General features: G+C 36.7%; 6 protein-coding genes across 10 annotated transcripts in view; 2 read left to right on the top strand and 4 right to left on the bottom strand.

The window, feature by feature from the left end:
- The window catches only part of kcnn1b (potassium intermediate/small conductance calcium-activated channel, subfamily N, member 1b), a 45202-nt gene extending 41874 nt beyond the window's left edge, over nt 1-3328 (bottom strand). Inside the window, exon 1 of the mRNA XM_067395613.1 lies at nt 2582-3328. Within this exon, the coding sequence (XP_067251714.1) occupies nt 2582-3328 (747 nt within the window). The remainder of the gene's footprint in view (nt 1-2581) is intronic.
- Nucleotides 3329-13838: 10510 nt separating this feature from the next.
- On the bottom strand, nt 13839-27403 carry ccdc124 (coiled-coil domain containing 124). Its single transcript, XM_067393548.1, has 5 exons — nt 27338-27403; nt 26225-26396; nt 18851-19034; nt 17950-18055; nt 13839-14823 (listed from the first exon to the last, which is right to left on the bottom strand). The coding sequence occupies exons 2-5, from the start codon at nt 26381-26383 to the stop codon at nt 14622-14624; spliced, it is 651 nt and encodes a 216-aa protein (XP_067249649.1). The 5' UTR covers nt 26384-26396; nt 27338-27403; the 3' UTR covers nt 13839-14621.
- Nucleotides 27404-36080: 8677 nt separating this feature from the next.
- slc5a5 (solute carrier family 5 member 5) lies at nt 36081-46512 on the top strand. The gene is made up of 15 exons (XM_067393549.1): nt 36081-36434; nt 36784-36849; nt 37077-37128; nt 37303-37370; nt 39935-40089; nt 40185-40325; nt 40490-40619; nt 40725-40813; nt 40886-40998; nt 42954-43024; nt 43113-43199; nt 43284-43486; nt 43610-43704; nt 43809-43894; nt 46289-46512. The coding sequence occupies exons 1-15, from the start codon at nt 36081-36083 to the stop codon at nt 46391-46393; spliced, it is 1815 nt and encodes a 604-aa protein (XP_067249650.1). The 3' UTR covers nt 46394-46512.
- Nucleotides 46513-47648: 1136 nt separating this feature from the next.
- jak3 (Janus kinase 3 (a protein tyrosine kinase, leukocyte)) lies at nt 47649-74800 on the top strand. 3 transcript variants are annotated; one of them, XM_067394538.1, is made up of 24 exons: nt 47651-47865; nt 49912-50121; nt 50455-50572; nt 52897-53014; nt 53190-53335; nt 53461-53761; nt 55331-55453; nt 55712-55869; nt 55964-56138; nt 57235-57415; nt 57705-57829; nt 59984-60115; nt 61709-61796; nt 62028-62152; nt 63623-63761; nt 64341-64489; nt 64678-64828; nt 66569-66702; nt 68533-68722; nt 68811-68935; nt 69058-69230; nt 72393-72510; nt 72745-72858; nt 73224-74800. In XM_067394538.1, the coding sequence occupies exons 2-24, from the start codon at nt 49935-49937 to the stop codon at nt 73341-73343; spliced, it is 3390 nt and encodes a 1129-aa protein (XP_067250639.1). In that variant the 5' UTR covers nt 47651-47865; nt 49912-49934; the 3' UTR covers nt 73344-74800. The 3 variants fall into 3 exon arrangements, 2 of the variants coding, with proteins under 2 accessions (XP_067250639.1, XP_067250640.1); XM_067394539.1 differs by having other exon boundaries at nt 55964-56075; XR_010895951.1 differs by lacking the exons at nt 72745-72858; nt 73224-74800 and having other exon boundaries at nt 47649-47865; nt 69058-69287; nt 72393-72507.
- A 5064-nt stretch (nt 74801-79864) lies between these two features.
- Nucleotides 79865-101164, bottom strand: LOC137026271 (N-acetyllactosaminide beta-1,3-N-acetylglucosaminyltransferase 3-like). Of its 3 annotated transcripts, none has more exons than XM_067393551.1 (2): nt 101091-101164; nt 79865-82433 (listed from the first exon to the last, which is right to left on the bottom strand). In XM_067393551.1, exon 2 carries the CDS (start codon nt 82429-82431, stop codon nt 81286-81288), a length of 1146 nt encoding a protein of 381 aa, XP_067249652.1. In that variant the 5' UTR covers nt 82432-82433; nt 101091-101164; the 3' UTR covers nt 79865-81285. The 3 variants fall into 3 exon arrangements, with proteins under 3 accessions (XP_067249652.1, XP_067249654.1, XP_067249651.1); XM_067393553.1 differs by having other exon boundaries at nt 101086-101101; XM_067393550.1 differs by lacking the exon at nt 101091-101164 and adding an exon at nt 83799-85988.
- Nucleotides 101165-124275: 23111 nt separating this feature from the next.
- LOC137026272 (N-acetyllactosaminide beta-1,3-N-acetylglucosaminyltransferase 3-like) lies at nt 124276-136508 on the bottom strand. Its single transcript, XM_067393554.1, has 2 exons — nt 136471-136508; nt 124276-125462 (listed from the first exon to the last, which is right to left on the bottom strand). The coding sequence occupies exon 2, from the start codon at nt 125458-125460 to the stop codon at nt 124315-124317; it is 1146 nt and encodes a 381-aa protein (XP_067249655.1). The 5' UTR covers nt 125461-125462; nt 136471-136508; the 3' UTR covers nt 124276-124314.
- Between the last annotated feature and the right edge of the window lie 7671 nt (nt 136509-144179).

Below are 144179 nucleotides of genomic sequence, written 5' to 3' on the forward strand. Positions count from 1 at the left end.
ATATGAGTATAAAAAAAATTGGATTTGGACCACATTTACCTGCAGTCTGAACATAGCCTCTGTCAGATCAGTGTGTTAACCATCGGCATCTGTCTGACCTTTTTTTTTACCAATTGAACATGTCGAATCTGTGCTTGTCTGGTTGTGAAATGTCTGAGAAGTGACATACTGTAATCTGGTGATTGTCCCTGTTGGTCACCGTCTGTTTTAAAAATAAAAACTTTGTTTTTCAAAGTGTTGCCATAGAAGAACCATTTTTTGTTCCCCAAAGAACCTTTCAGTGAACATTTTTTTTTTCCTTTAGGCCAATTCACTCTGCACCAACAAATGGGACCAGGTTTTGTTAGATCAGTGTGTTCACCCTGTCAGCGTCTGTTGCCGTTGATCTTATTTCTTGTTTTAGCTTGTTTGTTGGGTTGCGGAATGTCTAAGAAGCGACGTACTGTAAACTGGTGATTGTCCGCATTGGTCAGCATCTGTCAGTGTAGTGTGAACTGGCCTTTAATGTGAGGTTCCATGGATGTTACAGGTTTTTCATGGAACCATAGAATGCCAGTAACGAACCTTTATTTTTAAGAGTGCGTGCAACTCATCCTGCTACAGTGATAAATATATGAATATGAATGACACCTCAAATCATGTCTAATTGTCTAATTACATTTCTAAGTGAATGGACATGTATTTTGCACAGCGGGTGATAAAATCTGTGAAAAAAAAATAAAAAATCTCTTAGATTTATATTTAAATAGTACTTGGCAACAACTTAGTGACCACATGGCAATGCCACTGAAACTAGCAATACTGGGAAAGCTTTCCAGCAGCATCAAGAAAAGTAGTAAAAAAAAAATCAATGTTATAATGTTTCACTTGCAAAACGGTTTTCCACATAATAGGTTAAAAAGACCGCATTTATATCTTGAAGAAAGTGACTTCATAACATAATTTTCATCCTTTTCCCAAGTGAAATTTACTGCACGATCACACAAATAACTGCAGAGACTCTCATGGGCTAGAAGACAGCAAGAACAAAAACAGCAGAATCAAGAACATTGTTTTCAAATCAAAGGCTTTTTGGCTGTTGCTGTCATCGGAAAACAGGAAAATGATCAGGTATTTAAAAATGCATGGATGAATTATTCCAAAATAGCAAGGTGTTTTAACTGTATGCATCAATAATTCAAACCGATGCCCAAGTATGCTATTAGAACATATTCTTTTATAAATAATCCATACTATCCCAGCAATAGCACTTGACATAGTTTGACATAGTAGACACACTCACACTGCAGGTATTGCAGAGAGAGCCTTTGGCTAGTTTCAGTTTGAATACACACAGAGACAAGAGAGCTCAGACAATTATACTCTCCACAAATTACCCTTGATTAAGCAGCAGAACACCAGCTGCAGAGCAACAACACCCAGAGATTCTCCCCTCTGCCTGCTCGCACATACCCAACCAGTCATTCCCTCAACATCCACAGCACATCCCAGTGCTTCCACTCCCTCTCATGCACAATCAAGAAGAAGCCTAACTGTAAACTCTGCGTAAATATTTACATAATTACAACCCGAGAGAATTCAGCATAAATGTGTGTTTCCCAGCTCCCAGGGTTATTTTACTTCCTACCAATGCTGTTTCTGAATCGTGCATTAAAACAATTAATTAAATTACAAATTAATCAAATGGCACAGGTTGAACAATCACTTTTTTTAGAACAAACACAATGCAGTCAAACACAAGAACCAGTCAAGCGGAGAAAGAAACAGATTGACGCAAAAAACAGGAAAGACTTATGAGAGATTTCATGGGAAGGGATCGGTGATGGCTTTTACCTCCATCTGCTGTGCATTGTGAACTAAACTGATACTAATGTCTCTTCGCTCTGGCAGTGATGTCTAACCCGTCATGAATAATACAGGCCTGAAGTACATGTTAGTGCCACTCAGGGGGGTTTTCCCTTGGCTTGCACAGGCAGAAAATGGAACAGCGAGGCAGAAACAGGGTCGGCTCTCCCACAAGGAATGAATGACACTGATTTGCCTTTCTGCCTTGCTTTTCTGTCCCTGGTCCTTTCAGGCGACGGATGCACTGATATACAGATAGATATACAGATAGATAGATAGATAATTATAAGCTGTGACTCACATAATGAGGGAGGCTAGAACATTCAGGGCTAGACTAAATATAAATGATGCTGGTGTAGGAATGAATGAATGAATGCTTCATAATGTTTACTTACTATTAAACGCCATCATGGGAATCATGGACAGCCTGTTGCAAGCACCCCCCGCCTTTTCTTTCTTTTCCTTCCATGCTTTCGAGGTTAACACGAATACCAACACCTAGCAACTACAAACTGCAACTGCCTTCTGCATCTACACGGCCAAAATGTGGTGTTAAAAATGGCAAGCGATATCAAGCATGACCTCCCAGAGTCAAGCCGAAGCCTGCGTAATCGGGTGCATTGATAAAACTGGCCACCTGTTAAGCATAAACTTCACAGAGCGCATGTATAAACGATGCGTATTTCATGCGGTTTGTGCGCAACAACAAAAAACGAATTGGTATATGCAGGTTTACCTTATAGCCTTCGTGTCTGTGTTTATTCTCCTCGAGCCACACGCGACTGTCAGAAGACAGCGGGCTGCTTTTACTCCGCGGCGAAACGGAGTTCCTGGCTCCCTGGCATCTATCAGGCGTGCATGCACGGGCGTGATGAGCTGGATTCCGCTGCTCGTCAGATCTCAGGCTGTCGTTTTCACGGTGCTGCAGCAGAGACGGCTGCTGGCTTCTCAGCTCCCCGGATCCTCTCACGCAGCAGTTGGGCAGGCTGCTCCTCAGCAGCCGCTGCTGCTGAACCTGTAGCTGGAGGGAAGGTGGAGGGTTGTGACGCTGGCTTGGATGCTGCTGTTGCTGCAACAGCTGTTGATGCTCTTGCAATCCGCAGCTGCACGAACAATGATCTTGTTGGCAATTCGCAGTTTTGGCAACACTCTGCTGCCGACTTAGGGAGGGTTTGGAACAGTCTGTGAGACTTGGGTTGCTCCCTTGGCTTTTGACTGGTGCTTCCTGACTGAAAGGGCTGGGCAGGTTCTCTTGGCTCTGTTTTGGCAAGGGGTGTGCGGTCTGTCTAAGGCCACCCCTGTGCTCCGCGTGTTGGTGGTGGTGCTGATGGACGGCTCCCGAGTAGCGATGCTGCATCCCCGCCTCACCTGCGGCGGAGTGCCGCTTTGCGTTGCAATGATCCGGCACCCTTTCGCTGCGCGCAGCCCCGGTGGAGTCAAGAAGGCCCGTTTCATTGGTAGGTTTGACCAAGACCAGCCTCATCACGTCACTATGGAGTTACAGGGAGCCCCGCCTACATGTGACAGTCGAAGTGTTTATATGAATGAGTATACTAAGGGAGGTGCGAATTATGGGGGGGGGGGGTGTTCAAACCGGACTCCCCGAATTGATATTCGAACCCCCTAAAGGAAAGCAAAACAAAATGATGGGGGGGCTTAGTTTAAATACATTTTTATACAAGTTTAGGTTCAGCGAAAAAACGCTAACGAATAAAAGTTGTGTTGGCTTAATAGTGTAACCATAGCAACAGGAAGCGCTCGAGCGATTCCATGCGACTGTGATGAGGCTTTTTAACGGTCATCAATATCGTAAATCCTGCGAAGTTTTTTATATTTTATTTTTTTTTTTAAATGTATGTACATTTATAACACTATATTTAGTAGTATATTACATTTGCATCAAATTACAAAAAAAAAAAAAAACGCTGCTGTGAGGGTGTTTCTAATACAGCGGCTACGGGAGTGACGGTAAAAATGACATCTTTCTCTCTTCTGACTGCTGTTGTCAATCGCTCTTTATTTTTATCCTCTTTTTGAAAGTTTTGAAAACACTATTGTGGAGTTTTTCTTTAGCTATGTGCGCAAATGGAAACTCAAAAAATATAGTCTAATTCACCGCTATAAAAGTTTACCCAACTATGATGACTTCCCCTTCTGAGAAAAACGGAAATGTGAAAAGGGTCTATTGCGGATTGTCAGATTCTGGCGATATGTCCGTAAAGCGTGAGAAGTAGTGTCATTCCTGTCATTTCTGATTTATATATCAGAAAAACCACTGGTGTTTGAAAATAAATTAAGAACGTCAATTACGTTCGCGAGACGAACCTCGACGCGCCAAAATTGAAAAATGTAGCTGACTAAAATTCATTTAAAATCGTCGTCCATGGTGCTTATCTAAAATAATAATAATTATACTTAGTAAGTGGTAATGGTTTAGTGTTGAAGGGTCTAGGTTGCTAACACAAATCCTGCTGGTTTGTTCCCCAGTAGAGGTGACTCAGAAACTGGTCTGAAATCACAGTCCTGATCTGGCACCATCGTATTCATGATGTTATGAAGTTGGCCAAGGGCAATTGTCCGTGTAATAAGTGTCCTTTGTGTGAGATTTATGAGCTTAATGGCAACTTAAACTTGGCCATTTTAATAACACAAAAATTAAAACTCAAAATAATTGTGTAAAAATGGCAAATTATTGTGATCAGTTAAAAATATTGTATGACATAACTAAAAAAGAAAGGCCTTATAATTCTATAAGTGTTAAAAAACTAATTTGTTCCAACTTTTTGTGAGGGGATCATATCTAATCTTAATGCGATGCAATGCTGGGTCAATCTGATGGTCAGTCTGTCATGAATCTCCTAGTAACCTGCAAAAAGACCAGAGAATAAATGCACATCAGTTCCAGTGAAATCTGTCTTCGTGTTCTCAAACAATAAGATATACTATTTTATTCAGCTGGTTAGCGCACGCACCTAAAGTAGCATCAAAAAAGCATTGAATTTCAAGAGTAAAGTTGTTTAGATTTCAGGATAGTAGTGTCGGTTTTCACAGCACTGAGTGCTGATGTCAATGAAGGTGATGCCAAATTTTGGAGTTGAACTTCGGAGTGGATCTGGGGCGCAGATGAAGGAAGCTGGTAATTTGATCTTTTTCATTAAGTAATTAGTCCTGGAGACCTGTATGGGTTCCTGGGCAGAATGAAGTATCATTTGCTTGCTGGTTTTGGAGGCAATGTTGCTTACAACCACATGAATTATTAATTTCCCTTTTCCCACTACATGTTCAGTGACATATGTGTATGGGATTGCCTGTTGAAATGACCCCGGTGTGGCATGTGCACACAGCATTTAAATTAGGCTAAACAAAATCCTCTCAGTTGTCCATGCTATTTAGATTAGATAGGTTACAGGCTGAACATTGAAACCAGAGGGGTGTTAGTTAAAGTGAATATAGGGAAATGTTGACCATTAAACAAATACATTCTATGGCTACTCATATTCAATAATAAATAAATAGCCTAATAATGACACTTAATGTTTAATTCGTTTACCTACTTAATAGGCATAACGAACTGACAATGACAAATACTGGTAACACTTTACAATAAGGGTCTCATTCATTAACCTCAGTTAATGCATTAGTTAACATTAACGATGAGCAATATTATTTAATCTTTGTTATTAAACCCTAATGCTCAAAATAATAAATTGGTTTGAGTATAGGACAAACTTAAATTAGTTCAGTCAAATTAACTTTTACGAGTATTTTAGCACTTTCTTTTTCTTTCAAGTTCACAGAACTGATATATTTTAAGTAAACTGAACCGTTTCATTGTTTTGAGTTTTATGAACTAATTTCTTTTAATTTAGAAGAACTTAAGTTGAACTGAAACTGGGCTGGGATTTCTATTTCCCGGCATGCTTTGTTCATGACACTGGAAAGGGAGAGCAAAAACTGATTGCCTCAATTTTTTTTTAGTTTTGCCAACTTATTCAGGCTTACAGTGTAGTTAATAAAAATGCAATTCATCATTGTCCATGTTAGTTCACAGTGCATTAACTAATGTTAACAGATACAACTTAAATGTATTAGTAAATGTTGAATAAGACTAACAAATGCTGTGGATTATTAATTGATTTTGGTTAATGTTAATTTCTGCACATACTAATACATTTGTAACACTTCAAGTTATTCGAGCTAGCATTAGTTAATGCATTACAAATTAACAGTAAATCACAATGAACTATAGTATATTAATCAATCAACATTCATTAGATTAATAACTGCTGTTAAAAAATCTTGTTGATGGTTAGTTCATGATGCTTAATGCATGTAAACAAACTGAACCTGTATGTAAAGTGTTAACCAAATAGTATGTCATTTTTAGCAGACAGAAGCTGTAGAACCATTTACAGTATTTCTTTGTTTTTGTTTGTTTGTTAAATTACGTAAATTAAATCTCAACACATTTCTGTAGTCTGACATTGGAATCAAACCTCCCCACAGGGACCAGATTGTAATTTGTAAAACCACTCAGGGCCTGGAAACAGCACACCATACAAACAGAGCAATTTTATGGGCTATCAGGTATTTAATATCCAGGTATCATTTTTACAACAGAAGGGCCATCTGTTTTCTATTTTAACCTGTACAAGAGAGTGAACATAAGTAATTCTTTTAGCAATCAAGCTGACAGCTCTTATATAAAGGCCTCTCAGCGTGCATTATTTATATATCTCCTCCTGCCTTTCCACCTGTTCATTAAACTGCATTCGAACTTCTCGCCCACAGCTACGAGGAGGTTACACGCACTCTAAATATAGATTTTTTTTTTTTTTTACTTTAATTGCCTTTCTGCTGATCTTGGATCATTTTCTGTGGAAAAATCCAGGTCTGAAGAAAAGCAACACTGCCTCCAGATCAGCACCAATCAATAGCCGTAAATGCACTAGAGCGGTTTGTATTAATGCAGATTCATTTGCATAAAGCATAAATGAGTGTAGACTGAAATGAACTGTTATATTCAGTATCAGGGATGGCAGAATAAGAGTTTACAGTTAAATTAAACTGATATAGAGTCAATTTGAACACTTGAAATATGTTAATTTCAAGTCAGCCTATAAAACCGATTAGCAATGCCATGAGATCGGCTCAGGAAAAACATTGCAAAATGGTTGCTCCTGTGTTTATTTTCTGTTTGTGCTAAGCTAACTGTTGCTATTACAGATGCTCTTTTGTATGAAGAAACGCATGTTCCTGTCTAACAGCGAGAGGGAAAGATGGAGAGGCCCTGTCACAAGCAGATGAGTGTTCATTACTTTACCCTTGACGGGGGGGTTTGGGCAGCAGGAAAGAGATTTCACGCTAATTTTTGGGATGACACCTTAGCCATTACAATATATATATATATATATATATATATATATATATATATATATATATATATATATATATATAAAACAAACAGACTATAAAACTCTTGATAACACTTTGGCCTTTTTTAATCACACCTACAAACACAATTTTTAGCATAACCGTTAACATGTGATTTAATATCTCCCATTCATATACCATGAAAGAGTTCAAAATTGGTGGATGTTAAAACAAAGTAAAAGGATGAATAGCATGTCGGTCATTAATATAAAGGATATTTCAATCATGCGTCATGTACAATAGAGTACAGCTGTCGGAAAAAAGATTATGATGATCTGATTTGAGCAAACAGTTTGTTTAAACGGTATCACTTTACAATAAGGTTTTACTTGTTAACATTAGTTAACCACATTAATTAACATGATAAACAATACTTCTACAGCATTTATTAGTTAATGTAAACTAACATGAACAATGAACAACTGTATTTTTAGCAACTAACATTTTAAAAAGGTTAATAAATGCTCTAAAATATATTGCTCATCATAGTTAATGTTAACTAATGTTAACAAAGGAGGCCTTATTGTAAAAATAAGAGTAAAATCTACCAAAATGGCTAAAATATATGTAAACATATTGTACAGTAACTACTCAAAATAAAGTCATTTTATTAAAAAAAAAAAAAAAACATTCTAGCATTTGCTCAAGAATGACAGCTGTTTATTAGAACTGTAATTATTGAATTAAGTTTCCAAAAAGCCCAATCTCTGCATATAAGATGGGGTCTGACATGTAGGTTAAAAAAAACTTTCAAAAAGCCTTAATAATTGTAAACTGAGACATCCTTACCTTAAAGCAGCGTCCTTCTTTCCTTCGGCAAGTACTCTAGACGCGGGTCCCCTAACATACATGAGGTGTGAGTGATGGCCGCTTTTTCGAGAAAACAGGATTTAGTCATCAGACATGCAGCTTTTTCCTCAGACGCTTGTCAGATGTAGGGGGCCGGCCGGTCTCTCTTTGAGACGCATAATTAGGATGCAGGCTGAAGAAAGGACAGCCCAGCTTGATAAGGGTTGGCATGCAAATGGATAAGGAGACAAAGAAGCACACAGAGAAAGAGAGAGAGGGAGAGCAAAACACTATATGTTGCACACACCACAACACTTTCTGCTTTAAGTGTTGGGTATCATTATTGCGTCCACTGCTCAGGTTGGCTGAGGTAGTCGAATACATTGAGGTCCGCAGATGAGGAAATCGAGGAGAGAGAAATCTGCGATTGATGCTCAGTAGTTCAAAGGCCTTCCCAAACCCTCTTATCTTTCCCGCCACAGAGGCAGCTCAGATAAAAGAGGAACACACATCACACCAAGCGTTGGACGGAAACATGGATGTTGGAGATGTACATGTACACATCTAGCAGTGTTCAGTGCATTAAAGAGTGTGTACGGTCCTCTATTCATGCTTACATTTAATGTCACCATGAAATCAAAATTGACCTTTTTTTAATGGAATATTGCAGTATTTATTATCCATGAACATCAATATATATTTTTTTTAATTCATGTGCACTTAATCTTTAATTAATCAAAGTAACTTCCTCTCCCGTTTGCAGTGACATCTCTTCTCTGTTGACATGTTTACTGGATTGAGGGCAGGACAACCTGTCGCTCACATGACATCACAGCAACAGCAAACCACAACCATCCAATCAATTCCTGATGGCCAAAATTAAGTCCCGCCCTACATTTTATCTTGTTTGACAAGCCGTTTCACTCAGATATAAGTCGGTATAGGTAAGAAAAGGCAAATTCCGTTTCATGCTGACTTTAAGATTGCAGTGAAGAGGGTTTTTGGATTGAAATATGGTTCATGCTTGTCATTAAATAATTTAGCAACGCTAGAGGGGCATGGTATAAAATGTGGTAAAATACAGTGGGGCCTAAAAGTCTACTAAAAAAAAGGCAACAATTGAAAATTCTTCTGTTTTGCATTTATCTTTTTTTTATTATTATTAAAAAAATAATAATTACAAAATATATTTAGTATTTTTTTAATAAAATATATTTGTATAAGTGTTAAAAAATGTATTGTTATTTTTGGTTAATGTTTGTCACTAAATAATTTAGCAATGCTAGAAGGACACCATATAACATGTGGAAAAATACCATGGGGCCACTGATCTATAGCGGGGCCCAAAAGTTTACTACAAAAGACCACCAATGATAATGCTTGTTTTGCTTTATTTTCATTACTTTTTTAATTAAATGCTGTTTAGCATTTTTCTAAACCAAGCATTTTTAATATATATACACACACACACACAGTACTGTGCAAAAGTCTTAAGCACATGGCAGTATTTTCACCCCCCCATAAAGGGTTTTAAGCCAGTTATTTATCTCTTTTGCTGTAGTGTGTCAGTAGGAAATATCAGTTCACATTTCTAAACATTCATTTTGCCATTAATTGTAATCCAGTGAGATTTTTGACAGCAAGTCTGACAAAAGCCAGTGCTCCACACTGAGATCTGATCTCACCATCATCGAATCCGTCTGTGATTACAGAAGAAACTGAGACAAACTAAATCCAGAAGAACTTTGGCCGTGTCGCCAAGACGCTTGAAGAAACCGACCTGCAAAACTACCTGAAAAACGATGCGCAAGTGTACCTGGACAAAAGCTGTTTTAAACGCAAAGGGTGGTCACACCAAATATTGATTTGATTTGGTTAATAGAAGTTAATTGATAAATAAAATCTGTTTATGACAGTATTTTTGAAAGCATCCTGACTTTACAGCATTTTACACAAGTGCCTAAAACTTCTCACAGTACTGTATCTTTGCAGGTCAGTTTCTTCAAGCATCTCAAAGAAGAAACTCTGAGAAACTTCTCATAATATTTTGAAAGTTTTCTTGGCTTTTCTGTCATTTTCCATTCTATTTAGGTTTAAGAGAGCCAGGTTCCTGCTATTGCTTAAGTGTAAGGGGAGGTCACTATAGAAGTCCCTTTTTTCCCTGTTTTTTAATACTACATACAAATTTCCTGTATTTTTTAGTTATATTCTAATAAAGAGACTGAGAAATAATTAAAAATGGTCATTATACCATTGCTAACCTAAGAAAAATTTCTATCATTGGTGATAGACCAGAGTTCTCTGAACTCTGAACTAAACAACATCTAATGATGGCCTAAGACTTTTAGACAGTACTGTGTATAGATAGATCTGTCACTAAATAATTTAGAAATGCAACAAGATCATGGTACAAAATGCCTAAAAATACAGTGGGCCCCAAATGTCTACTGAAAACCAATTAATGAAAATATTTGCTTTTTCTATATATTTTTTTTTTTCCAAATTAAGAATATAATAATTACAAATAATATCTGCTTATAGCATTTTGAAAAATGTATACAAGTTTCCTAGTGTTTGTACAGTCCCCTTTAGTGTTAATGACAGCAGCATTCAAGCTGACTTACAAAACTGACTGCTGACTGAACAAAACCTGATAATGTTCTCCAGCATGATTTGACATGTTCATTACACAGAGCATCTTGTGCTGTAATGGAAGCAAAAAACATCTGAGGTAACATTTTCAGTGTCACAACAGTTTCAGTGTGTGACTTGATCATTGACATAAAAACTGTGCAAAATTAATTACAATTAAAGTTCTTCAAAGGCCTCCATCTAGAAAGAATAATGACTTTGCATTTTGCCGTAGACAGATGTGGACCGTCATCAATCAGTGATGCTCCAAGACTCTGTAGATAAGGGAACTCCATGCTATTTTAGGCATGATGCTCTCTAAGACAGCAGGGCCTCTCCATCTAAAGGCTGGCCCACCCCACACTTATCAGGGAGACCACAAACATGACAATAAAATTTAACAGTTTTGTTCCTATAGTGTGTGGAGTACCATAATATGACCAACACAGCACACCACACACTAACAGATTCCATTCACAAACAACTAGAGTCCCGACTGGACACTGAACACAGGAAATCTAGCAAAATTTCTCACTGTCAAACGTAACTTAAGAGTTAATGAACATGGCAAACGGTGAGCAAGAAGAAATGGTGATTATATTGTTTGGGCTGTTTTTTTCCTGAAATTTTCTGTAAAAAAAAAAATAAAATAAAAAAAGGCTTGGATTAACGATTTCTGACTGTAAATATTCAACATGTTTGATATTTATGATTTGAGATTGGTGTGGCCACGTACGGTGTACATTTTAGGACATCATCAGACCTGTCATATGACAAAAAGGCATCGCGCCTCAGACCTGTGTTGCCAAGTCTGGGGTTTTCCTGTGGAATTGGGCTACTTTTACACTGTTGTTTTTTTTAGTCCGTGGGTTGAAGCGGTTGAATAAAAATGCAAATCCACTCTCTGACAGTTGGTGGCACTTAATGCATTTCATCTGATGCCTTAATGTCTGATGTCTTTTAGGGTGCGTTCACACTTGTAGTTCGGTTCGTTTGGTTCGGACCAAAAAAGAAAAATCAAAACATTTAGTCCTGGTCCGATTAGCGTTCATATTAGCAATTTTATGGGGCATAGGGATATGTTCACAACATGATTGGTTGGATTTTTGGATGTATTGCCTATTTTGAGACGGAACTTACCGAACATCCAAAACAATGCTGTGTGCTGAGATAAATGCACTCGTTGTGTGTGCGTAGCCTGCATGTGATGGTATTTTGGCCAGCTGGGAACTCGTGAAGAGCTTATAAAATGTGTAAAGGAGTCAAACAGTGGCGGGAATCCCTCAATCACACACACAAATGATCTGCTGCGTGGAGACGTCTGATGTCTGTGATGGGCAAACTCGCAACTATGATGAGAAAAAACGATATGCCTGAGGATTCTGTCCGTTTTAGCATCTCATGTTCCTGTTTTTGGTTCGTTTACATTTCTTTGGTCCGTGTTGAGTTCATATATCATTCGAACCTCACCAGAGTTCGCTTGGAAGCGGACCAAGATCCATCTTTTCAGCGGTCTCGGTCCGCTTGTTTGGTGCGCACCAGTTCGGATGGCAGCGTTCACACGTTCAAATGAACTGCACTAACAGAGCAATTGCACCAGGGTTTATTTAAGTCAAAACAAACATGACAAGTGTGAACACACCTTTAATCTGAGGCCATGTCGCCCGATGTCCAATTGTAGAAGACCTGACACCTGACATTTTTTCTGAGACCCGAAGTCTTTCAGTCTGAGGTGCAATGCTGTTTCGTCCAATGGCTGAAGCCTTTTAGTCTGAGGCATGATGCCTTTTGGTCATACGACTGATGTCTGGGGATGTCCTAAAATGTACACCGTAATCCCAATGTTCTTCTGAGCAGATTCAATCACTCTTAACACACCTCACACCACAGGAATATCTGATAATCTTTAGAACCATCAAGATAATCGGGACTTTACCCAAGATTGTCAGAAGGCGAGAAACGGGCCCAAAAGATTCATCATGCTGCGCAAAGTATCAGCTTTATTATTGAGTTTGATCCTGTGACAAAACCACTCATTCAGCAAAGAATTTTGCATTTAAGAAGCCTGGTCTCTAAAACGATCTTGATAAAATGATCACGACGAACCAGTGCTGCTAATAAAGATTAGCCAAATTTAGTCACTGCCCTTGAGTGCAGGAAGGGGATGTTTTTTAATTAACACTCTCAGTGGGTCACAACTAATAATGTGCAAATAGGTTTAAAAATAAAACGACATTCTTAAGTGGGTAATATCTTCGCTTTGAAACACCCTTGTTCAGAGATTTTTAGGTTGATTAAACAGCTATTGTTTCACAATTGTATTTGAGGTCTTCATATGTTGTCATTATGATTGTTTTACAGGCAGTTATGTCGAAGTCATGAAAAGGACGCATTCATTAAAACACTGTGTGGGAGAGATGTTTAATGGAAGGTGAATAAACGGGAGAGGTTATCGCATGGCATAATCTGTAGATGACCTGCAGTTCTTTCACTCTGACGCTGCTTGATGACACATTATGGCCATAAATTACCTTAAGTGCTAAAGAGTGTTCATGCCGAGGATAAAGGTGGCCACTGGGAATTATCCAGCCTGCAGGCTAATTTCCTTTCCTTCCGGAACGTCCCATAGGGGTCAGTGACCGTTTATGTCCGTCGACTGTGTACCTGCAGAGACGTTATTAAAAGCAAATCTACCTTCAGTGTGTCTGAAGTATCACATAAGCTGCAAACGTGGTTGAACAAGGGAAAATATTATCATAGGAAGGCACTTTCTTTAAAAAACTCTTTAAAAAAATTTTTTTAACAAATGGTCAGTCAATCCTAGCGGTTTTACTAAATATTCCATGTTCTGTTCAATTTTAGTTTAGGACCAAAGTTGGTTTGTGGTTCCCTTCAGGAAAAGTATTCGTTTGATCAATTTTTCTTACCATAACTTAGGTATCAGGATTGAATGATTCAGCTTGATAAATGCAGCCAATATTAGTAAAAGAGGAATGAACTAGGATTAGTTAAATCAGATGCCAACATCTTCCTGAAAAATAAATGAAATGAGAGACCAAAAAAGAAAGCAAACTAGAGGTAAACAGGTTTCCGTTGTATAAGGCCATTTTGTTCAAAGAAAATTAGAAAAAAAAAAAAAGAAAAAAAAATCAGCAAATGTAATGATATCTCTTTCTTTTTTCTTTTCTTTTTTTATTTTTTTTTCCAAGAGCCACAGAGAGTGTTTGTCCTCCTCCACAGATGCAACACTAGGGGTGTTAACACTACTTGACACGTGTGTATGGGAATCCAACGGCTATTAGTCCATTCTCCTTTGGAATGTGGAGACACTGTTCCAAGGTCCAAAGTGCAGTTTCAAAACAAAGAGCCATTGATGTAAGATCAATCAACAAAAAGAAATCCCTAACATCATCATCATTTTAATTTAGGGCAATTATCGGATCACCATTCTTCATAAATATCATACCAGAAGCTGAACCCTAAAGATCTTTGCACAGACACTAAATTAAAAAATAAAAACTTGCTTCAGGTTAACCACACTCCAGCTCATGTGCTGCATATTAGATGGATACATTAATAAATGAGCTTGACACTGCTGCAGTAAAACATCTTGTGTGGAAGAAATGTGCTAGCTGAGAAAAATCCACTTTGCGTTCACTCCAAAACCAAAACTAAAAACTTCCCAGCAGCTCTTGATAGGCCGTGGTTTAGCGATTAAGCAAATTAGGTTGTATGCTGTTCATACGTCATGAGATATTTATTGAAGAATTAGTTAAATAATCCAAGTTCATGTAAGAGGTGAGGGGTGTGAATAGATCAGCAGTTCATGTGCTAATTTTGTGTGTCCAAATTAATCATGGTGCCTTTTTTGTATTCATTAGGATCTGCGTCGAGGGTCAGTCTTTAAGTGCCATTGTGTCGGTTTACTTGGAGTTGTAGGAGGCCACGCGTTGGTTGAGGGGGTTTTCCGGAGACTTCGTCCACTCCTTCTTGAGCTGCTGTTTTAGCTGGGAAAGTCGCATATTGGGGTTCTCCATTTTAAGGCGCGCCATATTTGCTTCTTCAAATGCGGCGAAGGCGGCTTTCATACGACGCTCAGGGTGTCGATCGAGGTCTTCCTTAGTGCTGAAGAACAGAGAAAGGCAATAAACAGGTTATTATGTTGATACTAGTAAAATCTATATATTGAACGTGTTAAATTATGTTCAAAGTCCTCCTTCCTGTGGGAGGGCAGCCCAGAGAGAAGCCACAAGAGTTTTATGTTAAAGTAAATGCCAGATACTGTTTATTGTGCAACCAAAATCAGAAAAATGTATAATGTGGGACTTTTAATTATTAACAAGCCTGAAATACTCTAGGACTCTTATTTTGAAATGTATATGCTTTATTACTTCCAACTGCTTATTCAAAAAGTTAAAGGCATAATATGTATTTTTTTTTTTTTTTTGCTGCAAGGGGTCGCTAAACTCTTCAAAACAATAACAAAGGCGTAGAATGATGATGCAGTGAATGAGCGTGGAATGATGGAATAATGGAACAATCTAATAATGTTTATCGGGAAATGATGTTTATGGATGAGTGAATGCATGTTTTTTAACATGACTGCTGTATAAAGCCAGTAGTAAACAGTAACAAAATATTTTTACTTCGTTACTGTACTTAAGTACATTTTTCAAGTATCTGTACTTTACTCAAGTATTTTTATTTAGAGCAACTTTTACTTTACTACTTTCCAAACCATAAAATCGTACTTTTTACTCCACTACATTTCATAAAACATATCGTTACTCATTATTAAAAAAAAATGAAGAAATCGTCACATGCTAAGAGACGCAAAAGCGGTGTCCGATTCGTGCACGAACTGATTCATTTCAATCATCCTGTTAAATTGGTTCACAAATCACATTAACAATTCATTGCGAATTGGACTGATCGTATTGCACTGATGGACTGATCCGTTCAGAGCGACTCTCCAGTAAATGAATTTCACTGTCTGACTGAAAATTAGCCAAGAACTGGAGGATCCTCTGAGTGCGTGCATGACTGATGGCGAAAAATAAGTCAGCCTACTAATGTTGAATTTTAGGATTAATTATTGTTATATTTTAGGTCAGAACTGTCAGTTGTTTTTGAACTAAATCTGTTGTATAGGGCGATCTGTTTAAGCCCACTGACACGTCCACATCAATGTGTCTACAGATCTCGATCTCGGTTCAAACAAATCAAATCACATTTTAAATCTAACTTGCCGCTTCAAATAACGGTTGTATCAATTACATCGTTGTGGCACTAGGAGGCGCCTAGTGACTGTTAAAATGTATTTGCCATTACATCATTCATTCAAAAGATTTGTTCAAAAACATTAATTCATCCATTAATGAAACAAGTCAAGTAGTTATGAATGAGTCATTAAATCATTCATTCTAACTCATATTAAATTAATTAATTAAATATTTTGAAATAGACTGCAGCAATTAATATTTTGTCCACTAGTAAATAATTATATACAGTTTTGTTTAGTTGTCTATTCAGAATCATGGGAGAATTTGATTTCTGTTTGAAACAAAAACAAAAATCTTGATTCTCATTTTATCCAGAATTGTGCAACTCCAACACAAATAAAAATAACACATGCATGTTCATCTTACCTACTGCAGCAGCAATTTTTTAAAAAAAAGTTATGTATTTAGCCATATGTTTCATGTTTTTATATTGTTTGTCAACACACATTACATTTTATGTATCTGCATCCACTAATCTTCCATCCATACTGACTAGTGCTGGCTATTTGACAATTCATAATCATTCATAATTATTTTGAGCAATAAGATAAAATAAATAAAATAATATTATATAAGTGGCCTAATATATATATATAATATATATATATAAAATTACAAAATAAACATTCATCAATTAGTACTTTTTCACTTAAGTACATTAAAAATCAAGTACTTTTGTACTTTCACTCGAGTAAAATTGAAAAGGAGCACTAAATACTTTCACTTGAGTAATATTTTATGATACGCATCTGTACTTTTACTCAAGTACTTGATTTGTGTACTTCGTCCACCACTGTATAAAGCAGGGCGTGGCTGAGAATCACGGCACGATTGCTAATGAGAGACTTCAGTACCACACGCCACTCCAAGGGGATATAAAGGAATGAGAACATTTCATTCTACCAAACTACCTTCATAGTACCTTTGTAGCCTTCATTTGTATACCTTGTCTAATAACATGCAAGAGCGGGGTCTTTGTCAAGTTGAAGTTTGTCACAAGGCTCTTGCCATCTTGGAAACGCCACGCCGATATTGAACCTTGTTTTATTTCTCCTTTTGTCCTAAAGTTTGCTTGCCATGGTCCATAATGTTTGAATGAAACAACAACAGTGTGCTGCTAGATGTTACGCAGCTGTCTGCATCTGTTGCCATGGTTACTTTGCCGTACAAGCAGAAACCAGGGATAACGCAGATATTACGTCATTGACAGGCGACAAGTGACAAGGGAGGGATGGGCACTATTTAAAATTGTTATTTCTATGAATTGACAAATTCTTGGAAACATTTAGGATAATGTAAGTACACAATTGAACAAAATATGTAACATTGTGCAAGTGGTTTTTGAATATTTTAATATAAAAATCGTACATATTGTGCCTTTAATAGGGCCCTATAAAAACCGTTTTACTTTTTCCCAAGTTCCGTTTTTTCCGTTTAAATTTTTTTGGATTCCGTTTTTTCTGTTTTATTTATTTTTTGACTCCATTTTAATGGTTAAATTAAATTTGAGTAATCAAAAAGCATGTCTAATTTATTGAAATAATGAATCTTGTCCAATTTACCAACAATTTAATATAGTAATAATAATATATTTAATTTATGGTATAAATGCGCATTGAGAACTGCTCTGAAACCGCGAGCCTGTAAAACGCCTAACAGCACCGCATTTTGGATTTGAGCGTGCCCTCAAATTCAAGAGCTCTTAAAATGGTAATTAAGCCTTTTGTTGTACATTTAAGATATTTAAAACTTTTTATCACCATAAATTTGATAAAAGTGAATTTAAGACTTTTTAAGAACCCACAGAGTCCCTGACAGCAGCACTCTAAAGCACAACAAACTGCAAAATATGGGTACTGTGACTCTTACAAATGTAGACTTGTTTTAATATTTGTATAATGTTTGTAAAACAACAGAGTCTCCCAATTAGTCATTTAAAAAAAATGTATTTCTCCAGAGAGCAGGATACCTGAGAACTGCAATGGCATCCTCTATGGTTCGGGCCTCCACCGTGCCTTCTTCTGGAACTATCCGATTGACGTTCTCCTCAAGCGGCATATCCAAGTGGGTTTTCTCTGTAGATTTGTAAGGACACATTAGACTAAATGAGGAAATCGAAAAAGTCCATTCAAAACAATGAAACAATATAGACACACAAAAATAAGTGCAACATGTGGCTGTCATTCAGGTATGCACACCTTGCTCAGAGGTCTGCAAAACATTTACAATGCACTCAGTGTGAACAGTCTGGGTAAGAATTTTGACAAGCAATCCAATTTATTTTTGTTGTGTGACTGTGAATAGGGCTGAATATCAGTATGAAATAAAAATTCACCCTAAATATTGTTTTATTGATCTCACTGTGAACAATTCACCCATGCAAATGTTTACTCTTTTTGACCTTGATCTTCTGGTAAAAGCAAAAGACTTGTGACAATGTCGGATTTCTCCAATCATTTTGTCCATTTCACTAACAATAAACCACGATATCAAATAAATAAATACATATATATATATATATATATATATATATATATATATATATATATATAAGGGATGTTCAATGATAATCATTATAATCGTGTCCAAAATAAGAGTGGGTTTACGTAATATATGTGCTTGTGTTCTGTGTATAATTATATAATTATATACAATTTGTGTGTTTTTATGCTTATTAGAATGTCATGGCTTTGGAATTGTAAAACTCAATGCGAGTCAAATCTCCCATACAGTATTGAGGGCTTTTTGTGTGACACACACTATGTAAAGCACTGGAAATCAGTCACTTATGAGGTTTTGTGATGTTTACGATGTTCCCTACGTTGGAAGCCCTGCAGATTTTGGAGTTATTGGATTGGATCTGGACTTACCTTTTTCCTTGGTTTCCTTAACAATTTGCCCTTTTTGTAGGTTCTCCTCAATCTGGGCTCGAGTCACTTTACTGGGGGCTTCTTTTGTCTGTTTACCCTTTATCATGGCATCTTCTTCCTCAAGGAGCCTTTGCTTTTCTTTCTTCCTCTCAAGAGCCTCCAAACGCTTCTTCTCCTTATCATCCTGTACACACACACGCATACACACTCTTTTAAATTACAACTGGACTGATGTTATCGAGGCAGCCTGATGGTCATTAAGCAAATGTAAGTGTAAACTGCAGAGCAGAGTAAAGAAATTAGAGATGCCTCCTGCCTGCTCAGAGTCACTCTGTGTCAGCGCGGCCGGTAAGTAATGGTTACTAGGATCAGACATGGTCTTAACTGTCCACATCCTAACCACCCAGCCACCATCCTGTTGATAACATCCCCAGAAATGGTGACACAACAGTAAGGAGATACGCATAATGAGATGACACCTTCAGATGTCGAGCAGAGGCTGAAATGTCATTCGCGTGACACAGATAAGACGCACGGCAGGCCACGCTTAAGAGCAAACCAAGATACCCTCCTCTCTCTTGACATTCTCACATATCTACTGGTGATAAATTATATTCGCCGAGCCCGATCTAACCAAATCCGAGACAGTGGCTGATCTTTAGAAGATGTAAGAGGATAAATCAGTGTGTTTCCAGTGCAGGTGAGTTTGCGCAAACACACAAAGCAGCCCCAGTGACATAGGGTATAATTAGCAGAATGGCTGCAGTAGGATAACAGCGGCGTGGGTCTGATAGGCCACCGGGGATCAGATGGCAGCGATGGGAGGAAACAGGAGGAAAGGAACAGGGTGTGAGGAGCTCCTAAACAGAGTGTCTTACCAAGTAGGCTGGCACATCATGCCAGTATTGCTGACGCACACTACATATGCCAACACCGGCTAAATAATATATGAAACAGAGGCAGGAGAGAGCCGGGGAGGGTGAAAAGGCACCAATGGCCTGCAAAGACTGCTTTTCAAATATTTAGACGACCAAAATATCTTCTAATAATAATTAATATCTATAATCTTGAAATAATCTATATCAGCCCAAAAAAACATATAAAAATAGGTAAACAGGATTTAAATTTATGTGGCACTTTGTTATAAGCTTGTTTAAAAAAATATTTAACAAAAATTTTATTTGAAAAATGGGTCAATATGATGCAATGCAGCTTGCAAATGTGTTAAAGGGATAGTTCACCCAAAAATTAACTATTCTGCCATCATTTACTCAATTTCATGTCGTTCCAATCCTGTATGACTTTCTTTCTTTCTGTGAACAGATATTCTTGAAGATTTATTGAAAAATGTTAAACTGTTTTTTTCCATACAATGAAAATCAATTGGGTCCAAAGCAATACTGTACAAAAAAAAATTAAGACATTTTTCAAAATATCTTGTATTCCACAGAAAAAAGAAAAACATACAGGTTTGGAATGACATGATGTTGAGTAAATGATGACTGAATATTTTCTTTTTTGGGTGAACACTGATAAAAATGATTCTGTGGTGAAGTAAATACTACAGAAAAAAAAAAGTAGTTTCTACATGAAAAAGTTAGTTCAGACAAGAATCGAAAAAATAAAGTAAATTCTAATTAGTACTAAATTCAAGCTTGTAGAAATTACAGCTTAAATATCAACGATATTTAAATTAAGTAATACCTACTCAACTTTTCTGATACTGGTGTTCCCATCATGCACTGCAGCATGAATAATTAATAAGGTTGATTTTTTTTTTTTTTTTTTTTCAGCTGTATTTAGACTGTTTTATCATTGCTTATGTTGTTAGGTTTAGTAACATGCGATTTTGTGTCATCTGGAGTTCATTTTCTACTCAAAATGGCACATTTACACTCTAAAATGATCTATGGAATGTTACGTCATTGTGTATTCTGTACCAAGTATTGAAGTCTCTGTGTTTGGGTGAGTGCCGCATTCTTCTATTATGTAGATATAGTGTCTACATGATATTTACTGAATTAACTATTTAGATGTTTCAGTAAAGCATACACTTTAAAAGCATGGTTTAATTCAAAGTTATATTATTTGAGTAAAACGTTATTTTGTGAAATTTACTTAACCAGGTTAAGTACATTTTACTAAATTCTATATGTAAAATTAAAGAGGACCTATAATGCCCCTTTTACAAGATGTAATGTAAGTCTCTGGTGTCTCCAGAATGTGTCTGTGAAGTTTCAGCTCAAAATACCCCACAGATCATTTATTATAGCTTGTCAAATTTGCCCCTATTTGGGTGTGAGCAAAAACACGCCGTTTTTATGAGTCCCTTTAAATGCAAATGAGCTGCTGCTCCTGGCCCCCTTTCCAGAAGAGGGCGGAGCTTTAACAGCTCACGCTTCGGTTGCTCAACAACAACAAAGCTGGAGAATCTCATGCAGCCAAAATGAGGATTGTCAGTAACGGTGTTCAGCCTTACATTGTTCAAACCGGAGTCGGACACTGATGGAGAGACTCAGGAAGAAGTTACAACTTTTAGAATGAAACTGGATGTTTCTGAATGCTTAGTGGATAATTTTATGTAGTTGCTGTGGAGTTGATCATCGCCTAGCATGTGCCGTTAAACAGAGAATTCTTTAAAAGAAAATACCTCATTTTGGATTGAACTTTGAGTGTTGAAACTTTGCAGATGTTGTTTATGCTCAAACAGCAACATTACACACTAACTAAAGTTAAAAAAGTAAAATAATCAACCACCCCTTTCAGGCATGAAAACGGGTCAGGAGTGAAAAAGGTGAGAAGGATATTACCCCTCTGAGGGTAAGAACAATTTAAATATTCCATATTTTAAAGCATCAATCTGATACATTTTGAGATGCCTTTTTTTGCCAACCTGGGGAGAGCTGGAGAAACTTAACTTCAGCCATGAGTCAAAAATTATTATGGTCTCCTTACTAAGTATTATGAAGGGGGATCGAGTGGGAATCTTTATTGGTGTCGATTTTCAGTCTCTTTTTAAAGATAGGCTTTACGCATCTGTCAATCATCCCTACTTGCTATTTGGGGGAAGAACCTAGTGCTATGATTGGTCGAACTCTTCTTCTTTTGCTGTTGCTTGATTTGAGGACTGTGTGTGCACAGAGGCGTCAACAGATTTTTGCGTAGTTTAGAGTGACAAATCGTACCAGCGTACTTTGAAGTCAAAATGCGTATCCGCTACGCAAATTGCGTACAGGTTGGCAGGTCTGCTTATTGATAGAACAGTGGACCACTTTACCTTCTGCCTTGTCAGTCCCCTCACCTCAAAATCTACCTCCTCAAAAACGGTAGCGTTAGCTATTGAAACCATCACTAACCAAATTCAGTCAGGTAAATCGCCGAGGCCAGACGTGCTTTCAGCTTCTGATGGTGGTCTGCACTGGTGATGCAAGGCCCTTCGCGTTAATAACACGATTCACGTAGGTCACCTATTTTGGTTTCAAAACGGTGAATTTCGCCGAAAGGTGAGGGATTTTCATGTATGCCTTTAATTAAATTAAATATAAGTAGGTATTACTTGATAACAGGCAAGTTGTACAAAGCAGTAGCGGTTAAATTTACTTAAAATGTGTTAGTGCAAATTGTTACAAGGATTTTATCAAGTAAATCTTACAAGTTATCCCTTTGACACATTTGCAAACTGCATTGCAACGTACTGGCCCAGTTCTTGAATTAGTTTTTGCTAAATATTATTTGTTTTCATTTTTGGGTGTGTGACGAGCAGGGCGGGTGAGAGCTGTGAGGGAACGGCGAGTGATAATGAGCATCACCTGCAAGGCACGCCGGCCTCGAGTCTCTCACGGAGGAGCTCCAGAGGCATAAAAGGAGGAGCGACATCAGTGAAGGACGAGAGAGGACCAGGCCTGGACTTTATTTTATGTTTTATTATGTTTGTGTTTTAGTATGTTTGTTATTATGTTTAATTTCAAAATAAACAAAGAACAAAACGAAAGTAATGCCGGCAGACCCTCGCGGACGTCTGCCGGCATTACTTTCGTTTTGTTCTTTGTTTATTTTGAAATTAAAACTTTGTTTGAGCGTTCGCCGGTTCCCGCCTCCTCCTTCCCGTATATACGAACTGCGTTACAGGGTGAAATACTGATTTAAAGATTATATACGCGTTACAACAGCCTTTATCTTTAAACCCAATTAAATGCACCTGATCCAGCTAATCAAGTCCTTCAGGCTCATTTGAAAACTACAGGTATGTGTGTTGGAACGTGTGCTGCATTCACACCCTGTCGTCATTACCGTAATTTGGTGATGACAACATGTGACGTACTCGAAGCTGTTCATGTCCACGGACTGAAAATTATGTGCTTCTATGGCAAAACTATCAATGCCTAAATGAATCTGCAGCGGTCAGGTGGTACAGTGTTCACGTGGCACAAGTAGGAGTTGCACCCCGGCTCTAAACATTTATTACATGTGTTAACATGTGGATCATTTGCAATCTGGTCTGCTGACACTTAACACGGCATAAACAATAGCTCTGGAGACATAATAACCAACCAAATCACTCCATATCAGTCACAACATTCGCCAATGGACCTCATCCAGGCCTCAAAATCAAGCTCCATTACTGACAACGAACACTCATCAATATGCGGCATAACTGATAGAGGATATCAGAACTTCCGTAACGGTGTTACTTTAACCCAGTCGGCTTCGGCTTTCATTTTATTCGTGGGGAACTCATTTCCTGAGCAACCCTAAACCTGGCTTGCAATGTATTAATCTATTGTGTGCTACTCAGACTCACATGTCTGCAGCTTTAGCGAGGAAGACAGCTGTGTCATTTAGATACAAGATTAGCAGCCAACGACGAGAATATTAGACAACATAACATGGAAAACATGGGTGCGGCTGGAATCAATTTTCTGCATTCAGTACAGAACTCAAAAACATTTCTATCAATGTCAATTAGGAAATGGGCCAAAGTTTGTGTGGTTAGCATGGGTAGTTAGCTCCTAATGGTAGATGTAAAAATGTGAGAGCAAAAAGCATCATAATGGATGTTGATGTTTGGTCTTGGCGGAATAGATCTGCTACTCTGCTGCTGCTGCAGAGCAAGCACGGGACTTGCTACTGCCAATATATACATGACACGCTGCTGTGAGCAAGTAAGACATGCTGCTGCTGTACATTATTGCATACATGAATAACCTGTAGCAGATCTATACAGGTGGTGTTGGGGAAGGCGAAGGGTTTCTAAAAGCTGCTATAGCAAATGCTAACCAAGGCTGTGTCCGAAATCGGCCACTATACCTTTAAATAGGGCAGTATTTGAGGGGACAGCCATTTGTAGTGGTGCCCGAAACCATAGTGGACATTACCAAGTGCACTCATTCAATCCCACAATGCACCGCAATAACTAGTGTACAACTAATGTACCCTCAGTAGCTAGAGAATACCCATAATGTAGTGTGAGAGTCGCGCTGCGCACCGAATAAATTCCCGCGTCTGACCTGAAGATGGCGCCTGCAGTTGAATCTTCTATCCATCCAATGAACAACTTGCTCAACTACTTCCGCGTTGTACTTATTACGGCACGAGCGTTTCCGGTCAGCGTTCAGCGCCCTTATCTCGTGAAAACGCAGATTATTATTACATTTTTTAAACAATTAATCATATTCTCTACATTAATTATCGTCAACCTGCTGAAATGTTTATTAATATATTTTGCTTTTAAATGCATATTCTGAATAATAAATATATTTCCCCACTAACCTGCCGCCGTCAAGTGCTCGTCTTCTCATTAGCAGTGATTTTCTCTTAGTTATATTTCATACCAGTTAAATTTACATTTAAATTAATTTAACCAAGCAGAAAAGCATACAAGACATGTACAAACAAACCAAGCAGACAGTTGAACAGCAGTATAACCTTTCATATAATAGTTATAATTAATCAAATACTTATGAAGGCGAACCATGGTTTTACTATAGTAAGAGTGTACATGTGTTCCAGTCCCAATATGGCTACAGTGTAATATCATACAGGTATAAATTCATTTTTACTTGATTAAGGTTTATACACAGTTTTCATGACAGAGCTCAAGATATACTTTTTCATTACTACTGGAGCTGCTAAGTTTCAAATGATTATTAAACAGCAAGCACAAACTATGCAAAAGCGACAGCCCTTCCGGTGCACTCAGTGATACAGCAGGAACCAATCAGCTGTGCTCTATAGAGAATGATGTGATTACAAGCAGATTGAGTTTAGGGCTGTCAAATGTTTAATTGCGATTAATCGCATACAAAATAAAAGTTTGAGTTTGCCTAATGTATGTGGGTGTGTGTAGTTATTATGTATATATAAATACAAACACATTCATGTATATATTTGAGAAATACTTTACAAGTATATGAATTTATTTATCTTTTTATATAATTTTTATTATATATAAATAAAAATATTTTGTACATAAATAACAAATTTCTCTTAAATATATAAATAAATTTGTGTGTATTTATATATACATTATAATTATACACAGTACTCACACATATATTAGGCAAACTCAAACTTTTATTTTGTATGCGATTAATCGCGATTAATCATTTGACAGCCCTAATTGAGTTTAGGACCTATCATCAGCCTCTGTCATCTAGAGTTTCATGACAGAACTTTGTATTGATAATGTTACAAAATATCTTTTGAACTTTCTATTCACCAAAGAATCTTGAAAAAACAAATTGTAATAATAATAATTGTAATAATATTTCACATTACTGTTTTCACTGTATTTTTATCAAATAAATGGAGCCTGAGCATAAGAGCCTTTTTTGAAAACATCTTACTGACCTCAAACAGTAGTGTATAAATGCCAAATAAATCAAAATAGATATTTTTACAGTGACCATTTTCATTCTGAAGAACTCAAAAGTGTGAAATGGACTTGAAATGGAAATGGAAACTGTATCTTCTGCCTTTCACAGTTTAAGATGTCCATATTCATACGGTGTCCTCAGCCAACTATCATTGTCATGATGTCATTTTCCTGTGGCTTCTAATGGATAGCGATCTCTCTCCAGGTACCACTGACTACTTTGATTAGGACAAACTATTTCACTGTCAAACAATTTAAAATGAATTGGCGGAACAGTCTGTAGAAAGGAAGATCTTTACTGCCACCTTGTGTTTATTCTATACTCTGTCTGTATGCAAGGCACTGTTGTACAGTATATGTATTGCCAACTCGGTGTGGATGTTGTAACAAAAAACTAATCACAGTAATGATACATTTAAAAAAAAAAAAAAAATCCCAAAAGCAGATCACTTTCCCTGCTCTGAAGTAAATATGTAGTGAAACCAAGAAATCAGTCCTACCCTCCTCTGCTCTTTCTTCATTACATGTTTGTCATTATCTTGCCAGAGCGCGTCCTCCAGCTCCTTCTGTTTGCGTGCATCCTCAACTGCTTTGGCCTCAGCCTTCCGGGCCCTCGCTGTGGCCGATTTGGAATTCTCGCCCTGGAATTTCTTCGGCATTCCTGGGACTTCCCTGTGGAGATAACGTAGAGATGAGACGATGACCAATTGAATATGTGCTGAGATCACAAATGTGAAGTGTATAAACACATACCAATGAGAGAAAGACAAAAACTAAACACATGGAAAACATGACCTGATTGAGGCTGAATCACAGTATTTATTTAGGACTAGATGTTATTGGGCTCTCTATTGGGCCCTTGTTCTCTCAGTATTAACATAATCTGGTATTACTGGAGTTACTAGAGCATTAAACTCTAAATATTTTTACAGCACTTCCAAAAGAGACTGCGAATACAAGGTAGACGTTAAAATGTGTGTCCACTTTTGCTTAATCACCTTATATTCTTTATTCTAATGTTATTTACAAGGTATTTTCGACATGTTTCCTCACGCAGCGGCAATGGCAAGCAGAGATACGTGAGGAAGCCAATAGGAGTATGTTAAATCGTAAATATATGCCATATATATATTTAATAGTTTGTTTTTTCAACCATTATAATGCTATAAAGCATATATGATGTATATAGCATAATTATAATATAAATACATATTTATATTTTATATTAATTTAATATTTTAATTAAAGTTATCATAAATCATACACCTGCTCCTGATTTTTTGATGTTCTGACAGCACACGTATCATCTGACATGTCTCGTGGCTAGAAGATTTAATTCTATTAAATTTCCTAAAATAAAGTGTCGTAAAGGGAACATTTTGGAACTTTAGTCACATTTTAATTGTACTTTTTCTTTTCAGAATCCTTCTCGTTAGCATCTTTGCTAATCACTCTTGTTTCAGAGACTGACAGTATTCATGTTTAAGCCTGTATCCGATCATATCATCTGAACAATGAAAGCAGATCTAGACGGGTGCGTCTTAAACATCTAATTTTATTAGTCGAAGTCATTTTCAGGCACCGAATCTAATATATAATGTAATAGCACTAACCTTTTCCTGCGCCGGGATGTTATTCACCCTTCTTCTCAAGCCGCTGCGCCACAGTCGAAGCTGTTCATTTAGCGCCCTCTGGAGGTTCGACGGTCAGTCAACTACACGCAATACGGTAAACAGCGAACGCCATGCTTACATGTGGCCCGTTTTTCAATACTCAACAGGTACAGAAAAATCGATATACATGTGATACTACAGGACCCGATACCATCTAGAGTCACTCTGTTAGCAGTCTATTTGCTCCTTAACCAGTTAACAGTGGGGTCCAAATAAGGCAAGGCAAGGCAAGGCAATTTTATTTGTATAGCACATTTCATACACAATGGTAATTCAAAGTGCTTTACATAAAAAAAAAAGAATAATAAAAATAGAACATAAGGAATAGAAATAACAGTAAAAACAGAGAATTTTGCTATCTGGATGGAAGAGCTAGGAAGTCTCAGGGACACTTGTTGTTGTTGATCCGGAGTGGATCTAAACGGATCTGTCCATCAGAGTGGATCTATCCATCAGAGCGGATCAGAATGGATCTTCCTCACACGACAGGACTGCTACCTGTTAAGGCACTTCAAACTGATAAACACAGATTCAATCTCCCCTTTTTCCAAGACACCTCAAACTGCACCACACAGCCCTAACCCCCCTTCCGGAGATATCTTATCTATGCAACTCAGTTCAAATTTCCCCTTTGGAAAGTGTCCTGACTGTAATCCAGAGATATCTTAACCATGCACTACAGCTTAAATTTCCCCATGGTTTGTCCCCTTATCCAAATTTACCAAATTTGAACCTAATCACTTTCTTCCTAATTCTCCCAGTTCTTTCAACCAGACAGCAATATTTAAAATGCATTAAAAGTCATAATAACAAGATGATACATAAAATATATAAAATACATTAAAAATGAAATAAAAACAGGAAAAGGAATTAACACTAGAAGTCCCAGAGATTTGTAACCCTCCTTTAGCCAAGTGGATGCTAACTGGCTAGTCTTTTGGCTATCATTAGCATCAATTCATGTGTAAATATGGTCATTACCTGAGCAATCTGCAGGGGGGTTGGGGGTGTGTGTGTGTGTGAATGGTTGCTGGTGGCTTGTTTGTATGTGTGGGGGAGGGAGGGCTGCTAAAAGCGGAGAACTTGATTGACCATGGGCCGGTTTCAGAAAGGAGGTTAATTGAAAACTCTGAGTATGTTAACCCTGAAATGAGGGAGTGCAAGTGATGTTTAAAAAGTTAACTCACTCATTCACACTGCAAAAATGCTTTTCATACTAAGTATTTTTTTATCCTATTTCAAGTAAATAAAAAAAAAAAAATCTTAAATCAAGATGGATTTTCTATATGAGAAAATTAGATATGATATTTAGTCTTGTCTCCTGGGGGGATCTAAATTAAGTGCATTTTACTTAAGTAAAATGATCAATATCTGCCAGCGTGGTAATAGAAATAATCTTAATGCAAACGGAAAGTGTTGGAGTGTCTACCCAGGTGAAAAAAGTGCAGTAAAATACACTTTATTTTAGTACACTTTTACACTAATGTACAGTGCTCTATTTCCATGCACTTATTTTGTACTTAATATACTAAAAGCTCTTCTTTAGTACTTCTTAAGATAATCTTAAGAACATCTAAGTGTACTCAACTGTGCTATTTTGAGACACCATGAATTTGAACTAAAATGTGCTTTTAACATACTATCTCTGTATAGAAAAATGTATTTAGTTACCACTTGTAGTACACTTGAACCCATCTTTCAAACACTTTTAAAAATGGACTTATGATGTATTTCAAATATAAGATTAATATATAATGAATATATACAAAATGTATTTATAATATATTGCCAGGCAGTGCCAGGATTGTGAGTGATTGCTGGAATGTACTCACTCACTTTTTAATATTATTTGTAAATATGTGTATAAATGGTTGGTTTCTTTATTTTATTTTGTACTATTTTTATCAATAGATCTCAGCAACAAAGGAAAACATGTGTGTTGATTTCTCCCTAAGATGGCAAAGTGAAACACAAGTTTCCTTGAAGTGGCTCAGCATGGCCCCACATTGTTTACATAACAAAAGCAACTGTTCACAGCTGATTAAGGATATTAGCCTAAAGCCTTCCAGCCCATCGGCTGTCCTGCGGGTTTTATAGGTAGAAAAGCCAAATGGCTGCTCTCTGGGACTTCTAGTGTTAAAAGAATAAAAAGATAATACGTATAAAATAAAGTGCAAACAGTTCGGACATAGCACAGTGCTCAATCAGCAAATGCATAGATAAAAAGATGTGTTTTGAGTCTGGATTTGAATGTGGCTACTGTTGGAGCACACCTAATCTCTTCTGGAAGCTGGTTCCAGCTGCGGCTGGCGTAACAGCTAAAAGCAGACTCTCCTTGCTTTGAGTGAACCCTTGGTATTTCTAAATGACTTGATCCTGATGATCTGAGTGATCTGTTAGGTTTATATTCTATGAGCATATCTGCAATGTATTGAGGTCCTAGACCATTGAGTGATTTATAAACAAGTAACAGTACTTTAAAATCAATTCTAAATGCAACTGGAAGCCAGTGCAAGGACTTGAGGACTGGTGTGATGTGTTCATGTTTTCGGGTTCTGCTCAGAATCCTGGCAGCAGCGTTCTGTACGAGCTGCAGCTGTCTTATGGTCTTTTTGGGAAGACCAGTGAGGAGCCCATTACAATAATCCACCCGGCTGGTGATGAAAGCATGAACAAGTTTCTCTAAGTCTTGACTGGAGACAAAGCATCTAATTCTTGCAATATTTTTGAGATGATAATATGCTGATTTAGTTATTGTCTTTACATGGCTATACTGAAACTCAGGTCTGACTCCAAAATCACACCAAGATTCCTGACTTGATTTTTAGTTGTTTGACCCCTAGAGTGAAGGTACATGTTCACTTTGAGAACTTCATCTTTGTTTCCAAATGCAATGATTTCAGTTTTGTCTTTGTTTAACTGAAGGAAGTTTAGACACATCCAATTTTTAATTTCATCAATGCATTGGCACAGGGAGTCAATGGGGCTGTAGTCGTTAGGTGATAGGGCTAGGTAAATCTGGGTGTCATCTGCATAGCTGTGATATGCAGTTTGGTTTTTTCTCATTATTTGGCTCAGTGGCAGCATATATAGGTTGAACAGGAGGGGTGCAAGAATTGAACCTTGAGGGACTCCGCATGTCATGGATGTCCACTCAGACTTATGGATGTCCACTCAGACTTATGGTCACCGATACTCACATAATAACCTCTCCCTTCTAAGTATGACCTGAACCATTTAAGGACCATCCCAGAAAGCCCAACCCAGTTTTCCAGCCTGTCAAGAAGAATGTTGTGATCGACAGTGTCAAACGCAGCACTGAGGTCGAGTAGAACCAGCACTGATAATTTACCTGAATCTGTGTTAAGGTGAATATCATTTATTATCTTTATGAGTGCTGTCTCTGTGCTGTGATGCGGTTGGAAACCAGATTGAAAGTTGTCAAAGTATCCATTCAAGCTTAAGAACTTGTTCAGCTGATTGAAAACAACTTTTTCAATGATCTTGCCTATGAAAGGAAGATTTGAGATTGGCCTGTAGTTGCTCAATATGGTGTTATCCAGATTGCTCTTTTTCAGGAGGGGCTTAACAACTGCAGTTTTCAGGGATTTTGGAAAAGTCCCAGAGAGAAGTGAGGCATTTACCACTTCTAGGAGATCTGCTTCTAAACAGTTAAAAACACTTTTGAAAAAGGTGTGGGAAGTGTGTCAAGGGCGCAGGTTGATGTTTTAAGGTGCTGTACTGTTTCTTCCAAAATTTTACCATCAATTGCTTCGAAAACAGACATAATAGCTGCTTTATGGTGTTGTAATCTGATCTGTTTTAACCCAGTGCAGCTCAAGGATGTGCTGATTGCCTTTCTGATATTATTAATTTTCTCAGAGAAGAAGGAAGCAAACTCACAGCATTTGCTGTCTGAGAGCATTTCACTGGGAATCTGACTTGGGGGGTTTGTTAGTCTCTCTACAGTAGCAAAAAGAGTGCGGGTGTTGTTTAAGTTTCTGTTTATAATATTTGAGAAGAAGGTCTGTCTAGCTTTGCCTAGTTCCACATTGAAAGCATGAAGAATATCTTTATAGATGTTATAATGGATTTCAAGTTTTGTCTTTCACCACATGCGCTCAGCTTTTCTGCATTGTCTTTTCATATTTTGCACTGCTGTTGAGTTTCTCCATGGTGCTTTTTGTCTGCCACTTTTCTTCCTGACTTTCACAGGAGCAATGTTATCAATAACGTTCTGTGCTTTTGAGTTAAAAGAATCAAGGAGAAAATCAACAGAGTCTGCAGATATGCTTGGTGTTAAAGATATAGCCTTCATAAACAGTGCACTAGTGTTCTCATTTAAGCATAATTTTTTGACCGAGATAGATCTAGCTTCAACAGTCAGAGAGATCAATAAATCAAAGAAAATACAGAAATGATCAGATAGCGCTACATCCTTAATGACAGTGGATGAAAGGTTTAGACCCTTACTAATAATTAAATCTAGAGTGTGTCCACGATTGTGTGTAGGTCCATGTACATGTTGAGTCAGATCAAAAGTATTCAAAACAGTTATAATTTCTTTTGCCATATTGGATTCTGCATTTTCTATGTGGATGTTAAAGTCCCCAGTAATAGCAAAACATTCAAACTCAGAGGAAATTGCTGATAACAGTTCTGTAAAGTCCTCCACAAAGGCTGGAGACTATTTTGGAGGCCTGTAGATAACTATAAGTAGAATGCGAGGAGTACCTTTTAACACAATACCCAAGTATTCGAAAGACAAGTAATCACCAAATGACACTTGCTTGCATTGATGGACATCTTTAAATAGAGCAGCTCTGCAGACACTCATAAAAGTAAAGTTAGGAGGGGCTGTTTCATTCAGGATTGTTGCACTGCAGCTGTCTTCAAGCCATGCTTCATTTAGAAGAATAAATTCTAGGTTGTTTGTGGTTATTAAGTCATTGACTAGAAGTGATTTATTTTTAAGTGAGCGGATGTTTAAAAGTGCTAACTTAACAGTCTTACTTTCTGTCTCTACAGTAATCTTAGTTTGACGTGTAATAGGTAGCAGATTAAATGGGTTTTCCAAACGGTTTGAGAAGGCCTTAGGGCTTTCTATAATGTAATAAAACAGAAAAAGCTACAGGCACACTGGATTCCCACTTGCTCTGTAAACATTTAATAAAGTCACTGTTATCATAGCGGGGACCCGACCCACATCACTGAGAGCTGTTATCGGTTGTTTTTGGTTCACCTAGAACAGACGGAGGAGGTTGAGGGCCCTGGCATTGTGGCAAAAGAGTGGGAGAGTTTGGTTCCAGCATACACCAGTTCCTCCATTTTCTCTGAGAAGCACAGAAGAGGGGATGCTGGAGAAAGGGATAATGTGTCCGGTGAGAGGGGCTGTTGCTCTGGTGTTACCGGAGCTTCCCTGGCTGTTTTCCCGAAAGTCGTCCTTGGGTGCTGAATCTTGGAGCAGTTCTAACACGTCACTGTCTCTCGGTGAGCTCTGTGGGCAGGGCTCAGTCAGGATTGTGTGCGTGAGCAGTGGTTGTTGTGGCTGCGTGGTGTTATCATTGACCTTGTGGGATGTGTCAACCGCATGTCCATTCAGGTGCTGAAATGAAGTCCTGTGGTCAGTTGTACTCTGTACTCCTCTGTCCAGGTGTGTTTGTGCCATTCAGGTTGAGTGGATTTGCACACACTGCTAAAGGAGGATGGAGGCAGAAGTAGATATTGTCCTTTAGCATATATATTGTTTGGGTGCAGGCCATCATGTGTGAACAGTTGTCTCTGACTCCAGAACAGATTGAAGTTGTCGATGAAATTCAGTCCTTTTAAGTTGCAGGTTTTTTGCAGCCATGTGTTAAGACCAAGCAACCGTGTAAATCTATTTGTTCCTCTTGCTGGGAGTGGTCCACTGATGAACGACTGAACTTTTAGTCTTTTAAGCATTTCAAAAAGTTCATTGAAATCCCTCTTAAGGAGTTCTGACTGCTCCATCCGAATATCATTCTTCCCCACATGAATGATTAGTCGATTTGCAGTCTTATATTTCATCAGAATGCTCTTAAGTTCCCTGTTTACATCAGAAACTGTTGCTTGTGGAAGGCAGCATGTAGTTGTATCCCTGCTGCTAATGTTTCTGATAATAGAGTCACCCACTATCAGAGTCCTGGGCTCGGCTGTTCTCTGAGCTGAGTGCCGCTGACTGTTCAACCTTGAGCGGCAGTTAGCATCGGTGTTAGCTGCTGGCTGATTTGATCTGTGTCCGATCATGTTTGGGGATTCCTCACCCACATTAGATTACTCACCCACATTCATTAACACTTCAAATCTGTTCTCCAGATGTATTGGCGGTGGTAGGGAGCTAGTGTTTGGGGTAGAGGATGCTACTGCATTAATATGTGATACTCGTGACAATCTGATGTCTCGAGTGCCTTTGGGTCTCGCTCCCTGTGTGTGCCATCGATTAATATATGTTGATCAATTTCGGCACTCAGTACGGTCTGTTTAGGGGCATTAGATTCATGGGACTCACCGACTATGTGCTGAGGACGTCCATGATGAAGCTCTGTTGTGTGTTCCTTCTGGTTTGGTAGTCCCGCAAGTAACTTTGTTTCAAGAACTGCAATCCTTTGTAGTCTGTGGCAGTTTGTGCAGCAGGTAGATTCTTCAACCAGAGGAGGCATATTATTTCTAATCCTTTTGGATGTAGGCAGCTATATTTTCCCTTCTCCGGAATGTAAGCTGATGGCTGCCGTCAGTGGGAGGCTGGTTGGATAAAAATTCCCCTTTTTTTTGTAGCAATTCTTCCAGTTAAAAAGATTGTTGGTGCCAAGATTTGTCGTTTGAGCGCTGTGCCTATTTGCTGTAGTTAAAATTAGGAGATAAAATATAAAAGCAATAGAGCAAAGCGTGGGGCTGTAAGCAAGAGCGTCCGAACAGTAGCGAAGCAGGAAGTAGAAGTTGTTTTTATTATTATTTTGGACAAAAAAAAATGACCCGTCACATCACATGAGAATATGGTTATAATCAAATATATTAAACATAACAAGTACCATACCATACAATGAGTTCATTATAAGTCATGAGAAAGTCTTCGATGTTATGGAAATCAAATTATTGTTGTGTGCTGGCTAGCTGTTGTTCTCATTTGATATTTATTTGATTAGTGGCCTATAGATCAAAATCTGAAATATATCTTTATTATACACATTTCTGTTTATTTTGTATGGTATGGTACTTGTTATGGTACTTGTTATGTTTAATATATTTGATTATAACCATATTCTCATATATCATTGTATTTTGGTCAATGATGCTACGGGTCATTTTTTTGATATAGTGCAAAATGGTATTAAATTTATGTATAGAAGTCATTGATTTGTTATGAGAAAGAATGTCCAGAAAAATTAATTTCATTGATGTCATTCGGAGTAACCAATATAAAGGGACCATTTTGGATCAAGTCATGTGGTGTGACAGGATGTGACATCATTCAGACACCTGCAATGGACCACATGGTCATGAAGCAAAGTTACTAACTCTCTCTTAACTATTTAAAAATTAATGTTTACACTTGCTCATACGCAACATACTCATACCCGAAACATCAGGTCATTTGGTATAACCACTATAAAACATGGAAAATGTTGTAATATTTTAAAAACTTGTACTAAATATAAAATGTTTGATTGTCATTTTGCCAACTAGCTAGATATCAGCCTGTCAGCATTGTTTGAAAATATCGTCATTCGGTATAATCAAAAGTGTCATTTGGTAAAACTGAAATTTTGGTTAAATTTAAAACAAAAAAAATTTGGTGACACATTTTTTCCATAGTCTCATTGTTAAAACTTAATAAAACTTATTAATTATAGCTCCATTATGTTTTTTTACACTTTTAAAAACCTTATTCGTCAATGACCCATTTATATGATACTCAAAGGTACAAGAAAGAATATGATGGAATCACATGTCTGTGTCCAAAAAAGCAATACTAAGTTACGTTTTGTTACTTTTTGTTCAGTCCCTATTAAATCTGTCAGAGTAATGAAAATATTAAATGATGACTGTCATAGCAAAGGAAATGTTTTAAGATTTAAACAAAAAGGAAAGAATCTGTGGTGTCAATGACTCCGCCTCTGCTATGTCAATCACAACATACTCCTCCCTCCACACATTACATTAATTCCGAAATCCCCTCCCATCAGACTGCCTTCGATTATCCAAATTATCATCCCAGAAAAATAAATCCACCTCTACTTGAAAAAATGCTCATTCACTTTCCACACTGGTCAGTGATAGTGACCATATCTTGAAACCAGTACTGTTTTCTATCCTGTATGAGTTGATTACGTGTTGGCCTGTGGAATGTGATCTTTTTCATACACTCAGAAACTCAGTTTGCATTGTTTTGGTCAAAGGTAAGTTGTTTTTTAAATATTGTGTAAAAGATAAAAAACAAAACAATTTTTCCCTATTTTATTTTGTACTCAATCAGTTCATCTGCTCTTACCTTAAATGACACTACGCACTGCATGAGCCCTAATCTTTTGAAAGTCAAGAGAACATAACAGCGGGTGGATTGAGAATGCATTGTGATTTCTGAGTTTGTTGTTACAGCTGACAGTCTCTTGAAGAGAAGGACTCTACTCATTTAGGCTCTGGCAGAGTCTAAACAGAGGGCACTATGGCTTCGGACTCAGACAACTTGGGCTTCTGTTTGGTGGACTATGCAGTATTTGCTGCTATGCTGGGGGTATCGGTGGCCATCGGGCTATTCCAGTCTCTGAGAAAGACCCAGGGTCGCTCGAACGTGGACAACTTCTTCACAGGGGGCAGGGGTTTCTCTGCTGTGCCGGTTGGACTGTCGCTCTGTGCCAGCTTTATGTCAGCTGTCCAAGTGCTCGGTGTGCCATCAGAGGCATATTTATATGGCTTTAAGTTCCTCTATATGTGCTTGGGACAAGCTCTCAACTCCCTCATTACTGCAGTTGTGTTTGTTCCTGTGTTTTATCGCCTCAAAATCACCAGCGCACATCAGGTTTGGATTTTCTCTCTTTAGTAGTTTTGCAATATAATTATATATATATATGCACACTCTAAAGTCACAATATATATATATATGAATTGCATACCATGAGTTAGATTGAATTTCACCTCAGTAATGTGAGGATGAGTAATTTCTCTGTAGTATGTGATAAAAAGACACGTACTATACAGAGTCCAAAACATTTTAATTTCCTTGTATTTTTTTCTAATGTAATATGCATTTTCCAAATAATAATTTTAATGCATTTCATTTTCTTAGTATGTTCCCCTAATAAGCTTTCATATACTTTTGGACCCCACAGTTTTTTCATTTGTGTGTGTGAAATGTACTTGTGTGTCAGTATTTAGGAATGAGGTTTGGCAGAGGGATGCAGCTCTTAGGAAGTTTGCAGTTCATTGTAGCCACAGTAAGATATATTAATATAATCATAAATATATATATATATATATATATATATTTTTTTTTTTTTTTTATATACTATTAAAGCAGTACCATGAAATTAAAATGTGGAATGCTAATCAATAAAGCCTTGAATCTTATCTGTATACTTTTAATTCCAATATTTAGTTAAATATTGTTAATACATAAAATATGTACTTCAATACTGCTGATATTGTTTTGTTCTTCCTGTAGCTTCTCTACACTGGAATAGTGATCTTTGCTCCTGCAGTCATCTTGAATCAGGGTAAGAGAAATAAGATTTCCTCTTTTTAAAACTGTTTTAGTCTCATTTTCTTGGCTTCATGCATCTATTGTATGTCAGTCATTACAAATCCATCAGTGGATCCCTTATGACTGGTTGAAAGTTATGCTTGGTTTTGCCCTTTCTTATCAAACTTTTCTTCTTTTCTGAATCAAGCCACAGGCCTAAATATGTGGGCGTCTCTTTTCTCAACTGGACTCATCTGCACATTTTACACAACAGTGGTAGGCAGTGTTGTGAAATCTTGCCTGATCTGAATGGTACAAATACTATTTTGACCCTTTTAAAGGGTTAGTTTACCTAAAAATGAAACTTCGTCATTAATTACTCACCCTCAAGTCGTTCCAAACCTATAAGATTTTCGTTAATCTTTAAAAAAAAACAAAAAAAAATTCTTTAAAAAATTGCACTTGCGTCACTTCATAAAATTGAAGTTAAACCCGTCACATGAACTACTTTATTGATGTCTTTACTGGCTGTCAATGGAGGGACAGAACGCTCTCAGATTTCATTAAAAAGATCTTCATTTGTGTTCAGAAAAAGAAAGAAAGTCTTACAGGTTCAGAATGACATGAGTAATTAAAGGATTAGTTCAGTTTCAAATTTCCTGATAATTTACTCACCCCCCATGTCATGTCTTCAGTCGAAAAGAGATTAAGGTTTTTGATGAAAACATTCCAGGATTTTTCTCCTTATAGTGGACTTCAATGGCCTCCAAACGGTTGAAGGTCAAAATTACAGTTTCATTGCAGCTTCAAAGCATTCTACGCGATCCCAGACGAGAAATAAGGGTCTTATCTAGAGAAACCATTGCTCATTTTCTAAAAAAAAATAAAAAATTATATATGTTTTAACCATAAATGCTCATCTTGAACAAGCTATCTTCTTCTTCTTCTTCTCTATTTGAATTCCGGCAGTGTAGACACTGCTAAGTGTATTACTGCCCTCCTCAGGTCAAAGTTTGAACTAAATTGTCATATACAATATGCTAGTGCAAGTATATAACAATTAGTTCAAACTTTGACCTGTGGAGGGTAGGGATGCTCACATTGACCGTTTAACCGTTAACCGAAAGTAATAATTTTAACCGATTAATACTATCAGTTAAACGTTTTTTTTTTGTTTTGTTTGTTTGTTTGTTTGTTTGTTTTTTTTTTGCTGCATGGTTAAAGAAAAATATGCTATATATAGTTACATATATGCTTATTTGTTAACTCGCGGGGCGTTTCACACGTGCCAGACATATTTCGCTAAGCAACAAGCAAAATGAAGCGAGCGAAAAGAAGTACTGACCATTTCGATAGGCACGGGGGACAGGGGGGTCAAGACGACCCCGCACTTTTGAAAAGACAGAAATCGACCCCCCCGCACTTTTGATAAGGGCTGCTTCAATCAGTCACAATATATCATCTTTTAGCTTAGGACATTTTCTTTCAAATGAGACCATTTTCACGTTTCTGTGAGCTTTCCTTCATAAATAATCAACTGTTTTGTCGCAGATGTGAAGAAGAGGAAATACGCTCTCGAACAGAGAAACACGCGATCTCCAAGCAATCGATCACAGCGTGCTAACGTTTTAGGACAGGTCGATGGTATATAAATCGTGGCCGAACGTTAGCGCTTGTCAATCAAGCAAAACCGTCCATTCAGAAACCAAGAAATTTGACACTTTAAGGTAAGAGGCTGATCTCTCAGATTGACGCGCGAGCTGGCTTGACTGAAGTTTTCGTGAGGATTTGTAGTTAATGGACACCGTACACCGTCCGTGGTCATAACAAATAACAATCCTTGAGGTAGGCCTGCTATTTTTATTTGACGGAAAAAATGTCTAAAATACCGGTTGTTCAAAGCTTCAATCGATTCACCGTGTTTTTTTTTGTCATCTTAATTTGTTAAACATTTAAGTGAAAAATATTTAGTGTAGGCCTATTTATTTTATGCCTTTTTATTTAAATTATGCAGGTGCGAATTTGATAATGTGAATCCAGGTTCTGTTGTTTATCTGTTCTATGCTGCTGTTTGCATGTTAAAATAAACCCGTGGAAGACACAGACACTCGTCAATTGTATTTTTTTATTTAATGTCATATATATGTCATATTATCATCATATACGCTATACAACATTTTAATCTTATCAGTTAACGGTTAATAATCGGATAACGAGCGTCGGTTGTCGGTCGAGAAAGTTAACCGAAATGAGCATCCCTAGTGGAGGGCAGTAATACACTTAACAGTGTCTACACTGCCCGGAATTCTAATAGAGAAGAAGAAGAGAGCTAGTTCAAGATGAGCATTTATGGTTAAAACATATATATTTTTTAGAAAATGAGCAATGATTTGAAGCTGCAATGAAACTGTAACCATTTGGAGGCCATTAAAGTCCACTATATGGAGAAAAATCCTGGAATGTTTTCATCAAAAACCTTAATTTCTTTCCGACTGAAGAGAGAAGGACATGAACATCTTGGATGACATGGTGGAGAGTAAATTATCAGGAAGTTTTAATTTGAAAGTGAACAAATACTTTAATGACAGAATTTTCATTTTTGGGTGAAGTAACCCTTTAATGTGATCAAATATTTCTCATAAATTGTGTGTATAGTCGCCAAAAGTGATGTCCGAAGGGAATATTTGTTTTAAAGAGGTGAAGATGTCAATGTTCCTAGGCTGGACATCACTTTTGGCCTGTATATGATTTGTGTGTATGCATTTGAATGATTAATTAGTAAAAGTTGCATGACTGCAAATGTTTGTTTGTGAACGTAAAGCGTTTCTGTTTTCCTGCAGGGTGGTATAAAGGCTGTAATCTGGACAGATGTTTTTCAGATTGTAGTCATGCTCTCTGGGTTCATTGCGGTCTTCATTCAGGGCACCATATTGGCAGGAGGGCCTGCCAGAGTTTTGGAGATCGCCAACAATGGATCCCGCATCAATTTTAATGAGTATGAACAATAAATGTGTTTGAAATGTGTTAAATTCTCAAATTAATTAAATGTTTTAGTGTTCTTCTATTGCTGATTCTCTCTTTGTATTACAGTTTTGCCTTAGACCCTCAGAGGCGGTACTCATTCTGGAGTTTCACAGTGGGTGGCACAATGGTCTGGTTATCCATGTATGGAGCCAATCAGGCCCAAGTGCAGCGTTACATATCATGCAGGACTGAGAAACAAGCCCAACTGTAAGAGAATAAATAAGTAAAATCGGTCTAAAATAACCTCTTCAGTGTACTAAATTTAGTTTTGTTTGGCAATTTCTCCTAATAATGATTGTTGAGTGACTCACATATTTTCTGCTACTGCTCACTGAGATACAGATCCACTGAGTGTCACTCTTGTGCTGCAGGGCGCTGCTGGTTAATCAGGTTGGTCTGTGTCTGATTGTGAGCAGTGCAGCCACCTGTGGCATTGTGATGTTTGCTTTATACTCCAACTGTGACCCACTGAAGACTGGCAGAATATCTGCACCTGACCAAGTAAAGTAATACGTGCATGAACAGAATTAACTGTACCTAATATATACTACTAATCACTATTAAATTTTAAACAAAACAATTGTTTTTTTCTCTTTATTTTCACAGTACATGCCATACTTGGTTTTGGACATTTTCCGGAATCATCCAGGCTTCCCGGGTCTTTTTCTAGCCTGTGCCTACAGTGGAACTTTAAGGTGCTTGAAATCTTCAGTGAGGTGTTGTTTACTGATACAAATATAATAAACCACCTGCTTCTTTTTCCACAGTACTGTCTCCACCAGCATTAATGCCATGGCAGCTGTTACTATGGAGGATGTAATGAAGCCGTGGCTAATCACTGTTTCGCAGAGAAAACAGCTCTTGCTCTCCAAGTCATTATGTAGGGTCAAAAGCCTCTTCTTATTCTTTCCTGTTGTGCAAGTAAACATTGTCTTCTTAAATAGATGAAACTTCCTCAAAAGTGCATGCAAATGTTTATTGACCATCAACCAAATCTTGCTTTTCATTTAATTACATTTAATTATACATATATATATATATATATATATATATATATATATATATATATATATATATATATATATATATATATATATATATATATATATATATATATACACAGTACAGACCAAAAGTTTGGAACCACTAAGACTTTTAATGTTTTTAAAAGAAGTTTCGTCTGCTCACCAAGGCTACATTTATTTAATTAAAAATACAGTAAAAAACAGCAATATTGTGAAATATTATTACAATTTAAAATAACTTTTTTCTATTTGAATATATTTGACAAAGTAATTTATTCCTGTGATGCAAAGCTGAATTTTCAGCATCATTACTCCAGTCTTCAGTGTCACATGATCCTTCAGAAATCATTCTAATATGATGATCTGCTGCTCAAGAAACATTTAATGTGTACAATTGTACAAAATATTTGTGTACAATATTTTTTTTCAGGATTATTTGATGAATAGAAAATTCAAAAGAACAGTGTTTATCTGAAATCTAATCTTTTGTGACATTATAAATGTCTTTACTGCCACTTTTGATTGATTTAATGCATCCTTGCTGAATAAAAGTATTAATTTCTTTAATTTCTTTTCAAAAAAATTAAAATTAAAATTCTTACTGACCCCAATCTTTTGAACGGTAGTGTATAATGCTACAGAATCTTTGTATTTCAGATAAATGCTGTTCTTTTGAACTTTCTATTCATCAAGGAATCCTGAAAAAAAAGTACACAACTGTTTTCAACATTGAAAATAATCATAAATGTTTATTGAGCAGCAGATCATCATATCAGAATGATTTCTGAAGGATCATGTGACACTGAAGACTGGAGTAACGATGCTGAAAATTCAGCTTTGCATCACAGGAATAAATTACTTTGTCAAATATATTTAAATAGTACACAGTTATTTTAGATTGTAATAATATTTCACAATATTATGTTTTTTTACTGTATTTTTAATTAAATAAATGTAGCCTTGGTGAGCAGACGAAACTTCTTTTAAAAACATTAAAAATCTTAGTGGTTCCAAACTTTTGGACTGTACTGTATATATATGTTATGCATTATATTTATATAATGATATATTATTGATATTTGTTTTAAGCGTTTAATATACTTATATGATGCAATATAATATATTTATATTATAATGTTATTGTATTATAATGATATATTTATATAAATGTAATATATATATATATATATATACATACATACATATATATTAAAATATATTTAATATTATATATTATAATATTAATACATAATATCACTTATATATATATATATATATATATATATATATATATATATATATATATATATATATGTTATGCATTATATTTATTTAATGATATATTATTGATATTTGTTTGCAGCCTTTAATATACTTATATAATGCAATATAATATATTTATATTATAATGTTATTGTATTATAATGTTATGTTATATTTATATAAACATAATATTTATATTTTTGTTGTTATATTTTATAAAGTATATTATTATATTTTATTTTGAATTAATCTATAAAAATATAACATTTTAGTATTTGTTTGCTGCTTTTAATAGATGCTGATTTTAATAAAAAATATACTTGTCATAAAAATAATGTCACAATCAACAAGTATAAAAATGTCTAATTTCCTAATGATATATTTTCATTTAATTCTATCTTAATTTAAGTGAATGTTAGATTTGTAATGCATTAAAATGACACCATTGGTGAGATGAAATATCTAATGATATCAACCTGATAATGTTAATAAATCTAACTACAGTGTCAACTAATGTCATTATTGTTTGTTTGAATATGTAAAACAGCTCTGTTGTACGGGCTTGGCTGCATTACAATGGCTGCGCTCTCCTCTCTGCTGGACTGGGGAGTCCTTCAGGTGTGAACTACTGTGATTTCAAGCAGGCTATATTTCAGTCTATGTGTCTGTGCTCTAACCAGCTTTCTTTTAACTCCAATAACCTCAGGGTTCGTTCACAGTCATGGGTGTAGTGAACGGTCCACTGCTGGGAGCCTTTGTGCTGGGCATGTTTGTTCCAGCCACAAATAAACCGGTAAGACTCCATAAAAATCACTGTCATGTCCACCATATATTCTATCCCTCATTTAATAGCCATGTAATATTTCTCACACTATAGGGGGTGTTCTCAGGTGTGGCTGTGGGTTTCTGTCTGTCTCTATGGCTTGCTGTTGGAAGCACAATCTATCCTCCTACACCACAAATTATGGGTGTTTTACCCACTAGTGCTGATCGCTGTCTAGCAACTAACGCAACACTCAACAGCACCACGGCAGTCACTAAATCATCTATCGTGGCATCATCAGTCCCCCAGGATTATGGGTAAGATTGTAGAAGTTGTTTCACATTCTATACTGACCAAAATTGCATAGCACTGCGACTTTAATTACTGGTGGAAATACAGCACAAGAGTTAAGTTTTCTTTTTCCAACTAAATTCATGCAGCTTTCAAAATATCTATTCAATATCCTACCTGTACTTCGGAGCCCTGTCAACTAGTGCAGTCATACTAGTAGGTGTGGTGGTTAGCTACATTACAGGTGAGAGAAACTCGCTTACAGTATTGTTAACAGTAATTAAAACCAATTAAAATGTCTATAGATGTTACTTTATCTTCAAATGAATACGTGCTGAATTTCTGCAGGACCCACCAAGAAGGATTCTATCGGCCCTGGTTTATTACGGTGGAACTTGGAACAAAAGACCTGCCATGTGTCCTGTCATAACTTGGTAAGTTACATGGTAGTAGCAGTTCATTTACTTTCACTTACAGCTCAGTTCTTACCGCATGAAATCCAGTGGTATTTTATTATCATTTAAATAAAATTATAATATTTATTAGGGCTGGGTAAAAATATAGATTTCTCCATTTTTTACAAACCGATATCGATTCTTAAATCCCAAGAATCGATTAGTCTATCCTGTTTTCAGTTGATGAATGAACAGAACATTGTAGCGTGCCTCCCATACAATGAATCGCAACAATCTTTGTGCTTTGTTCCTTTTGATATGAAACGAAAGCTGTGTCCAAAATCAAATACTTCTCTACTATATAGTATGTGAAAAACCGTACTCCAACAGAGAAGTATGTCCGAATTCATAGTATTCGAAAAACAGTACGAAAAGTCCCCGAAACTCTTTGCTATCCCATGAGGCCACAGGAGAGGATTTATGAATGGAGGTGAAACGACGTAAAATGGTGGATGTAATATGTTCAGATTACATTCATACTACCCCTATTCATACTGTATAGAACATACTTTTTTTAGCGGTTGTGAAGTAAGTTCAAATTCAAATGTAGTATCTTCTCGGACAGTATGCGATTTCGGAGTCAGATTTCAAATGATGTCCGTTTTATTATCAAATTCAAAAAATAAATACCTGTTTAATATGGTGTGACAGATCACTGTTGCACAGCTCAGTTTTAAGAGAAGTGGCAGAACGACACACACGTGAACCGATCATCTCCTCCGCTTTAATACCGGTTACAGCGTGAAATAAGCATGAATGAACATAAAGGTATGTTAAAAGATACAGTACAACTTACCGAAATCCATATCATGTCACGTGTAGTCTCTCAACCCGACTTCAATAAAACAGCTTGTAAACAGGGTTGCCAGGTTTTCACAGGAAAACCTGTTCAATTGCTACTAAAAACTAGCCCAATTACGCTTCTGGAAAACCACAGACTTGGCAACACTGCTTGTAAACAATGTCACATAACGTCACATTTACTTCAGGAAAACCATATTCAGTGACCATAAAGTCGGTTAGAAAAATTCACTCTAGAGAGTAGCATTCTGATAAATATATGCACCATATTACATATTCATTATAATTTTAATGTTCTTCAATATTTAAAGGGTTAGTTCACCAAAAAATTAAAATTCTGTCATTTATTACTTACCCTCATGCCGTTCCACACCCGTAAGACTTTCGTTAATCTTCAGAACACAAATTAAGATATTTTAATTGAAATCCGATAGCTCCGTGAGGCCTTCATAGGGAGTAATGTCACTTCCTCTGTCAAGATCCATAAAGGTACTAAAAACACATCTAAATCAGTTCATGTGAGTACAGTGGTTCAATATTAATATTATAAAGCGACAAGAATATTTTTGGTGCGCCAAAAAAAACAAAATAACGACTTATTTAGTGATAGCCGATATCAAAACACTGCTTCAGGAAGCATCGGAGCACAGTGAATCAGTGTATCGAATCTGCAGTTCGGAGCGCCAAAGTCACGTGATTTCAGCCGTTTGGCGGGTTTGAATCGCGATCCGATTCATGATTCGATACACTGATTCATAATGCTCCGATACTTCCTGAAGCAGTGTTTTGAAATCGGCTATCACTAAATAAGTCGTTATTTTGTTTTTTTTTTGCCGCACCAAAAATATTCTCGTCGGTTTATAATATTAATATTGAACAACTGTACTCACATGAACTGATTTAGATGTGTTTTTAGTACCTTTATGGATCTTGACAGAGGAAGTGACATTACTCCCTATGAGGACCTCACGGAGCTATCGGATTTGAACTTAATTTGTGTTCCGAAGATTAATGAAGGTCTTACGGGTGTGGAACGGCATGAGGGTAAGTAATAAATGACAGAATTTTCATTTTTGGATGAACAACCCTTTAAGTGTTCGTATATAAATAAGTTAATTTTAACCCTCGGGATTATAATGTAGTAACTGACTCTCATGTATAGTTGCAGCATTAGTTGAGGGATTGTTTTTCTTTGACAAAAGCTGCCATCTGATATATATCCAAAATAATCCACATTGAATCGAAATCATATCGAAAGCTTGTGAACAAATCTAATTGAATTGTGAAATTTGTATTAATACCCAGCCTTAGTATTTATTAATATTTTGAATGAGCTTTTATTTTTAGTTTTCATTTCAATTTCAGTTTTAGTAATTTTGTTATTTGCTTTTGTCATTTTTATTATTATTTTAATATTTCTATTTAGCTTTTTTATTTCAGTTAGTTGCAACATTTCTAATAATTGAAGTGTTTCATCTTTTATTTCTGCTTTATTTCAGTTAACGCAAACAATTTTTAATAGTTTTAGTTAACTATACCAACACTGCTGAAATCATATTCTTGTCTTTGCAGAATGAAACTACGACACACAATCCCACCGAAATCCTTCTCAGTCCAAAAGAACTATTTGCCACTGCTGATAAACAAGTTGTTTTACTGAACAAAGGTGAAGTTTAGACAGGTTCAGCATCTGCATTGTAAAATCAAACAAAAAAATGTCAGGTTTCAAACAAAATTTTCAAGAAATAATGCAGATTAATTCTAATTAAACAACTGTGGCTGTGCACAGTGAAATGTTAAAAGACACACCTTTACTAGTTATCATCATGCAAGGTACATTCTGCACAGTCTCGCATATCAAATATGTCAAAGCCATACTGATTCTGTTATCTTCCTTTTTGATTGGCAATACTGAATACCTGACCATCACCACCTGATTCAAAGGATGATTCTTTGCTCTAGATAACAATAGTGCTTTCTTTCATAGTACAAAATCATGCACAATACGTTTCTGTTCATCATCACACACCTGCATCGCACCTGTTTGTCAGTTCACTTTCATTCCTAGCCAATTTTAGAAGAGAAGAGAGCATAAGCACACACACTAAAGTGATTTGAAATTTGTTTAATTAACAGAATGCTTTTAATGGAGATATATCACGATGATCCAATAACTCTTTGAAAGTATGTATGATTATTAGCGTCAATTAATTAAGAATATGTAGCCCAAATTGTTACACAATATATAAAGATCCATTTTACTGACCATGCTACAATAGATTTTAACTACATCATACTACCTACAATATAAGAATTACTCATTTTATTTGTTTTTTGGCAGACAGGAATATTCTTTCTGTCTAAACCTATAAAACAAGGCTCATTAACGGGATATTAATTCCTCAGCATTTCTAGTGCCATTACCTAGAAAAGACATCTAAATGTGCCCTAAAAAGCCCTAGAAGTCTCCAGAATGAACTGTTTCAGTGTTTATGTATTGCATGATGTTGGCTGTATAATTCATGCATATTTTGAATATGTGTATCATTTGTTACCAGTCTCTCAAGAGATGAGCTGTAGAATAAAACATTCACAATAAACTGAAATGTCAACACTACTATCAGGTGCACATATTTTCTGATTAAAATTGTTTAAATGAAAGTTTCATATGCCTCTGGGTTGTATCAGGCCAAACGGAAGAAAACCTACTCAGTTTTTCTCTGCAGGCGGAAATAACAAACCCGCCGCACACTAGCAGAGAAAGAGGAAACCACAGTTTCAGTCTTCCCACGTAAAGAAAGCAACAACCCCATCAGCTCCAGCAAACACCCTCCCTCTCTTTTTCTCTCTCACTCCTATAAATACAATATTCTTGAACTTCATAATATGCATGGGTGGACCTGGTGTCAATTTTTGGCCTGGTCACGAAACAGAGATGTCACATGAGGCCGACCAGTAAAGAAACACCAAATGGTGTCGATCTTGCTAAAGCAGTCTGGAAATGAGGTGCTTTTGCGGTTTGTCTCTTTCCGGAAACGTGTCTCATTTGATCCCTCCCACCAGAGGCTCACAACAGCGAAGCCTGAGTTATATTTACGCAGCTCATCACATCAACATGAACAAATCATCAATGTTTCTTCTTAAATAAGGTAACGCCTTTTAGTTGTCTTAATTAGAATCGTAATATGAAAGAAAAAAACGTGTAACTTTACTATTTCAAAGAATATGCCAGTGGAAGTCATGTGACTACTAATGAAATATACATTTTGTGAGTGTGACGTTGTTTGTTTCATGTTTGCTTGTTTTATTATTGTTATTGTGTTATTGGAATATGAATAGATGTGGGTTTTTTTTGTAATAGGATGTTCCACTATAATATTTAACAGCCAATGACATTATCAAAACCAAACCAAACTTGTGTAACCTAGCCTTAACTTAAAATCCTTAATGTGTATCAAATATTTTACTGTTAGTGGCTTAATATTGAAAAGCTCTTGGAAAACACCCATGAATTTGTTTGTTACGGAAAGTACAGATGAGCTTACATGAGAACGATGAGCTCACTTCTGTCATGACCACCATGATTCCAAGAACTGGTGTTAACAATAATCCACTGCTTCACATGTTAATGTCTCTTTCTTGTAACGTTTAGTACTTACGGTAGGCCTCAAGTTCTCTCAAGATGGACTTTATTGTATTTATGTTTGGGGTCTTGAAGACCTAAATGATTTGTGTCTAAAATAATAATAATACTTGCAAAACTAGCCGTTCAAATTCACCTTTTAATATCTTCCTTTGACTTAATTAAAGCCCATTTGAAAGATATTACTCAAAAATGCTTTTCTAAAATGTAATGTTATCAAAAATAGCAACGTTGTTTCAGTTTGGGGTAAAAAAAAATGAAGAGCTAGTGCCTAATAGACCCCCAGCAAAGTTAACATGTAACATTTTTCATTTAGGACATGCAATGAAGTGGAAATTGTGTTTAAAATCAGACTTCATATAGCAAAAGTCAACCTTAAAGTGCCCTTATTATCCTTTACATGCATCCAAGGTCAATAAACACTTTAATTTTCTCATAATATACATCGCACATCACCTCTTTTCTCAACGAGTCTGAAAACGGTTCGTTCAAAGATTCAGTCTCTCTAAACCCCTCCTTTCTGTGAGCCTACTCTGCTCTGATTGGTCAGATAGCCCAGTCTGCTGTGTTGGCCTACTCTGCTCTGATTGGCCAGATGTTTTTTTGTATCAATTTGAGCGCGAGTCCTCATCCTTTTAAAGTGTATGAAAAGTAAAACGTGGAAAACACAGACTGTCCTCCAAAAAAAAAACGACCCTCTAGGTCGTTTTTCAAGCACCTATATTTACATTTTAAAGTCATGCGCCCTCTAGCTGGCGTAAAAATAATGACACTGTCCTCATGAAATGACGTATGACTGTCGTTACCAATCAAAATGTGTGTTCTTTTAAATGCAATGTGTGGACTTTTTACACCATTTGTCCTATTTCCATTTAGCAAAACTCATTTTTTTATTAACGATTACATCCACCCCACCCCTAAACCTACCCTTGGTGATTTATAGTGCATATACACTTAATGAGGACCTGCGTTCCCTGGGATCGAACCCACGATCGTATGATCACATGATTGCATATTGTTATTGCAATGCTCTGCCAATTGAGGGAAAAGTTGAAAAAAGTTGAAAAGTTGTCCTGTTGTTAATAGGGGCGCAACTTTAGTGAACTATAGGTCGTATTTCAGGGACCTATATGGTCGTATTGGTTGGAGAACATGTTGGGAAAATAGCATCTTCATGTCGACAACACGAACCAAACTCTTCCAGGCCTCAACTACAACTACAGCGTTTGAGGGCGGGTCAAAGAAAATGTAGTTCGTGGGCAGCCAATCAAGACCATAGGCTAGCATTATGCAAATTTGTTGCATTTTTACATAAAGTAGATATGTAAAAGGAAGTGAGACTGGAATTGCTGACAACTCGTTTCAGAAGTTCAGAATTGATTCTTTCTTTTAGGAGACAATAACTTTATTTGTCATGCACTTTGATCTTTTAATAGATACATTTTAATAGCATCCTAGTTTGAGTTACATGCACTATTTTGGAAAGAAAGAACTTTCAATAAACACCTGCATCTGTTGAGAAAAAATATTCTAGTTATTTTTGTCCAATCAGGAGATTGCTTTGGTGTGAAGACCATGAGTGAAGAGGAAGAGGTGCCCTTGATGAAGAGCGAAAGGGCCGGCAGTCAGAAGTCCAGCTGTGACTCTGCCCTGCAGGTGCACCTGTACTACTGCCCCAGCTTAAATTCAGAGACCTCTTTCGCCATCCCCACGGGCCACATCACAGCGGAAAGTGTGTGTATGCTTGCTGCAAAAGCCAGCGGTGAGACACTAACATGTTTAAGATGATCACTAATGATGTCTGTTGCTTAAAGGTCAAAAGCTTCAGTTTTTAAGTGCATACTCAAGTATATGCTCTTTTCCCTTTTTTATTTGCTCCCCTATAACATCTACAAAGATGCAACAAGTAGCTGATAACCTTTACGTGGCCAAGATCTATCTTTTAGATAATTCAGTATGACTAAAGCATAAATTACACTTTAAGCAATATAGATCTGCTCATATATAGATTATGTGATCTTATAATTAAATACATTTAAAATAAATGTGCACCAACAATATTACAATAACCTGAACTGAATATTTATATTTTTAGGAATTCTTCCTGTGTTCCACAACCTGTTTGCACTGGCATCAGAAGATCTTTCATGTTGGTATCCACCAACCCATGTGTTTAAGAGTGAGGAGACTATCAAAGTTTACTACAGAGTGAGGTATAAAAACTGCTGTAATAATCTTATATTATTTATAAATAACTCACTCTTCCTGAATATTTGGGTGTTTATTTAACTAGCATATTCATGCCATTCATTTTCATTTCATTTGCAAATGCCTGTTATGTAAAGATTTTATTGTTTAACCTCCTCCCTTAGTCTTAAAGTATAAATTTTTCATAAAAAAATATGTTTTTAAAACAATAAATAAAAATTACAATCATGAATAAAAACAAAACTAAAATTTCAATATTTATGCTTTGAAAATGATTAATGTCAATGTTCACACCCTTATGTGTCATTTCCATCACAAAAAAAAATGTTGGTTCAAATGAAGTTAGTGTACTTGATTACCAAGAAGACAACAGTATGAAGTATGAAGAGCATACTTTAAGGTGTAATTCACACAAAAATGAAAATGATATAATCATTTACTCACCCCCATTTCATTCCAAACCTGTAAGACTTTTGTTCGTTTTCTGAGATTTCTGTTCCTCCATTGACAGTCCACACATCTACCACTTTGACGCTTCAAAAAGTTAATTCCAAATTTATTTATTCCAAGGTTTATTCCAAATTTTCTGAAGAGACTCGATTGCTTTATATGATGAACAGATTTAATTTAAGCTTTTATTCACATATAAACATTCATCAACTCACACATCAGTTGTGGTAAACGGAAGCTCAAGCATGTTCGCTTGACGTGCGAGAACCAATGAGGTTCATTCTCCTGTGTTTTGCAGCACGTTTGAGCTTCTGCAAGAACCAATGAGGTTTGTTCTCACGCATCAAACATGTACAATTGAGCCTCTGCTTATGTTAACTGATCAATGTTTATATGTTAATAAATGTCTAAATTAAATCTATTCATCATATAAAGCGATTGAGTCTCTTCTGAAAATTTGGGCTAAACCGCTCGATTCATATGGATTAGTTTTACGATCTCTATGAACTTTTTGAAGCGACAAAGTGGTAGTTGCGTGTCAATGGAGGGACAGAAATCTCTCAGATTTCATTTAAAATATCGTCATTTGTATTTCGAAGATGAACGAGGTTTGGAACGGCATGAGGGTGAGTAATCGATGACGTTTTTTTTAATTTTCGGGTGAACTATCCCTTTAAGATAAAAATGACGTGTTAAGAAAAGTAAAATTCTAAGTAATGTGAAATGTATGATATATGATGCATAATAACAAAATATTTTTTATTGCAAACATGCATCTTTCCCATACATTTTGTCAAATGATGCAAAAAATATGATCTTGACTGGTAAGACAAAGGAGGCCAGAGTCATTTCCATCACCATCATCAAAAAGAAAAAAAAACATTAATTTGATATGTAATGGAAATAACATGGAAATGTTCATTATTTACTTGCAGAAAGAATTACAAAAATTACAAAATTCTTCTGTGATGCACTGATATGCATTGTTGGCCATTGCTAGCAGTGTTGTTATTGTTAAAGGGTTAGTTCATCCAAAAATGAAAATTATGTCATTTATTACTTACCTTCATGTCGTTCTACACCCGTAAGACCTTCGTTCATCTTCAGAACACAAATTAAGATATTTTTTTGATGAAACCCGAGAGGTTTTTTTTTTTAATCCCCCATAGAAAGCAACGTAATTACCACATTCAAGGTCCAGAAAAGTAGTGAAGACATCGCTAAAATAGTCAACGTGACTGCAGTGGTTCAACCTTAATGTTATGAAGCGACGAGAATACTTTTTGTGAGCAAAAACAAAACAAAAATAACTATTTTATTCATTAATTACGTCTCTCCCGCCATTCTCCTACACTGTTTACGTTGTATAGTCAGTGCAGGCTTATGTGTTCTACGTCAATATTGACCGACACTGTTCACATTACTTTTCTGAACCTTGAATGTGGTAATTATGTTGTTTTCTATCGGGGATAAAAAACAAACAAACTCAGATTTCATCAAAAATATCTTAATTTGTGTTACAAAGATGAACGGATGTGGAATGACATGAGGGTGAGTAATTAATAAAAGAAATTTAATTTTGGGTGAACTAACCCTTTAACAAAAACTATAACTATTAAAAATAACTGAAATAAAATATAAATATCAGAAAAAAAACGTAAACGTTAAAAGTTAAAGTGATATACTAAAATGACTAAAACTGACAAAAAAAAACAAACAAACAATAAAATTACTAAAACTAAAATGAAAAGGGAGGGAAAACATGTGAAAAATACTTAACACTGATTGCTAGTGGACAAATTAAACAGTGAGAAAGTGAAAAGTGTTTTAAGAGATCAACTGTTTATGTGATTGTAAAGCTCTTCTCTCTGTGTTAAAGGTTTTTCTTCTCAAGCTGGTTCGGTCAAGGGTCCAGGGCATCGTACCGCTTTAGTCTCAGCAGAGGACGAATCTGTGCTGTGCTGGACTACTGCGTCATTGATTATCTATTTGCGCAGGTATATACTTTAAAAGCGTGTGAAATGTGAAATGTACACTGAGTATTATGTGCCTCGATCCTAATGATGTATCGATATGACTCAAATCATTTTTAAAAAGCTGGCATAAAGCTGCTGACTCAACTGTTCGAGATCATTTCCCTTCCCCTCTGACTGTACTATCTTCCTGTTTCAGTCCCGCAGTGATTTTGTGTCTGGACGTGGCGGGATTTCTCCTGCTTTGAGTTTGCAGCAGGAATGTTTGGGTATGGCAGTAATAGATCTGTGGCGTATGGCCAGAGAGAGAAACAAGAGCCTTGCTGAGATCTGCAATACAACAAGGTATGTTACAACATGAGAAAGTCTCATATAAATTGATGGACAGAGCTATACAGAGATGCTATGTCCATTTAACGTACAATTTAAATGTTCAAGCTGCATTAACCACTGCAAAAATCTTATTCCAGCTACAAGTCCTGCCTCCCAGAGGCTCACAGACAAGATATACAGCGTATGAGTCGCCTAGCGCGGTATCAGATCCGCAAAACGCTGAAGCGCTTCCTAAAGAAGCTGGGCAAGTGCTCAGCTGGAGAACGCAACCTGAAGCTCAAGTACCTGATGGAGCTGAATATGGTGGAGCCGGCTTATGGTTCAGAAAGCTTCACTCTGGATCACTCTGGATGGTTAGAGCAAAGCGAGCAGCAAAGGATCAAAGCCGTTCAAGTGTCTGGAGAGGGAGGGATTCAGATACAGACCACAGAGAGCCAGGTAGGCTAGCCTAGATGAGTAGACGTGGTGATATTCAGACAGTACATCTGCAGGTGTGATGTTGTATTAATACAAAAGTTCAATAAACAAGAGATTAATTTTGAGTAACTTACATTTTAGAAACAATATCGTCAGTTACTTTGTCGATTTTTCAACGAAACTGCTGAGTGAGTGAGTGAATGAGTCATCGAGTCACTCATAAACACAGCCACTTGTTTTGTTCAATGTGCATACTATCCATCCTAAATGATGACATTATGTGACATTAAGGCTGTGTTCCACTCCGATTTTTATGCCCTTCACTCGCTAACTTCTCTCCGTCCCGTGGACTGTGCGTTGTAGGCTGGAAAGTCCTCTGCGTAGCTCGCTAAATTTAAACCCCTTTTCTACTTATGAATATGTTTTATGCAGCATTCTATATGCTTATAAATTGTTGGAGAAAATATATAAAATAGATAAATGAGCTGTTGGAGAAAAATAAAACTTCCCATATACACTTCCCTCGTTCACATCACGAAGTGGAACGCACTTAAAAATGGCAGCAGGGATTACCCCGAGGGGAAGTGCTTAGGGAAGTTCGCGAGTGCATGTCTAAAATTGGAGTGAAACGCAGCCTTAGTAATACTATTTCAATACTATTTAGTGCGGATAGGGTGGATAGTATGCACACTGGGGTGCAGGGCCAGTGTTTTGAATGAATCTGTTAAGTGAATGATTCAATGACTCGCCCATAAAGACAGCCTGAATATATCAGTAAATGCATTCACTCATGAATGCAGTCACTTGTCGCCACCTACTGGAGTTAACCGGTTGTGTAAATATAAATAATTACATAAATATAAAAATAAAATTATATGATTATCTGAATATAAAGTGTTTAATTGAAAAAATAAGTTAATTGAAAAGAAACAAGAAGCTCAATTAATTAAATAAGTGGGCTTGCTTTTCTAAACTAATTTTTACGCTTTCAAAGTTCACAATCCACTTTTCAGTGAAGTACAAGAGACTGTTAAATCTTTATAAATATATATTTATAAAACTACATACACTGCTGTTTTTATTGTTTGAATTAATTTAATTTTATACTTTTTTTCCAACATGGAAGCATTCAAATGATCAAAAGTGGCATTACAGACAATTATAATGTTAGAAAAGAAGATTTCTATTTCAAAAACTTTCTATTAATCAAAGAAAACTGCAGCACAACTGTTTTCAACATTGATAATAATAAGAAATGTTTCTTGAGCATCAAATCAGCATATTAGAATGATTTCTGAAGGATCATGTGATCTGAAGACTGGAGTATTCCGTTTTGCCATCGCAGGAATAAATTACATTTCAAAATATATTCAAATAGAAAACAATTATTTAAAATTGTAGTAATATTTCACAATATTACAACCATATTACCGTATTTCTGATCAAATAAATGCAACCGCGGTGAGCATTAGACACTTCTTTCAAAAACATAAAAAAATCTTACCAGCACCAAACGTTTATGTACAGTACATTAGACATTCAGCATAATTTCTCTGTTATTTACTAAACTCCCTCTGGTACCATTCACAGGAATGGCAGACGTTCTGTGATTTCCCCCAGATCACAGACATTAGTATTAAGCGTCTTTGTCAAGAGCAGATGCCCCTGGAAGGAAGGGTGGTTACCCTCACACGCCAGGACGACCAGTGCATGGTATTGGCATTGCATTTATTTATTAAATTCCTTTTTTTGAAGTATTAACACATAAACTTTAAAAAAAGGGAAGTAAACTTCTGCACTGATGGTATCAGTGTCAGTGACTCGAATGCCATTTTGATTAACCAAGGTTTTATTACTTATAAAAAAAGAATAATAAATTGGAACTTGTGATGCTTACAAAGTTCTTTTTGTTGAATTCTACATTACATAGCAGTTTTAAATTGTATATTTTGTTTCTCTTTCCACCAATAGGAGGCTGAGTTTCACAACCTAACTGAGGCGCTTTCCTTTGTATCTCTGGTTGATGGCTATTTTAGACTGACTACAGATTCGACTCACTATTTCTGCGCAGAGGTGGCCCCGCCAAGCTTACTGGAGGACTTACAGGATTACTGCCACGGCCCGATCACGTACTACACAATTTCATTTATACCCATGTGGTAAAATTAGAAAGGAAATGAGTAATGACTAAATAATAAGAAGAATTTTGTTGTGTTTCTAAAGGTCAGAATTTGCAGTGCACAAGCTTAAGAAATCTGGAGCCAAAGATGGGATGTTCCTGTTACGTCACAGTCCTAAAGACTTTGACAAGTACTTCCTCACTGTTTGCATACAGGTACCAGATTTGCTGGACTCATACAAACATTATAAAGCACCAAGTTTTGAGTTTCCACTAACAGTAAGTAACTAAAACAGCACATGACTCATAACTCCAAGCTTCAAATTTGAAGTGACTATAGTACATGTAATATAATCTGTAATGTGAAAATAAATTTTGCATTGCATGCCATAGCTCTAGGGGTCAGAATATACAACAATAATAGGTTACACTTTATTTTACAGTGCTGTAGTTACATTGTAACTACACAAATAAGTACTGTTAATTAACTATATGTACCTACTATAGAGTTACAGTTAGGGTTTGGTTTAGGGTTAATTACTGATTTTTATGCATAATTTACTGTTATTACTATAGTAACTATGTAACTATGGCACTGTAAAAAAAAAAATTAGGGCTGTCAAATGATTAATCGTGATTAATCGCATACAAAATAAAAGTTTGAGTTTGCCTAATATATGTGTGAGTACTGTGTGTAATTATTATATATATATAAATACACACAAATTAATGTATATATTTAAGAGGAATATGTTATTTATGTGCAAAATATTTTTATTTATATATAATATAAATTATATAAAAATATAAATAAATACATATACTTGTAAATATTTCTCAAATATATACATGAATGTGTTTGTATTTATATATACATAATAATTATACACAGTACACCCACATATATTAGGCAAACTCAAACTTTTATTTTGTATGCGATTAATCACGATTAATTGTTTGACAGCCCTAAAAAAAATCTTACCTAATAATATTGTAAAGATGTTTTTAAAAGAAAATGAAGGTATATGTTATATAGGCTAGGTTGTTGAATGCATTACTGCATTAAACACTTGCAAAAAAGTTTTTAAAAAAAGCAAGCCTCAGCCAGATGAGAAAACGTATGGCAAAAGTAACAAAGCACATTACTTTCCATAAAAAGTAACTAAATAACTAAAAGTTGTTTCAAAATTTACATTAAAATAATACTAAGGAGCAGAGTTGGGGAAAGTTACTTTTTAAAAGTAACTTTCCCCAACTCTGCTCCTTAGTATTATTTTAATGTGAATTTTGAAACAACTTTTAGTTATACAGATTGGCTGCATTGTTAATGACTAGACTCCAGTGTTATATTTCTTAACTTCTGATGTTCCAACAGACTCCTCTGGGGATGGATTACAAGGACTGCCTGATAGAGAAAAATGAGAAGTTCAGTCTGGCTGGGATCCACAAGTCATTCTGTAGTCTAAGACAGCTCACAGACTTCTATCAGCACAATACGCTTCTCATGTCAGACATCCCTGTCACCCTGGGCAAGTGCTGCCCACCCAGACCAAAAGGTAGAACATTTCTGTTAATATTTGCTTGTGTTTTATGTTTATCTTTTATAGAAGTTAGAAAGCAGGAGTTTTTTTTTATTTAAATGGAATTTAATTTAAATATTATTTATTTAATTATTTATATATTTTATACATATCATATTTCATCAAATAAATAATCTAAAAAAAAAATATTGGTAAAAATAATCAAATAACTTCACCAGATTATTGATATATATTATTATTATTATTATATATATTTAAAGGTTTTTTTTATTTTTTATTGTGCTATTTCTTGTCTTCACTGCAGAACTTACCAACATGATCATTGTGCGTAACAGCAGTATGGTCGAGATGCCCACATCCCCCATGTTACAGAGACAAAAACCAAGCCACATGCAGTTCCACATGATTAAGCACGAGGACCTCACCTGGGTACATTTATACTTATTTATAAAGGGTTTAAATATATTTTCATATTTTCATTTTTCAAAGGTATCACCACTAGTTTGAGGACATAAAAATGTATTATATATTATTTTTAAAGTGCCCCTATTATGCTATATTAAAGGTTTATAATTTTTTTTCCTAGCTTCACATGCATCCAAGGTCAAAAAACACAATTTTCTCATAATATACTGTGCAAAAGTCTTCATAAATACATCAGTATTTTCACCCCCCAAAAAGGGTTTTAAGCCAGTTATTTATATCTTTTGCTGTCGTGTGGCAGTAGGAAACCTCAGTTCACAATTCTAAACATTCATTTTGCCATTAATTGTAATAATTCAGAGAGATTTTTGTATGCACAGCAAGTCTGACAACAGCCGGTGCTCCACATGGAGATCTGATCTCACCATTATTGAATCCATCTGTGATTACATGAACAAACAGATGAAACTGAGACAAACTAAATCCAGGACGGAACACCAATTATCATATTTGAATTTCGGCTACAGAGGCTTCCTTAACACTTGATACACAGTGTTACAAACACTAACGATGGCAGCAGTTTTTCCATATCAATTCCAGCGTGAGACCTCATCCTTTTGAAGTGCATGCAAAAGTGAATTTCCAATGCTCAAATCAGCATCTTGTCAACAAACACGAACCAAACTCTTCCAGGCCTCAACTACAACACTGTGTTTGAGAGCAGGCCAAAGAAAATGTTGTTTGCGGGCAGCCAAATAATTTGTTACATTGTTAGAGACTGGAATTGCTGACGACTCATTTCGGCAGTTCAGAATATATTTTAAGTAGGGATGTCCCGATCACATTTTTTTTGCCCTCGAGTCCGAGTCCGAGTCATTTGATTTTGAGTATCTACCGATACCGAGTCCCGATCCGATACTTCTATAATACATGAAAAAGAATAAAGAAGAGCGAAAAAACAGATCCAGGAACAGTGCTTTTCAGGTTTTTCAGGTATCTAACAGTTTTCAAATAGTAATCAAATATAAAATATCACTGCATATTATCTTTACTGTATAAAATAAATAAAGATTAATCATTATTGAAGTTACAAAAACTATTCAGTCAAGAGCAGTGAGTGATTTCTTTGTTATTTGTTGTTTTATTTAACATTAAAAACAGGCAGCAGGAATATTTTTTCTCACATGCACAATCCAGTACATATACTGTTCCACATGCGCTGTCTTTCTCGACTAATAGCTATACGTTCACTTAAGACATAACCGACTATGTTTGCTAGGATACTCGCTAGGACGGGCATTTTTAAATAATTTTTGTATGAATTTGTCCGCCGAAGCGCAAGACTTGAAAGAGAACTCAGTATTTTCGCGCTGACTGGAATAAGCGTGTGCGCGCTTCGGATGAGCGCACACAAATCTTCTCACAGCGCGTGCGAGTTCTCTTTCGCGTCTTGTTCTTGAAGGTTTAAATCAGCAAGGCTTATGAGTTAGTTTAAACACAGATAGCAACTTGTGCTGTTCAGGTCTCACCTGTATCAACACCCGGGTGATGACGGCGTAAATGACTGGACATTAGAGCAGACGGCACTCGCAGTTAACAGTTTACAAAGAGTGACTGTTTTGTCCACGCTTTTTGATTATCGTTGTTGTAACGTTTTGCGCATCCATCGACTGAAACGTACATTATTTGAACTCTGTCCGTTTTCCACGTTGCTATTTTAAACACCATACGGTAGGCCTACGGTTCGATTTTTTTTACCGAGAACCGTTGCACCCTAATACATATCCGAGTACTGATCGGGAGGTAACGTCCGATTCCGATCGAGTCTGAAACCACTTGATCGGGCCCGATTTCCGATCACATGATCGGATCTGGACATCCCTAATTTTAAGAGACAATAACTTTATTTGTCATGCACTTTGATCTTTAAAAAAATACATTGTTTTACATTCACAAACAGCTATATTAGACACTGCATGAAGGGTAATACATAATGGGGTGGTTAATATTTGTCTTTCTTATTTATTATTTTCAAACTGTAGCCACTGACTGAAAGCAACTGAACGTGTTGATTTTAGGGAGGTCAAAAGATGAATTTTAACAATATGTCTAATTTCAAAACAACTCAAGTCAAGCTTCTTCATTTCTATCTTTTAACAGGAGGAAAGCTTAGGCCAAGGTTCCTTCACACATATCTATAGAGGCATTAAGACAGACCAGCGGGACGGAGTGACACACTCCACGGAGGTCCTGCTGAAGGCCCTGGATGCAAATCATAAAAACTGCTGGGAGGTGTGTTTTCATTCCTGGAACATATGCTGAACATGGTTGGGAAAAGATAATGTCCTGTAAAACTCTTACTCAAATATGCACTTTGTCACAGAGAATATTGCGTTTCCATTAACTGACAGTTCATGACCAAGTTTTGTGTAGTATTTGCGACTGGTCTTAAAGATAAGATTTACGAATGACTCCGAAAGTTTGGCCAAATGCAAACCAAAATGTTAATAAGTGACATGTAATAAAGAGCTTGCATAAAAAAATGATTACACAGGGTTCTTACGCAGATTGGAAAAGTAGGGAATTTGATTTGAGTAATTTCCAGGTTTGGATAAGTGTGGGAAAAAAATGTGTTTCCAGACTAAAGCATTGCCCATATCCAGTTTTCTAAAATATAAAATTAAAGGTGCCGTAGAATGGAAAATTGAATTTACCTTGGCATAGTTGAATAACAAGAGTTCAGTACATGGAAATGACATACAGTGAGTCTCAAACACCATTGTTTCCTCCTTCTTGTGTAAATCTCATTTGTTTAAACGACCTCCGAAAAACAGGCGAATCTCAACATAATACTGACTGTTACGTAACAGTCGTGATCATTAATATGTACGACCCTAATATTTGCATATGCCAACTCATGTTCAAGGCATTACACAAGGGCAGCCAGTATTAATGTCTGGATGTGCACAGCTGAATCATCAGACTAGGTAAGCAAGCAAACCAACAGTGTAGCATTAGCCCGTTAGCCATGGAGCATAGCCTCAAACTCATTCAGAATCAAATGTAAACATCCAAATAAATATTATACTCACATGATCCGATGCATGCATGCAGCATACATGACGAACATCTTGTAAAGTTCCATTTGAGGGTTATATTAGCTGTGTGAACTTTGTAAATGCACTGTATTATAGTCGAGAGCTCGGGGGCAGGGATTGCGAGGATTTAAAGGGGCCACGCGCTGAATCGGTGCATAGTTAAAAAATTAATTAAACAAAATCTATGGGGTATTTTGAGCTGAAACTTCACATATTCAGGGGACACCTTAGACTTATATTACATCTTGTGAAAGAACATTCTAGGGCACCTTTAAGAATTTCTAAAATAAATGTATCATATAGCAGAGTGATTTCATGGCAAAAGTGATTGTCAAACACGACTGAATGAATTCAAGAAGCACATTTTTATTACGCGAAACTTTTTGTCTTTACCATAAGCAAGTCTCTTTTGAACTTCATTTGGTGATTGTGCAAAATCAAACCACATTTACAGTATCAAACTCGTATCAGAGGTTAATATATGTTTTAAGTTTCTTCTTATCATCTATAAATGCATGTTGTCACTTTGAGAAAACCAATGAAAAAACCTGAGAAAATAATAATATTTATTACAGATGACTACTATATACCAAATATAATGCTATAAATAATGCTGTAAGAACCATTTATGTTAAATATGGTCTGAAAAATCTACAAAAAGAGTTTGGAAATTTGAGTTTGGAAAAGTATGGAATTTTGAAATGGAAAATGTGTAGGAACCTTGATTACAACAATTTTGTATTTTCAGCCATTCAATTCTGCCTTTAATCTTCTTGCTGTTTTCAAGTCTTTTTTTGAGGCGGCCAGTTTGATGAGTCAAATTTCCCACAAGCACATTCTCCTGGTATATGGCATCAGCGTGCACAAATCCAAAAGTAAGTGTGCTTCTTTAAAAGTCACGTAAAAGCACTCTCAGGAGACACTCTTTTATCAAAGTCTAAACACAAGAGGACAAACCCTAAAAAAGCAATTAAAAGTCTGTGTAATGACCTCAGCTCTTTGAATCTTCTTGAACTCTAAATGGGTTTGGAGTGTTGTTGGTGATGCTGGTTGCCTGTCAAAGTACCTGTGAATGCACTAAAGTGTGTCCTCCCCGTCCCCCGCAGACATCATGGTGCAGGAGTTTGTGAAGCACGGCGCACTGGACCTGTACCTGAAGAGAAGCACGTCTGTCTCAGTCAGCTGGAAACTAGACGTGGCCAAACAACTGGCCTGTGCTCTCAACTTTCTGGTGAGAAATATCCATCCATGCATGATAAATTGGCTACTAATGACAAAATACAGAGCTACAGTATATTGGGACTATAACAGTTATCATTTTTAATTTTTTGGTTTTGGTTGATATTTACCAGTCAATACTGAATACTACATTTTTGATATACTTGTTTCCACCTGTATATTGATTTTTAGATTACTTTTGCAATCATCTAAGGCTAATTTGAAGAAACAGCATTAGATTCACTTAAGAATCACAACTTTTGATTTAAAAATTTGATTTAAAATTGACCAAAAAAGACAGATTTAGATTAAATTTAGATGTTAGTAGGTTTTGAATATTGGCCATTTACTGGTTATCAGCCATAACATGTAAATAATTATTCAGCTAGACATTTATTTTTGGTGCATATGGGAACATGCGGCTATAATGTAAGATACAATATACACTACCATTCAAAAATTCAGGGGCAGTAGGCTAAGATTTATTTTAATTTATTTACATTAATTTTAATGTTTTTGAAAGAAGTCTCTTATGCTCAACAAAGCTGCATATATTTAATCAAAAATACAGTAAAACATATATATTGTGAAATATTATTACAATTAAAAATAATTGTTTTCTATTTTAATATACTTATTCCTATGATTTAAAAAGCTGAATTTTCAGCATCATTACTCCAGTCTTCAGTGTCACATGATCCTTCAGGAATCATTCTGATATGTTGATCAAGAAAAATGTTGAAAAGTCAAATTTTACTGATCTTACTGACCCCAAGCTTTTGAATTTAGAGTTGGGTGCAGCAGGCGCAATGATATTACGCAGCGCCTCTCACAAATGTCTCCATGGTTGCAAGCAGGGGATCACAGGTGCTGCGTAATATCATTGCGCCTGCTGGTACAGCAGCAAAGTTCCTTGATTATTACGCCGGAATGAGAGTATAGTTCCAAGCCATATCGGCCTAGAAAATCGCAACTTTTCATTTAACCCGTCGGTCTTAGTACACGATGTAACTACAGAAGAGTCAACTTTTAAATAGGAAAAATATTAAAAATCTTTGGTCATTTTTGAGCGAGATGCTAACGGTCTAATCAGATTCAATGAACTATGTTAAGCTAGAAAGTGGTACCGCCAGACCCGGAGATTGGCTAAATGGATTCGAAAACGGTAAAACTCAACTGTTTAACTCTAGGGGAGTTGGAAAATGATTTTCAAAAAAAGTGGAGTGTTCCTTTAAGAAAGTTTGATTCTAAGGTAGCCTATAGTTCATACCAAGAAAAGGTGTATCTTCAGTTAAGGTATACCTTTAGAGTCTTAATAGCGAGCTAAGAGACAACGTTATTGGGAAATCCAGCCCTGGTAACTTACTTTATGTTAAACCAACAGTTCTTTTTTACAGTGTGTACTCAATATTTGAGTGGATGCATCCCATCACTGATTTCGGCACTAGTTAAAAATCATTTTTCTTTTGTCTGTCATATACAGGAGGAGAAGAATATTGCACATGGGAATATTTGCGCAAAGAATCTGCTGTTGGCCAGAGAGGGTGACCCTTCCTCTGATAACTTGCCCTTCATTAAACTGAGTGACCCTGGCATCAGCATGGCAATGCTGGGCAAAGAGGGTAATTATACTAAACACCTAGATGAATATCAAAACAATGAAGATCAATTTTACTCTTCTAGACTTCTAGAATAATTTGTATTTTAAAAGAATATTAGAGAGAATAATAGATTCTTTATTTAGCTCTCATTAGGAATTAATTGAAAATTCCCTTTTGGTGAGAATATGCAATAAATAACATTCATAATGTATGTTATAATGCATTATATCTTTTCATCAGCATCATAATATTTGCAAATTTCTTGTTACATCTGAAAATGGTTGTTTGTCATGTGTTTTAATGCATTATTTTATCTAAAGGTGCAGAAATTAATAGATGAGTATTATAATGTATTATAACTGTGGATATAATTATTTATGAAAAGATATAATGCATTATAACATACATTATGAATACCTTTATAATGCATTATACATAAAGGCTGGTTGAGTTTTTTGCCCTCTGGATGCGTGCATTTGTCTAATTCTTGCTGAATACTAGCACAACTGTTCCAGAGGGCAAAAATGAAGGTCAGTAAAGGTATTACACCATGACATGACTGTGTATAAAAGAATAACATGCATATTACTGTGAATCCAGTGGTGTTGGACAGAATCCCATGGGTGGCCCCGGAGGTTCTGGATACACTTGAGATTGAAGTGGAGTGTGACAAGTGGAGTTTTGGAACAACGCTGTGGGAGATTTTCAATGGTGGAGAAGCTCCATTGCAGGGCCTGGACCTCATACAAGTACAGACACCTCACATGAATATACAATACACCATCATAATTTAAATACAGATTTTCTTTATGATGTTACACGTTCTAGATAAAGATCACCACAACATTTAAAAATTTGAGAGTTACACATATACTCAGGCAGTGTGCTTCCACCATTATACTGTGGCTGAACAGCTGCTGTCCTTCTTTGTATCCAGAAGGAGCAGTTTTATGAGCATTTCTCAAACCTGCCTGCGCTGGAGTGGACCGAGCTGGCCGACCTGATCACTCAGTGTATGCAGTACCAGCCTGAGCTCAGACCGTCCTGCCGGAGCATCATCCGACAACTTAACAGCCTCATCACTTCAGGTAACACACAGATGAACACCAGCTCTCTTCTCACAATGGCACTCATTTATGAAACAAACATACGACAGAAAATTGAGCGTACGGTCATTTCCACGCAGAATTTGTCATTTATCAATATGGAACGTGAGCGGTGACTACGATAAAATCTCACGTCAGGTCTCAGCTCGTGTGCGCACGTTTTTGCGTCAGCGGGAACTTGTGTGTAGCATAGTAAATCTGGTGGAGAATTGTTATGAGAAAATTTTTATTATTTTCTTGACCGACAATCACTCACTAACCGATCATTAACCATTAAACGACACGATTAAAATGTCACATTACATTTCTGCTTTATAATGAATGCCACTATAGCCTATTTGTGTTTTATAGCAACTTATTTTTCATTCTTGTTCTGTCCTGAATAAAATACATTTTAAGGAGTGAAGAGGAGTACTAAAATAAACCAAGTTTATATAAGTTTTTTGTTTTATTTGCTGGTATTTTCTTTTTAAATTAATTTTATTGTTTTTAGAGTAAGATACATTTCTTTTTTATGTGATTACTTCTTCTTCATGGCCGGGTTACGTTTCTCTGTGTCATAAACTATAGGGCGAGGCTTCTAAAATTTGGGTCGCGATATTTAAATGACAACAGTTTTCAGCCGTCCAATTTATCAACATTCGATTATTCGTACGATAGGGATGCCAGCATATGAATATTTGATAAATCAGACCCGAGCCCAGTCGTATGATGATTTCTGCACTCGGATCTGCGCTCATTTATACGTTAGATTGATAAATGAGGCCCAATAACTCTGATGTTTGTGATCTGCTCAGATCTGTGATCTGTCCTACTCTATGAAAGAAATAAAGTGGCAAATGGTCTTGACCCTTGGATTTTAAGCTGGTTAGTGCCTCTTGAGTAAGATCACTTTCTTTTTCCCATATAAAACTGTTATTAGCCCTTTTACTCATGGTAAATCACCGTATGACAGCCTATCATGGCTTATTAATTTATTTCTACTATAACATAATATTTGTATATATATATATATATATATATATATATATATATATATATATATATATATATCTATATATATATATATATATATAACCCTCTACAAAAGTAACTAAAGCATTTAATAAAATGTAAATATTTAATATATTATTTAATAATGATTTTATTAGTAAGTGTTTTTTTTTTTGCTGTTTGACATTTAAAGTGATAGATCCAAAAATAAAAATTTTGTCATCATTTTCTCACCCTCATGTTCCAAACCTGTATGAATTTCTTTCTTCTGTTGAACAGGAAAACATATTTTGAAGGATGTGGGTAAACAAACAGTTGATGGTAGCATTGACCATAATAGGAAAAAGGTCAATGGTTACCGTCAACTGTTTGATTATCCACATTCCTTAAAATATCTTAAATATCTTAAACTATCCCTTTAATGGATATATTAAAATATTAAATATGTCATTAATTTACTTAACCAAATACATGCATTATTATTATTGTGTAATATTGATATTTATTTAGGAATATAAAAAAAAATATTACTAAATAAATATCAATATCCATTAATTTTAATTAAAAATATGATTGTTACTTTGAAATGTAGCTTTATATTGAGGGCCAAGTGGCTGAATTACATATCATCCTGTTTATAAAAAAATACTCCTACATCTGGGATAGATTTGTCCTAAAAATATGGGAATATGATCAGCCATCATGACAGTTCTAATCATCTGTCCGTAGATTACGAGATTCTTCATGCGACCGGCACTCTCCCCAAGAGCGATGGCTTCTGGAGAAGACCGAACATGTTCAAAAAGCAACAACAGGATGTTTTTGAGGAGAGATACCTGCGATTCATCTCTGTTCTGGGGAAGGTACAATGTAAAAAGCATACAGAAACATTCCACCGATAGAGGGCGCTGTTGTACATTTCATAACAGCTCTAGCCTGCAGCCTTTTGGAGCAAAGCCTAACAGTTAGGGCCAGTTGTTCAAAAAGTTTAATCTGGATCAAAAATATCTGGATTTGGAAATCCCATGTTTTGCTATCCAGGATCAGGTAATTCATTTTACTTTTGTGCTGGTTTTTCAAAGCAAAATTGGATTGGATCACCCTGATCCAGATACAGATGCACACTTTCTCAGATGACCAAATCTGGATTACTAGTGCTCTAGCTGTTTGGGGATTATTTTATTGCAGCAAAATCTCTTTTTCTCTTTACAGTAGGTTACTGAAAGGCTAAAAATGTAGCCTAATGTCTACTTCTAATTTATTACTTTAACAGTTAAACTAATCAAGAGCAAAATAAAAAAATGTGTGTTTATGTATATTACATGATAAAAATGTATTTTTGACCAGTTTTAAAGTTTTATTACATTTTTGTTCTTGAAATCCACCCTTCTGACGGGATCAGTATAATCCAGATTTTTTGGATCAAAGGTATCCCAATCTTACTAAAAAGAATTGAACAACACAAACGGATGATTTTATCCAGATAAACCCAGGGTTGGATTTTGTGATCTAATCTGAATTCAGAATCCTTTTTCCTTTTGAACAACCCATTTTCCAGATTTGATCCAATCCGATAGCCGAAATCCTATCAGATTACTTTTGAACAACTCGCCCTACGTAATAATAAGGCCTGGTTTCACAGACAGGGCTTAGCCAAAGCCAGGATTAGGCCTTAGTTCAATTAGGATATTTAAGAGGCTTTTATAAACGTAGAAAAAAAAACATTACTGGTGTGCATCTTGAGACAAAACAATGGCACTGACATGTTTTACGATATGTCATTGCACATTTCTTTCCGTTAAAACGGTTCAAACATGCATTTTAGTGCATGTTTAGCCTTGTCTGTGAAACCAGCGGTATGTGTTTTTAATGTATGTAATGGACTGTTGCAGATGGGTACTTTCAGTTGAGACTTGACTGATTAGACTAGTATTACAAGTTAGGCCTACTAAAAGGAATTTTTCCTCTTTTATTTTAAGTCATTTAGTTAAGACTACTAATTACTTTTTAAAGTCAACATTATATAGATTGGTCTAATGTAAATCCAAAAAGTAAGACTGATTACCCCCTTAGTTAGGCTAGCTCTTAAGACACAGTCTTAACATAGTGGTGTTGTGGCAACAATAAACAAATCACCAGACTCAGTGTGTAAGAAACAAACTCGATCCAAATGTCTTTTAATGATTTATTTCTTGCAAGAACGATCAGACAGTCATACAAGGAAGCTAGCAGAGTGAAAGATAGATAACAGCTTTTCTCTGTGGCTCTTATACCTCCTGATCTTCAAGGTTGAAACCTTATTCTCGCCCATATTAGGCCCCCAAGCAGGAAAGAACTCTATGCTCAAAACTTCCTTATACAGCCCTCGTTTCTTATTAAAACATTTTGGCCTCCAGCCAAAAATAAAGACCCAAAGGTGAAATGTTTCTCTAACTAAAGCTTCACACATAACACACATTCCATATAACACGAGGTTTAGTACCACAGAATACATTTTAGCAGCATTTCAACCTTGGCAGTGTTTAGAGGAGACATACAATCCTCAACAAATTTTAAAATTTCCACTACAGAGGCTAATACTGGCAATGTTTATGCAGCTGTCTGGCTGATATACGTCAATATCAATTTTCAGTCAGAACTTTAAAGCATAAATGAAGATTGATGGGTTTTAACTGTTTCTGTGCGTGTGTTAGGGTAACTTTGGCAGTGTCGATCTTTGTCGTTATGATCCATGGGGTGATAACACTGGAGATCTGGTTGCTGTCAAAGAACTTCAGTCCAACAAACAAACCACCATGGCAGATTTCCAGAGAGAGATCCAGACCATCAGCTCCCTGCACTGTGACTATATTGTCAAATACAAGGGCATCTGCTACAGTGCAGGTCAGATTACCTTTGAAAATTACCAATCAATTTCCAATCTGTCCAGCCTGCCCATTCCAACGTATCTTATTTTTTGAACTCCTCACAGGTCGACTCAGCACAAAACTGGTGATGGAATATCTTCCGTATGGCAGTCTAATCGGATATATGGAGAAACACCGACAGAATGTGTGCACCCGCAAACTGTTGCTCTTTGCCTCGCAAATCTGTAAGGTACATTCAGACTAACAAACACCAGAACAAATTTTTTAATTATATAACTGGTCAGATTAGCTCATTTGAATTTTTCTGTGAAACTTTACACATCTAACCAGTAATGTAACATTGTTTTGTAGGGAATGGAGTACTTGCAAAGTATGCGTTATGTTCACCGTGACCTAGCTGCTCGCAATGTCCTAGTCGCCAGTGACACTCTGGTGAAAATCGCTGACTTTGGGCTTACGAAGATCATCCCTGTGGATAAAGAATACTACCGTGTCACGCAGCCAGGAGAAAGCCCCATTTTCTGGTGACAATTTCATTAAGCTCTTGGGAATTCAGGCAGACAACACAATAACTGATTAGGGTAAACCTTTACAATACGAGAGTGCACTAATATGCATTCATTCGGTAACACTTCACTTAAAGCCATTATTTATAATGCATTATAAAAGTATTTTTAATGCATTAATTATGCCTTGCAATGCACCTTATGCATTGTATGGTATTGTGAATAGTTGTAACCACAGTTACAATACATTATTAAATGCATTAAATAATTATAATAACAATGCATTAAAAACATGACAAACAACCTATTTCAGATTTAACAAGGAATCTGCAAATATTATAATGCATTTTAACTTTGGTTATAATTACTTATGATGTGATTATAATATACATTTATTAATTACTTTATAATGCATTATACATAAAGGCTTTAAAGTGTTACCGTTAACTCTTATTCTTCTTATTCAAAACATAATAATATCTTTGCAAATCATCGGCTAATGATTCATTAAAACAGATGTCTGGAAGTTGAAATGCATGGCTTTGACCCATTGTGGTAATTAACACAGTAATTTAGTTCATTCTAGATGTTTTAACGGCATTAATCCATGATTAAACATTTAATTAATAGCAATTCATATAGGACTTAATCTATTAATCGGATAGACTCTTTTATTAGCGGCATTTATTAGACAGAACCGTAGTTCACTGACAAGCTATGCAATATTGCGTTCATTATTGCAGATGAATCGCCTTCGATAATGAACGCGATATTGCGTGGCTTGTCAGTGATCTACGGCTCTGTCTATTAAATGCCGCTCCATTTGAAAGCAGGTGATGAGGATTTAGCGGTAATCAGGGAACCGGCTTTACTGACGAAATGCACGTGACAATCACATGCAATATATCGCCCAGCCCTAACTCTATTCTTCTCCTACTTTACCGGCCACTTACTTTTATGTATTTTGGGGAACATTTCATAATTGCGGTGCAAACTCACTGCACGACAAAACACATTCACTTCCACATATTTTATAATGTATCATATAATTCATGACATAGTTAACAAGTTTGTGAATATTTTGAATAAAAAAGAAAACTATATAAACGCGATACCTACATATCTGTCAGCTGCATGGCGCGTCTCCAAGGAATTTAAATAATGTTCTAAAATAACCCTCACCTTAATCCTCAACTGCACATATGTTGATGGCACATGAAAAAAAAAAATATTCCACATAATTTTTGGTTAATTTGGGAACATTTTATCGATTAAAAAAAAAACTAAAATCCCTCCTGAATTTCTGAACATGCAAAATAAAAATAAAAACTTAATAAAACCTGACAAAAGACTTCTCTACACCTTCATACACACACACACACACACACATATTTTTTATGTACAGTTCATGTCATTTTAAATAAGATTACTAAAGCAAATAATCTTGCCTTCTTCTCACACCATGTGCTCCCGTGACCATGTGTCAAAACAGGACCCTATAAATGGAGCTTGATAGTGATAGTGACACCCACACCTTACTGGACTGTTCTTTGGTACTTTCTCGACCTTTCTAATTGGTTGTAATCATTTAAAGAAAAATATACAAAACATAGGGCTTAAGAAAACGTTCTGTTGCCTGAGGGCAAGGCAGTGCTGTAGAAGTAATCCAAATTGCAAATTAAATCTATAAGATCCCATGAGTCCTGATAAATGCAATTTCTACTTATTGGGAAATCCAGCCCAGGGATTAAAGTCTGTTGGCACCTGACAGAGCTTGTTTTTGCTAATAGACCCTTTTCACAGACTGTGATGACGCGTTTTAACGGTCATCAATATCATAAATCCTGCAAAGTTTTTTATATTTTCATTTATTTATTTTTTTTTAAACATATGTATGTTTATAACACTATATTTAGTATTATATTACCTTTGCATCAAATTACAAAAACCTAATTAACGTTGCTGTGGGGGTGTGTCAATACAGTGACAGTAACATCTTTCTCTCTTCTGACTGCTGTTATCAATCGCTCTCTATTTTTTCCTCTTTTTGAATGTTGTGAAAACACTATTGTGGAGTTTTTCTTTTGCTATTTGAGCAAATGGAAACACAAAAAATATATTTCATGTAATCTCTCATTCACCGCTATAGAGGGTACTATGCACGTGACGTCACCATCAGCCGTTATGACTGTGGTCACGCCCACTGAGTGGCACAAAGACTGAGCGGCAGCATTGGTTTTCAGCGTGAAATGCTGTGAAAAACACACAAAACTCATCCAAAACGGGAAAGAGCTTTGTGACTGACTGTACAAATAGCTTTGACACAAAACCTGAGGTATATTTTTACAGACTGCCGAAAGCTACAGAAAAAATGAAGCAAATGGATCGGTGCAATTCACAGAAACAGCTGGACTCCAGGCAGAGAAGCATGTTTTGCAGTTATCATTTTGTGCTGAAACAATGGTTTTTGCAGTAAAATCATACGCTATATATTGTATTGTTATATATTGTGTTGACAAATCATCAATTAAATATTTACCATCTTATATTCTGAATAATTGGGTGTTTTTAAATAAACACTGACAAAAGCTATACAAGTTTTAGGGCTGGACGATATGACAACATATATAACATTGATATAAGTGATTACTTGGATTTAGACCTAGCTATATTGTAGTTATATAAAATATTCACAGGCAGATTTGCTTTATGTGTTACGCCGGTGTTGAAATCAGGCACATATAAATGTCAGGAAACACGATTTCTGGCTGCATGTCAGTATCCATGGATTAGGTTCCTTTGACGTGTTATAAGGAACACTTTCGAGTCCAACCTTTAGTGTAATCGTTTGTTTAACTCGCGTTTGCGCAGTTTCCCCTATTAAATCCAGTCACGCAGCAGGTTCTTTTGCCACTCAGTCCAGATGAGGGAGCACGTTCTGGTGGGAAAGTGACGTCAGTGCATACCCTCTATAGAATTTTATACAACTATGACGACTTCAGCTTCTAAGAAACCTGGAAATGTGAAAAGGTCCTGGAATTAGAAGTGTGTCTGTCAGTTCAGTGTAAATTGGGCTCAAAACTTTACAAAAAAACACCTTGTGGTAACAGATGGAATAAAATGACTTCTGTTTTTGCTTGTTATACATTTTTTTTTAATATATATTTCTGTCCTGTTCAGGTATGCACCTGAATCCATTTCAGAACTGAAATTCTCCCACAAGTCAGACGTATGGAGTTTCGGCATTGTTCTACATGAGCTCTTCTCTTACTGTGACATCAGTCGAAACCCTAAAAGGGTGAGTGAATGAAACTCCATATAACAGTGCCACTACAGTATGAGTACGGTCACAGGTGAGGTATTTGATGAATGAATGTCACCGTGAGCTGCAATGGCCCTTTTGATGTTTACTTTCAAACACTCACAAAAACTCAAATCAAAATTCTGTCATCATCGACTCACTGGATGTTGTTCCAAATCTTTTAATTTTTTCACTTTATAAACCTGCTTTATTGTAAATCATTTCATGCAGTTGTGTATCCAGAAGATTGGAAGTTATGTCCAGAATCCATCCATGGCCATCCATCTTCTTAATCTTCTCAAGGATAACTGGAGGTTACCGGCACCACCTCAGTGTCCACCAAAGGTAAAAATTAACATTTGTATGGGTCACAGTAACCAAACAAATTTTTGTTCCATTGTTTTGTGTGTGTGTGTGTGTATATCAGAATCAGAAGGAGCCTGTCTTCTTTTACACACACACACACACACACACACACACACACACACACACACACACACACACACACACGCAAGACACAGGTGGGACTAATCAGTAGCCTAGGCAACTAACCAGGGAGGAATCTGTAACAAAGAAGACAGGAACTAAACTGAAAGGAAACACAGGAAACATAAGCACATAAATGAAAACACCTGACACTAATGTAGTTAATGCTAACAAACCTTGTTGTAAAGTGGTACCGATTTTTTTTCTTTCTTTCTTTTTTTCAGGTGCACAATATTATGATTCAGTGTTGGGAGTTCAACAGCGAGGACAGACCAAGCTTCTCCTCTCTACAGGACCTGATTGAGAATAGCCTGTTAGATGAGAGAGAGGGATGTAAGGGGTAAAGTCAGAGTTACCCTAAACAGATCACTGTATTTTCAATATGTATATTTGAAATATAATTGAGTAATTTTAGGACATATTCTTTTAGCCTTTTACTGTTAAGTTACATTTTAAATGTTGAACTTCAGAGATACAGTAGATCAGCTGCTGCTTGTATATTAGCAGTTAAGTTTTTTTTACAAAAGTACATTTATAGAGCTAGCACTACCACTTTAATGATATTCCTTCATAAAATACTTTGGATTTCCTCTGTCATCACAAAGATATAGTCATAGGCATCACTTTTTTGATGTTGTGGTTTTATTTTGCCATTGTGTGGTGATGGTATGCAAAGCAGTATCAATCAAGAGCAGTAAAAAAGCAAGCCGGTTGTTCCTGTATATTTTAAACTAATCAAAAGTGAAATATGTCATATATCAAATGAATATCAGATGTTTCTGGACTGAATGTATAAAGCAGTATCTTTTCATGTCTTGTAACTTTCTATTGTGGTTAGACAGTTCCCTAAAACAAGCAGCATGTTTTTTTTATCACACAAGGTGTTAAGTCAGTGGCGTGCACAGACCTCCGCGAGGGCAAGGGCACAATTGCAACCGACTTGGTGTCTCTAATGAGACATCTCTCAAAAACTATATATACACACACACACACACACACACACACAAAGACACTATATATGGTCATCGTTCTTTATGCACACACACACACACACACACACACACACGTTTGTTTTTTTTAACTGTGGGGACATTCCATAGGTGTAATGAAAGCACTCAAAGCATGCATCATGGACGGATGCCAGGCAGCACTTCATGCACTCAGAATTTATCTGAGAGTCAAGTTACTTGCATAACCTGAAATGAGCTATATTTTTCCCATAATCATGTGTAACTTGCTCAAGAGACTACAGTAATAAAGAGTTATGATTTGTTCAGATTACACTTTCCCAGCTATTACAATGAATGAGGCTTTCAAGCTTCAGCAGAAAATATGAAAAAGCACCCTAAAAGTATCATAAAAGTCCTTATGACTTGTTTTATAACTTCTGAAATGGACCAAAATGCCAGTAAGTTAAACCCGAGAACCGAATAAGGCCAATTCGTGAACAAATCACTAGCTTGTGAATCGGATCAACCTATAAATTGAAAAGATTTGACTCAAAAGAACAATTAATTTGCGAATCCCAAGTTGACAACTTCCCTAATGAATGGAATGCATTTGAACAATTGGTGCCCTGCATTAATTTGTCAAAAGTACACATTTTATAGCCTACTCTTAAACAATACCTGCTTTTGGCTACAACTGTGCAACTAAGTGCCTACTTTGCGAGTCTTGCACTAAATAGCATCTCTTACAAAAATAAGTATACTTCAAGTTCATGTTAAATATACCAAAGTAAAGTTCAAGTATATTTTTTAAATATACTAATATCAATATACTAGTATACTTGTAATTGTACTATTTCAATATACTTGGGACTAAATTGGCACACTTTTAAGTATATAAAAGTATACTTTAAGTGTAACAGTAGTAAACTTTAAGTACACAACTAGTTTACAACTACATTTTTCATTTGTTCTGCAACTACAAGTGAACATACAGGTATACTGATAGTTAATACAAGTTAATACTTGTAGCACTTGAAGTATACTCTTAAAGTATACTCAAGTAAACTAGTTTAATAGTTGTATACATGTAAGTTTTTATTAAGTTAATTTAATATCATACTTGTAGTTTACTATTTATATATTATTTTTGCACTTTAAGTATACTGCTATGTAGGTATTAATATTTACTTGAATATAACTTTAACTGTATTTTAAGTAGATGTATAATACATTTTAAGTACATTTTTTAAAATAAACTTTATTTTACAGTCCTTGTTACAAGTTACAGTAGTGGTCAGAATTATTGGCACCCTTGGTAAATATGATCAAAGATCATATAAATCGGCAAAGATCATATAAATCAAAAAATAAATTTGCATTGTTTATCCTTTTGATCTTTAATTCATAAAATTAGCAAAAGTCTAACCTTTCATTGAAAAAAAAGAATTGAAAGTGGGGGGAAAGTCACATTATGAAATAAAAAACATGTTGGCCACAATTATTGGCACCCTTTTATTCAATAATTTTTGTAACCTCCATTTGCCAAGAACACAGCTCTCACTCTTCTTCTATAATGCCTGATGAGTTTGGAGAACACCTGACAAGAGAACAGAGACCATTCCTTCATGCAGAATCTCTCCAGATTCCAGCTCCATGCTGGTGCTTCTTCTCTTCAGTTCACTCCACTCATTTTCTTTAGGGTTCAGGTTGGAGGACTGCGACGGCCATGGCAGAAGCTTCATTTTGGGCTCAGTGACACATTTTTGTGTTGGTTTTGGATCATTGTCCTAATGGAAGATCCAACCATGGCCCATTGTTGGATTTCTAGCAGAAGCGGTCAGGTTTTGAATTTTTATCTGTTGGTATTTGATAGAATCCTTGATACCATGTATCTGAACAAGATGTCCAGGACCTCCAGCAGAAAAATAGGCTCACAACATTAAAGATCCAGCAGTATATTTAACCGTGGGCATGGGGTACTTTTTTATCCATGTGTGCACCAAACCCATCTGGGTTTGGTGCCAAAAAGGTCATTTTTTAGTTTTATCTGACCATAGAAGCCGGTCCCGTTTGAAGTTCTAGTCTTGACTGACAACTGAATATACTGGAGATTGTTTCTGGATAAGAGCAGAGGATTTTTCTTGAAAACCTCCTGAACAACTTGCGGGGATATAGGTGCTGTTTGATAATTTTTTTTAGGCTTTCTGAGACTCAAGACTCAATTAATCTCTGAAATTCTCCAGCTGTGATCCTTGGAGAGTTTTTGGCCACTCAAACTCTCCTCCTCACCATGCATTACTACCATTTAGACACTCGTCCTCTTCTAGATTTGTAACATCTTTAGTTGATTGGAACTTCTTAATTATTGCCCTGATGGTGGAAATGGGGATTTTCAGTGCTTTAGCTATTTTTTTTACAGCCACTTTCTATTTTGTGAAGCTCAACAATCTTTTGCTGCACATCAGAACTATATTCTTTGGTTTTACTCATTGTGATGAATGATTACGTGAATTTGGCCTTTGTGTTTCCTCATGTTTATACTCCTGTGGAAAAGGAAGTCATGGCTGGACAATTTCATGTTCATGATCACCCTGGTGTGCTAAAAAAAATGTAAATATGAATGGGAATATACTTCAGAGATATTTTACTCATAAAATATTCTAGGGGTGCCAATAAGTGCCATAAGTTAGAGCCAAAGTGTTTTGGAGAAAGCATTTATTTCATAATCTGATTTTCCCCCCACTTTCAATTCTTTTCCTTCAATGAAATGTTAGATTTTTGCTAATTTTATGAATTAAAGATCAAAAGGATAAACAATTCAGATTTATTTTTACAGTCATTTTTGATCATATTTACCAATGGTGCCAATAATTCTGACCACCACTGTACATGTTACTATTGTAATTACAAAAAATTGTGCTTAAATGCAACTAACCATAAAGCATATATATATATATATATATATATAATGAATATATCTGTTTTCTTTATAAATCAATATTTTTAAACAATGTAAGTTTATGAGACAGCATGTAAAAATGTGGGGGAAAAGTAGACTATTTAGTAGGCTACTCAATCAAAAGAGTAAACAATACAAGCCAAGTATATATGGCAAGCCGTTTTAACATTTAATCATTTAAACCGACTAGTCTCTATTTTCATGCTACTAGTACTTATTTTTTAGATACTAGTATCTATTCCATTAAGTACTAGTACTTATTCATTAGCTACTAGTGCTTATTCTTTAGGTACTAGTACCTTTTTAAAAGATACTAGTACTTATTTATTAGATACTAGTACTTATTTTTTAGATACTTCTTATTAAATAGACACTATTACTTATTCATTAGACCCTAGTGCCTATTAAATTGGTACTAGTACTTATTTATTAGATACTAGTACTTATTCATTAGATACTACTACCTATTAAATAGATACATCTGATGCCGCCCCCACACTGCTGAGAGCGACAGTTAGATGAATATGTAAATATGTGCCATGCACTTTCTTCTCAGTAACAAAATAAACACAACAAAAAAGAGAAAACAGCAAGCATTTAGTATAGAGAGCATAAGAAAAGTGTCTAATCATAACAGCATGGGAATGTTAGCACGAGCTCTGCAAAGTAGCACTCCAGTCACGTCACGTCTTCATATAGCACTTTATTTAATAGATTGCTTAAAATCAAGCAGCTTTACAGTATCAAACATGAAAAACAGTGTCAGTGCCTCATTTTTTTTTACAAGCACAACTTCATTTTGTACTATAAAGCGGCTATCCAGTGTGTTCATGTTTTCACCCGTGGAGATCTTACCTCGACGAACTCACGAAATGAGTTAAAGACTCATTTGGCCCTTTGGCAAGCCGTTTCGAACTTCCAAAAAGAACACAAAACGAACTTCGTTTTGGCCTGATTTTGTTTGAAATGACGTCACATCAGTTCGTTCTTTGATTTCGTTTGAAGTACGTTATACTGGGGCCTTTAGGTTCCAGCATTTATGTTTTAGATACTAGTATGTATTATTAGATACTAGTACTTAGTCATTAGATTCTATTTCTTATTTTTTAGATAATCGAACCTATTAAATAGATACTAGTACTTATTTAATAGATAATAGTAGTTATTTATTAGGTACTAGTACTTATTTATTAGACACTAATATCTTTTTTAATTGTAGTAACATTTCTTATCTTATCAGTCACAACTGCTTTTTTACTCTTATAGTCTTATATTATGACTAGTCAGAATGGCCACTTTATAGCTCAATTAAAACTCTTACTAGTATAATAAAAAAAAAATCTTACTAGTAACATTTGGAATAAATACTAGTATATAATAAATGTGTTCTAGTATCTAGTAATAGGTACTAGTATCTAAAAAATAAGTACTAGTACCTAATAAATAACTACTAGTATCTAATATATATGTACTAGTCACAATTGGAATACATACTAGTCAGAACTGAATAGTTGATATCTGAATGACAGATCCCCATAGAAGTCAATGGCAAAAAATTGAAATGTGTTACTAGTATCATTAGATAGTTACTAGTCACTACCAAAATAAGTACTAGTATAATGAATAAGTACTAGTATCTTTTTAAAAGTATCTAAAGAATAAGCACTAGTAGCTAATGAATAAGTAGTACTTAATGGAATAGACACATCAAAAAAATAAGAATTAGTAGCATGAAAATATAGATACTAGTACGGTTTAAGGATTAAATGTTAAAACAGCTTGCCATAAAGAAATCTTAGAATATTTATACTTGTAAGTAGACTTGTGCCGATATTCGGTAATGCGATAAATCGCGATAATGAATATGCACGATATTGTAATCGTCGGCACTTCAGAATACCGTAAATAATAATTTATTACCAATTATTAATTTTTTATAAGGCAATTAAGAATACTTTACCCATCAATCATATAAAATGCACAACACCGCTGTATTCTGCGTCAAAAGGACACACGCTCAGATGTAAACAATCCCAACGTGCACGAGAAGCACATGGCGGAACCAGTGAAGGAGACGAGCTGAATGAAAGTGCGCGTTCACTCTCTGACAGCAGAGGGCGCTGATGGCACAGCAGCGTGCAGCGGTTACCACGGAAACCATGCAAACAAAGTAACTGCGCTAGTGAAGTTTTTAAAATGCTTCAAACAGCCATTCATTTTTTTGTAATCTCAGTGTTGTTCATCGCGTGTATTTTTAAGTATATTTCTGAGAAGTACATAAAAAGTAGACTGAAAGAATACTTAAAAAAAAAAAAAAAAAAGAGGTTAGTTTAAAAGTTTAAATATTTTAAAAGAAATATACTAATAGCATACTTGAATATAGCATACTTTTCTTTTTTGTAAGGGATCCTTGCACATAGTTCACCTTTTGACATGACCGAGTTCGAATAAACCTTTTCCTTCAGCCAAAACTAATGTCATGCCCTGCTAAACAATTTAGAGAGAAGAGCTTTATAGAACTGAATTCAATATGGAGGAGTGAAATAAAGATTTGTGCATTTAATCTGATGAACTATTCCTGTAATGGAACAATAAGCCTGCTTCCTGCAAATGATGCCTATTATGAGCTAAATTGTTCACTGGGAACAAAGAGTTGCTCCCCCCAAACCCCCCACCCCCCATGTAACTTAAACTGGGGAGTGAAATTCTTGATGTGTTTAAGTAGTTAAATGCTTGACTTGATTTTCTAAAAGACCATTCGTGCTCAAGTGTTAAAAGGGTTAGTTCACTCCAAAATCATTAATTACTCAGGCTCATGTCATTCCATACCCGTAAGACCTTCGTTCATCTTTGAACACAAATTAAGGTATTTTTGATGAAATCCAAGGGAATCTAACTCCTCAGCAATTTAACCTAAAATAAAATACTTTAAAATACTGAGTACGGCGTTCTGACGTATAACCTGGAAGCGCTGAACTTCAACAGCATAGGAGAATGACACAGAAGAGAAGATATTGTTGAATAAAGTCATTATTTTTGTTTTGTTTTTGCGTACAAAACATATTCTCGTCGTCATCGCTTCATAACATTAAGGTTGAACCACTGTAGTCACTTGGACTATTTTAACGATGTCTTTAGTACCTTGTGGTGGTTAAATCGATGATTAAATACTGATTGTAATAGATAACTGATAATTATGATGTCAATTTTTTCAGTATTCCACCCAAGAAAGACAAAATAGAAGATTGTGTGCCAAGTATGAAAAAAAATGACAAAAATGCTATAAAGAACATAATTTGTTTTAATTAGATTTACTTGCTAACTATCAGAATGGATGTAAGGTAAGAAAGTTAGTAGTTAAGTTAGTAAAAAATAAATTATTGCTAAAAATAAAAAAATAACAGTAAGTAAGTAAACTTTTATTTATATAGCACCTTTCACAGATATAAAATCACAAAGTGCTTTACAAAAGTATAATAAAAATTAGGCTAAATCATAGACAGCACAAAGAAACACTTAAATTGGGGTAATGAGGGAAAAAGAGGTTTGACATATTGGGAATCTGCAACACATCAAAAAAACAAAAATCCCCATATTTTACCATCTTTGATGGTTCTTCAGTGCTGTGTAATGTATCCAGTCTTCACAGATAAAAATAAAGATACCTTTATGGAGTCTGACACAAGTAATTTTGGCTCAAGTAAGTCAAGAAAAATATGCAAATAAAAGCATTCAGCTCATATTTCCTGCTGTTATTTCCTGGTTTCTTGCAGTCGCAAATGCAACAAAAGCGCCTGGAGAAATGTATCAGATTAACATTAAGATTCTCCTCAAAACGAATCAGAAAGAGCTTTACTGCCAAGTAAAAAGTAACAAATAAAACACAATATAATGTACACTTAAATATTCAAAAAAAGCAGAACCATCCCAAAACTTATAATTAACCAACAAGTAGGCCTATTTGCACTTTGTTACAGTACATCACTGTACTTCTTAAAACATTCAGAGGTGTTAAAACCTTCATTTGCAGCAGTCATTTAATGCATAGACTGTGTGTGCAAGTGAATGGCCCTTCATACACTTAATTAACTATCCTGATAAAATTAGATTTAAATTTTAATTTATGCATAAAAACCACGAAGACTACAACTACTACTGCTGAGAAAGGAATCAGCCACCCTTTTCATTTCAGATAAAGTGCAATATACCACATCTTTTATCTGAGAAGTGAAATTGGTAAAACCCGGTGTAGAAAAAAATGTTAATTCATATAAAAACATTCAATTAAAAATAAACTTGATCACATCGACTCCAGCCAGCTATTATGTTTCCCTTTAAAATTAATCACACACCCTGTGCTTTTGTTTATAGGCTTCTCTAAGATGCAGACTTTGTCTTTCCACATTGCAAATGTGGGTTTTGTATTTCGTTCCACATCACAAAAATCATGTGCGGCAGAAATCTGTGGACTAAAATGATTTCTCTGTAATAGCAAGGGTGAAATTTGTCGACGTCCCCACCTGGGACATTCAGACCAGTAGTTCTTACACCAAAGTGGGATGTAGGTTTGAGGCCAGCCTTTTCCAAACACATTCCCATGTAAACATCATCAATGGGCAACACCGTTATAGAGTGAGACATTTTGTAGATTGTTCTGGCCGTGAAGCCGGAGAGAAGAAAGCCTCCTCCACCACAGTATGGAGGATAGCTCTCAGACTCCTGAACCTGCACCGGGATATAGTATTTACTTGAGGAGTGTCTAATAGGCGCTTCGTTCTGGATGAGGTGCCCGGTAAAGAGATGTTTGCTTCCATCATTGTCCTCTTGACCTTTAAGATACTCAACCATGTTAATCGTATTGGCAAAGATGTCATCGTCCCCGTTTAGGAGAAATCTAGCATTTGGGCACCATCTTTCCATCCACTCTAAGAAAAGGATCTGCTTCAATGTGAGGTTAAAGAACGAATCATTGAAGTCCCACTGCAAAATGTCCTTGTTCTCATTGTTCTCCAGCCTCAACAGCTTATTCAACCTGCGCTTCTCATAGCCAGTTTTTGTTGTTCCGATTATGAAGACCCTACGGATCCACACACCTTTGTACAGTCTTTCCTCAGCCCATGTTTTCCGCAGGACTTCTCGTCGATCGTAGTTTTCTGGAGAACTCTTGATGACCAGCAGAAGAAAGACGTCTGCAGAGTTCAGGGGTCCGCCACACTTATCAGGCTGGTCAAGCAGCATGGGAAAATTCCTACAGTGTCTGTAAAGCAGGAAATCTTGGATATGACCTGGCAGAGTAGAAAATCCAATCACATTATAAGCAGACGTATTCTGTTGACATTGTGAAAACAAAGGCTGGGGAGTTTCGGATCTGAGCAAATCGGTTTGATGACGGAGCATCTCATATGTGTCTTTGCTATTCAGTGTCACGTTGTCTTCAGTGTCATATTTGTTGATGAAAATGAAGAGGCACACAACACCTGTGATGATTAATGCTATTGTCTCTTTTTTATTTCTCATCTTCATACCTGTTGAAGAACAGAGACACAATTCACAGTGTGAGCACCAAAGTTCACTCAACCAGGATTTTTCAGACCCAGTCACAATGGACCCTTCGCTAAGCCCCGCCCTCCTTAGTTACTGTTGCTACGCCTGTCAAGCTTTCGAGCCTGGCAAGTCATTTACAGTATGCACCGGTGTCAGACATTTTCAAGGAGATAATTAGTCATTTTTGGCGAACAGGTGAAATATCTGAGAAAGCAAGACAAAAGGGACTGCAGTATGCATTCGAGGGATATATCCACGACTAGAAAATAATTTTATCAAAATTGAAGCTTAAGCTCCCAGCGCAAGCAGCAGCCGCCTCATATGCTGACATTTCAAATGGGAAACACACAAAGGAAAAGCTTTGTTCTTCCACAGCAGGTTAAGTGAAATTTGTGAAAATAACCTAATAACCATAAGTATTGTGGAATAAACACAAGATGTTAGCCTGACCACTTTGCAATGAGAACATTCTCCCGCTTATATTTTTAGCAGGCCAGGCTAACGTAACTCCGTCTTGCCTTTAATCATTTTATTTCACGTCCAAATATATGAATTATGAACAAAGAACCGTCATTCTTTCCAAGCAATGATGTGCTGAGTTAGCTAGCTAGCTAACCTAGCCGTCAGATTGTCCTACCTGGGCTTACTGCATATGCATCAATATTACATCATTGTTGTCATGATAAATAACACACAATGACTGTATTTGCATTATTGTAAGGGTAGGTTTAATGTTGGGTAGGTGTATATGTTAATAAAGCCATAGACCATCACTCTGGAAGCACAATCTGATAGGTAACGTTAGCATTTTTCAGATTTTGTCCGATTTTGCTAACGTTACCCACTGTTTCAATGGGAGGTAGCAAAATCTGACAGGGTAGCACAAATTTTCAAAAGACCGGCATTTCTCCCCTTGGGTTTTAGGTTTCGGGAAGGGAAAAAAATTCAAACTTTTAGGATACCGGGTATCAGGTTAACACAATCCATAAGCGCAACGCTTCGGCATGTTCCCTCGCTCGAAAGCTTGACAGACCTCCCGCGCCTAGTAACGGTTGCTAAACCACGGTTTTCGGGCGTGGCTTAGCAAAGGGTCAATGCAAGGCTGTACTCTAAAAAAAAAATGGTGCTATTTAGTACTAAAAGTGGGTCTTTGGCTCTCAATCATAGCATAACAAAAAAAAGTTCCCAACCACTTACTTAGATAAACAGTTAATACGAAAAGCATAGGATGTAGTCTTTTTTTTAAACTGCGAGAGGCGTTACACATTCTTTGCAATATGGAAGGCGGTCTGGCAGAAGCTAGATATTTTACTATACAAGTTGTTAAATGTGGATATTTTTCTTACACAAATGCATCACTTCGCTTCAAAAGGCCTTTATTAACCCCCCGGAGCCATGTGGAATATGTTTATGATGCATGGATGCATTCTCTTGTGCTTCACACTCGTTGGTCCCGCTCACTGCCATTATAAAGCTTAAATGTGTCAGGATATTTATTAATACAACTCCGACTGTGTTTAATGCAAAGAAAACAAGTTTATATTCATTTTTAAACAACACAATACAATATATATAACTGTAACTAGTTACAATTCATAACTTCATATACAGTCATAACTGTGATTGCATTCACACCTTTTCCATTAAGCGACAATAGTTGACCCCTTATTATTAATTTTCCAGTGTTTTTTTTTTTACCTTAATACCGTTTTAAAATACATTATTATGTTATAAAAAGTAGGGCTGCACGATTAATCGGACGATTAGAAAAAAACATTCAAATCGCACTTAAACAATTTGGCTTAGTACGATTATGAAATCGCAAAGCAGCGATTTTTTTTTATGCGCGGCTTATCAACGAACTATGGCTGCAAATGCTAATCCATCTGAAAGCACTGAGAGTTTGAATTGCTTATAATGTGCATTTGAAAAAACAACACGCGTCAAAACATCTTTCCAGACATGAGAAGCATTTATTAACATCTTGTCCAACAAAAGACACATTTAATAACATGTTTTTACTCCAAACTCACTTCATAACGACAGTTGAGCATCCTTCTGTGAGATGATGTGGCTTCTTACACAGAATAAGGCAGTAGTGTGTTTATTATCAAAACGTTTCAGTCATGTTTAATCAATCAAAACGTTTCAATCTTCTGTTTATTCAGCTACAGCGATAGTATGGGATTTCCTGACGCGTGTTCTACTTCGGCAGCAGGGCATATTTGAGTTTCTGCACAAGAGCGCCCTCTGGCTTTCAGATGAAGAAGCATTTACTACTGATCATAGAATGGTACAGCTCTGACAAGCTGCGTATAAAATAAAATAATCTCAGCTTTTGCTTTTTGCTTTTGATAAATCGTGCAGCCCTAATAAAAAGGTTCAATAGAGAAATATGCAATGATGGTAAAAACGAAGTGATACTTTTAAATATTAAAGTAAAACCACCAGTAGGTGGCGCTAAGTCACTGTCTTAGTGAGTGAGTCATCGAGTCATTCATTCATTCAGTAATGAAGCAAGTGGCTGTATTTGTGAATGAGTCATTGAATCATTTACTCATACGATTCGTTCAGAGCACAGATTCATTCCCAAATCACCACTGCGTGTTGCAGTTGTTGTGCCGAATTTTATTGGAACTATTATTTCGTTGCAAAATCGAGAAAACAACACTGACAATACTCTGTTTAGAATTGAATTGGGGGGGCGGGCATTCTTGTTTGTATATTATCAACGTTAAAAACAAGAACTCGCAGGGTTTTTGTAGCGAAGAGAGTCGATCTCTATGCACAGTGTTTACAGGCTATTTGTTCTTCATGCTAGTAAGTGCTAAATCCCCACTTTTATAATGTACATTCTCAAGAATGGCAGTAATGTAGCAATACATTTTGCCTGTTAGTGCTCGGTTTTATTGTTATTTTAAGTTGGGGTAGAATTAAATGAACAGCAAAATTCAGCATTTTGTTTGCGTACCCCCTCTTGTCATCTCATGTAGGCCTACCCCAGTTTGAGAACCATTGGACTAAATAACGCCACTTTAATTTTGAGGTAGGCCCAGGGGCGGCGCTAGGGGTGGACTACGGTGATAAGAGTTTTTTCAAAAGCCACGGATCTTTCAGGTTTGAGGTTTCTTAACAGTGCAGTCAAAATATCATTTTTCTAATCTCTCTTAAAATATGTTAAACAGTTCAGTGTCGCTTTTCTGCAGTATACACCGATACTGGCAGCGCTTTCTCTCTCTTCTCTCCGAGTTCACACACACTGCAGTTAAACACAGACACGCTTATGGAAAGACGTTTTAACATTTAAAAGTTAAGTTCGACTATCTATGGAAAGCCGAAATTAACGTTGTAGATATCACCAACGTCTTTCTGACTAGTCGTAATTACATTTTGGATAGTCGGAATTGTCATTCAAGATATCTGTAACGTAATTGTGACTAGTCGAAACGACAGATAGAGATATTTGTAATGCAGTGTTGACTAGGCAAAACTGAATTACAGATATCTGCAATGAGGTCATTGAAAACAACATTCAACTTGTCACACATCTTAAATGACAATTGCAGATATCCGTAATTCAGTTTTGCCTAGGCAGAATGAAGGTTAAAGATATCTCAAACAAACGTCATTATGACTAGTGACGGCATGGTGCCAATCAGTGCCAATTACGAGTTAACAGGTGCAATTTGAGTGATTAGAACAACAACACGCTCTGCTCCTGCCTAAAAGTGCCGGCCTGATTTGCATAAAGATATCTGCAACATCATTTCGCCTAGTCAAAACTCTAATTCGAGATATCTGCAATTACATTTTGACTAGGCGGAATGAAAGTTATAGATATCTCAAATTTCAGATATCTCTAATCAAAATTCATTTCAAGATACCCATAACTTGATAATAGATATCTACAATTAAATTATGACTATCCCTAACTCCAGTTTGAGATATCTACAACGCCATTTTGACTAGTCATAATTCCGGTTACAGATATCTACAACATAATTTTGCCTAGTCAAAACTTAATTTGAGATATCTGAAAAGGAATATGTAGATATCTTGAATTGAGTTGAATTAAAGATATCTCGAAATGGAGTTGTGACTAGTCAGAATCAAATTACAGATATCTACAATTCAGTTACAGATATCTGTAATTCACATAGTGGATATCTGCAACTGAATTGTAGATATCTGTAATGATAAACCCCATACAAATGAATGGCAAAAGTGATGTCATTTGTCCTAGGAAGAATGTCTTTGTGGATATCTGATATGACAATTATGGATAGGAAGAATGTAGTTGCGGAGATCCTAAATGTTCTTTTTGATGAGGCAAAACTGAAATACAGATATCCGCAACACATATCCGGTCTATCTGTTAAATGTTAAAACGGCTTGCCATACACGCCTCCTGTCACTCACTCAGAGCAGCGGCAGGCTTTGACACTCTCGTTCAGTCCGGTTGAAGGGTGTTTGTTATGATATAACAACTGATATGACAACTTTAGCAGATTTGTCAGCTAAACATTCATTCACTGTTTCCCATTAATTACCCTATGCCGCCATCCCAGCTAACAAAATTACGTAACTGTTGTGTAATTGCAACGTAATCTAGTGACCAAAGTTTAGTCATGGCGACGTAACTAGTTACGATTTTCCAGAGAAACATGCGCGCCGCCATCTTTACAATAGTCTCTGAACTTCCGTTTTCGCAGTAGCCCTGTGTTACGTCCCAGAGTGTTTTGGTGTGTCACTGTCATATCCCTGTGTGTGTTCTGTGCTGTGTTGTGCCCTGTTTCTCTCCTTCACTCTCTTACTCCGGTTAATTGCCACCAGCTGCAACTCGTTGTGAGCATGCCTGAGTCTGAGCAGAGCTGTATAAATGGTGCATTCTGAAGATCCTGCGCTGAGGAACACTTCTCCCCAGCCTCAGAGTGGAAACTGAATTGTTTGCCTGAGTGTACTGTGTGTGACTGAGGGTTAACAGTTTTGAGTTGGGTGTGGGCCTATACTTTTTCTGTGTGCTAGCATCATTCTTTAGCCTGCTTTCGGGTCAATCCATGTCTGGGTAACTAGAAGGTATTGTATCATTTAACTCTTTAATTATTATTGGGTTACCTGGGAATCATAGGGAGAGAGTGCCTTTTTGTGTAATTGTTTTCTCCTGTTTATTGTTTAAAGAGGGAGATCAGGGAAGTTTGTGTTGTTGTTTTCATCTTTGTTTTTGAGCAGGGTAAGTAGATTCCTTAAACCTTAGTTAGCTCCAGTTTTGTTTGTTATTTTAGGTATACTCTCTCCTGAAGATTTATTCCCTCATGTTCTCCTCTTGGTAAGCTTTTTGGTATAAGGAAATAAACATTTTGACTTTCCTTTAAAGTGGTGTTGTGTTTTCCCTCTGCGACTGAGGCTGAAGTGTGTCCTCCTCGTTTTCTTTTTTTTTTCATCCTTGCGTTACCTTTTCTAATAAGTTATTTTCTTGTTACCTTCCCTTCTAACTCCTAGACTAGGAGGGGAACGTAACAATTGGGGGCTCGTCCGTTCCTGTTACTAATAACGAGACACTCATATTCGCCGGTAAACCTACTTTTTTTAAACTCTTTGGCATTTTTTTTTTTTTTTTTTTTTTTTTGTGTGGTGGAGGAAACTGTGGTATTAAGATGGAGTTTGATTTGGTTGCATTCACTCTCTCTCCTACCACAGAAGTCTTTGAGCATTGTAGGAAAAAGGATTTATTGTTGATTGCTAACTTTTTCAATATTACTGTTCCTGCAGACGCAGTAAAACCTGTTATCAAGCAAGTGCTTTGTGAAAAACTTGAAGAGATGGGGATTTTGCCAGAATCCTCTGCCAGGGAGGAGGTTTCGCCTGACGTAGCAGAGGGAGCGGTGTCAGATGATGGCCCTCCTAGTGTCCCTGTGGTAGAGCCTTCTGGTGACCCATAGTCAAGTCAAATTTATTTATATAGTGCTTTTACAATTGGTAATTGTTCAAAGCAGCTTTACATATTAGAAGCACAGAAGAAGGGAAGTGGTTAAAAATAAGCTGTACAACCAAGTGTGGTAATATGTAACATATACAAGATGGTGCTACATTAAGCCAATGTCGGCTGACTCCCAGGGGTGGAAAAAAAACCCCTAGGAGAAAAACCCAGCGTGCTAGCACTGGGGAAAAAAGTCCTAGGAGGGGAAAAAAACCCTTGGAAGATATAGATATAGATATAGATATAGATATAGATATAGATATAGATAGATATAGATAGATATAGATAGATATAGATAGATATAGATAGATATAGATAGATATAGATAGATATAGATAGATATATATATATGGAGATCAAAATCTGAATTACACATTTTTATTATAGAGATTAAAAATAGATTATATATAAATATATGTAAGCGGATACGGGGATTAAAAATCTGAATTATAGATGCAGCCAGAACTGGGTCTGTAGGCCCATTGTCTCCTGGGCTACGTTGTAGTCAGGTCCAGACACAGGTTCTCCATCTGATCTGGATACGGCCTGAATCCAGCACCCGGCAAACCTCAGGATAAGCAGAGAGACAGATATTAGCAGAGATGCCATTCTTATTCTGATGTACAGGTATATCTAGTGTTATAAGAAATGTTCTTGGTTCCGGCCGACCTAATTATTGCAGCGTAACAATCCTTTAACGGATTTGAAAAATGTTAATGTATTTATAATGTGTTATGTGTATGCAAGAGCAAAGAGATGTGTTTTTAGTCTAGATTTAAACTGACAGAGTGTTTGCTTCCCGAACAATGCTAGGAAGATTGTTCCAGAGTTTAGGTGCTAAATAGGAAAAGGATCTGCTGCCTTCAGTTGATTTTGATATTCTGGGTATTATCAACTGGCCTGAATTCTGAGATTAATTATATCAAGAAGTGGACCTACGACCTCTGGAAGCATTTCTTTCAGTAGTTTAGTCGGCATTGGGTCTAACATACATGTTGTTGTTTTTGATGATTTGATAACTTTAGATAATTCTTCTCCTATACTGGCAAATGATTCTAGTTTTACCTCAGGGACACTACAGTGCACTGTCTGAAGCGAAACTGTAGACCGTTGCATGTTTTTAATTTTCTCTAATATTATCAATCTTGCAAGTAAAGAAGTTCATAAAGTCATTACTGCTGTGCTCTATGGAAACGTCAGCAGTTGAATCTCTGTTTCTAGTTAATTTAGCCACTGTGTCAAATAAATGCCTAGGATTATGTTTGTTTTCTATTAAGAGATTTGAAAAATAAGTAGATCTAGCATTTCTTATAGCCGTTCTGTACTCAATCATTTTTTCTTTCCACGAAAGGCGAAAAACTTCTAGTTTTGTTTTCTTCCAACTACGTTCAGCTTTTCTAACAGCTCGTTTTAGAGCCCGAGTGTGCTCATCGTACCACGGCGTTGGATTAGTTTCCTTAATCTTTAGACGTAAAGGAGCGACTGCATCTAATGTGCTGGAAAAGAGAGAGCCAATAGTTTCTGTTGCAGCATCGAGTTCTTCTAAGTTGTCTGGTATACTAAGGCGATGAAACTGCTCGGGGAGATTATTTATAAAGCAATCTTTAGTGGTAGACGTGATGGTTCTACAATATTTATGGCTGGGTGGTGGATTTGCAGGCTTGGCTAATTGTATTATACACGAGACTAGATAATGATCTGATATATCATCGCTCTGCTGTAGAATTTCAACAGCATCAATATCAATTCCATGCGACAGTATTAGATCTAGGGTATGATTACGACAATGAGTGGGTCCTGACACGTGTTGTCTAACTCCAATAGAGATTAAAATGTCTACAAATGCCAATCCAAATGCGTCTTTATTATTATCTACATGGATATTAAAATCACCAACAAGGACTTTATCCGCAGCCAGTACTAACTCTATCAAAGAATTTGCTGATTTCCTATCAAAGTCAGTATGGTGCCCTGGTGGCCTGTATACAGTAACCAGCACAAATGTCAACTTACATAATGTTACATAAAGCACCATCACTTCAAAGGAATTATATTTGAAATTCTTTTGAGTGATTCTGAATATATTACTATAAATTACAGCAACCGCTCCCCCTTTGCCTTTCTGTCGAGGATTGTGTCGATAATCATAACCTTGAGGACTAGATTCATTTAAAGAAATGTAATCGTCTGGTTTTAGCCAGGTTTCTGTCAAACACAGCAAGTCTAGTTTATTGTCTGTGATCATTTCATTTACAATAAGTGCTTTTGAAGAAATAGATCTAATATTCAGTAACCCAAGTTTTATCATTTGTTTATCTGATTTATCTGTGATTTTCATTTTTTGAACATCAATTAAATTTTTACCCTTAAAAGGTTTCGGAAGTTTTTTGTATTTACTAGTTCGAGGTACAGACACAGTCTCTATGTGATAATATCTAGGTGAAAGAGTTTCTATGTGCTGTGAATTATTTGAGTTCTGTGACGTGAGGCGGCTAGCAGACGGTCGGTTTAGCCAGTTTGTCTGCGTCCTGATCTGGGCCCTGGTTTGTCAAGTTTCAGCTCTAAGACTATTTGCCAAATTTCTAGATAGAAGAGCAGCACCATCCCGGGAGGGATGAATACCATCCCTTTTCAACAGATCAGGTCTGCCCCAAAAGCTTTTCCAATTGTCTATGAAACCTATATTATTCTGCGCACACCACTTAGACAGCCAGCCATTGAGTGATGATAACCTGCTAACTATCTCATCACTCCGAACAGGAAGAGGGCCAGAACAAATTACTTTTGCTGACATTGAATTTGCGAGTTCACACACCTCTTTAATGTTAATTTTAGTGATCTCCGACTGGCGAAGTCGAACATAATTTGTGCCGACGTGGATAATGATTTTAGAATTGCTAGCGTTTAAGATGAAAGAGCTTGATTACATGATTAAGAAACAAGAACATCAGACAATGCTCGTTAAACTGCGTGTTATAGAGGCAGAAACTGATCGTGATATTCGATTACGTCAGTTGGAACATAAGGTGCTCGAACCGAAAAGTAAACCTGTACCTTTTGCCTCGTTCACGAAGTATTTCTGCTAGCTCTCCGTCGTATACCCATTCTGCAACACCTCAAGATTCGCATGAGGCCGAAGCCAATGCAAATTTTGATGTTCGCAGGTATCTGAAACTTGTTCCGCCATTTAGGGAAAGCGAAGTGGATGCTTATTGTTACATTCGAGCACATAGCCTTGAAGTTGCATTGGCCTAAAGATGTGTGTGCATTGTTATTGCAGTGCAGCCTTTCTGGGAAAGCCCAGGAAGTTTCTTCTGCTTTACCACTAGAACAATCACTTGATTATGACATTGTGAAGGCTGCGGTACTTGGAGCATATGAATTAGTACCGGAGGCGTACAAAAGTTCCGCTCGCATGCCAAAACTGCCAAACAGACTTGCGTTGAGTTCGCCTGAGAAAAGCGCACGCTGTTTGAAAAGTGGTGTCTTTCTAATCGAATCCCTGCTTTTGAACAACTTCAGGAGCTGATTTTGCTTGGAGTTCAAGAGTAGTGTACCTGAGAATGTGGTAATTCACTTAAACGAACAGAAAGTGACTTCTATAGTTGACGCGGGCGGCTGTTTTAGCGGATGAATTTACGCTAACGCACCGAAACGTATTCGTTACACCACGACGTAATGCAATGTTTTCGACTAGCATTAATATGGACCAGGATGTGAGATCTGTCTTGTCCCACACTAAACCTAGCACACAACTAAATTCGCCCCGTAAAAGGAATGTCAAGCGGGCTTGCTTTTTCTGCCTGGACCCAAATCATATAATTTCTGAGTGTCGGGCTTGGAAACAGAAAACTGCTGCTTCACACCCTAAAAGTGCAGCGTTGGTGCACACTGGCAGTAATACTAATTGTGGTACAGAGACTGTTATGAGTGCGTATCAGCCATTTTTACTGGATGGTGCAGTGTCTCATTCACCTGACGCAGTGGGTAAGCCGGTGAAGATTTTAAGAGACACTGGATCAGTCCAGTCGCTTATCTGTGAAAAATCGTTACCAGCTTCAAGCGTATACTCTGGCTCCAATATCCTAGTGCGAGGGATTGGCATGGGCTGTCTTAGCTTGCCATTACATGACTTGTATCTCACGTCAGATTTGGTCACAGGCCCTGCTACACTTGGAGTTTGCTCACATCTACCAGTTGATGGGGTAGATGTTATCCTAGGGAATGATCTTGCGGGTGGAGATGTTTTTCCTAGACCACTGGTAATTAGTGAACCGGCTCAAAATGAAAATGTCGCTTGCGGAAAATTTTCCTGCGGTCTTTCCTTCATGCGCAGTCACGCGGGCCCAAAGTAGAAGGCTGGGAGATGTACTTGATCTCTCTGAGAGTTTCTTAGTTGACTCAAATAATCATGATGTAACTCCAGAGAAGGCTGAAGTTACAGGAACCTGCTAAGTGGCTTTTGTACCTGAACTAAAGCCTATTTTAGAAGTGGGCAGGGAACAATTGGCAATTGCTCAGAGAACAGACTCTTTAGCAACCCTTATTGGGACTGTTGCGAATTTCAAAAGAAAGCCTCATGATAAAGTAAGGTATTTTTGGGAAGGGGAAGTTTTAATGCGGAGGTGGAGACCCCTTGCTCGTTCTTCCCTTAATGAAATTCAGCAAATTGTTCTTGTTCTGCCTCAACAGTATAGGGAGCCTGTACTGAAAATCGCTCATGAACATGTACTCTCAGGACACTTGGGAGTTACCAAGACGTTCAAACGAGTGTCCCGCTACTTTTTCTGGCCAGGGCTGAAGTCAGCTGTATCTAAGTTCTGCCGCTTGTGTGCTGCTTGTCAAATAGCGGGAAAACCGAACCAAAAACTTCCTATTGCTCCGTTGCGGCCTATCCCTGTTATGCACGAACCCTTTGAGCGCCTGTTGTTGGACTGCGTGGGCCCTTTGCCTAAATCAGAACCTGGTCACGAATACATTCTGTCCATAATGTGTACTTCTACACGTTTCCCCGAAGCAATTCCTCTGCGCTCTATAAAAGCCCACATCATTGTCCGTGTACTGATCAAGTTTTGTACTGTTTTTGGATTGCCAAAGGTCATACAAACTGACCAGGGTACAAATTTTACTTCAAAACTGTTCACACAGACTCTAACTCAGTTCATAATTAGACATGAACTGTCGAGTGCATACCACGCACAATCGCAGGGTGCTGTGGAAAGGTTCCACCAGACTCTCAAGATGATGTTGCGTACTTACTGTCTTGCTTTTCTCTCACATCTAGAACCTGTTGAGTCTGATCAGATTATCCAGCTAATGCATCGGTACTCACCCCTATTTTCTGATGTGCCAGGGAGAACCACTGTTCTTGAGCATGACATCAATGTAGGCTCCGCTAAACCAATCAAGCAGCACTCCTACAGAGTTAACCCAAGTAAGCGTCACATAATGAAAACCGAAGTCGAATACATGTTACAGCACGGCCTGGCTCAGCATAGTCAGAGCCCATGGAGCTCACCGTGTCTGTTAGTTCCAAAAGCAGATGGCACATACCGGTTTTGTACTGACTTTCGTAAAGTGAACGCAGTAACGAAGCCTGACTCTTTTCCACTGCCCCGTATGGAGGATTGCATAGATCAGGTGGGATCAGCCAAGTTTGTTACAAAACTTGACTTATTAAAGAGTTACTGGCAGGTGCCCCTCACTTCCCGTGCTGCCGAAGTTTCGGCATTCATTATGCCAGATTACTTCCTGGAATACTCTGTCCTCGCCTTCGGAATGAGAAATGCACCAGCCACTTTTCAGAGGCTGATGCATATTTTGTTGGGTGATGTACCTAATTGTGATGCTTACCTTGACGATATCATAGTCTATACTGAGTCATGGGAAGACCATATTAAAAACCTGGAGAAAGTCTTTGAAAGGTTAAAACTTGCATCGCTAACCCTAAACCTGTCTAAGTGTGAGATGGGTAAGGCTACAGTAACCTACCTAGGGAAAAAGGTAGGCCATAGCTGGGTGAAACCTGTGGAAGCTATTCAGTTTCCTAAACCTAACAACAAGCGTGAGCTTTGCCGGTTTCTGGGAATGTCAGGCTACTATAGAGGTTTTTGCAGAAACTTCTCTGCTGTAGTTGCTCCCCTCACAGACCTCCTTAGCACAACGAGAGTGTTTAGTTGGAGCCGTGACTGATCGAGCATTTGAAGCTGCTAAAGACCTGCTGTGCAATGCCCCTGTGTTAGCTGCACCTAACTTCAAATTGTCGTTCAAGCTACAGGTAGATGCAAGCCACTTCGGTGCGGGAGCTGTCCTTATTCAAGAGGATGCTCAAGGCGTTGAACACCCTGTGTCGTATTTCTCCCGCAAGTTCTCAAAGGGCCAGTTAGCATATAGCACAATTGAAAAGGAAGCATTGGCTTTATTGTGGGCTGTACAACATTTTGAGGTGTACCTTGGGAGTAGTGCTCTACCTGTGATTGTATATACAGACCATAATCCTTTAACTTTTCTGTCCAACATGTCTTCCTCTAACCAGCGTTTGCTGCGCTGGGCTCTCAAGCTTCAGGATTTCAATCTCCAGATCCAGCACATCAAAGGCAAAGACAACATTGTGGCTGATGCTCTGTCCAGATCTGTTGAGATGACAACCTAGGTGCTGTGCATGTTGGGGTGGTGATACAGAAACCTTATTGAACCATGGTCTGTAATCTTAGTGGTGGGGGTGTTACGTCCCAGAGTGTTTTGGTGTGTCACTGTCATATCCCTGTGTGTGTCCTGTGCTGTGTTGTGCCCGGTTTCTCTCCTTCACTCTCTTACTCCGGTTAATTGCCACCAGCTGCAACTCGTTGTGAGCATGCCTGAGTCTGAGCAGAGCTGTATAAATGGTGCATTCTGAAGATCCTGCGCTGAGGAACACTTCTCCCCAGCCTCAGAGTGGAAACTGAATTGTTTGCCTGAGTGTACTGTGTGTGACTGAGCGTTAACAGTTTTGAGTTAGGTGTGGGCCTATACTTTTTCTGTGTGCTAGCATCATTCTTTAGCCTGCTTTCGGGTCAATCCATGTGTGGGTAACTAGAAGGTATTGTATCATTTAACTCTTTAATTATTATTGGGTTACCTGGGAATCATAGGGAGAGAGTGCCTTTTTGTGTAATTGTTTTCTCCTGTTTATTGTTTTAAAGAGGGAGCTCAGGGAAGTTTGTTGTTGTTTTTCATCTTTGTTTTTGAGCAGGGTAAGTAGATTCCTTAAACCTTAGTTAGCTCCAGTTTTGTTTGTTATTTTAGGTATACTCTCTCCTGAAGATTTTTTCCCTCATGTTCTCCTCTTGGTAAGCTTTTTGGTATAAGGAAATAAACATTTTGACTTTCCTTTAAAGTGGTGTTGTGTTTTTTTTCCCTCTGAGAGTGAGGCTGAAGTGTGTCCTCCTCATTTTTTTTTTTTTTTTTTTTTTCTCATCCGTGCGTTACCTTTTCTAATTTATTTTCTTGTTACCTTCCTTTCTAACTCCTAGACTAGGAGGGGAACGTAACACCCTGTATATTTCTATGGCATCGCTGTTGAAGAATAATTAGCTGGTGAAGTGGATTTACGTGTTGTAGAGTTAACAAAAGTTATCATGTATGGAACGCGAACGGGGCCAAATGTCTTTAAACGAAACGCGTGACTTCTGACCGTGTCAACACGCACTATTTGTTTGCATTAATGCGGCAATTTTTTTGTGTTGTGTGTGTAGACGTGCACATTCTGGTCATGTTAAGGCGTCAGTTGTCGTCGCGTTACTTTAGTACATGTAAAGACGCACAGTTTTACCATGTTAAGACGACAAATTTGAACGTGTTTCTTAACATGCACATTCTGTACATGTTGAAGTGTAATATATTATATTTTATATATATAATAAATAATAAATATTATATATATTTTTTTTTTAAAGCAGACTTACCTTTTTAGATGTAAATTACATACATATTAATATCAAACATTAATTAATTGCTTAACTGACTACTGTGCTAGCGTAAAGTAGCCTTATGTTACAATGTATATTAAGTAGGCTAAATTCTCAATATTATACAATTATAATTTATCTATATGGGTTTTTGTTTGTTTGTTTTTTTTTAAAGTTAAGCTATATATAATTTCTAAGTGTATGAAGGCTAATTTACACAGCACATATTTATAACTGAATACACATACACCGTGAACAAAGTGAACTTTATTCACTTTCACATAGCCTAATGTTTTTGTAATTTGGTGTTTAGTTGGTTGTATAGTTTGTTTATACTGTTCTGTCTCTTTTGTTTCCAGGAACATCATATTGGCTGCTGCAGGCTGATGAGTTCTATAATAAAATTACTTCATTATATTTAAAATGTGTTTTGATATTCATTTTATTTGTATTAGCCTTCATACACTTATTTTTTTTTTTTTTTTATTCTTTCTGTACAGCACTTTGGTTCCACTTGTGGTGTTGAAAGTGCTTTATAAATAAAGTTGAGTTGAGTACCCATAAACATGTCTTTAGGAATCCATAAGTTATAGAGACAAGAATAACTTTGTGAAACCTTTGGTGGCAGTTTCCCAGACAGGGTTTAAATTAAGACAGGAATCTGCTTAATCGTGTTTTTAGAAATAAAATGGCTTTCTGAAACACAGATTAAGTACAGATTACTAACAAACAAACTGAAACTGATGTGAATTTTTTTTTTTTTTTTTGCATTAAAATAATTGTCTTTTGGGTTTTTTAATGGCAGTCTTTTTTGCTGCCATTTATGCTTCTCGGTCCCATGCAATTTTAAGATTTTCTTGGTTCATTCTATATAGGCGACCTCTGTCACAGTTTGTTTTACAGTTTTTACAAATTGCTTGGACACTAAAAGTGTGACTTGAGGCTCACTCACTGAAACCATTCACTCATGTACAGAATTTTAAGACCAAGTCTGCAAAACTACAAGCACATTATATGCTTTAAGTTTTGGAAGATCATTTAGTCCATCTCTGCAAGATGGACATTTCAGGATAAGAGATGGACTAAAAGTGAACTCCCACACCTTACTGCCAGATTCTGGAAGATAAATTCTTCAAACAGTGGTACAAGAGGATGTGGTGCTGGTCCTTCAGGAGTCACTCTCAAGCTGTCTGTCTATAAGGCCTATAAAAACCCAGTCTTCATGTACTTTATAAGACTTCAGCTTATGATTCAATGTTGAAACCAAATCTACGCCTTTGCGTATATACCAACCAGGCCATACGTACCATCGCATCACATATGCACATATAGTCTCAAATACAACAATTTCATTGGCTGCTGTGTTGTGTTGTCGTGTTGACGCGGACAAATAGTGTGTGTTGACACGGTCAAAAGTCACGCGTTTCGTTTAAAGACATTTGGCCCCGTTCGCGTTCCATAATCATGAGCATTGTAATGTTTAAAGCGGGTGTCTTATCAAATGACAGTAGAACGGGAAGATTTTAAAATGAGCAGTTCATTCATAAATACATAAGATCGCTGTGGAAATACAAGCCAGAAGTCAAAAGACAACGAGCGCAGCGCTGAAAAGGGGCGGGGCTACATAAGGTCTATACGTCGCCACAACGTAACTTTGTGACGTTGCCAGTTAGTAACTGCGACGTTGTGGTAACGTTGTGTATCAATAGTTGTGTGTTAGTAATCTGTTGGTAATTTTTATATTTATTTATTTATTTATTTTTCTATGGGCGGACATGCAGTAGTTTAACCTAATTTATGTCCTCATTTGCCCAGACTAATTTAAAGGCTATTCCAACAGCTGTGGACGATGAATGCATAGCTCAAAATGAATTCAATTCTTTTGTTTTGAAAAACACACAAAAATCCAAATAAAAATAATAAAATACACCCAAACTACAAATCAAACATATAGCCTACAGCAACATAAAATAAAAGCATTCAAGACGTTTACATGCAGTATTATTAAAAACACGCTATGCTAGCATAACATTTTGCTAACATATATTTCAGACGATCAAAGAAAGATAGCCTACCATATAATCACAGAGGTAAAAATATTAACAAAAGTAATTTTCTTAACCAATCTGACGCAGTTGTTGAACTTGAAACTGACGAGAAACACATTATTTCATAATGAACCGAAAATTTAAAACATAGCCTACATTAATGGTCTCTAACGTTGTATTTTGCCATCGAACTAAAATCGAAACCGTGGTATGGCTTTGTGCCTTTATAAAACAGAAAAAAAAGACAGCGATAATACAGTCTGTTTGTGCTGCGTGTTTTAAATAGAAGTGCGCACATTTGCTCAGGAGATCAGCTGGTGATCAAAATAATAGCTTAAGGCAGTGTTTCTCAAACTGGGGTACGCGTACCCCTGGGAGTACGTATGTGACAAAAGGGGGTATGTGAACAAAATGCGGAGTAGCCTAGTTACTTTACCATACCTTAAAATAATATTAAAACCGAGCATGTATTTCTAACTGGCAAAATGCCGTAAATCCATTACATTTAATCAAATTACATCATGTTTTGCAGTCTAAAATGACTGCATCCACAGAAGCAGCATGCATATGATAGATTGCGTGCCGAATCTGCTGCCTTAAATCGCGCTAAATTACTGCCGTTCTCGACAATGCACCTTTGTAAAAGGGGGAATTTAGCACTTGCATGAAGAACAAATATAGACACAGATAGTGGATTTATATCAATTTAAGACTCAAACTTTCTTCGATACAAAAACATACCTTGTGTGAGTTTTTGTATTTAATGTTGGTAACGAGGAAGAATGCAATTGACTGCAAACGTGCATTATTATACAACAGGCCAAAAAACAAAACGTACATTTTAAACACAGTACTGTCAGTATTTACTCTATTTTGCAACGAAAAAATATTTCTAACGAAAACCAGAGCAGAACTTCAACACACGAATGGGGCTTTGAACGAATCGTGAGAGTCAATGATTCAATGATTCATTCACAGCCACTTGCTTCCTTACTACTCGATGACTCACTCATAAAAACAGTGACTTGCTGCCACCTACTGGCAGTTTTAGTTTAATATTTAAAAGTATCACTTCGTTTTACCGTCATTGCATATTCCTCTATTAAATTGTTTTTATTTAAAACATTATTTATTTTACAAAGTTATTCATAGACGTAAAAATATGCACTGGGAAAGGGGGTGATGCAAAAACTTGAGAAAATGAGATCCAGGCAGTAGATATAAGTAGATATAATAAAAATTATTTATTCATTACAATTAAATTTAGCCTCACACGCAAACTTTAATCGATAGTGAAAATACTTAATAAAACCAAAAGGTAAAATAACCATCATAAAGTATTAGTCAATAGTTAATAATAAAATTTAGAGTATTGTAAAATCCAGAGTATTGTATCTAATAGATGAAGATCAAAAAGAGCAATAATTAAGACATTTGCAGATAAGAGACAAGAAGTAGAAGAGAGCAAAGGAGGGAAAAAGCGGAATTATCAATGACTTGGTCAGCTTTATACCATCAACATATAGGGAAATTTACATCCCACTGAAATTGATGTTTTTGTTCAAAAAGAAAAGGTTAATTTCACCCATTACGTCATCTACTGGTCCAGTGTCAAAAATAGAGAAAAAAGTTGTTTTGACCCCCTTTGGGGAATTTTGCATTTTGACATATTTTGATCAGATTCAAATTCAAAGTTGATTCTGCTGGCGTCCAATGTCTAACCACAAACGTGTCAGCGTGACCTGTCACACTGGAGCACTTGAAGAACAACTGAACATAGCAATCTTAAATATAAAATAACCATAAGGGTACAATATCAAGTAAATACTTGAAAATATGATAAGTGATAATATATAAAGTATGAGTACATAAATAAATTAAAGCAAAAGTAAAACTGATAAATCATAAGCAATAAATGATTAAAAAATGAATATTAATAAATGTGCATGAATATGAATATCGACCATTTCGGATCCACCAGGGGGCAAATATTGTCCCTTAATGGAAAAGGTGTGACTGCAGTCGAATTGGAGAGAGGGGGAGTACGCAGAAGGATGGGAATCCCTTCAGGGGATACTCCACGCTAAAAAAGTTTGAGAACCACTGGCTTAAGGGTTTATCTCTTGCGAGTGAAGAAATTAGTACAAAAGTATTGTGATTTCCCTATACTGTATTGTAAAGTAACTACTTATAAAATGTTAATTTATCCAGACGTGCTCTAATTATCAGTGGTTCGAATCTGCCCTCATATCGTTTTTTCCCCTCATAAAGTTCAAAGAATTTCATTAATGTTTGTATATCAAGAGCAAGGACATGTCTGTGTGCATTTTGTAAGTGATTTCCCTGGAAAGAGTGCTAGATTGACGCGTAGTTTCTCTCATTTACAAAACTGTTTCGTTCAATTTGACATATACATGCGAGAATCATACCATAAAACCAATGAAGAATAATCAAATTAAGCTATAAAACAGTAACAGTAGCAGAATACACATATCTTGTCGGTGTTAGGTTCATTTTCACGACAACGAGCGAAAAGCAAAATTATTTAACCGCATTTAAAATTAAATCAATTCTTAAAACCTACATTTGAGAAAAGAAAAAAACACAGATTAAATTGTTTAGTGATCTAAACGAACCAGATAGAAAACATATTTTATCTTACCTGACCTTTTAGCTTCTTCTTACATCAACACAAGTAAGTCTTGGGGTTTTGTTCATGTCAAAATGCGATTTAACAACCATCCCACCCCTTATTCACTGCTCAAACTCTCCTCGTAATGAGGAAATCCACACGAGCTTCAGTAGTTCAGCTGTCTCTAGAGGAAAAACTGAAAGAATAAACAGCCAGAGAGGCAGTCTCTCAAAACTGGTGTGCTGCCTACATAGACAGCACGAGGAACAATGCTATCAAGGTAGCCAGCTTAATTTGTAATCATTTGTAAAAAGTAAATAAATAAATAAAAATAAATAAATACATAAAAAATGTATAGCTAATGTATCAATTTAACACACAATACATGCTAGAGTCATACCATAAAACTCAATTATTAACTAAAGGGTTAGTTCTCCCAAAAATGAATGCTGTTCCAAACAAGTAAGACCTGCATTCATCTTTGGAACCCAAATTAAGATATTTTTGATGAAATCTGAGAGCTTCATAACATTAAAGGGATAGTTCACCCAAAAATGAAAATTTGATGTTTATCTCTTTACCCCCAGCGCATCCAAGATGTAGGTGACTTTGTTTCTTCAGAACACAAATGATGATTTTTAACTCCAACCGCTGCCGTCTGTCAGTCAAATAATGCTAGTGAATGGGAACTTCTGCTATAAATAAAACTTGCATAGACAAATCCAAATTAAACCCTGTGGCTCGTGACGACACTTTGATGTCCTAAGACACAAAACGATCGGTTTGTGTGAGAAACCGAACAGTATTTATATGATTTTTTACCTCTAATACACCACTATGTCCAACCGCGTTCAGCTCTCGGTTAGTAAGGTCTGATCGCGCTCTGACAACGGCAGTGATGTCTCGCGCATATACTTCAATGAGAGCGAGACATCACTGTCATTGTCAGAGCGCGATCAGACTTGTTTTTTCTAACACAAATACTTCCTTGTTAGTCCAATAAAAGCTTTAATTGACACCAGACCCAGCAGGATTTACAAAGTGGGGATCTATGACATCAAAGGAGTATGAGGTTTCTGCGGAACAAAAGTGGGCGTTTCTGTATTTGGGTGTTTTCAAACTGGTCGGTGTTTATATATCATGCAATGAAAATGATCCCCTTCAGTAATGCAACACCATATAAGTAACTGTGTTAAATCTAATGCCTGATCCAATATTAATGATTCATGTACAGTCAGATGTTCTGACTAAACATCAACTTTATTTTGTTTCTGTGGTGTTCTTTACAAAATATTCATTTTAGATAGTAGCCGCTGTCATACACTTTTGTTTTGCATTTTAATTTTCCTTACTTTTTCATACGTCATTTTCATACTTATTTGCATAAATATCATGTTACTCGTGTGTTCAGGTTGGCACATAGAATGGTTAATTTATAATTTCACAGACAGTGTTTTGCTGTAAGGGGAACTGCACACTTCCTTTAGGGGATTTCACAGTTTTCTCTCATATCTGGATGAAAGAGAGAGTAAAGTGAGGCAGGAAGATGGATTCTCTGCAAGTATCCTGCTTGGTGACCCCCAAAAAATTCTCTTAAATTTTTGCCAAATGCCTATTTATGATTGATAATCATATAGAACAACTGTCAAACTGAATTTGAATTCAGTGTAACATGTATAAAATACACTGTCATGACTGTATCACTTTTTAGTCCTTTAAAGGTGCCCTAGATTCAAAAATTGAATTTACGTTGGCATAGTTGAATAACAAGAGTTCAGTACATGGAAATGACATACAGTGAGTCTCAAACTCCACTGTTTCCTCCTTCTTATATAAATCTCATTTGTTTAAAGGTGCCCTAGATTCAAAAATTGAATTTACCTCGGCATCATTAAATAACAAGAGTTCAGTACATGGAAATGACATACAGTGAGTCTCAAACACCATTGTTTCCTCCTTCTTATATAAATTTCATTTGTTTAAAAGACCTCAGAAGAACAGGCGAATCTCAACATAAAACCGACTCAACATAACACGCCCCCAATATTTGCATATGCCAGCCCATGATCAAGGCATTACACAAGGGCAGAACGTCTGGATCTGTGCACAGCTGAATCATCAGACTACGTAAGCAAGCAAGAACAATAGCGAAAAATGGCAGATGGAGCAATAATAACTGACATGATCCATGATAACATGATATTTTTAGTTATATTTGTAAATTGTCTTTCTAAATATTTTGTTAGCCTGTTAAATGTGGTTAAAGTTACCATCGTTTATTACTGTATTCACAGAGACAAGAGAGCCATCGCTATTTTCATTTTTAAACACTTGCAGTCTGTATAATTCATAAACACAACTTCATTCTTTATAAATCTCTCCAACAGTGTGGGTGCCATTTGCTTGTTGTAACTCTTCAAAATTAAACATTATTTTTCCTCTTTTTTCAACACTGAATAATACTACACAATACACTTTTCAAAATGTGTATTGGTCAATCTCAGGCAACTTTAATTTTTTACACGGTTTCAATGCAGAAGATGGATGCATGTTTTCTCAGTCCTGTTACCAAAACTCACGTGCCATGTGAGCATGTGAGTTAATTCCTTTGTATTCACCTCAAGAAATGGTTGATAATGTGTTAAAATAACTGATATTTGTGACAAAAAAAAACACTTTATTATAAGGCAAGATGTATTTTAATAAAAAACGCAAAACAATTTTCTCATTTAAAAGAAGACAAAAGCCTCAAGTTTATATGTTTTTAAATAATTTAATTTATTTAACAATTGTGTAAATGATGGATCAGACAAAACTGATAAAAACAGTGGTTTAACTTTATTTTTCTAGAAAAATACATTTAGTAACAGGACTGAATTCTGGGTAACAGGACTGAGTGTCCATATGTGTGTGTATGTGTGTGAGAAAAAGAGTGTGTTCATGGCCGTGTGAGTGAGATTTCTGTGTTGAAGGAATGTTCTATGTGCTAGTAGTACATTACAGTGAAGGAGGTGGAAAGAGAAAGAAGGAGAGAATGGAAAAGAGTAAGGGGGGAGAGGGAGGGAAGGAAAGACAAAAAAGGGGGGAAAAGATAGGGTTGCTGGTGTGTTTCACCAACCTGATCTCACGGCAATTCGTACGTATTTTACGAGGTGGCTAAATCGTATGAATTCATACGACCTCACTCGTACTAATTCATACGTTTTTTGCTAAATCGTATGTATTTTACGAGTTGACAAATTCGTATGAATTCATACGAATGACCTACCCCAAACCCCGCCCCTAAACCTAACCGTCACTGGGGTTTAGACAAATCGTACGAATTCGCACGAGTGATGTCGTATGAATTTATACGAAATAGCCACCTCGTAGAATAAGTACGAATTGGTCGTGAGATAGCGTTGGTTTCACTCCTTCCCTTGCAGCATGCCATGGGTGTGTGTTTCTTGCACCTGCAAAGTATAGGTTCTCTCCATCTTCTACAAAAGATAAGAAAGAGAAAGACAAAAAGATGAAGTCACGTCGTGGTGGACCGGCTCACTGCAATGTATGGCATTCATATTGTAAAACTAATCCTAAAAATCTACAATTTAAATAATTTCAACTGTAAAACTCATGATACAGCTAATATTCTCATTATTAAATAACAAAACATTTACATTTGCATTTATTTGTTTGGCAGACGCTTTTATCCAAAGGGACTTACAAGTGAGGAATACAACATGCGAGTCGTCATGACGAGGCAAATAGACAAGAAGTGCTCATAATACAAGTTATAGGCAGTGCTCAGATTATCCTAAACTACAATAGAGAGGGATTAGAGGAAGTGAAAGGATAGGAATAAGAAGGTTTTTTTTTTTTAAGATGAGGTTAAGTGCTCACGAAAGAGATGGGTTTTCAGCTGTCTTTTGAATATTGCCATTCCGCATTCCGGATGGAGGCAGGAAGATCGTTCCACCAACAAGGAACAGTGAATGAGAATGTTCTGGAAAGTGATTTCGTGCCTCTCTGTGATGGTACCACAAGCCTTCGCTCCTTTAATGAGCGCAGGTTTGTGGTAGGAGTGTAGATTGTAAGAGTGAGTGGAAGTAGGAGGGTGCTGAGCCTGTGGTTGATCTGTAAGCAAGCTTCAACGCTTTGAATTTGATGCGAGCAGCAAGTGGTAGCCAGTGAAGAGAGATGAAGAGAGGCGTGACGTGGGCTCTTTTGGGCTCGTTGAAGACGAGACGTGCTGCTGCTTTCTGAATCATTTATAGAGGCTTGATTGTGCATGATGGCAGTCCAGCCAGAAGTGGACTGCCAAAAAACAGAGGACTCTACTCACTCCTGTTACTCTTAACTCAGTCCTGTTATTTTTCATATGAGTAACAGGACTGAAAGTAACAGGATTGAGTTTTTAAGCAAAAATTATAAAATACATGACATATGGACACATGGTGTACATGCTAATATCATGAGGATACTAAGCAAATACTAGTGACTTACCTAAAGTTAATATTTTTAAAATAAACAAATAACATCAAAGAAATAATTTAGGTAACAGGACAGTACGTTGAGATTGACCTTCTCAGTCATAGTTACAAAATTTCACCAAATATACAGAAATTAAAATGAGAGAACTTACTTTTGGTCTTCTTATGGCCTGGGTAAGATCCAGATGATGCAACTTCCTGTTGAAAATGTGTCTTGTGGAATGTTCCAAGTTTTTTAGAGAAGGAAATGTGTGAGGGGAACAGGACTGAGTGAAAACCAGGGGACACGACTAAAATGTGTATTTTATATAACATATTATGGATTTCTTATGGAGTAACACAACAATGCAAAAATAATAAGATTTCTGCAAGATTTTAATGATTATATTTCATGATAAAGTTTAGATTTAGTTAGTGGGGACATTATTTTTTAGTATTCTCAGTAGTTTTTAATAATGTTTTAAATTATATATTTTAAATTTGCAGTTAGATTAATGTTTAGGACACTTTGCTTAATAATAAAATATATTTTAGAGTTCATTTTCATGCATATTTATACATAAAAATGTCCTGGGGACAGAAATGGCACCAATTCGGTGGAATGGCCCCTATACATTTTTTTATGTATTTATTTATTTTATTTTATTTGTATTATTATTTTTTTTTTCAAATAATTACCCTTTAAGCTGGCTACCTTGATAGCATTGTTCCTCGTGCTGTCTATGTAGGCAGCACACCAGGTTTTGAGAGACTGCCTCTCTGGCTGTTTATTCTTTCAGTTTTTCCTCTAGAGAGTGAGACAGCTGAACTACAGAGGCTCGTGTAGTTTTCCCTTTTTAAGAGGTGAGAGAGAGTTTGAGCAGTGAATACGGTGTAGTCGGGGCGATACGCACGCATACGCCGTATAGGCCTACTACTTTTTGCTCAGGGCTGTTTGCGTATTATGAATTCTAAAGGGGCTCGTACACCGGACGCGACACGTTTTTAAAATTCGAACACATTATTTTCTATGAGTGTACGCACACCGGCGGCGATATTCGGCGCCCAGAAAACAATAGAAAACAATGTTAAGACATGTACAGCACCTCAGCGCCGTGGCGTATACCCACTTGTTTTTTGCTTCGAAAGTTCCCTTTTTTTTCGCTTCCCCTTTACTTGGCAGCAGGGGCGGACTGGCCATCTGTGTGATCTGGAGAATCACAGAACGGCCGGCGAGTTGGCCCACCACCCGCCACGCATACAGTCACCCTGCTAACACACGACGTAACAGTTACGTAACGTATTCGTACTTTTTGGTAATTTCGTGACTTACCAACAGACAACGTAACCACGACGTCATGTGCTCGTAATTCCATTACCATCCCATCACCAACTCTCAACGTCGTCAGTACGTCCTCCTAACGTAACAAGATAACCAAGAACGTCCTAGATATGTAGCCTACTCTATTCGTAATAACTTGGTAATTTCATGACTTACTGGCAACGTAGCTGCAACGTCACTGGCCCGTGATTTTATTACCAGTACATGTCCCAGTGTATGGAAAGCCATTTTAGCATTTAACAGCTAGACTGGATATGTGTTGCAGATATCTGTATTACAGTTTTGCCTCGTCAAAAAGAACATTTCAGATATCCGTAACTACATTCTTCCTATCCATAATTGTCATTTCAGATATCCACAAAGACATTCTTCCTAGGACAAATGACATCACTTTTGCCATTCATTTGTATGGGGTTTATCATTACAGATATCTACAATTCAGTTGCAGATATCCACTATGTGAATTACGGATATCTGTAACTTAATTGTAGATATCTGTAATTCCAGTTTGAGATATCTACAATTTGATTCTGACTAGTCATAACTCCAGTTCAAGATATCTTTAATTCAACTCAATTCAAGATATCTACATGTTCCATTTCAGATATCTTAAATTAAGTTTTGACTAGGCGAAATGACGTTGTAGATATCTGTAACTAGAATTATGACTAGTCAAAATGGCGTTGTAGATATCTCAAACTGGAGTTAGGGATAGTCATAATTTAATTGTAGATATTTATTATCAAGTTATAGATATCTTGAAATGAATTTTGATTAGAGATATCTGAAATTTGAGATATCTATAACTTTAATTCCGCCTAGTTAAAATGAAATTACAGATATCTTGAATTAGAGTTTTGACTAGGCGAAATGACGTTGCAGATATCTTTATGCAAATTAGGCCCGCATCGCACTTTAGGCGGGAGCAGAGCATGTTGTCCATTCAGTTGTTCATTGTTCATGTTAATCATTCAAATCACACCTGTTAACTGGTAATTAGCACTGATTAGCACCATGTCTGAGCAGCCAGAGGGTGAAGGAATTTTTAATCGTCTTTTTAATGCTGCAGCCTGTGCAAGACAGGAGCTGGCCGCGAGAAGTGATGATTTAACCTTACTTTCCACAACAAGACGACTGTTTCGCCGGCGAGTTCATCGAGTTCAGGGTAATTTTTCTTTTTTTAAATCATATTTGCTAATGTGATATCAGAAGTTTGGGGTAGTTGTTTAATAACTTAAAGCAAAACAGTTGCCAAAATGCATTCTAGGGTCTTTTTGTGAATGTACTGGAGTCAAACGTTCGTTTAAAATGATATTGACGACAAATGGGTTCGTTAGGGGCACTTCTAGCAGCTCTACTGCAAATGCAATTACACCTCAAAATAGCTATATTTTTTTAATATCAAGAAGGCTCGACACAACATGACACTTTGCTTGTAGTATTATAAGATATATGGTAAGGTCTTTTTGTAACCATAAGTTAAAGATCTTTTTGGCAGAATCTAATTTAGGGAAATTCAGAGAAATTAGCCACCTCACGTTGTCTTCCGGTTTCTGCCATATGTAAGTTCCAGCATTAAAAACGTACTCGGTTACTAACGTACTCGGTTACTAACGTAACCTCGGTTCCCTGAGATACGGAACGAGTACTGCCTTTTTCAATAACGCAGTGTAACTGCACCGTCATTGGTTCACTCATGAGAAGTTGTTGAACCAATGGCGGCGCGGCATAGCTGCGCGGCCTATGGCGTCAAAGCGCGCGAATATTCCCGCCGAAAGGGGCGGGGTTTAGTGCTATATAAGCCGGCGTTTCGCCATAGGATTTCAGGCCATATCGACTGAAGCGACGACCTGAAGCCGCAGCCTCGTGGCACGGCAAGTAACGCAGTACTCGTTCCGTATCTCAGGGAACTGAGGTTACGTTAGTAACCGAATACGTTCCCTTTCGATACTTCACTCGTACTGCGTATGGGGAACGAATTCAACTGTGCCGTGCCACGGCAAGGAACGACTGAGCAAGTTTGGGACGCCCAGAGGGGCCCACGAAACTTGCAGGAAGGCCGAAGCCGTCGAACCCTTGGTTACACTCGAAGAGGAGAAACTCCTGAGCCGGTTGAGGCGGAGCTCAAAGAGGCCGCTGCATCACACCGAAAGGACCCGAGTTTGCAAAGTCGGAACGTCTAACTGGTAAAATCTGACAAAGGTGGACGGCGAGGACCAGCCGGCCGCCTCACAGATGTCTTTGATAGAGACTCCACTGGACCAGGCCCAAGAAGAGGCCATCCCTCTAGTGGAATGAGCTCTAACTCCTATGGGGCATACCAAGCCCATGGAGGAGTAACAAAGAGCTATGGCGTCGACAATCCAACGCGAGAGGCGTTGCTTAGAGACCGGAGACCCTTTGGTGCGGCCACCAAAGCAAACAAAGAGCTGATCCAATAGCCGAAAAGGCTATTGGATCGCTCTACATAAGCCTTCAATGCCCTAACAGGGCAGAGCAACTCCAGCTCTTGCTCTTCTGGCGAAACAGGGAGCGCAGAGAGGGAGATGACTTGTGCTCTGAACGGAGTCGAGAGCACCTTGAGGACGTAGCCATGCCTGGGTTTCAATACGACTTTAGAGTCGTTGGGCCCAAATTCAAGGCAAGCAGGGCTCACAGAGAGGGCCTGCAGATCGCCAACACATTTAACCGATGCTAAAGCCAGTAGCTCAAAGGGAGGTCCCTTGAGAGCCCTAAGGACCATAGATAGGTCCCAAGTGGGAACAGTGAGGGGGCGAGGAGGATTCAATCACCTAGCGCCCCTCAAGAAACGCACCACAAGGCCGTTTCTGCCATTAGCACATACCGAACCTGTGACCATAAAAATAGGACTACTGTCAAATAATAAAAAAGAAAATAAGAACAAACAATCAAACTACAAGCAACCTCACAAATAAGTACAATAAAGCAAATATTCAAATAAAATAAACAGTGCTTTTCAGGTTTTCCAGGTATCTAACAGTAGCTTTCAGGTACAGAAAATGGATAAAGTAATCAAATATAAAATAACACTGCATATTATCTTTACTGTATAAAATAAATAAAGATGAATCATTATTGAAGTTACAAAAACTATTCAGTCAAGAGCAGTGAGTGATTTCTTTGTTATTTGTTGTTTGATTTAACATTAAAGTCCCTTTAAGACATGCACAATCCAGTACATATTACACATGCGATGTCTTTCTCGACTAATATACGTTCACTTAAGACATAACCGACTATGTTTGCTAGGATACTCGACAAGACGGGCATGTTGACATTTTTTATATGAATTTGTCCGCAGAAGCGCAAGACTTGAAAGAGAACTCAGTATTTGCGCGCTGACTGAAATAAGCATGTGCGCGCTTCGGATGAGCGCATGCAAATCTGCTCACAGTGCGCGCAAGCTCTTTTGCGTCTTGTTCTGTTTAAATCAGCAAGGCTTAAATTAGTTTAGTTTAAACACAGATAGCAACGTGTGCTGTTCAGGTCTCACCTGCGCTCGCGCGCTATCAACACCCAGGTGATGACGGCATAAATGACAGGACATTAGAGCATACGGCACCAGCTGTTAACAGTTTACAAAGAGTGACTGTTTTGTCCACGCTTTTTGATCATCGTTGTTGTAACGTTTTGCGCATCCACCGTCTGAAACATACATTATCTGAACTCTGTCTGTTTTCCACGTTGCTATTTTAAACAAACCATATTAACCATTAGATACGCTGATGGCAGCGTGTCTCTGTGGTGTATGTCATCACGCAAATAGCCAATCGCGTTCTGCTCTTTCTAACCGCTGCGCCTCAAGTCAGTGAGAAATGCTGTAATGTATATATCGAAATACCGGAAATGTGTTTAAAAATCATATCACTGTTATCGAAAAAAATTATATCGCGATATATATTGATATTGAATTATTGTCCAGCCCTAGGTCTACCTCTGCCTTCCAGAAGAATTCCCATATCTTGAGAACCGTCTGGGGGTGGAGCGTCCACTCGTCTGAGGGGACATTGCTCCGAGACAGCATGTCTGCTCCCAGATTGTTTTTTCCCGGAATGTGTGTCGCCCTGAGCGACAGAAACCTGGGTAGAGCCCATTCTAGAAGGCGCTTTGCCAGCGTGCACAAGCGGCTGGACGAAAGACCTCCTTGGTGATTTATGAACAACACCACTGTCATGCTGTCTGATTGGACTAAGACGTGGCGTCCCGTCAGATGAGCCTGAAAGGAGTGAAGGGCACGTATCACTGCCAGCATTTCGAGGCAGTTGATGTGAAGATGGCTCTCCTCGTGAGACCACGAGCCGAAGGCCGGTCTGCCCTCGCAAAGAGCGCCCCAACCCGAGTTGGACGCGTCTGTCGAGAGCACCGTCCTTCGTGACGCCGCCTGTAGGGGCACACCACGCTTGAACCACTCGGGGTTCAACCAAGGCTTCAGGGCCGATAGACAGGCCTGATTGACCTTGAGGCAGAAGCCGCCATGCCGCCAGACATGGAGATGGAAACCGAAACTTCAGCCAGTACTGCAGAGGCCGCATCCGAAGAAGGCCAAGCTGTAGAACTGGGGAGGCGGAAGCCATCAGCCCTAATAACCTCTGTAAAAGTTTCAGAGGGAGGTAGGCTTTGTTCGTAACGGAGGCGCGAGCTGCTGAATGGCCAGAGCGCGCTCTGGCGAGACTACTGCCGTCATGCGGACAGATTCGAAGACTGCTCCCAGGAACGAAATACGTTGGCTGGGAAGCAGTGAGCTCTTGGGCAGGTTGACCCTGAGTCCCAAGCATTCCAAATGGCTGAGGTGCACGGATCTGTGGAGTTCTAGCTCTGCTCGCGAGTGGGCCAGAATGAGCCAATCGTCGAGATAATTTAGTGGGGAAAGAGCTGCATTCATGCACTTGGTAAAAGTGCGAGGAGCTAGGGACAGCCCGAAGGGTAGGACCGTGTATTGGTAAGCCACACCCTCGAAGGCGAATCTCAAGAATCGTATGTGGTGGGGAGCTATCTGGATGTGAAAGTAAGCATCCTTCAGATCCAGTGAGCAGAACCAGTCCTCGTGACAAATCCCACCCAGACATCCGACGCACTCATCATGCCCATCGTTGTCCTGCAGAGGGGCTCTGCAGATGCCATAGCCGTGGCGCGGCATTTGAAGCAACGCCGGCGCCGTAAAAACGGCGATTGGGGGGCTCTTTTAGAGCGGCAAGGGCCGCGGAAGCTCTTTTAGGTGCGGACGAATCCGCTGGATATTGCTCTTTAGAGCGGTATAAACCGCGAGGAAACGCTCTTTAAGATGCGCCGGATGGCGGCAGGAGAAGGCTGAGACGGTTGTCGTCTGGCGGCTCAGCTGGGTCCACTGCGGGGCCTCTTCGAGGGCGGCGAGAGCTGCTTCTTCCAGGCGGTGAGCTTCTTCGGCTTCAGCACGGAGATCAGCGAAGAGATGTGTAGTCGTCGCTGAAGGAGAAAGGACTGAAAGCTATGCCGCGCCGCCATTGGTTCAACAACTTCTCATGAGTGAACCAATGACGGTGCAGTTACACTGCGTTATTGAAAAAGGCTTCAGTAACGGGGAAAAAGGGAGACTTTTCCCCATACGCAGTACGAGTGAAGTATCGAAAGGGAACTAAACTATATCTTCTAAGTAGTGATGGCCGATTTCGAAACACATATTATACAGACACTCTATATTTAATCTTATTAGATAATTAGTTAATTGCATTTGATAGATTTTACTTTCAATAAAAGTTTTGCAATACATTTGTAAAAGGGTATTTTTAATGCATGTTTGGTCTGAGTTTTGTTGCATTTGTACTGTTCTGACCACTAGGGGTCACCGTGGAGACGGGTGTCAGATTGTTTCGAAAACCTCGACACATTACAGCACATTTGCTTCAACTGCTTGTGTTTCGCGACGCCTCGATCTGCCCATCATCACTACTTGTAAGCATATATTCGCAGTTTCTGACATAGAGTGCGTCCTGACTGACTCCTGACACTCGAGAATCGAGATAGGACTAACTGCAGAACCGCAGAACCATACGTCATGACAGTCTGAGGACGACAGCGCCAGACTAAAGGTGCGTTCACGCGGCCTCGTAATTCCTGTAGTTACAAGATTCTAGCTTGTAAAAAGCGTTCACGTCCTCGTAGAGCTCGTAATTACAGCTTGTAAGCTGGGAGTTTTCTGAAAGCTCCCAGATGTACCACGTGGCCGCTGTACCACCGGACTGCTGTAGATTGATTTATTAGGCGTTGATAGTGGTGCCATGGAAACGCATAATTCCCAGTCCAAGGACCAAAAGGACGTGAACAGCTCCGAATATAACGTCACGTGTTGTCATTTCAAGATTCAGGTAAATACGAGGTGACGTGAATGCAGCTTAACAGCCTGAGGGTGGAAGTGGGCGGAGCCAATTTGTACAATTTGTACAAATGTACTTTTCCCCCTAAGTAGCAAAAGCATTATATAGCTACTAGCTGTGCTTTTCTCTAAAAAATTACGAAATAAAACCAAAGAGTGTAAACTGAACAGCAGGTACATGATGACAAATTAAATCTTAAAAAAAAAAAAAAAATAATCAAATCTCCATAAAGACCCTCATTAAGAAAAATGTCCATATCATCCTTAATTTGTAAGCAAAACACTAAAAGCTCTTTGGCCAGTTGTCTGTCATCATCCGTTTCAGCCTGTGAAGACTTAAGAAGGCCGTTTTCCTGGTCTTCCTATTTCAATATCAGAAAGCACGGCTCTTCCACTAAACCTCTGAAGACCTTTGGTTGTTGTGCAGCGCAGACGTCAGCATGTAATAAAGTTTTGACATTCTGTTTTTCTCATGTTTATATATTGAAGACATAAATCATACCCTGTCACTAATGAAATTAATCTATTATGTTCTGTTTTATTTTTTATTTTTTTAAAAGGCAAGCAATTCACATGGCTTTTCACGCTGCACTTAACCCCAGGTTATCGTCGTCCTAAACACCACTTTTAACCATGGGTAAAGTAATGCTCCACATATTGCTTGTATATTTACGTGATTTTGACAGTCACAGAAACACTGTGCATTGAATATAAATAGAAAATTCAGCATTGGAAAGAAAAACAACAACAAATGCTGACAGAAAATGCAACAATTGCAGTGCAGAAAATACTGTTTAATTCTTTTATAGTATGAAATGTACATTCAGGATAAACTTGATAGTGAAGTTGACTATGTAATGAGGATATGCAATGCCTGAGCATTTATGTAAAAATATGGTATGCTTTGTTCATCCAATCAGTGACACTGACACTACAAATATGCAAATAAGGTACGTTAACCAAGGGCTTAGTAATGTACAGTGTGAAACGCTGCATATGAATACTCAGGATTAATTGTTAACCTCAGGTAAATGATGATCAGTGTGAAATGTGAATCAAGATGACCCAGGATTCTGTTTACCTGGGGTTTACAATCACCCAGGGTGAACTATTTCAAGTATGAAATAAAATACAGCACCAACAACAAAGTAAAATCACAAAGCATGAATATGTAACCACCCTGGTGAAAAAAATACCAGTGAATTGCAGTATACTGTATACATTATGGTATTTACAACACTTTGTTAATGAATGCTACAGAATACTGTAGTATTAACTATAGTGAACTGATAATCTGTAATACTGTAGTATACTTTAGTTTTTACTACAGAAACTAGTGTATATTGTAGTATAATATACCCTAGTTGTAGAAAACTTAGAACAATATTGGGTAAGTTAAAGTAATTTGTTTATATTACTATAGTTGTTATATTATCACAGAAACTATAGAATTACCACAATAAATTAGTTCAAGTACTTATAGTACTATAGTATGGTTCAAAAACACTAGTATTTACTATAAATCACTATAGTATTTTTTTCACCTGGGCGCAAGCAACGTGAGACGATTTGTGAAATATCAAAAGACACGATAAAGTGACTTTGAATCCCATTTACAAAATATTTGAGTCATGTTAAGTGTTAACTATCGATTAAACGCGATAGATTAAAAACAACACAAGAAACTTTTTACCGCGTTCTCTTCTTCCGCCATTGTTTTGTTTGTCGTTAACTCCGCCCACATCAGGCGTGAGACTGTTGCTGCGTCCCAATTCGCATACTATGCATCCTAAATAGTATTCGAAAAAAGAATTAGTATGTCCCAAATCGTAGTATGTTGAAATGAGTATTCCACAGATACCCGGATGGTGTACTTTTCCCGGTTAGAATTCGAATTGCAGATCCGTGCACACTTCTAACGGCTAATATTGCCCATAACACATTGCGCTGTGGACGAGGATTCGATTAGAACTACAAATACAAATAAAAAGTGTTTAAAAACTACAAACATGACGGACGTGCGAGGTACGACGGTTAAGATAAAGTGGCTTGAATGATTAATAAGCAGTGTTTAACCTGACAAAAAGATATTTATTAAATGTTATCCACATTATATTTCATCTGCGTTCAGCATTGTGAACTTTTATAACGATGTGTTTGGTCATTAACTTTTAAATGCATCATTATGCAAAGATGAGGAGAGTTCTCTGCATGAAAGACCCATGACTGGCAGATCAACGTGCGACTACATTTCTCTCCGAAACGGTAGGAAAATAAATTTAATTAAATGTGGAGGATTTTAACTGTGACATGATGATTGACACGGTAGTTTAAACAGTTACAGGTTGAGTAACTAAGCAACAGAACGTCCGTTAAAGACGCATTTATGACAAGGTAGTATGTCCCAAAACTTGCATACTCTTCTACTACACACTCAAAAGTATGTACTTTTTCTTTACAAAAAGAGTACATACTTTTAGGACGTAGTATAAGTAGGCGAATTGGGACGCAGCATGTTACTCCGCCCACTTCCGCCCTCAGGCTGTTAGTCTGGCGCTGTCGTCCTCAGACTGTCATGACGTATGGTTCTATGGAGGACCAGGGGTGCCACTTAAAAATAAAAAGAAGAATCAATTAATTAATTTAATCATTCAAACATAAAAATGTATATAAATGAATCACTTTTTATATGGGCAAATTAATAGACATGTTTAAAGTTGTTTATTTAATTCCTGTTTTTAAATGTAGTTTAATAAAACAATACATTTTAAAAAATCTTTTTTGAATGTTTAAATAAATAGACAAATTTGAAATGGGATATTTAATTAATTTTTTAAAACGTAAATCAATAAAACAATAAAAAGTTCATTAGTAAATCATTTTAAATGTGCATTTAAATCGCTTTTTTTTTTAAGAATTTGGCAAATGCTTTTCTTTCTCTATTTACCAATTGCTTTTCTTTGTCGGTTTGCCAAATGCTTTGCTTTATCCATTTGTCAATTGAGTGGTAAAATGCCATTGGACAGTACACACGTGGGAGCAACCAATCAACTTTCCCCTCAATTTGAAGAGCCAATCCTCTCTCACTTGTAACACTCACTGTCATTGGACATTTCGTACGGTGACCTGTAGGGGAAATGTTCGGTTCACTTAGTTTTGTCGTGGCCACAACATTAAACTCGTGGGAACGTGATAATGTGTCGTGGCCAAAGATATTAATTTGTGGGAACGGCCACGAGATCGTTTTGTCGAGGAAACAACATCCTTATATCGTGGCCACGCCATGTAAAGTCGTGGCCTCGAGATCATAAGTTGAGGGAACGATATATTTTTCTCATGGCCACGAGTTAAATGAGCAAACAACCTGCGCAACCATAACAACCTGGAATGATCTTAAATGGACAATACCATAATAATATTTTTAATTAAGAAAAAGAACGGAATTAAGAAATTATTATGTTAACATAGTGCATATTATATTGTATTGCGCGCGATGTTGCAGACAGCATTCGAATAAAGTTTATAAATCAATGTTTAAATGTTGTACATTTTAATCCCACCGAATAGTCTTTTAAATCCATTCACTTATCGTTTATTTTTTATTTAATATTTTTATATTATTAGTTACATCTGTATATTCAGGGGGGGATGTTTTGAAAAGTTTTTTTTGTTGTTGTTAAAAACCACAGTGGAGCTATACTATTTTTGACAGCAGTTACAGAAACATTTTTACAAAAAAATTCTGATTTAACTTTGAGATTTGAAGTATTAGATATAGCTTAGATATTTGCAGCACTACAATCACACTAATAATTCTTAATTTCTGATAGAAATGCAAAATCAATCGGTAGTTATAAATAGAATAACGAGACACAAACCTCTACATTCAATCGCGTTTGGTCCCATTTATTTATACACGTTTACCTCAGATTTCATTAGATAGAATATAAGCTGTGCTGTACGCAGGGTCTCATAATTACCGAGGTCAGAAAATGTAGTTTATTAGGGGAGTATGGGGGCATGCTCCACCGAGAAAATGTAGATTTCCCTGGTGTACTTATGTGCATTTTTAGGACGTTTTACGGCCAACAAATGGGATAACAATAGCTTTAAAACCATGTCAACAAGTACATGCATGCACAGTTTTGAGGCAGCTTTAATCGCATGTTTGGTAATTTCATGACTTAACAGAACACCGACGGTCATTGCTTGTAGTTTCTTTTGCGCTTTATTTAAGCTATAATAAAGTAATCATGCAGCGCGCGCCGGCGCATTTGCGCATGCAATTCTTGAGTGCGCGCCACGAGCACAGTCTAACGGTTGATTGGACAGTCATGTTCATTTTTCTGAGTTTTACTAACATCATCTGACCGCAGTTCACTGTTGTTCAAATGAAGCTCACTCGTTGTCACCTGCACCTTTTCCACGCTTGTTTGACTTGCGCCTGGCGCTGAGGCGAAGCCGGAATGCGCGTCTGAAAAGTGTCCACGACATAAGGATGTCGTTACCTCGACAAAACGATCTTGTGGCCGCAACTTATTATCACATTCCCACGAATTAATATCTTGTGGCCACGAGTTTATATGTTGTGGCCATGACTAAACTTGAAGTGAACCGAACATGTCCCCTCCAGGTCACCGTACTAACTGTCCAATGACAGTGAGTGTTACAAGTGAGAGAGGATTGGCTCTTCAAATTGAGGGGAAAGTTGATTGGTTGCTCCCACGTGTGTACTGTCCAATGGCATTTTACCACTCGATTGACAAATGGATAAAGAAAAGCATTTGGCAAACCGACAAAGAAAAGCAATTGGTAAACAGAGAACGAAAAGCATTTGCCAAATTCTTTTTAAAAAAGCGATTTAAATGTGCATTTAAAATGATTTACTAATGAACTTTTTATTGTTTTATTGATTTACGTTTTAAAAAATTAATTAAATATCCCATTTCAAATTTGTCTATTTATTTATACATTCAAAAAAGATTTTTAAAATGTATTGTTTTATTGTTTTATTAAACTACATTTAAAAACAGGAATTAAATAAACAACTTTAAATATGTCTATTAATTTGCCCATATAAAAAGTGATTCATTTATATACATTTTTATGTTTGAATTATTAAATTAATTAATTGATTCTTCTTTTTATTTTTAAGTGGCACCCCTGGTCCTCCATACTCCATATGGTTCTGCGGTTCTGCAGTTGGTAATTATTGGGAGAATCAGCTCTTGGAGCTCCGCCCTTTTAGGCTGAACGCAGCTGCTCATTTGCATTTAAAGGGCCCACACGGAAAAACAGCACGGTTTTGCTCATCTCCCAGAAGTGGCAATTTTAACATGCTGTAAAAAATTATACTTTGCTATTTTATACATTACAACTCGCTTTTGTACTGTATGAGTATGGTCACAAGTGAGGTATAGGATGAATGAATGTCACTGTGAGCTTCAATGGCCCTTTTGTTTACTTTCAAACACTCACAAAAACTCAAAATTGGATGTTGTTCCAAATCTTTTAATGTATTCACTTTATAAACCTGCTTTTCATGAATGAAAACACGACTAAGCATGACCCTGACACTATTGTAGTTAATTAATGCTAACAAATGAAACCTTATTGTAAAGTGGTACTGATTTTTTTTCTTTCTTTCTTTCTTCCTTTTTTTTTTTTTTTCAGGTGCACAATATTATGATTCAGTGTTGGGAGTTCAACAGCGAAGATAGATCAAGCTTCTCCTCTCTACAGGACCTGATTGAGAATAGCCTGTTAGATGAAAGATAGGGATGTAAGGGGTAAAGTCAGAGTTACCCTAAACAGATCACGGTAACACTTTACAATAAGGTTCATTAGTTAAACATTAGTCAATGTATTAACTAACACGAACTAACCATGAGCAATACATTTGTTACTTTATTTACTAATCTTCATTAATGTTAGTTAATGAAAATACATTTGTTCATTGTTTGTTCATGTAAGTTCACAATGCTTCATGAAGCATCAGAGCACAAATGAATCAGTGTATCGAATCTACTGTTGGGAGCGCCAAAGTCATGTGATTTCAGCCGTTGGCAGTTTGACACGCAATCTGAATCATGATTCGACACACTAATTCATTTGTGCTCCGATGCTTCATTGTTTTGCAAGCAGTGTTTTGAAATCGGCCATCACTAAATAAGTCGTTATTTTGTTATTTTTGGCGCTCCAAAAATATTCTCGTCGCTTTATAATATTAATATTGAACCACTGTACTCACATGAACTGATTTAAATATGTTTTTAGTACCTTCATGGACCTTTTTTTATTTTTATTTTTTTTATTATTAACCAATTAGTAATCAACACGGCATTATTAACATATTGTTGAATTACAAATTACAGAACAGGTGCATGAGAGAATACAATATAACATAAAAGCAAAATAATAATTGTAAAATAAATAATAATTAAATAAAATCTGAGAAAGGGGGCTAGGGTTTTTCTATTAAATCATATTCTTCTATAATGGAAAAAAGCTTTATTGCATTTTTCTTTTTCATCACTTTAAGGGCTTTTATATAAGAAACAAACTCATTATGAAATGCATAAAACATTGGTTTCACCTTCAAGTACTTGTGATTTGTGTATATAAAATTTTCCCAGCATAATAATGTTGTTAATCAGGAAGTCCTCTTTGTTACTGTTCATTATAAGTCCATAGGTGATGTCCTTAAGAGTGAAGTTTCCAAGGTGAAGCGCGTTTGGACAAAGCCAGTCATGAATATCAGACCATAAAGCCTCTACATACATACAATGAAAAAATAGATCCATGGTTTCAATATCATCACAAAATATACATTTATTAGAATCAAACCCAAATCTAAGTCGTAGGAATTCACTGGATGGATATATCCAATTTAAAAATTTAAAAAGATTTTCTTTAATTTTGGGAGGTAAAGGAAATTTTAAATATTTAGTTCTAAGTATGTGAATGATATCTTTTGAGAAATTATGTGAAATTAAATTTCTATAAAACTATAGCTACTTAACACAGAAATTCTCATATGATATAATTCCATTATTACCATCAATTAAATGGGACACTGACCAAATACCTTTCTCCATCCAGTCTTTGTCATACAGAGATTTCTTTCTTATTGTAATATATCTATTATTCCATAGAGGTGTATTGTGTGGTGTGAAATTATGGTTGTATAGAATCTTCCAGTATAACAAGACCTGTTGGTGAAACAGGGACAATTTAATTGGAAGACATTGTATGGTGAAATCACAACTTGATAAAAATTCTATTCCTCCTAATTTTTTAATATGAAACCAAACATTTTTGTGGTTCAGGAAGGATCTTAGCCAATTAATTTTCAGGGTCCCATTTATAAAATTAAAATCAATTACTTGCAATCCTCCATCTTTAATGTTTTTTGTCATCTCAACTCTTTTCATGTAATGGGTTTTCTTTCTCCAGATGTAATCAAAGTTAACCTGATTGATTTTTTTTTAATGGCTCTATTAGAAATGGCTATTGTACATGCAGGGTAAATTTATCTTGAAATGCTTTCTATCTTAGTCAAAAATATTCTACCTAGCAAACTTATATCTTGCAATAACCAAGAGTTAAGTTTAATCCGACACTTATTTAATACTTTCCAAACATTAATATATTAGTTTTCAACAGAATCTTTTGAAATAAGCATTCCTAAGTATTTAACTTGGGATTTTATAGGAATGTTGTAAACCTCTGTTAAGTGACATTGATGAATTGGCATTAACTCACATTTGTTCAGATTAATTTTTAAACCAGAGGCTTTGGAGAAGGTGTGCATTAATTTTAGTATTTTAGGCACCTCTGATAACTGCTTCATAAAAATAGCAAACTGACTGATGATTACTGGTTGGCCAAGAACATCTAATGGGGCTATATTTGAGTTTTTGATAAAGATAGAAAGCATTTCTTTGGTTATAATAAAAAGAAAAGGGGAAATAGGACAGCCCTGTTTTATGCCATGATTGATGGGAAATCTTGCCGATGTACCACTTAATAAAGAAATTGAACTATTGGAATTTTTATAAAGGGATTTTATAATGATTCGAAATTTATCTCCAAAGCCAAACAATTTTAAACAGTTGAAAATAAAGAGGTGTTCAATTGAATCAAATGCCTTATAGAAGTCAATGAAGAAAATAAAGCCTTCATCTTCTATTAGATGCCTGTAATCTAAAAGATTGAGCACTAGACGAATATTGTTGTGTATAGATCTCCCTTTCATAAAACCTGATTGGGAATCACTTATAATTTTGTGTAAAAATATTTTTAATCTATTAACATATACCAGGGTAACAATTTTATAATCAGTATTTAATAATGTGATTGGTCTAAAGTTATCTAAAATTTTGGGGTCTTTATCAGGTTTGGGTATTAAAGTTTTTATACCTTGTTTCATAGTGGGAGGGAAAGTCATACTCTCTGATGCTTCTTTTACCATAAACAAAAAGGGGTCTTTTAATAGAATCCAAAAGTGTTTTATAGAAGTTAGCAGTAAGGCCATCACACCCTGGAAATTTGTCTAAGGACAGACTACCTACTGCTTTATCCAACTCCTCAGAAGTAATATTAGCATCACACAGCACTACACAATCATCATCTATTTGAGGAATAAGATGTTTAATTTGGTTGAAAAAAGGAAGCTGCATCATCTAAGGAAAAAGATGAGGAATACAGGTTATTATAAAAGGAGACAACTTCCTTAGTAATTGAGGTTTGATCTGTAGTTACCTGGCCCTGGATTGATTGGGCTTTAATTGAAAATCTCTCTTGCCTTCTTTTTTCTAACCGACAGAAATATGAGGTACATCTTTCCCCATCCTCTATCCATTTTGCCCTAGACATGATAAAGGCCCCTTCAGGTTTACGAAGATAGATTTCATCAAGTTTGTTTAGGAGATTTTGTAGTTTCTTTTTATCACTATCAGTAGGTGATATTTTATTATGATAGATTTCTTTGATAATACTTTCATATAATCTATTACTTTTATTGAGTGTTTTCCCGAATTGAATATTCTCTGATTTTAAATTTAAGGAATTCCCATTTAGAAATGTAGGATATTATCGGTTCATCAGGCATCACATTAGAGACTATGGCTTTAATACCTTCATTGAATGACTGACATTTTAATAAACTAGAATTGAATTTCCAGTACCCTTTATTCCGTGAACCAGAATTAGGGGGATTGAAAATCATTTTAATAATTCATTGTTAAAGTCACCCCCCATTATTATGATAGCAGTTGGATAAATGAGTTTAAGGTTCACAATGACATTTGAAATTTCTGAAGCGTATTGTCTGTTTTGAATTACATTATTAAAACCATAAATATTGATCAGCATACAGAAGCGATCATCCATATTCAGGACACAAATTAGCCAGTGACCATTATTGCTAAATCTAGATGTCACTACTTTACCAGGTGAGTTACAAAACAAAATAGCTACACCTGCTGATCTTGTAGATGATCAAATATAATTTTGTCTCCCCATTGGTTTATCCAAAATTTTTCGTCCTCCGGTTTCAAATGTGTTTCTTGCAACAAAATAAAGTGTGCTTTTTCACCCTTACAAAACAAAAATATTGATTTTCTCTTAGTGTTCTCTCTTAAGCCCCTTGCATTAAGTGAAATGCAAGAAAAAAATTATTCATAACAAACAACTAGCAACCGCCAGAAAATAATAATGTGTAACAGACTTAGTTTGAAGATAATCAACAAAGAAACCCTAACAGGCATGGTCCCTACAATAAGCAACAAATGCAGACAAACATAATTATCTTGGACTTCAAAGTTCAAGTCAAAAGGCCTTTTCAAACCTTAAAGGCCCTTAATCATGTACCTTGTGTGCTCTCAAGTAATTCTCTGTCCGTTGATGTATCCAGTACCACTTCTGTAATATGCACGCTTTCCAGCACCTCTTGCTTCTTTTATCTTTGGCCACAGAGCAGCTCGGGTTTCTCTGTCAGCTTTGCAGAGGTCTTCAATGAAGCTGCAGCCACGGTCTTTCTCCGGCACCTGCTGCTGATCATTAATTCGGTGTAATATTTTCACTTTAAAACTACATTTGAACAAAATAATATTAAGCTGCTATATACACAGGACTTTCATTACATTAGCTGCCATAAGACTGCCATATTCACACGCAGTAATTTCAGCATTCTCTGATAGCAACTGCAGCGTCAGAAAAGGCATATTATCAAAATTAATGAAAAATGCTTACAAATGACAGTCCTGTGATGTATAATGCTATTTTGTTGCAATGTAGCTTGTTAAAATTAGAAGAAAATCTGTGGCTGCTGGAGATGCCACCTGAAATTCTGCTACGAGATGCCGCAATTTCAGCTTTGTGCAATATAGTCTATCAGAAATTAATTTCTGTATTAACTAAATATCAGTTTATATTCATGTGCATTTCATGTTGCTGCCGAATAAAGTCCCTGGATCCTCTAGATGCCGATACCGCGGCCGCTGGAGATGCCGCTGTAGGGAGAGCTGCCGAAGAAGTCCCTGGCCGCTGGAGGAGCCGCCGGAAGTACCACTGCGAGATGCCGATGCCGCATTTTGCGCCAGCCCTCATAATGAAGTTGTAGCCACGAGAAAAATATATAGTTCCCTCACCATATAATCTCGAGGCCACGACTTTACATCGCGTGGCCACGCCATAAAGATGTCGACAAAATGATCTCGTGGCTACAATTTATTATCACGTTCCCACGACGAGTTTATATGTTGTGGCCACGACAAAACCAAGTGAACCGAACATGTCCCCTCCCGGTCACCGTACTATTTCTTGGGAAGCACTCCCTGATTATTTAAAGGCAAGCATAAAACAATGAAGACTAGGCTACAACTACTACTGCTGAGAAAAGAATCAGCCACCCTTTCATTTCAGTTAAAGTGCAATACACCATCATTTGTCTGAGAAATTACATTGGTAAAACACGGTAAAAAAATTATAAAAACATTCAATTAAAAACAAATTTGATCACATCAACTCCAGCCAGCTATTATGTTTCCCTTTAAAATTAATCACACACCCTGTTCTTTGATTTATAGGCTTCTCTAAAATGCATACTTTGTCTTTCCACATTGCAAATGTGGGTTTTGTATTTCGTTCCACATCACAAAAATCATGTGCGGCAGAAATCTGTGGACTAAAATGATTTCTCTGTAATAGCAAGGGTGGAATTTGTCGACGTCCCCAGCTGGGAAATTCAGACCAGCAGTTCTTACACCAAAGTGGGATGTAGGTTTGAGGCCAGCCTTTTCCAAACACATTCCCATGTAAACATCATCAATGGGCAACACAGTTATAGAGTGAGACATTTTGTAGATTGTTCTGGCCGTGAAGCCGGAGAGAAGAAAGCCTCCTCCACCACAGTACGGAGGATAGCTCTCAGACTCCTGAACCTGCACCGGGATATAGTATTTACTTGAGGAGTGTCTAATAGGCCCTACGTTCTGGATGAGGTGCCCGGTAAAGAGATGTTTGCTTCCATCATTGTCCTCTTGACCTTGAAGATACTCAACCATGTTAAACGTATTGGCAAAGATGTCATCATCCCCGTTTAAGAGAAATCTAGCATTTGGGCACCATCTTTCCATCCACTCTAAGAAAAGGATCTGCTTCAATGTGAGGTTAAAGAACGAATCATTGAAGTCCCACTGCAAAATGTCCTTGTTCTCATTGTTCTCCAGCCTCAACAGCTTATTCAACCTGCGCTTCTCATAGCCAGTTTTTGTTGTTCCGATTATGAAGACCCTACGGATCCACACACCTTTGTACAGTCTTTCCTCAGCCCATGTTTTCCGCAGGACTTCTCGTCGATCGTAGTTTTCTGGAGAACTCTTGATGACCAGCAGAAGAAAGACGTCTGCAGAGTTCAGGGGTCCGCCACACTTATCAGGCTGGTCAAGCAGCATGGGAAAATTCCTACAGTGTCTGTAAAGCAGGAAATCTTGGATATGACCTGGCAGAGTAGAAAATCCAATCACATTATAAGCAGACGTATTCTGTTGACATTGTGAAAACAAAGGCTGGGGAGTTTCAGATCTGAGCAAATCGGTTTGATGACGGAGCATCTCATATGTGTCTTTGCTATTCAGTGTCACGTTGTCTTCAGTGTCATATTTGTTGATGAAAATGAAGAGGCACACAACACCTGTGAGGATAAATGCCATTGTCTCTTTTTTATTTCTCATCTTCATACCTGTTGAAGAACAGAGACACAATTCACAGTGTGAGCACCAAAGTTCACTCAACCAGGATTTTTCAGACCCAGTCACAATGGACCCTTCGCTAAGCCCCGCCCTCCTTAGTTACTGTTGCTACGCCTGTCAAGCTTTCGAGCCTGGCAAGTCATTTACAGTATGCACCGGTGTCAGACATTTTCAAGGAGATAATTAGTCATTTTTGGCGAACAGGTGAAATATCTGAGAGAGCAAGACAAAAGGGACTGCAGTATGCATTCGAGGGATATATCCACGACTAGAAAATAATTTTATCAAAATTGAAGCTTAAGCTCCCAGTGCAAGCAGCAGCCGCCTCATGCTGACATTTCAAATGGGAAACACACAAAGGAAAAGCTTTGTTCTTCCACAGCAGGTTAAGTGAAATTTGTGAAAATAACCTAATAACCATAAGTATTGTGGAATAAACACAAGATGTTAGCCTGACCACTTTGCAATGAGAACATTCTCCCGCTTATATTTTTAGCAGGCCAGGCTAACGTAACTCCGTCTTGCCTTTAATCATTTTATTTCACGTCCAAATATATGAATTATGAACAAAGAACCGTCATTCTTTCCAAGCAATGATGTGCTGAGTTAGCTAGCTAGCTAACCTAGCCGTCAGATTGTCCTACCTGGGCTTACTGCATATGCATCAATATTACATCATTGTTGTCATGATAAATAACACACAATGACTGTATTTGCATTATTGTAAGGGTAGGTTTAATGTTGGGTAGGTGTATATGTTAATAAAGCCATAGACCATCACTCTGGAAGCACAATCTGATAGGTAACGTTAGCATTTTTCAGATTTTGTCCGATTTTGCTAACGTTACCCACTGTTTCAATGGGAGGTAGCAAAATCTGACAGGGTAGCACAAATTTTCAAAAGACCGGCATTTCTCCCCTTGGGTTTTAGGTTTCGGGAAGGGAAAAAAATTCAAACTTTTAGGATACCGGGTATCAGGTTAACACAATCCATAAGCGCAACGCTTCGGCATATTCCCTCGCTCGAAAGCTTGACAGACCTCCCGCGCCTAGTAACGGTTGCTAAACCACGGTTTTCGGGCGTGGCTTAGCAAAGGGTCAATGCAAGGCTGTACTCTAAAAAAAAAATGGTGCTATTTAGTACTAAAAGTGGGTCTTTGGCTCTCAATCATAGCATAACAAAAAAAGTTCCCAACCACTTACTTAGATAAACAGTTAATACGAAAAGCATAGGATGTAGTCTTTTTTTTAAACTGCGAGAGGCGTTACACATTCTTTGCAATATGGAAGGCGGTCTGGCAGAAGCTAGATATTTTACTATACAAGTTGTTAAATGTGGATATTTTTCTTACACAAATGCATCACTTCGCTTCAAAAGGCCTTTATTAACCTCCCGGAGCCATGTGGAATATGTTTATGATGCATGGATGCATTCTCTTGTGCTTCACACTCGTTGGTCCCGCTCACTGCCATTATAAAGCTTAAAAAGGATATTTATTAATACAACTCCGACTGTGTTTAATGCAAAGAAAACAAGTTTATATTCATTTTTAAACAACACAATACAATATATATAACTGTAACTAGTTACAATTCATAACTTCATATACAGTCATAGCTGTGATTGCATTCACACCTTTTCCATTAAGCGACAATAGTTGACCCCTTAATATTAATTTTCCAGTGTTTTTTTTTTTACCTTAATACCGTTTTAAAATACATTATTATGTTATAAAAAGTAGGGCTGCACGATTAATCGGACGATTAGAAAAAAACATTCAAATCGCACTTAAACAATTTGGCTTAGTACGATTATGAAATCGCAAAGCAGCGATTTTTTTTTATGCGCGGCTTATCAACGAACTATGGCTGCAAATGCTAATCCATCTGAAAGCACTGAGAGTTTGAATTGCTTATAATGTGCATTTGAAAAAACAACACGTGTCAAAACATCTTTCCAGACATGAGAAGCATTTATTAACATCTTGTCCAACAAAAGACACATTTAATAACATGTTTTTACTCCAAACTCACTTCATAACGACAGTTGAACATCCTTCTGTGAGATGATGTGGCTTCTTACACAGAATAAGGCAGTAGTGTGTTTATTATCAAAATGTTTCAGTCATGTTTAATCAATCAAAACGTTTCAATCTTCTGTTTATTCAGCTACAGCGATAGTATGGGATTTCCTGACGCGTGTTCTACTTCGGCAGCAGGGCATATTTGAGTTTCTGCACAAGAGCGCCCTCTGGCTTTCAGATGAAGAAGCATTTACTACTGATCATAGAATGGTACAGCTCTGACAAGCTGCGTATAAAATAAAATAATCTCAGCTTTTGCTTTTTGCTTTTGATAAATCGTGCAGCTCTAATAAAAAGGTTCAATAGAGAAATATGCAATGATGGTAAAAACGAAGTGATACTTTTAAATATTAAAGTAAAACCACCAGTAGGTGGCGCTAAGTCACTGTCTTAGTGAGTGAGTCATTGAGTCATTCATTCATTCAGTAATGAAGCAAGTGGCTGTATTTGTGAATGAGTCATTGAATCATTTACTCATACGATTCGTTCAGAGCGCAGATTCATTCCCAAATCACCACTGCGTGTTGCAGTTGTTGTGCCGAATTTTATTGGAACTATTATTTCGTTGCAAAATCGAGAAAACATCACTGACAATACTCTGTTTAGAATTGAATTGGGGGGGGGGGGGGGGGCCCCCCCCATTCTTGTTCGTATATTATCAACGTTAAAAACAAGAACTCGCAGGGTTTTTGTAGCGAAGAGAGTCGATCTCTATGCACAGTGTTTACAGGCTATTTGTTCTTCATGCTAGTAAGTGCTAAATCCCCACTTTTATAATGTACATTCTCAAGAATGGCAGTAATGTAGCAATACATTTTGCCTGTTAGTGCTCGGTTTTATTGTTATTTTAAGTTGGGGTAGAATTAAATGAACAGCAAAATTCAGCATTTTGTTTGCGTACCCCCTCTTGTCATCTCATGTAGGCCTACCCCAGTTTGAGAACCATTGGACTAAATAACGCCACTTTAATTTTGAGGTAGGCCCAGGGTCGGCGCTAGGGGTGGACTATGGTGATAAGAGTTTTTTCAAAAGCCATGGATCTTTCAGGTTTGAGGTTTCTTAACAGTGCAGTCAAAATATCATTTTTCTAATCTCTCTTAAAATATGTTAAACAGTTCAGTATCGCTTTTCTGCAGTATACACCGATACTGGCAGCGCTTTCTCTCTCTTCTCTCCGAGTTCACACACACTGCAGTTAAACACAGACACGCTTATGGAAAGACGTTTTAACATTTAAAAGTTAAGTTCGACTATCTATGGAAAGCCGAAATTAACGTTGTAGATATCACCAACGTCTTTCTGACTAGTCGTAATTACATTTTGGATAGTCGGAATTGTCATTCAAGATATCTGTAACGTAATTGTGACTAGTCGAAATGACAGATAGAGATATTTGTAATGCAGTGTTGACTAGGCAAAACTGAATTACAGATATCTGCAATGAGGTCATTGAAAACAACATTCAACTTGTCACACATCTTAAATGACAATTGCAGATATCCGTAATTCAGTTTTGCCTAGGCAGAATGAAGGTTAAAGATATCTCAAACAAACGTCATTATGACTAGTGACGGCATGGTGCCAATCAGTGCCAATTACGAGTTAACAGGTGCAATTTGAGTGATTAGAACAACAACACGCTCTGCTCCTGCCTAAAAGTGCCGGCCTGATTTGCATAAAGATATCTGCAACATCATTTTGCCTAGTCAAAACTCTAATTCGAGATATCTGCAATTACATTTTGACTAGGCGGAATGAAAGTTATAGATATCTCAAATTTCAGATATCTCTAATCAAAATTCATTTCAAGATACCCATAACTTGATAATAGATATCTACAATTAAATTATGACTATCCCTAACTCCAGTTTGAGATATCTACAACGCCATTTTGACTAGTCATAATTCCGGTTACAGATATCTACAACATAATTTTGCCTAGTCAAAACTTAATTTGAGATATCTGAAAAGGAATATGTAGATATCTTGAATTGAGTTGAATTAAAGATATCTCGAAATGGAGTTGTGACTAGTCAGAATCAAATTACAGATATCTACAATTCAGTTACAGATATCTGTAATTCACATAGTGGATATCTGCAACTGAATTGTAGATATCTGTAATGATAAACCCCATACAAATGAATGGCAAAAGTGATGTCATTTGTCCTAGGAAGAATGTCTTTGTGGATATCTGATATGACAATTATGGATAGGAAGAATGAAGTTACGTCCCAGAGTGTTTTGGTGTGTCACTGTCATATCCCTGTGTGTGTTCTGTGCTGTGTTGTGCCCTGTTTCTCTCCTTCACTCTCTTACTCTGGTTAATTGCCACCAGCTGCAACTCGTTGTGAGCATGCCTGAGTCTGAGCAGAGCTGTATAAATGGTGCATTCTGAAGATCCTGCGCTGAGGAACACTTCTCCCCAGCCTCAGAGTGGAAACTGAATTGTTTGCCTGAGTGTACTGTGTGTGACTGAGGGTTAACAGTTTTGAGTTAGGTGTGGGCCTATACTTTTTCTGTGTGCTAGCATCATTCTTTAGCCTGCTTTCGGGTAAATCCATGTGTGGGTAACTAGAAGGTATTGTATCATTTAACTCTTATTATTGGGTTACCTGGGAATCATAGGGAGAGAGTGCCTTTTTTTGTGTGTAATTGTTTTCTCCTGTTTATTGTTTTAAAGAGGGAGCTCAGGGAAGTTTGTTGTTGTTTTTCATCTTTGTTTTTGAGCAGGGTAAGTAGATTCCTTAAACCTTAGTTAGCTCCAGTTTTGTCTGTTATTTTAGGTATACTCTCTCCTGAAGATTTATTCCCTCATGTTCTCCTCTTGGTAAGCTTTTTGGTATAAGGAAATAAACATTTTGACTTTCCTTTAAAGTGGTGTGTTTTTTTTTGCTCTGAGAGTGAGGCTGAAGTGTGTCCTTGCTTTCCTTTTTTTTTTTTCATCCTTGCGTTACCTTTTCTAATTTATTTTCTTGTTACCTTCCTTTCTAACTCCTAGACTAGGAGGGGAACGTAACACCCTGTATATTTCTATGGCATCGCTGTTGAAGAATAATTAGCTGGTGAAGTGGATTTACGTGTTGTAGAGTTAACAAAAGTTATCATGTATGGAACGCGAACGGGGCCAAATGTCTTTAAACGAAACGCGTGACTTTTGACCGTGTCGACACGCACTATTTGTTCGCATTAACGCGGCAATTTTTTTGTGTTGTGTGTAGACGTGCACATTCTGGTCATGTTAAGGCGTCAGTTGTCGTCGCGTTACTTTAGTACATGTAAAGACGCACAGTTTTACCATGTTAAGACGACAAATTTGAACGTGTTTCTTAACATGCACATTCTGTACATGTTGAAGTGTAAATATATTATTTATATATATATAAATATTTATTATTTATTATTTTTTTTTAAAGCAGACTTACCTTTTTAGATGTAAATTACATACATATTAATATCAAACATTAATTAATTGCTTAACTGACTAGCCTAATGTGCTAGTGTAAAGTAGCCTTATGTTACAATGTATATTAAGTAGGCTAAATTCTCAATATTATACAATTATTATAATTTATCTATATGGGTTATTGTTTGTTTTTTAAAGTTAAGCTAAATATAATTAGTAAATAAATAAAAGTGTATGAAGGCTAATTTACACAGCACATATTGAACACACTGAACACACACACGCACATTGAACAAAGTTAACTTTATTCACTTTCACATAGCCTAATAATGTTTCTGTAATTTGGTGTTTAGTTGGTTGTATAGTTTGTTTATATTGTTCTGTCTCTGTTTTGTTTCCAGGAACATCATATTGGCTGCTGCAGGCTGATGAGTTCTATAATAAAATGACTTCATTATATTTTAAATATGTTGTGATATTCATTTTATTTGTATTATTAATATTGTATTTACCCATAAACATGTCTTTAGGAATCCATAAGTTATAGAGACAAGAATAACTTTGTGAAACCTTTGGGGGCAGTTTCCCAGACAGGGTTTAAATTAAGACAGGAATCTGCTTAATCGTGTTTTTAGAAATAAAATGGCTTTCTGAAACACAGATTAAGTACAGATTACTAACAAACAAACTGAAACTGATGTGATTTTTTTTTTTTTTTTTTTGCATTAAAATAATTGTCTTTTGGGTTTTTTAATGGCAGTCTTTTTTGCTGCCATTTATGCTTCTCGGTCCCATGCAATTTTAAGATTTTCTTGGTTCATTCTATATAGGCGACCTCTGTCACAGTTTGTTTTACAGTTTTTACAAATTGCTTGGACACTAAAAGTGTGACTTGAGGCTCACTCACTGAAACCATTCACTCATGTACAGAATTTTAAGACCAAGTCTGCAAAACTACAAGCACATTATATGCCTTACACACAGTTTGCAATTGAAAAACAACCTTTTTGCAAAACTCTAAACACAGTTCTCTACATTAGATATGTCATTCAAAACTAACAAAACCTTTTTTTTGTCGGGGATGGTACATTGTCATTTACTGATGACCTACAGGGAGTGCAGAATTATTAGGCAAGTTGATTTTCTGATCATATTTTTTTTCCAAGCACATTTTACCAATTCCAATCCACATCAATCTTAATAACTACTATTAATATTGTTTTTAATCATTTATAAGTGATATATAATTGTTCATGAAGGCTGGAAATGAAGAATGCCCTATATTCAGGTGTGCAGAATTATTAGGCAGGTTTTCTTTTACAGATAAAATGAGCCAAAAAAGAGATTTAACTCAGACATAAAAGTCAAAAATGATTAAATACTCATGAGAAGGACGCAATACTAATGTAATACTAGAAATTGCAAAGTTAAAGCATGACCATTGGACAGTGAAATGCTCATTGGGTCAGCTGGAGAAGAAAAGACACGTTAACTGCAAAATAATTAAGAATTAAGGTGAAGAATTAAGTGTGAAACCATCAGGAACCCTTTAGTCTCCAGTGCCACCATTTCCCAGTACTGAAACCTACCTGGAGTCTTTAGAAGTGTGAGGTGTCAGGATGTCAGAGACTTAGGTTAGGTGAAGAATCCTAAAAAGCGACCTGCTCTTAATAAGAATCATAAGCTGAAGTGTTATAAAGTACATGAAGACTGGGTTTTTATAGGCCTTATAGACAGACAGCTTGAGAGTGACTCCTGAAGGACCAGCACCACATCCTCTTGTACCACTGTTTGAAGAATTTATCTTCCAGAATCTGGCAGTAAGTTTTGGAAGATCATTTAGTCCATCTCTGCAAGATGGACATTTCAGGATAAGAGATGGACTAAATGATCTTCCAAAACTTACTGCCAGATTCTGGAAGATAAATTCTTCAAACAGTGGTACAAGAGGATGTGGTGCTGGTCTTTCAGGAGTCACTCTCAAGCTGTCTGTCTATAAGGCCTATAAAAACCCAGTCTTCATGTACTTTATAACACTTCAGCTTATGATTCAATGTTGAAACCAAATCTACGCCTTTGCGTATATACCAACCAGGCCATACGTACCATCGCATCACATATGCACATATAGTGTCAAATACAACAATTTCATTGGCTGCTGTGTTGTGTTGTCGTGTTGACGCGGACAAATAGTGTGTGTTGACACGGTCAAAAGTCACGCGTTTCGTTTAAAGACATTTGGCCCCGTTCGCGTTCCATAATCATGAGCATTGTAATGTTTAAAGCGGGTGTCTTATCAAATGACAGTAGAACGGGAAGATTTTAAAATGAGCAGTTCATTCATAAATACATAAGATCGCTGTGGAAATACAAGCCAGAAGTCAAAAGACAACGAGCGCAGCGCTGAAAAGGGGCGGGGCTACATAAGGTCTATACGTCGCCACAACGTAACTTTGTGACGTTGCCAGTTAGTAACTGCGACGTTGTGGTAACGTTGTGTATCAATAGTTGTGTGTTGGTAATCTGTTGGTAATTTTTATATTTATTTATTTATTTTTCTATGACATGCAGTAGTTTAACCTAATTTATGTCCTCATTTGCCCAGACTAATTTAAAGGCTATTCCAACAGCTGTGGACGATGAATGCATAGCTCAAAATGAATTCAATTCTTTTGTTTTGAAAAACACACAGAACATGAACAAAAATCCAAATAAAAATAATAAAATACACCCAAACTACAAATCAAACATATAGCCTACAGCAACATAAAATAAAAGCATTCAAGACGTTTACATGCAGTATTATTAAAAACACGCTATGCTAGCATAACATTTTGCTAACATATATTTCAGACGATCAAAGAAAGATAGCCTACCATATAATCACAGAGGTAAAAATATTAACAAAAGTAATTTTCTTAACCAATCTGACGCAGTTGTTGAACTTGAAACTGACGAGAAACACATTATTTCATAATGAACCGAAAATTTAAAACAGCCTACATTAATGGTCTCTAACGTTGTATTTTGCCATCGAACTAAAATCGAAACCGTGGTATGGCTTTGTGCCTTTATAAAACAGAAAAAAAAGACAGCGATAAAGTATACAGTCTGTTTGTGCTGCGTGTTTTAAATAGAAGTGCGCACATTTGCTCAGGAGATCAGCTGGTGATCAAAATAATAGCTTAAGGCAGTGTTTCTCAAACTGGGGTACGCGTACCCCTGGGAGTACGTATGTGACAAAAGGGGGTATGTGAACAAAATGCGGAGTAGCCTAGTTACTTTACCATACCTTAAAATAATATTAAAACCGAGCATGTATTTCTAACTGGCAAAATGCCGTAAATCCATTACATTTAATCAAATTACATCATGTTTTGCAGTCTAAAATGACTGCATCCACAGAAGCAGCATGCATATGATAGATTGCGTGCCGAATCTGCTGCCTTAAATCGCGCTAAATTACTGCCGTTCTCGACAATGCACCTTTGTAAAAGGGGGAATTTAGCACTTGCATGAAGAACAAATATAGACACAGATAGTGGATTTATATCAATTTAAGACTCAAACTTTCTTCGATACAAAAACATACCTTGTGTTTTTGTATTTAATGTTGGTAACAAGGAAGAATGCAATTGACTGCAAACGTGCATTATTATACAACAGGCCAAAAAACAAAACGTACATTTTAAACACAGTACTGTCAGTATTTACTCTATTTTGCAACGAAAAAATATTTCTAACGAAAACCAGAGCAGAACTTCAACACACGAATGGGGCTTTGAACGAATCGTGAGAGTCAATGATTCAATGATTCATTCACAGCCACTTGCTTCCTTACTACTCGATGACTCACTCATAAAAACAGTGACTTGCTGCCACCTACTGGCAGTTTTAGTTTAATATTTAAAAGTATCACTTCGTTTTACCGTCATTGCATATTCCTCTATTAAATTGTTTTTATTTAAAACATTATTTATTTTACAAAGTTATTCATAGACGTAAAAATATGCACTGGGAAAGGGGGTGATGCAAAAACTTGAGAAAATGAGATCCAGGCAGTAGATATAAGTAGATATAATAAAAATTATTTATTCATTACAATTAAATTTAGCCTCACACGCAAACTTTAATCGATAGTGAAAATACTTAATAAACCAAAAGGTAAAATAACCATCATAAAGTATTAGTCAATAGTTAATAATAAAATTTAGAGTATTGTAAAATCCAGAGTATTGTATCTAATAGATGAAGATCAAAAAGAGCAATAATTAAGACATTTGCAGATAAGAGACAAGAAGTAGAAGAGAGCAAAGGAGGGAAAAAGCGGAATTATCAATGACTTGGTCAGCTTTATACCATCAACATATAGGGAAATTTACATCCCACTGAAATTGATGTTTTTGTTCAAAAAGAAAAGGTTAATTTCACCCATTACGTCATCTACTGGTCCAGTGTCAAAAATAGAGAAAAAAGTTGTTTTGACCCCCTTTGGGGAATTTTGCATTTTGACATATTTTGATCAGATTCAAATTCAAAGTTGATTCTGCTGGCGTCCAATGTCTAACCACAAACGTGTCAGCGTGACCTGTCACACTGGAGCACTTGAAGAACAACTGAACATAGCAATCTTAAATATAAAATAACCATAAGGGTACAATATCAAGTAAATACTTGAAAATATGATAAGTGATAATATATAAAGTATGAGTACATAAATAAATTAAAGCAAAAGTAAAACTGATAAATCATAAGCAATAAATGATTAAAAAATGAATATTAATAAATGTGCATGAATATGAATATCGACCATTTCGGATCCACCAGGGGGCAAATATTGTCCCTTAATGGAAAAGGTGTGACTGCAGTCGAATTGGAGAGAGGGGGAGTACGCAGAAGGATGGGAATCCCTTCAGGGGATACTCCACGCTAAAAAAGTTTGAGAACCACTGGCTTAAGGGTTTATCTCTTGCGAGTGAAGAAATTAGTACAAAAGTATTGTGATTTCCCTATACTGTATTGTAAAGTAACTACTTATAAAATGTTAATTTATCCAGACGTGCTCTAATTATCAGTGGTTCGAATCTGCCCTCATATCGTTTTTTCCCCTCATAAAGTTCAAAGAATTTCATTAATGTTTGTATATCAAGAGCAAGGACATGTCTGTGTGCATTTTGTAAGTGATTTCCCTGGAAAGAGTGCTAGATTGACGCGTAGTTTCTCTCATTTACAAAACTGTTTCGTTCAATTTGACATATACATGCGAGAATCATACCATAAAACCAATGAAGAATAATCAAATTAAGCTATAAAACAGTAACAGTAGCAGAATACACATATCTTGTCGGTGTTAGGTTCATTTTCACGACAACGAGCGAAAAGCAAAATTATTTAACCGCATTTAAAATTAAATCAATTCTTAAAACCTACATTTGAGAAAAGAAAAAAACACAGATTAAATTGTTTAGTGATCTAAACGAACCAGATAGAAAACATATTTTATCTTACCTGACCTTTTAGCTTCTTCTTACATCAACACAAGTAAGTCTTGGGGTTTTGTTCATGTCAAAATGCGATTTAACAACCATCCCACCCCTTATTCACTGCTCAAACTCTCCTCGTAATGAGGAAATCCACACGAGCTTCAGTAGTTCAGCTGTCTCTAGAGGAAAAACTGAAAGAATAAACAGCCAGAGAGGCAGTCTCTCAAAACCTGGTGTGCTGCCTACATAGACAGCATGAGGAACAATGCTATCAAGGTAGCCAGCTTAATTTGTAATCATTTGTAAAAAGTAAATAAATAAATAAAAATAAATAAATACATAAAAAATGTATAGCTAATGTATCAATTTAACACACAATACATGCTAGAGTCATACCATAAAACTCAATTATTAACTAAAGGGTTAGTTCTCCCAAAAATGAATGCTGTTCCAAACAAGTAAGACCTGCATTCATCTTTGGAACCCAAATTAAGATATTTTTGATGAAATCTGAGAGCTTCATAACATTAAAGGGATAGTTCACCCAAAAATGAAAATTTGATGTTTATCTCTTTACCCCCAGCGCATCCAAGATGTAGGTGACTTTGTTTCTTCAGAACACAAATGATGATTTTTAACTCCAACCGCTGCCGTCTGTCAGTCAAATAATGCTAGTGAATGGGAACTTCTGCTATAAATAAAACTTGCATAGACAAATCCAAATTAAACCCTGTGGCTCGTGACGACACTTTGATGTCCTAAGACACAAAACGATCGGTTTGTGTGAGAAACCGAACAGTATTTATATGATTTTTTACCTCTAATACACCACTATGTCCAACCGCGTTCAGCTCTCGGTTAGTAAGGTCTGACAACGGCAGTGATGTCTCGCGCATATACTTCAATGAGAGCGAGACATCACTGTCATTGTCAGAGCGCGATCAGACTTGTTTTTTCTAACACAAATACTTCCTTGTTAGTCCAATAAAAGCTTTAATTGACACCAGACCCAGCAGGATTTACAAAGTGGGGATCTATGACATCAAAGGAGTATGAGGTTTCTGCGGAACAAAAGTGGGCGTTTCTGTATTTGGGTGTTTTCAAACTGGTCGGTGTTTATATATCATGCAATGAAAATGATCCCCTTCAGTAATGCAACACCATATAAGTAACTGTGTTAAATCTAATGCCTGATCCGATATTAATGATTCATGTACAGTCAGATGTTCTGACTAAACATCAACTTTATTTTGTTTCTGTGGTGTTCTTTACAAAATATTCATTTTAGATAGTAGCCGCTGTCATACACTTTTGTTTTGCATTTTAATTTTCCTTACTTTTTCATACGTCATTTTCATACTTATTTGCATAAATATCATGTTACTCGTGTGTTCAGGTTGGCACATAGAATGGTTAATTTATAATTTCACAGACAGTGTTTTGCTGTAAGGGGAACTGCACACTTCCTTTAGGGGATTTCACAGTTTTCTCTCATATCTGGATGAAAGAGAGAGTAAAGTGAGGCAGGAAGATGGATTCTCTGCAAGTATCCTGCTTGGTGACCCCCAAAAAATTCTCTTAAATTTTTGCCAAATGCCTATTTATGATTGATAATAATATAGAACAACTGTCAAACTGAATTTGAATTCAGTGTAACATGTATAAAAAACACTGTCATGACTGTATCACTTTTTAGTCCTTTAAAGGTGCCCTAGATTCAAAAATTGAATTTACGTTGGCATAGTTGAATAACAAGAGTTCAGTACATGGAAATGACATACAGTGAGTCTCAAACTCCACTGTTTCCTCCTTCTTATATAAATCTCATTTGTTTAAAGGTGCCCTAGATTCAAAAATTGAATTTACCTCGGCATCATTAAATAACAAGAGTTCAGTACATGGAAATGACATACAGTGAGTCTCAAACACCATTGTTTCCTCCTTCTTATATAAATTTCATTTGTTTAAAAGACCTCCGAAGAACAGGCGAATCTCAACATAACACGCCCCCAATATTTGCATATGCCAGCCCATGATCAAGGCATTACACAAGGGCAGAACGTCTGGATCTGTGCACAGCTGAATCATCAGACTACGTAAGCAAGCAAGAACAATAGCGAAAAATGGTAGATGGAGCAATAATAACTGACATGATCCATGATAACATGATATTTTTAGTTATATTTGTAAATTGTCTTTCTAAATATTTTTTTAGCCTGTTAAATGTGGTTAAAGTTACCATCGTTTATTACTGTATTCACAGAGACAAGAGAGCCATCGCTATTTTCATTTTTAAACACTTGCAGTCTGTATAATTCATAAACACAACTTCATTCTTTATAAATCTCTCCAACAGTGTGGGTGCCATTTGCTTGTTGTAACTCTTCAAAATTAAACATTATTTTTCCTCTTTTTTCAACACTGAATCTAATACTACACAATACACTTTTCAAAATGTGTATTGGTCAATCTCAGGCAACTTTAATTTTTTACACGGTTTCAATGCAGAAGATGGATGCATGTTTTCTCAGTCCTGTTACCAAAACTCACGTGCCATGTGAGCATGTGAGTTAATTCCTTTGTATTCACCTCAAGAAATGGTTGATAATGTGTTAAAATAACTGATATTTGTGACAAAAAAAACACTTTATTATAAGGCAAGATGTATTTTAATAAAAAACGCAAAACAATTTTCTCATTTAAAAGAAGACAAAAGCCTCAGGTTTATATGTTTTTAAATAATTTAATTTATTTAACAATTGTGTAAATGATGGATCAGACAAAACTGATAAAAACAGTGGTTTAACTTTATTTTTCTAGAAAAATACATTTAGTAACAGGACTGAATTCTGGGTAACAGGACTGAGTGTCCATATGTGTGTGTATGTGTGTGAGAAAAAGAGTGTGTTCATGGCCGTGTGAGTGAGATTTCTGTGTTGAAGGAATGTTCTATGTGCTAGTAGTACATTACAGTGAAGGAGGTGGAAAGAGAAAGAAGGAGAGAATGGAAAAGAGTAAGGGGGGAGAGGGAGGGAATGAAAGACAAAAAAGGGGGAAAAAGATAGGGTTGCTGGTGTGTTTCACCAACCTGATCTCACGGCAATTCGTACGTATTTTACGAGGTGGCTAAATCGTATGAATTCACACGACCTCACTCGTACTAATTCATACGTTTTTTGCTAAATCGTATGTATTTTACGAGTTGACAAATTCGTATGAATTCATACGAATGACCTACCCCAAACCCCGCCCCTAAACCTAACCGTCACTGGGGTTTAGACAAATCGTATACGAATTCGCACGAGTGATGTCGTATGAATTTATACGAAATAGCCACCTCGTAGAATAAGTACGAATTGGTCGTGAGATAGCGTTGGTTTCACTCCTTCCCTTGCAGCATGCCATGGGTGTGTGTTTCTTGCACCTGCAAAGTATAGGTTCTCTCCATCTTCTACAAAAGATAAGAAAGAGAAAGACAAAAAGATGAAGTCACGTCGTGGTGGACCGGCTCACTGCAATGTATGGCATTCATATTGTAAAACTAATGCTAAAAATCTACAATTTAAATAATTTCAACTGTAAAACTCATGATACAGCTAATATTCACATTATTAAATAACAAAACATTTACATTTACATTTATTCATTTGGCAGACGCTTTTATCCAAAGCGACTTACAAGTGAGGAATACAACAAGCGAGTCGTCATGACGAGGCAAATAGACAAGAAGTGCTCATAATACAAGTTATAGGCAGTGCTCAGATTATCCTAAACTACAATAGAGAGGGATTAGAGGAAGTGAAAGGATAGGAATAAGAAGGTTTTTTTTTTTTTTTTTTTTTTTTTTAAGATGAGGTTAAGTGCTCACGAAAGAGATGGGTTTTCAGCTGTCTTTTGAATATTGCCATTCCGCATTCCGGATGGAGGCAGGAAGATCGTTCCACCAACAAGGAACAGTGAATGAGAATGTTCTGGAAAGTGATTTCGTGCCTCTTTGTGATGGTACCACAAGCCTTCGCTCCTTTAATGAGCGCAGGTTTGTGGTAGGAGTGTAGATTGTAAGAGTGAGTGGAAGTAGGAGGGTGCTGAGCCTGTGGTTGATCTGTAAGCAAGCTTCAACGCTTTGAATTTGATGCGAGCAGCAAGTGGTAGCCAGTGAAGAGAGATGAAGAGAGGCGTGACGTGGGCTCTTTTGGGCTTGTTGAAGACGAGACGTGCTGCTGCTTTCTGAATCATTTGTAGAGGCTTGATTGAGCATGATGGCAGTCCAGCCAGAAGTGGACTGCCAAAAAACAGAGGACTCTACTCACTCCTGTTACTCTTAACTCAGTCCTGTTATTTTTCATATGAGTAACAGGACTGAAAGTAACAGGATTGAGTTTTTAAGCAAAAATTATAAAATACATGACATATGGACACATGGTGTACATGCTAATATCATGAGGATACTAAGCAAATACTAGTGACTTACCTAAAGTTAATATTTTTAAAATAAACAAATAACATCAAAGAAATAATTTAGGTAACAGGACAGTACGTTGAGATTGACCTTCTCAGTCATAGTTACAAAATTTCACCAAATATACAGAAATTAAAATGAGAGAACTTACTTTTGGTCTTCTTATGGCCTGGGTAAGATCCAGATGATGCAACTTCCTGTTGAAAATGTGTCTTGTGGAATGTTCCAAGTTTTTTAGAGAAGGAAATGTCTGAGGGGAACAGGACTGAGTGAAAACAAGGGGACACGACTAAAATGTGTATTTTATATAACATATTATGGATTTCTTATGAAATTTATTTTTGTTTAGCATAGATGGTATATGGAGTAACACAACAATGCAAAAATAATAAGATTTCTGCAAGATTTTAATGATTATATTTCATGATAAAGTTTAGATTTAGTTAGTGGGGACATTATTTTTTAGTATTCTCAGTAGTTTTTAATAATGTTTTAAATTATATATTTTAAATTTGCAGTTAGATTAATGTTTAGGACACTTTGCTTAATAATAAAATATATTTTAGAGTTCATTTTCATGCATATTTATACATAAAAATGTCCTGGGGACAGAAATGGCACCAATTCGGTGGAATGGCCCCTATAAATTTTTTTATGTATTTATTTATTTTATTTTATTTTATTATTATTTTTTTTTTTTTCAAATAATTACCCTTTAAGCTGGCTACCTTGATAGCATTGTTCCTCGTGCTGTCTATGTAGGCAGCACACCAGGTTTTGAGAGACTGCCTCTCTGGCTGTTTATTCTTTCAGTTTTTCCTCTAGAGAGTGAGACAGCTGTATGGAGGACCAGTATGGAGGACCAGGGGTGCCACTTAAAAATAAAAAGAAGAATCAATTAATTAATTTAATCATTCAAACATAAAAATGTATATAAATGAATCACTTTTTATATGGGCAAATTAATAGACATGTTTAAAGTTGTTTATTTAATTCCTGTTTTTAAATGTAGTTTAATAAAACAATAAAACAATACATTTTAAAAAATATTTTTTGAATGTTTAAATAAATAGACAAATTTGAAATGGGATATTTAATTCTTTAAAACGTAAATCAATAAAACAATAAAAAGTTCATTAGTAAATCATTTTAAATGTGCATTTAAATCGCTTTTTTTAAAGAATTTGGCAAATGCTTTTCTTTCTCTATTTACCAATTGCTTTTCTTTGTCGGTTTGCCAAATGCTTTGCTTTATCCATTTGTCAATTGAGTGGTAAAATGCCATTGGACAGTACACACGTGGGAGCAACCAATCAACTTTCCCCTCAATTTGAAGAGCCAATCCTCTCTCACTTGTAACACTCACTGTCATTGGACATTTCGTACGGTGACCTGTAGGGGAAATGTTCGGTTCACTTAGTTTTGTCGTGGCCACAACATTAAACTCGTGGGAACGTGATAATGTGCCGTGGCCAAAGATATTAATTTGTGGGAACGGCCACGAGATCGTTTTGTCGAGGAAACAACATCCTTATGTCGTGGCCACGCCATGTAAAGTCGTGGCCTCGAGATCATAAGTTGAGGGAACGATATATTTTTCTCATGGCCACGAGTTAAATGAGTAAACAACCTGCGCAACCATAACAACCTGGAATGATCATAAATGGACAATACCATAATAATATTTTTAATTAAGAAAAAGAGCGGAATTAAGAAATTATTATGTTAACATAGTGCATATTATATTGTATTGCGCGCGATGTTGCAGACAGCATTCGAATGAAGTTTATAAATCAATGTTTAAATGTTGTACATTTTAATCCCACCGAATAGTCTTTTAAATCCATTCACTTATCGTTTATTTTTTATTTAATATTTTTATATTATTAGTTACATCTGTATATTCAGAGTGCGATTTGTGAAAAAAAAACAGGGGGGATGTTTTGAAAAGTTTTTTTTTTTTTTTTTTTGTTAAAAACCACAGTGGAGCTATACTATTTTTGGCAGCAGTTACAGAAACATTTTTACAAAAAAATTCTGATTTAACTTTGAGATTTGAAGTATTAGATATAGCTTAGATATTTGCAGCACTACAATGACACTAATAATTCTTAATTTCTGATAGAAATGCAAAATCAATCGGTAGTTATTAATAGAATAACGAGACACAAACCTCTACATTCAATCGCGTTTGGTCCCATTTATTTATACACGTTTACCTCAGATTTCATTAGATAGAATATAAGCTGTGCTGTACGCAGGGTCTCATAATTACCGAGGTCAGAAAATGTAGTTTATTAGGGGAGTATGGGGGCATGCTCCACCGAGAAAATGTAGATTTCCCTGGTGTACTTATGTGCATTTTTAGGACGTTTTACGGCCAACAAATGGGATAACAATAGCTTTAAAACCATGTCAACAAGTATGCATGCACAGTTTTGAGGCAGCTTTAATCGCATGTTTGGTAATTTCATGACTTAACAGAACACCGACGGTCATTGCTCGTAGTTTCTTTGCGCTTTATTTAAGCTATAATAAAGTAATTATGCAGCGCGCGCCGGCGCATTTGCGCATGCAATTCTTGAGTGCGAGCCACGAGCACAGTCTAACGGTTGATTGGACAGTCATGTTCATTTTTCTGAGTTTTACTAACATCATCTGACCGCAGTTCACTGTTGTACAAATGAAGCTCACTCGTTGTCACCTGCACCTTTTCCACGCTTGTTTGACTTGCGCCTGGCGCTGAGGCGAAGCCGGAATGCGCGTCTGAAAAGTGTCCGGTTTGTTGAGGTCGTAAAGAGACAGTTCTATATAAACGCAGCGTTTTATTTGGCGATGGTTTAAAAAAAGATTTTTATTTTTGAGGGGGGGGGGGGGGGGGGGTACCGGGGATAAAAATAATTCAGCAGAGGCAGGGATACATAGACCAGAAGGGGGGAAATCCCCCCCGTCCCCCCTACAAATTGCACCCTGTGTATATTTATTTGCTTTATTTTCCCCTTCATTTCCCATATTTCTTTATCTAATTAATATTCTTTACTTTATGACTGTATTTCTGTAGCCTATTTCTGTAAATGGGTGTCTGTTTTCTCTTGTAGCCCCTCGTGCCTGTGTTCCAGGTTGCTATGGTTGCGCAGGTTGTTTACACATTTAACTCGTGGCCATGAGAAAAATATATAGTTCCCTCAACATATGATTTCGAGGCCACGACATAAGGATGTCGTTACCTCGACAAAACGATCTTGTGGCCGCAACTTATCACATTCCCACGAATT

The sequence above is a fragment of the Chanodichthys erythropterus genome, chromosome 9 (assembly GCF_024489055.1).
Source record: "Chanodichthys erythropterus isolate Z2021 chromosome 9, ASM2448905v1, whole genome shotgun sequence".
Classification (NCBI taxonomy): Eukaryota; Metazoa; Chordata; class Actinopteri; order Cypriniformes; family Xenocyprididae; genus Chanodichthys; species Chanodichthys erythropterus.

Bases quoted from the DNA above. Each gene is read 5' to 3' on its own strand.
- ccdc124 (XM_067393548.1), bottom strand. From the start codon at position 26,383: ATGCCGAAGAAATTCCAGGGCGAGAATTCCAAATCGGCCACAGCGAGG. The intron at 18,056-18,850 runs GTAAGTCCAGAT...ACAAATCTACAG, and splicing joins TAAGGAAACCAAGGAAAAAG to AGAAAACCCACTTGGATATG. The intron at 14,824-17,949 runs GTATCCTGCTCT...TCTGTTCTTCAG, and splicing joins GATGCCATTGCAGTTCTCAG to CACTAAGGAAGACCTCGATC.
- jak3 (XM_067394538.1), top strand. From the start codon at position 49,935: ATGAGTGAAGAGGAAGAGGTGCCCTTGATGAAGAGCGAAAGGGCCGGC. The intron at 66,703-68,532 runs GTACAATGTAAA...TGCGTGTGTTAG, and splicing joins TCATCTCTGTTCTGGGGAAG to GGTAACTTTGGCAGTGTCGA. The intron at 72,511-72,744 runs GTGAGTGAATGA...CATTTCATGCAG, and splicing joins TCAGTCGAAACCCTAAAAGG to TTGTGTATCCAGAAGATTGG.
- slc5a5 (XM_067393549.1), top strand. From the start codon at position 36,081: ATGGCTTCGGACTCAGACAACTTGGGCTTCTGTTTGGTGGACTATGCA. The intron at 37,371-39,934 runs GTAGGCAGTGTT...GTTTTCCTGCAG, and splicing joins GCACATTTTACACAACAGTG to GGTGGTATAAAGGCTGTAAT. The intron at 43,705-43,808 runs GTGAGAGAAACT...GAATTTCTGCAG, and splicing joins GGTGGTTAGCTACATTACAG to GACCCACCAAGAAGGATTCT.
- LOC137026272 (XM_067393554.1), bottom strand. From the start codon at position 125,460: ATGAAGATGAGAAATAAAAAAGAGACAATGGCATTTATCCTCACAGGT.